Here is a 144179-nt window from a genome sequence, read left to right as displayed (position 1 = left end):
TGTGTCAGCAAATCACATCACATCATCCGATGGAGAAATGGAAATGAATGGTCCTATTTGTTTTATTTGCAATGTTTGCAGAAGACATGAATTTGGTTCATGATTCTCTACAAAATCCTCACTAATGAAAATCATGTTAAATTACGATGGAAACCAGTAAAGGATATACATTGCTAAATCCTCCTAACACAGGAAATAGGTGGATGCATTTGAATGAGTTTTGAAAGGAATTTAGTTCTCTCACAAATTCAGACTTCAGTAATGAATACAACAAAGGGGTGGTTTTATTAAGTACACTACCACAACCAGTTCAAGTCAAGTTAAAAAAAATTCAAATTAAAGGGTGAATAGGTAACCTTGAAAATTCAGCAGAGAAGCACTATTACAACAATTTTGCAGTACAACTGGACCTGAATCATAAAATATTTTTGACCTGAAAGAGAAACAAAAATGAGGCAGTTCATTGTCATGGAAAATGATCTAAAAGTCTAAAACCAACATTTCAACAAACAGGCATCCATGACAGAATTGATAACAGTCTTAACCTTTGTGAGAGTGGTAGCCAATGTGGTTTTCGAACCCTCATCAGAGACGGAAAAAAACTATTGTAAGAGAATGATCTCCATCCCATTAGAAGAACAAGATGATCTGACGCTAACCAATTTTTCTTAGCCGTCAATCTTAAGCTACCCCTGAAGAGTAATCAATACAAACAAATTAAAAATAAATCCCAGGAAATCCATGGTACAATGTTTCATTACAACAACAATAACAACAACCATGGATCAAATTACGCCATAGTGTTCTATCATAAACCATATTTGAATCCAACTCATTGACCTCTAAATCTTTTCTAATGGTTTCTCTTATAGTTTTCCTAGGTCTTCCTCTACCTCTTTTGACCTGACTCTCCTCCATCTGATCTACTCTTCTTACGACTACATCTATGGGTCTTCTCTCTACATGCCCAAACCATCTAAGCCTATAGGTGCTTCCCCCACTCTCTCGCTAATGGTACAATGTTTCATTATCAAATTAAAATAGTTAGTGCCATCTATCTGAGGTATAAAACCACTAGCTTATAGTCAGTGTTTTAAAAACCGGACTTGGTAAGTGCTACGTCGAACAAGTCTGTCACTTATTGGAACTACATGATTGAATACTTGGTTGAAAAAAATAACATCTAGGAAGCTCTATTGTAACCCAATTTCAAAAGCTGTACTGAATGAAACACCAGACAACATAACCTAATTTCACAAGCAAAATAATAAAAATTCACAGTACAAAGGATATGGACACAAAAAACATACAGGTAACAAACGTTATAAAATGACAACACCTTATGGATATGAAACTTTCTGAACAATGAAAAAAACTTGAAAAATCAAAGTTGAGTAAAAATGGGGAAATGAGAGATGAACGCATATTACCTTGTATGATGAAGATGAACACAGTACAAAGGACATGGGCGCAAAAACTAAACAGAGGAAGGAGATGGCGGCTGCGGCGAGGAGGTGGGTTGAACGACCGCGCGGTGAGGAGGTTTAGGACATAGTGAACGAAAATGAAGTTTGTTAGTGAGGGACAGGAACACTAATGAAGTCCGTTTCAAAAATAAAAAATAAAAATTCTCAAATTCGTTTATGACTCTATTAATAACTTATCAATATTTTTGTCAAACGTTTTCCATTGTCCCCGACTCTATTAGTTGTTTTGCATTTTATGCCATTAACGTATTAAATAAGATCCAAAATGCATTATGTCATTAACCACTAAATAATATTCAAAAGACATTGAGTCATTAACACTCAAAATACAAAACAACTAATAGAGTCAGGGACCAATATGATAAATGTTTGACAAAGACATGGACCATTTTAAGTTATTAATAGAGTCAGGGACCAACCAATTTGAGAATTTGGTACAAAGACAGAGACCAATTTGGTGGTTTAATCCAAATTAATCCCTAAATTAATTAAGTCACTTAATTAAGAGAAAGATAGAAAATTACAATAAAAAAAAGAAAGGGTGAGTAGAAAAACTTATTAGATACTGGAATCAGTGGTATCTAATAAGTTCTAACTATACCTTACCTGACTACTGGATTTTTCTTCTCATTATTTTACATATGATTTTCTCCGAGAGTTTGCTTATTATGTCTTCTTGGAGGCATTTTTAAAAGGGTGAAAAATCGGAATAAGTACCTTTAACTAGAATGATTATGGTAGATTGTAAATAATACACCAGGCACATTCTTATAAAAGAGAGGTGAGTCGCTATTGGACACACTTAAATACCAAATTTTTCTTAGATAGGATTTTTTTAGACATGCACATTCACATTCCTGCAATTATCTTCTCATAAGTAGAATAATTCTTTTATGATGTGGAAGATCATACTAGTTTCAGTCACAAAGCATAGTAAGAATTATCTAATAAATAAGCATTTTTTTTGTTTTGTTTAAAACGATCACAATTTTAGATCAGGGGTAAGAGTATAAATTCGATAATATGGGCAATTTGTAATTTGAAAAAATTAAGGGCCCAAAATGCAACATTTAGAAAGTTGAGGGGCAAAAAAGTAAATATATAAAAGATTAGAGGTTTAAATGTAAATTTGGTAAAAAAAATTGGTGTAAGAATAATATGGTAATTGTTGATATGTGGCAAAATGTGGCTAGCTAAAACAAATGACGTGGATGGTAAGACATTAGATGGTGTGGCGTGGTGACATCATAATAATGATACATGTCAAGATATGAGTGGATGCCGTGGTGTATACCGGGTAGAATAGGTGGTGTGGATGGTCTTTTTCCTCGGAAGACATGTGAAGACAAAGAGAGACGCGTGGGCGTCACATGCACCCTTGGTGACGACGCGTGTGGTGGAATTTGACTCCAAAATTTTGTATTCCAAGATTTTCGAATTTTTTGAACACAATGACAATGTCTATTTGTGGGAGTTTGGACAAAAACTGAAGGTTTTGAATTTGGCACTACCTTTCTCAAGGGCTCCTCTATTCATAATTTTAGTCACTATTTTCACCCACAACTCACTGAACAACTCTCTAACAACGAGATGAAAGGAAAACAAAGACACGTCTTTTAACACACTAACTCTTGATTTATACAACTACATTGATGATAGAGTACATGTACATTTATTTATATGTGAAGGACAATTAAAAGAGTTACATGCAAAAAGACAAGTGTATTATATGCAACAATCTTTAACCTTACTTGTCACTTTAAGCATGTGCAAATTCAATTTGTCTCACATGCAACAAGCCTAAGTGTCATCTCATGCAACTAGATAAGGTGTCACGTATCAGCCCTATAGTTGCTTTGACTTGGATCATTATTTGAGTTAGCTTGTGTAACGCCCTCCTTTTTATTTAATTATTTTAAATGAGTTTTAGAATATATTTATATGATTAGTGTGATTTATAAGATTTATGTGATTGATATGATTTTAGAGAAATTTATGAGACGTTGTGACTTATTTTATTGTTTAATAAAATAAGATTCGAAAATAAAATAAATATTAAGTTGTGGGGTTATTTTGTGTAGAAATATATTTGTTATTTGATGAAGAGATATATTTGTTATTTGGTGTTAAAATATTATATACATATATATTTTGATGAAATATGTTATTATTTGTTATATGGTGTATTATTATATATTTAGTGGGAGAGATATATATTTAGTAGAGAAATATTATTTATTAGAATATGAGGATTATTAGTGTGAGTGGAATTGGGGGTTAGAATAGAAAGAAGAATAAGTTGTTGGGCCTAAATAGATTTGGGAAAAATATTTTAGTATTATAAATAGAGAAGCTTAGGTTAGAAAGAGTTTACCGGAAACCGCTTTTTGGAAAAGAGGAGAACAAGAAAGAAGAGAAGAGAAGAGAAAAGTCAAGAGAAGAGGAGAATACCTTAGGAAAGAAGAACGCTGCTGATGATTCAGGAATTAATCTAAGGTGAGGGTGAGACTATCTTGCATTAATATTAAGTTGTTAAATCATTAGATTACATCTAACAAGTTGGGGAGAGTTTGTGAGAATTTGAGAATTAGAGTTTTGAGAGAGATTTGATGATTAGAAGATGAAAACTTGTTGAATTGATGTAGAAATTATGTACAGACCTTAGATAATCCATAGGATGATTATTGGAAGTAGTTTTGAGGTTAGAACCATGAGATTAGGTGAAACTTGGAGAAAATCTACATTCAGCCCGAATTTTGATATTAAAACTGGAATTGATCGGTGCCGAATTGGTCTTAGGTCTAAACACGAAAGTTGTAGGTATGGATGTTAGCTTTCTAATTCCGTTAGTCTCACGTCAAAACGATATATAGAACTTGAGTTATGGTCAAATTACTGCACGTAGGTCACAGTGAATTTTTATGGACTTTCAGCACAACTTTTCCGAATTTAAAATGAAAACTGGTATTGATCGGTACAAAATTGGTCTTAGGTGAAAACATGAACGTTTTAGATAATTTTGTTAGCTTTCTAGTGGATTTGGTTTGACGTGAAAATGATGTTTGGTCTATGAGTTATGATGAAAATACTACAGTGAGATCATAGCAAAATTGTACGGTGACAACATTCTCTGTTTCATGTTTTTGCGTTTTGTTCATATGTTTCTGTTTTGAATTGATCTTTGTTGTAAACATGAAAGTTGTTGATATTTATGATACCTTTCCAGTAGCTTTGGTTTGACATGAAAATATGTTGTGAATAATTTATTATGTTTTTACAAAGATACATAGTGACTTATTGTTGATGTTTAAATATGATGTTATATGATGTTGTTTATGATTGATGAATATGATGTTTTAAGATGTTGTTTATTATCATTTGATATTGTTATATTATGATATGACATGAATTATTTATGTGATCCATATGTTGTCATGATGCTAAGATGTTAAGATGTTAAGACGTTAAGATGATATGAAGTTGTTAAGTCGTCGAGTCGTTATGAAGTCGTCAAGTTGTTAAGATGTCATAGATGTTCATGAAGTTTCTAAGACGTAAGATGTTGAGTCCATGCATACTCATTTAAAGATGAGGGCTCATGCCCTGGAGCTTTTGCTCAACCACGACGATGGAGCTTATGCTCAACCAGAGACGAGGGCTTATACCCTAGGAGCTTTTGCTCAAATAGCGACGAGGGCTTATGCCCTAGGAGTATATTTATGCTCACAAGCGACGAGGGCTTATGCCCTAGATTGGTACCACATGCATTTGCATTTTCATGATGACTCAAGATGATTTAAGATGATAAGAGTTGCATAGTCGAGTTGAGTCGCATTGTCAAGTCAAGAGTCGAGTCGATCATGAAGTTGTTTATGACTATGATTATGAAGTCGATTATGAGTTTGATTAAGAAGCTGTTATGATGATTATAAGATGCTAAATGATTATTGTTGTTGATGTTCGTGATTGTTTTGTGATAGGGCCAAACCGCAAGTGCACGGCCTATCGAAGTAATAGTAGTAAGTAGAGTTATCGTTCCGCTAGGGAGTTGGTCAATCCAATTAGCTTTTAGAAATTGATTAGAAGAGAAAGAAATAAGAAGTTGGAGAGTGCAGTTTTTGAAGGTAAATAACAATAATATTAAAAAGCCTTGGGATCATTGGTTCATCATAATAACGAATCTTTTCACAAGCAAGCCTTAAACTTATAATTAAACGTTAATCCTAATTACTAAGGACAAGTCTCTCTTTAGCATATCACAGCTCCTCTCGAAGTCAGTGAGTGTATCCCTCCAACAACCACACCTATTCTCATGGGTGATTGCCTTTGGGACCCTTGAAGATCGAAACTTTATGTGTCCCAAGGTTTGCTAGACTATTCTCATGTTTCGCAAACCTTGTCTAAATTCACTTGTTCGGATATCAAAGCTCCGCGTTCGCTTTATGAATTGATATCTGTGATGATGAATTAACCATTATCAAACCCTCCGCGTTCGCTTCCACAGTTTGATAATAATTAATTCATGTTAAAACGGTGAATTTAGATTAGGAATTAGGGTAACAATTAATTAGGGTTTAAGACTTGGTTTGATCCGGATTACGTCATTAGACTTATCCAACGATCCCAAGACAAAGAAGTCTACTCACTCATGTTCATCGTAGACATGGGGGAAGAAGAGAGAAAATAACAGTAAAGTAAATTGCAAAGAAAGTAAAAGGGAAATAAAGACTTTTATTAAAATAGCAATTGAAATAAACAAAGTAAAGTAAATTGTTTATGGTGGAGAGCTACTCTATTTATAGCTTTACATCTGACTTAGAAACTAAGCAACTAGAAGGATAAAACGGTAAAGCTGCAACAGGGTAACTTGGGCTTGAAGAAAAGCAGCAAAAGAGCATCCTGGGATCGCGCACGGCCGTGCCACATGTTGGCACGGGCCGTGCCAAGCTTCTGAGTTTGGGGAAATATATTTTTGCCCCGTATCTTCGTATTCTTGTGCTGTATTTGCTCCAGTCCTCTTTCTTTCACTCCAAGGCACCTTCCACCATATATTTATTCCTAAAATAAAACAAAAGACAATTTGAAGTAAAATATTCTAATATAAAATAAAATGCAATAAAACTAAATCAAATCTAAAATAAAACTAAACTAAATAAGGCAATAAATATGACTATCTATGACTCATCATTTTGATGATGATGTTTGTTTATGAGTTGATGATTATGATTTGATGACTATGGTTATGATTAGTACTTGATGTTATATGATGATGTTTATGTCTATGATTAAGATGCTATGATTAAAAGGAATATATGATAATGCTTATGACTAATATTTGTAGATATGTGATGATATTTATATGATGATATAATATGAAGTATATGACTATTGTAGGAAGAATAATGATACTAGTTAAGGAAGTTTAAGTTGCTAGATATGATTAATGAATTATAGGATGTTTAAGTTGTTGAATGTACTTTACATGATTTATATGCTTTATATTATTGTTTGAGAAATCTCACCCCTCTGCTTGGAAATGTTGCTCTTCGTATGGGTAACTTGCAGGTAATCAAGATTAGAGGCGTCGTGAGTGGACTCCTCACATGTGTGTCTAGGTGCTCTGATACGTAACGGGATGAGACTTGACTTTACTTCTATTCCTTACGTATTGTTTATGAACTTTTATGAATAAATATTGAACTAAGACTTATGAGATTTTCTGATGAGGCCTGCGTGGCAAAGACTTTTTATGTTGAATGAACTAATTCCGCTGCAAAGTTTTGAATTACTTATGTTAAATGATTTTGAAGAATAAATTGCTATTTATTCAGTTTATGAATTTTTAAGAAGTGTAGCATTCCGTTAAAGTTGAATTACTCTGATTTTTAATTATGAAATTTTTACGTTGGGAAAACGGGGTGTTACAGCTTGGATTATTTAAGTCTATATCAAATCTGACTCTGAGCATGATTTTTACATTGAAATTTATTGTTCAACTCATTTTTACATAAATGTATTCAAACATTAGCACATATTGCTAAGCTGAACACTTTTATTAGATTTAAACTCAGAACCTCACAATTGTATGTGTTTTATGTGATGCTTATCACTCTATTTACAAACAACAAAATCAATTTTAATCACAAAAGAACCAAATATGCATTTAGTTTTAGAGGCATAAATTATTAATGTACATAGAATGCCGTGTGTCAAGGATAAACTGGTCACAGCACTACAAGGTTAATCTAATCTAATTAGGATTAGGATTACTCCCTCCGTCCCGGAATAACTGACCCATTTTCTAAAAAAAAGTGTCCCAAAATAACTGACCCATTTCAATTTTCAATACAACTTTCATCATTTCCAATACAATATAACACTAAATAATACTACTTTTATCATTCCCAATACAATATATTCCACTTTTCCCTTCATTTATACACTTTTCTTAATCTGTGTGAAAAACTAAAGTAGGTCAATTATACTGGGACGGAGGGAGTATGTAAGACTAGAGGTAAGTAATCACTATTTTTGTATAAATGATAAAAATAAAAATATTGTATTGAGAAATGATGAAAAATGATGAATTTGACTTTTTAAAAGTTTAAAAATTGTTGAATCCAATACAAATTTACTACTCCCACCGTTTCAAAATGAGTGTCGTTTTAGCCAAAAAAATTTGTTTCAAAATGAGTGTTGCTTTCAGTTTCCAATGCAATAATAACTTTTTCTTTTCAATTGTACCCTCCAATTAATACTCTGCACAATACTTCCAAAATATTACTTTTAAAACTAACCAATAGTTAATAAGGATAATTTGGTAAATTAACCATTCTCTTTCTCTTAATCATTACATTTCTTAATATGTGTGTAAACACCTAAAACAACATTTATTTTGAAACGGAGGGAGTATTAGTTGGTTGGAACCAACCTAATTCTAAACGTGGACAAAACTTTACTTCTATTATTAGTAAAAAAACTGGTATCCATCTCATGTTTTGACAAATTTTCTCGATGAAAACGATTGATATGAAATGATACACGTTCATCACTCACCACCACATTTCTATTATATTATTATCATTACTTTAAAATAAAAAATAAAAATAACTTTTTCGTACAAAAAATACGAAGGAAAACCTTTGCCAGCTATAATTGAAACACAAAAATAGACAAGAGTTTGAAAGTTAGTGAAGTACGGAAATGAAGAAGAAGAGTGAGAAGAATCAAACAAGTTTGGTTTTCTGTGTCAATGGTGACAAGTTTGAGCTATCCAATGTCGACCCATCACTCCCTTTGCTTGAGTTCTTGCGTACTCAAACTCAATTCAAGAGTGTTAAATTGTGGTGAAGGTATATTCATCATATATATTTTATTAAATTACAAATTAAAACTAATTTCCATGGAGTGTTTAAAAGGAGTTTAGGTATGCTCCATTTAAGTTATTAAATTACAAATATTTCATTTTAGTTAATATATCATGCTAATAAGTGTTCTAAAGATAATTATAATAAAGCTAAAAAAATAAAGAATTTGTATTAAAAGAACATTTTGTTGATTTTAGAACATTGACTACATACATTTTAAAATATAATTACTATATGTGATTCCTTAGTTATTGTCAATTTTTTTTACTATTCCTTAGTTAATAATGGTAAATAGGGGTTAAAGTTTTATTTTTTTGACGCAGTGCTTAGAGAGTTTGAAACCATGTATAATTTATACATATATGAGTGTCACCGACACTCTCTTTTTAACATTTTCTAACCCACACAAAATTCACGTGGTATCACATTTTAAAAATGGATCCTAAATAAAATGGTAATACCCACATAAATTTTTCCAATATAAGAATCAATATTAAGGAGAGAGGGTTAAGAAGAGAATATTCCTAACATTACTTTTTATACACATATAAGACTATAAAACATGAGGTATTCTTTCATGGTCACAAGACCAAATCAATAATGTTTGGACACACATAAAAAAATTCTCTTCAAAATATTCAATCATCTTTTTTATCAATTTCCTTTTTATTATTAAAAAAATATTTATTTATGTGTGTGTGACCAACCACTATTTCTTTGGTCCACCATATTAAAACATGAAAGAATACGGATTTCATGGGTAATCATTAGAGGACAAAATAGTATACGTAAGCAATCTTCGAGATTTTCTTTTTGACAAACTCTCTCATTGTGTTGAAAATGAAACTTAGTGATACTGTTATGGATATATGAATGGATACTTTGTTCACCTCACCACCACATTTCTAAATATAAGATAAAATATTATCATTTTTTTTTATAAGATAGAAATTTTACAAACAGATAAGAGTTTGAAGTTGTATTTGTCTGAAAACCAGTAAGTGAAGTATGGACGTGAAGAAGAGTGAGAATCAAACAAGTTTGATTTTCTGTGTCAATGGTGAAAAGTTTGAGTTATCCAAAGTTGATCCATCAACTACTTTGCTTCAGTTCTTACGTACTCAAACTCAATTCAAGAGTGTTAAACTCGGTTGTGGTGAAGGTATATTCATCATATATATTGAATTTTTCTGGCTTCTTTGGATTTGGTTTCTGATATTTTAATTTCAATAAGCTTGATAATACTGACTTGATAATTATTTTTTATTTCTTTGTTTGACTTTGTATTATTTTTTTAAGTTTCAACAATTTCGATACTGATTCTAATGAATTATCCTTTATTTATGTTTCAATATGATTAATATAATACTTTTTATGATTCTGTAAGTTGAGTTGGTGAAATAAACAAATCAGAAGCAAATATATAATACAAGAGTTAAATATTAAAACTCTGATTGCTTTAATCATAGTTTAAGGCCTAAGGAATGTTTATATATACATGTTTGTACTGGTTCCTATGATCCTTCAACTATATCGATAATTTTTGTTCATATTTTAAAGAAGAAGAAGAAATTGAAGCTCTTTTACCACGAGATTTGAGAAAAGAATTGGAATGTTATCTTTTGTTTTTAGAATGTAATTACTATGTACTTATTGATATGTAAAATGTTTTACAAAAACATTCAATCATATCTGCCAGATGCAGATATTTTACGAAAAACAACAGGATGAAATATAATTCGATGTACATCGTTAATAAACTCGTAATAGTCCTCAATTTTCTTTTCAACTTTGGAAATTCATGCTTTGGCATGGTTGGTTGCAGGTGGTTGTGGAGCTTGTGTAGTTTTAATCTCCAAATATGATCCGTTGCTCGATAGAGTGGAGGATTTTACTGCGAGCTCTTGTCTCACACTACTTTGCAGCATACATGGATGTTCAATAACAACAAGTGAAGGCATTGGAAACAGCAAACAAGGATTCCATTCAATTCATGAAAGATTTGCAGGATTCCATGCTTCTCAATGCGGTTTCTGTACTCCCGGAATGTCTGTTTCCCTCTTCGGTGCTCTTGTCAACGCTGACAAGAGCAATTCTCCTGAGCCACCACCTGGTGTCTCAAAAATCACCGTTTCCAAGGCTGAAAAATCTATTGCAGGGAATCTTTGTCGCTGCACTGGTTACCGACCGATTGCTGATGCCTGCAAAAGTTTTGCAGCTGATGTTGATATGGAGGATCTCGGTTTGAACTCTTTCTGGAAAAAGGGAGAGAGCAAAGAATCGAAGCTTAGTAAGTTGCCTCGATACGATCGTGATCACAAGAATATCGAATTTCCTATGTTTTTGAAGGAAGTCAAACATGATTTGTTTATAGCTTCTGAGAAACAACACAGTTGGCATAAACCTACTAGTTTAGAGGAACTTCAAAGTTTATTTGAATTAAACCATGCCAATGAAACCAAGATAAAAGTTGTTGTTAATAATACTGGTATGGGATATTACAAAGATAAACAAGGCTATGATAAGTATATTGATATAAGTGGAATTTCTGAGCTTTCAAAAATCAAAACGGATCAATCAGGGATTGAAATTGGAGCAGCAGTGAGTATATCTAAAGCAATTGAAGCATTACAGAAAGAAAGCAAGAGTGATTTTATCTCAGATTTTGTGATGATACTTGAAAAGATTGCTGATCATATGAGCAAAGTTGCAACGGGTTTTATTCGGAACACGGCTAGTGTAGGTGGCAATCTGGTGATGGCTCAAAAGAGCAAGTTTCCTTCGGATATAGTTACTATACTTCTTGCTGTGGATTCAATGGTTCACATAATGACTGGTGCAAAGTTTGAATGGCTCACATTGGAGGAGTTTCTCGAGAGACCACCGTTAGGTTTTGAAAGTGTTCTTTTAAGCATTAAGATTCCTAGTATCGAACTCTATACAAGCGAATCTTCGGAGACAAGAAGTAGTAAAGTCCTCTTTGAAACCTACCGTGCTTCTCCTCGACCGCTTGGAAACGCGCTTTCTTACTTAAATGCTGCTTTCCTTGTTCAGGTGTCTCCTTGCAAGGATACTCATGAAACCATGATAGATACTTGTAGGTTGTCTTTTGGTGGTTTTAGGAATAAGCATGCAATCAGAGCTAAACATGTTGAGAAGTTCTTATCAGGAAAGTTGTTAAGTGTTAGCAACCTGTATGAGGCTATCAACTTGCTTACGGATACTGCCGCTATTACACCTCAAGATGAAACCTCGACACATGGTTACCTTTCGAGTTTAGCTGTCAGTTTTATTTTTCAGTTCTTTAATTCACTGATTGAAAGTCCTGCAAGGAAAACCAATGGTTATTTAAATGGATATACTCATTTGCCTTCGGCCGAGGCTTCCGACATAAAAGAGAATCAGAAGCAGGTTAAGCATAACAGATTTCCTACTTTATTGTCGTCCGGGAAGCAAGTCTTTGAAGCAGGCACCGAGTATAATCCGATTGGCGAGCCAGTCACAAAATCTGGTGCTGCGCTACAAGCTTCAGGTTTGTTTCAATCAAGTTTTGAATTACATGTTGTTCACAGATTCCTGTTAATTATTACTTTTACATATTTAGTTGATCTTGTATGTGTTTGTAACATGTACATATTTCTGAATAAATCACATATAGGCGAGGCTGTATATGTGGACGACATTCCATCACCAACAAATTGCCTACATGGAGCATATATTTATAGTGCAAAACCATTGGCAAAGATAACAAGTATAAAACTTGGGCAAGAATTGGAACTTGAAGCAGTGAGGGACATCCTTACAAGTAAAGACATTCCCGATGGTGGGGAGAATCTTGGAGCAAAGAGTAGATTCGGTGCAGAACCTTTATTTGCCGAAGAGATTGCTAGATGTGTTGGAGATCGTCTTGCATTTGTGGTGAGTTCTTAAATCCCGTATTTTGATCCAAAATGAACGATCTTCTGTGTTGAAAAGATTTCTGATATATCTCAAAGTTGTAATTAGATCACAAGCAGTAATTCTTTTATATAGACTATTCTAATCTAAACCTGACGAGCCTGATTAATAGGCTGAATACAAATATTAAAAAATAATTACAATGCATGTTATTTACAATCTGTTTCATTTATTTACAACTTCCATTTCGTCTTCGAATGGCTTCTTTAGGTTGCAGATACTCAGAAACTTGCAGATATGGCTGCAAACTCCTCTGTTGTTGATTACAGTCTTGAAAATCTTGAACCACCTATCCTAAGTGTTGAAGCTGCTGTTGAAAGATCTAGTTTTTTTGAAGTTCCTCCATTTTTACGCCCAAAAAATCAAATTGGTGATGTATCAAAAGGAATGGCTGAAGCAGATCACAAGATTGTTTCTGCTGAGGTACACGCGCAATATAAGTTTGTTTGTAGTTCTTGATATAATGTTTAAATTAGCTTATGAATAATGAATGTCGTTGTTTATTCATAAAATATATTTGTTGTCATCATCTATCAATGAAACTCAGATAAAACTTGGATCTCAATACTATTTCTATATGGAGACACATACCGCGCTCGCTGTACCCGATGAAGACAATTGCATAACTGTTTACTTGTCAAGTCAAAGCCCCGAGTATGCACATTCTACTATAGCAAGATGCCTTGGCATTCCTGAAAATAATGTTAGAGTAATTACAAGAAGGGTTGGAGGAGGTTTTGGAGGAAAGGGCATGAAAGCAATACCTGTAAGTTTTTAGTTGTTTTTACTTCTTTTTTACAAATTTTATTCATTATTATAAAAGTCTTATCACTAATGTAGCATGTTATTTACTTACGAACATAAAATATTTTTATCCTTTGTCATTTTTGTTTTCTTCTTGTTTCAAAGTATATCACATGCTTTAACCTCTCCCTTTTGTGTGCGTGACATGTCATGTCATTTGCAGGGTGCTGTATCCTGTGCACTCGCAGCACAAAAATTACAGCGACCTGTAAGAATGTATCAAAATCGAAAGACAGATATGATAATGGCCGGAGGAAGACATCCAATGAAGATAACATACAGTGTCGGATTTAAGGATAATGGAATGATTACTGCCTTACACCTTGAGATATTGGTCAACGCTGGGATTTATCCCGATGTTAGTGCAATAATGCCAAACAACATAGCTGGTGCGCTTAAAAAGTATGACTGGGGTGCACTCTCTTTAGATATAAAGTTATGCAGAACAAATCATCCTAGTAGATCTGCAGTGAGGGGGCCAGGTGACACGCAGGGATCATTCATCGCTGAAGGTATAATAGAAAATGTTGCAGCTACACTTTCGATGGAAGTGGATTCTGTTAGAAGCATTAATCTTCACACCTACACAAGTCTTAAGAAATTCTATGATAATTCTTGTGGTGAACCACTTGAATATACCATGCCTTTAATATGGAACAAGTTAGCTGTTTCTGCAAACTATGAACTGAGAGTAGACAAAGTGAAAGAGTTTAATAGACTTAATATTTGGAAGAAAAGAGGAATATCTCGAGTACCGGTGTTGTATGAGCTTAGTCTAAGACCAACTCCAGGAAAAGTTAGTATTTTATCTGATGGTTCTGTTGTTGTTGAAGTTGGAGGAATTGAAATGGGTCAGGGTTTATGGACAAAGGTGAAACAAATGGCTGCGTTCGCGCTAGGTACAGTTCAGTGTAATGGAACTGAAAGTCTTTTGGATAAAGTGAGGGTTGTACAATCTGATACCTTGAGTATGATTCAAGGTGGATTAACTGCTGGGAGCACTACATCAGAAGCAAGTTGTGCAGCAGTTAGGCTTAGCTGCAATATCTTAGTTGAAAGACTAAAACCTATCAAGGAGAAGCTCCAAGAGCAAATGAGTTCTATCAAGTGGGAGGATCTTATTCTTCAGGTAACTAGTGTAAAATAAAAACGATCTAGCCCTACTTTGAACAAGTTCCATGAGGAACGATTTGGATAATACAGTTACTTTTTTTATTATTTTGAGAATATTAAATATGATCAACTAATTTTCTTAAGAAGTGCGAGATAATTATTTTTTGCTTATATGTAAGACCAAAGTGAGTATTTGTTGATATCTTTATGCAACTTTATGTGACAGTTCATGTTACTGACAGTTCATTAATGTACAGGCATACATGCAAGCTGTGAATTTATCAGCTTCTTCATATTTTGTGCCCGGTAGTAATTCCGTTAAGTACATCAATTATGGCGCTGCAGTTAGTGAGGTGAGTTTGTTTCTTATGCATAATATCTCGAATCACACAAGCCATATTACTGAAGTAAATGAACCAAATTATCATATAATTCTATACTAAATAATGGAAATTGATTCTCAGGTGGAAATAGATCTTCTGACAGGAGAAACCAGATTTTTGCAAACAGATATTATTTATGACTGTGGACAAAGTCTCAACCCTGCTGTGGATTTAGGACAGGTAATACACACACATACGTATTGTAAATCCCTATGTAGCATCAACACTTTAAATTGAAGGCGCGTCCAATGTTCGACACAAATGTGATTACGTTCAATCACTTTAATTTTGTTAGATTTTTACCAGTCTATATGTCAGTGTAGTATTCGGTTTTTGCTTCTGTGTAAATGCTTCATCAGTGAGGCCTTTTATGCAAGGTCAACTAAGGCACGGCATGCCTAACTGAAAACTTAATTTGATATCATAACTATATTAAAAATCGACTCCACAATGACTGCTATTATATGATTATTTACAATTTCTTGTTTAGTTGCAAAATAATTGAGTTTTTAAAGTAAAATAAAATTGTGAAATGCAGAAAGAATGGAATGCTTTGGTTTGTTTTCATGATATCCTTTGGTAATCATATAATTGCATCTTGCAGATTGAAGGAGCTTTCATACAGGGGTTAGGATTTTTCATGCTTGAAGAGTATGAAACAAACCTTGATGGTTTGGTTTTGCAAGATGGAACATGGAACTACAAAATCCCAACAATAGACACTATTCCTCAACAGTTCAATGTTGAAATCCTCAACAGTGAGCATCACCAACATAGAGTTCTCTCCTCAAAGGGTATGTCCAAAAACTTTTCCAAAATTTAAGTATTAAACTTGTCTACAATTTTGTTTTCCCCCTCATAATGCATATAACTTACGATTGAAAGTTGAAACATGGAATTTTGTGAGATCAAAAATTTGGCTAAAGTCCTAGAATCTTTGCCACAAAAATTCTATCAAATTAGGCAGATTGTCCTATGAGCTCAAGGACCGTCCTAGAATCTTTGCTGAACATAGAGAAAACTAAAGTCCTTGGGCCACCCTTATTTTGATCGGCCCATCCCAATGACGCATGATCCGAACAAGACCCAAGTACGATATTAGGCCTGCAATGCAGGACCTTAACGTTGTGTGTGATCCCCACCGGATTTCACGAAGCCTCGCCTATCTTAAAAGGGGGACGATAGCCAAGGAAAAACCGAGTCATATTCAATCGACATAAACCCTAAACACCCTGACCTCTAGAACAGTATACTGCCGTCAAAGGTCAATAACGTTCAACCCTGGGACACTACGGTTCATTAAAAAATACCTGATGTTATGCCTCCATAATAGTAACTTTAAAATAAAATGTCTGATAATAGAAAACAAAAATATGTTGGTTTAAAAATCTTGAATAGAAAAATAAAATTATAACTGATATTTGTTGGTTGCATTGCAGCATCTGGTGAGCCACCCTTGCTTCTAGCAGCTTCAGTTCACTGTGCCACAAGATCAGCTGTCAAAGAAGCCAGGAAACAGCTCCTATCATGGAGCAACTTAGATGATGGATCAGATTCAGCATTTCAGTTGGGGGTCCCTGCAACCATGCCTGTAGTAAAGGAAGTCATTGGACTAGACATTGTACAAAGATACTTAGAATGGAAAATGGACAACAAGTAAAGGAATTCAATCATACATCATTATTATGTGAATACAAGCTTGGAATATCAATGCATTGTTTGTGACACTTATCAAGTTATCATTTGATGAATTTTATCTGAACCTTGTAAAAAAGGCAGGCCTATTTGTGACACTCAATAATTGATGTATAGAAAAGACTGTATTGAATGGTAAATATTTTTGATATATTTCATAGTTGTAATTAGAGTATATTATACACCAATTCGTTTATTTCTAAACTTAACAGACCTGATTAATGGAAGAAAAGATTAAGCACAACAATTGGAGTTTGCCACAGCTAACATCAAAAGGGTTTGTGTATGAATGATAGAAATTAATGAATATGAACTAACAAAGGTGATGAAGCATGCTTTGAATCACGACACTATGCGTATTCCATGTCCAACATGTGTTGAAGTCCAACATGACATCGACACAAAGTGGTTACTTTCAATTAATTTGTTTTTTTAAATTATTATTAATGTCATTGTCTTGCGTCCGAGTTTATGTTGGTGCTTCATAAAAAAAAATATAGTTTTAATGTTTTGAACCAAGAAGATTGCATAGCTATTACTAGCAAATTTTTAAATGATATAATTCAATTTTTTTTATTAAGTTTGATTCAATTAAAAAGTTATAACGATTCTTAAACTAATACAATGAAGTATTACGTCCCAAAGTTATAACGATTCTTAAGGTCGACCATTGCGTCATGAATGGGGAGGTGGATGGAGATGAGGGAGATTGATTGAGACTTTTTGCTTATTATAAGTGTTATTTTAATATTCATATAATTAATTTTCACTTCAACAAATCAGAACACGTCATGTGTAAAAAAAATAAAAAATCAAAGTTTGGTCAAAATATGAGGGAGAGGTGGTAAATAAGAAATCGACAAACTTGAAGGATCAAATCGCTCATTTTAAATTTGGAGGACCAAAATAGCATAATTGTAAAACTTGAGGGCCATAAATTAAATTTATTCTGTTTATGAAATATCTTAGCTAGGTGAAGTCTAAATTACATTCGAAGGATTATTGATAATTTACCATAAATCCGTTGAATGCTAACCACATGAGTAAATTTCAAGCCGTACCTATAAACTAATTTTTAGTTCACTTACATATTTGTTCGACTAATTTTCATTAATTTTTGAATAAATTAATAAAACCAATATCTTAGGCCAGTTTTATATAATTTATATATTTAAGGGTTAATTATGTTTCTAGTCCCTATAAAATAGCGACCTTGTAAGTTTAGTCCCTACTTAATTTTAATAGTATTTTTAGTCCCTATAAAAAAAATTTACTTATAATTTTAGTCCCTGCTAAAACAAAGTTTGATTAATTATCCTTAAACTCTTAAATTTTTGAACGATTTTTTTGAGACAAGATTAGAACACTATGAAAGGTTCGTTTACTAAAATTTAGAATTTTCTGACATGAAATGAATTAAATATGAATTTTTTAAAACGACAAAAGTTAAAGATAAAAAGTAATAAAATCTGGATGTAGAAATCAAATTTTGCAATAATTTTTTGCAGACGAACTTTTAGTAATGTTCTAAACATGTCTGAAAAAAATTGTTCAAAAATTTAAGAATTTAAGCATAAATTAAACAAATTTGAATTGAGTAGGGACTAATACTCAGTGCAGAAAAACAAAATTAGGGACTAAAAATGCTATTAAAATTAAGTAGGGACTAAACTTACAAGGTCGCTATTTTATAGGGACTAGAAACATAATTAACCCTATATTTAACAAGTTATCCGTATTATGCAAGGGACCCAAATCAATGAAAATGAACGTTATCTTTTTAAGTTATAAATTGGCCAAATTTTAAATTTTCAAAGGTTTTTTCTCAAGAAACCGGAGGCTTAAGAAGAAGAGAAAAAATCAAGATGCGAAAGCGAGATCTTGGGCCTGTTTGAAACACTTTTTAAAAACACTTTTTTAGTTTTTAAAAATTAAAAAGTTAAAAACTTGTTTGATTACTTATTTTTAAAATATAATTTTAGAAAAGTGTTTTGGGTTTTTTAGTTTTGGAAACTAAAAAAGTGAAAGAGCAAAAATGGGTTTTGCTTTTCTGTTTTTAGTTTTTAGTTTTTAAAATAGAGTAAAAAATAAGAAAAGTGAAAACACGGAGAAAAGTGTCACTTTTCTCAATGGCATAGTTGTAATTATGTTTGAAGTCCAGGGGTATTATCATTTTTTTATCAAAAAAATTTGGATCAAAAATCATTCCTCATTTTGCAGAAAAACTAACGCGAGAACACTGAGAAGCGAAAATGGCGATTTCGACGGCGATTCTTCTCCGATCTCCGCCGTGATTTTTCTTCCATCTACACCTTGCTTCTTCTTCTCCACCGCGCTTCTTCTTCTCTACCGTGCCTCTTCTTCTCTGCGGTTTTCTCAGGTTACATCTCACACCTAATTTTTTTCATTTTTAAATTAATTTTTGTTCTTTGATTCAGAATTTTGCACCTAATATAGCGATTTTTTTACTTGATTTTGTGTTTTTAGATCTATGATTTTCCGTTCTATGATTTTGTGTTTTTTAGATCTATGTAAATTTGAGATTGCGGTAGAATTCGAAATTTGTAATGCTTTTTATATGTTGTTGTGTTTGATAAACTCTGATTCATTTTGATAAAAAACTTATTTGCAGCTTATGTGATTGATATTTGCAGCTTATAGGTCTGGATTAAGTTCCTGTTTAGATAAAAAAAAACTTATTTGCAGCTTATAGCATAAGTGCTTATTATAATAAGCACTTATTTAATTTATAAGCTTGCATAAGCTATTTTTATAGCAAAATAGAAAATAACATTAAATTATTTTTCTAATTGCTATAAGCTGTTTTTATAAACTATATTAAAGAACTAAGAAATTATGAATATAAGTTGAAATCAACTCATGAAAATGTTAAACATTATTTAATTATGGCTTCTATCAACTTGTATCTTTCAATATTCACACGGATACCGGATACAAAACTCGCCAACGGAAATAATTTGAAAATCTGAAGTAATTGAACGTAACATGAGTCAATGTTGTGTTAGTGCGACTTCAATTTGAAGTGTTGATGTTCTTAAGTGTAATTAGATTTCAGCTAGTGTGATCATTCTCAAGTTTTCATAATATTCCTTTTTCTAGTTCTTGTGTGCATTGATATGCTTGTTCCCTAAGAGATGGCTACATATTTGTTTGGCTTACTTAACATATGTATTGAAGTGTTAGTGTTAGAGTTAGCATTCATGTGGTATATAGAGTTAGCATTCATGTGTTAGAGTTAGCATTCATGTGGTTTGCCTGATTCTCTTTGCATATCTATTTAAGACATGAATCTCATCATGAATCACGATAAATTATTTGAAGTGTCAAGAATCAAAGTGTTTTAACAATTTCTAATCTTAGTTATTTATTTATGAGTTGTTGGTTAAGTTGGTAGGAACATTGAAGTAGTATGAAGAACACTAGCCACCGTCCACGTTTCACTGCTCCTGCCTCCTCATTTGTTGCGCCTGCAACCTCTTCATCAGCCGTGCATGCCTCCTCCTCGGTCGCTCCTGCTTCTTCTGGTGCGCCTGCCACTACTACACAGGTAAGAAGCTTTCAAGTATTTTTTAGTTTTTATATTCCGTTTGCCCGAGTTATTTCTACTTTCTAGCTAAGCTTCTATCAAAATTGCTTTTGTAGACCTTAATCTTTATTCTCTTTTCAATTGCTTTGTATCTCCAAATTTAGTTTTTGAATGAAAATGAATGTTGAGAATGAAATAGTTTTTTTTTTAAATACAAATGACCCTTTGAATTTTAGGGCTAATGTCATAAGCTTTCTAATGATTTTTTTAATAAGACGAGTTTTCTAATGATTACCATTAATTGAATAAGCATTTAATTAAATTATTATCTGTTAGTCGCCTTTGAGGTATTGAGCTCAAACAGCTTAGCCAAACTGGGTTGTACAGGTAAAGAACAGGGGAATCCACTTCTTGTCTTGTTAGTAAAGCTGGACGGAACCTAGGTAGCCTTATTTTTGTGCCAAGTCTTGTATCTGACAGATAGAGCAGAAATATTCGTGTTTTCTCAGCTTGAGCTGCTTCTGTAATGAGACTTTTTACCTTCTATTTTTACAGTTTAGTCATTACTTTTTACTGTTTATGAGACTTTTTACCTTGAGTCTCTGCTAGGCTACTTTTCTCTGCTGCTTTATTTGCTCTCTCTGGTGCTACTTTTATAGGACATAACTTGTTATGAGAACTAATATTACTCAATGCAAAATATTGATCAATGCTTATTCTAAATTGTAATGCGTATTTTTATGATAGATGGCAACTAATGTTGACATTAATGAGACAAAGCTTTGGCCTGATTTTGTAACGAAAGTTTTCATTGACATAATGGTTGATGAAGTTACAAAAGGAAATATGCCAAATGGTGTGTTTCATACTAGAACATGGTCCTCAATGATGTATAAGTTGAGTACCATAACTAATCGACCGTATCAAGCTGATCAACTAAAGGCAAAGATGCATAGGTTGCGAGCCATGTATCGTGAGTTCTATTCACTGAAGCATAACACCGGATTTGGCTGGAATGATGAAACAAACACTGTTACTGCAACTGAAGAAGTCTGGAAAAATTATCTGAAGGTATGGCTTAATTGAATTTTACCACTTTTAATGAGTGATATCAAACTTAATTATTTATTTTGCATACAATTCTTGTTTGTCTTAATTCTTATCATATAGTTCCAAAGCCATGGGTCTTAATTTTTGTACTGCTTAAGCTTTGTTGAATACTGTTTGTTTCGTGTAGGCTCACTGACTGCCAGTGTATGTTTTCTACTACATCTCAGTCTAGACTTTGACCTTATATTTTTCATAGTTCCAAAGCCATGGGTTATGTTTGTATTGGTAGTATAGAATGGAATTGGGAAATGGATTGGATCCATTGTTGAGTTATTTTATAAAAGAATGGAATCTTTAGCCTATCTAGAATCATGAATCTTGATCATTCTTTGCTTCTAATTTCATTGATTCTCTTACTTAGGAACCTTTCTGTTATTCTCATTGTATTGATGATATGCATATATCATTTCAGGTACATCCCAAAGCTGCACAGTTTCAAAAGAAAGGGGTAGAAAGGCAACAATCACTCAGAATGTCATGTGTGCTTGTGATTTCAACATGATATTTACATATGTATATTCGGGGTGGGAAGGAAGTGCACATGATTCTAAAGTTTTATTTGATGCAATTACAAATCCAAATGCAGGATTTCCTTGGCCACCTAAAGGTAAGTATTAATATCTAACATAAAGTTATGCAGTTATATTGAGGAAATTAACAAGTAGAGCTAACATGTATTTTATTTGATGAAGGTTCATTTTATCTTGTTGATTCTGGGTATCCATGTACCGGAGGTTTTCTTCCCCCTTATAGAGGTGAAAGATATCATGCACAAGAATATCGAGGTCAAGGTAGACAACCAAAAAGTCCGGAAGAGTTATTTAACTACAGGCACTCGTCTTTAAGGATGACAATTGAGCGTTGTTTTGGGGTGTTGAAAAACAGGTTTCCTATTTTAAAGTTAATGCCTTCCTACAAACCTTCAAGGCAAAGACTCATAGTAACTGCTTGTTGTGCTATTCACAATTACATACGCAAGTGGAATTTACCTGATGAGTTGTTTAGGATAGGGAAGAAATGGATGATATAGAACTTGAGGCGGTGAACGAGGTTCCTAACCTTGAAGGGATGAGCTCGAATGTTGAAAACTTAACAAGGTTATCTGGTGAAGGTGCAGCTGAGATGACAATGGATAGGAATCATCTTAGAGATAGGATGTGGGTACATCGTCATAATTAATCGAACTAATTAAGCTTTTTTTAGATTTTCTTATATGCAACAATGGAGTATGGAGTTTTGTTAGTTATTTTGTGGATGATTGTTTTTGTTTGCTTATTTGATGTTTATGTTATCGACATTAATATGCTATAATATTTTTATGTGTTTCACATTTTTCAATTTTGTATTGCTTGAACAAATTATGACTTCGTATCTAAAAAAAGTATTTATTTTGTGACTAAATTCTACATTTAACTATAGTACTTGAAATTTAATTTGATTGGTAACTAAGGATAAAATTGTAAGAAAAATACAATTATATAAAAGGCAATATAATAGGTTAAAGAAAATTTAAAAAAAGATTTTAAAAAATTTGATTACCAAACAAGTTTTCTAATTTTCTATTTTTTAAAACTGTTTTTGAAAATTATATCACCAAATAGATTTTCTAATTTTTTCATTTCTAAAACAGTTTTGAAAAGTCACATTACCAAACAAGTTTTTTCTTTTTCTCTTCTTGAAATCCCTTTTCTAAAATTAGTTTTTAAAACATTTTGAAAACTAAAAACAAAAAGTGTTCCAAACAGGCTCCTAATAATCTAGTCCATAAAATGAAAACTCAAGAACACATGTTACATTCAAATGCACCTGACATCACTACTTTGATAGTTTGATTCATGATATGAATAAATAAGTCTCTTCATCTTCTCTTATAATATAAGATAGGAGTGCACGCTGCACAAGAGCGCGACATCTGGCAGCATGGTTGTGTGCCATTTGGCTGCTGCTTTGCTTGACAAGTGGGGAGCTCCTTTAATTGACATGTGTGCAGTTTATTTTTTCAAATTGGATTCCAAAGGGAAAGTCTTTCTGTCACGTGAGAAAAGAAAGCATAATTGGAAAAGTCATTTTGAAAAAAAGCAAAACTTTATCTTCCCTAAAAAATTTCCCACACTTTCTTCTCTCTTCTAAATTTGAATTTCAAATTTCAAACATAAAATATTAAATCATATTACCACAAAATAAAGTCAGAATTTTTTCAATCAAAAATCACACTTCTCTACTCCAAACTTTTGGCTCTTAAATTTGAAATTCAAATTCAAACTCATTTTATTCTCAACACACTTTTATATACAAGATTCAATAGTCCATTTAACACATTGATCTTCTTTCTCTCTCACCATTTCTTATTTTTATTTCAATCTTTTCCCTGATTCTAATCTTCATTTTCTTCTTATTATGCAGGTAGATTTCCTCTTTTGATTGACGAAGGTGTAAAAGAAAAGTAGATCACAATAAGGGTAACAATATCTCTTCTTTTTCTTTGATAAATAATATTTTTCATAATTTTTTCTTCATATCAACATGTAAATAAAACTGACTACAGCTTTTTGCTAAATCAATATCACATGATCTACATCAAGGTATACAAACACCATTCCTAATGTGTTTTTCTTTTCTATTACTTTTTCCTTATTTTTACTGGAAGAAAAAAAGAAAGACAGTTAAAATACTAAGAATGTTTTCCTTCTATTTTTGTTTTGAAAAGAAAAAGGAAATACAGAGCCATTAAATTGCAATAGAAAGAAGTAGATACAATTTATATGTATATCATGTATATCTATGTTTCATCATCTACTCCATCTTTTTAATCATTTTTTTTTTTGCAGGAAATGTAAAGAAAATGTAAGGTAACAAGAACAATTCTTCTTTCTTCTTTATGTCCTTCACTATACAAACTAAACTTCTTCCTTCTTTATGTCCTTCATATCATCATCTTAAACTATATAAAGATCAATTTATTTTTTTCAATTGCACAGACATAACAAACTCTACCTCAAAGTATACCAAACAACATTCATATCCAAACTATAATAAAGTTATGTCTTTATATTTTTGCAAACTTTACCCTTCGCTTTTTACAGGAAAAAACAGGAAAAAACAAGAAACAAGAAAGAAACAGAGAGGGTGCGTATAACTGTAAAAGAGTAAGAACAACAAGAGAAGGAAGATGAGTACAAATACCAAAAGAAGTAGCAATCTTATTTGTTGTGATTATATGAATGTATCATTGAAGTTGCAAGATAAAAGGGAAAAAAGAAAACAAAGATGGAGAACAACAAACTTAAATGAATGTGTAAGTAACAAAGATGGAGAACAACAAACTTAAATGTGTAAGTATGGATAGGAAAGGTGATTCAATGGATGTATCACCTAAAACGAATGTATCAATGATTCAATGGTGTTTGTTCAATCTTTTTCAAATACTTATAAACTTGCATAATCTTCCTTTAGTTTATTATTATTTTTGAAAGAAAAAAAATTGAGTAAAAATAAAGTTTATACTATTTTGTATCAATGGTGTTTGTTCAATCTTTTTCAAATACTTCTAAACTTACACAATCTTCCTTTAGTTTATTATTATTTTTGAAAGAAAAAAAATTGAGTAAAAATAAAGTTTATACTATTTTGTATAAGAAAAAAATAGCTTAAAAATAAAAAGGAAAAACAACCATGAAGGATTAAGAACAAGAAAAAGAAAATAAAGATGATTACAAACATCAAAATAGATAACAATTTTGTCTGATGTAAACTGTGTCTACAATTTTCACTTCCATTAATTTGTTTCTACAACCTGTTGCTATTAAGCTATTAAAATACACAGATCTGTGATTTTTTATTATTCAACATGTGAGTTTTTTTATTATTCAACTGTGAAAGAGAAAATTCTTTATATATTCTAAAAAGAACAGTCCTCATTTAGACTTAGAAGAAAAAAAAACAGAGAGAAAGAAAGAGAATTCTTCTGTTTACATCATTCTGTAACAACGTCAAAAAAACAAAATTTGCAGAAAAAATGGTTTTTCTATTGATATTATGGAAGAAAAAAAAAGTCTTCATTTTTGCTGGAAACAAAATTCGGGATTTTCAGAAAAAAATATATTTTTTCTATCAAAATCCAATAGAAGGATTGTCAAAAAATATCAATAGAAAAAGATTATTTGATCTACATAAGAAATTCTTACATCTTTTCAAAATACAAGAGAATCAGATCCAATTTCATCTTTTAACTGTTGTTGTTGTTGCATGTAATGGAAACATAAGATGTAAAGAACTTGACCTTGATGAAGACACCAACCCAGTTTCATACCATAACAGCGGCGGTTGCAATTTCAGGCGCGGAGGTCGCAATTTCTGGTGTGAAGGTCGACGGGGAAAGTGTTTCAAATTATGATCTTTTTTGTGGGTTTTGTAGAGGAGTTGGAGAAGAGTCTTTTTATGGTATTGATTTTTCAAAAGGTTGTCTATGTTGGCCGAGATCTAGCCAAGAAGGTGGTGGTTGAGAAGTTTACAAATCTATTTGATCTGAATGATAGATGATAAGGAATAGGTCAAGATTATGAGTGTGGTTCAGCCAAAGGCAGCCGAAAATTAATCATATGGAGGTTGTGAACAGTAATCCGGCGGCTAGGGTTTGTTAGAAGAGGAGAGCTTCTCAAATTCCTTTGATGAAGAGAGAGAATAAAATTAACAAATGAGCATTTGTCTAAAAATAATAATAATAAAGGGTGGGAGAGATAAATTATAAAACTTAAAAGTTGGATTACCGAAAAGAAAAAAAAAATGAAAACTGGTAGCCTATGTTGTACAATACATTCAATTGCTGTACAATACATTCAATTGTTATTAAATTCTAAAACTAAATGGCTGATCTTTGAGAAAAAAATGTGAAAAAATTGATATGAGTATTTACAATTAGATGTAAGTTACTTAATTGGTTCTCTTAAAAAAATGTTTTAATTGGTTGTACGTGTAAAATTATTTTTCGACCGTCAACTCATTACCATTAAACTTTAAATATTATTGGTACTCTTAATCAATGGTTGTGATATCTGTGTTTCCTCTTGATGCGTGTCCTCTCTACTTGCTTAGCCAAAAAAAAAAAAAATCAATGGTTGTGATCGCTTAGTATAAATTAAAAAGGGAGATGTATTTCAAAAATTAATTGTATATTTTTAACCGATCCAACTCTAAAAAATGTGGATCCTTAATCAATTTATTAAAAAAATTATTTGCAATGGGTGTCATTATTTGAGATTTATACAATTAAACTATCATGAACTTGCATGTTTTCACTAATACAATTCGTCACTAATGAAATCAATTCTGATAAATGAGACAAGTTCTCATTGATAAAATAATTTTTATTGAGAGGTCATTGATAAAATAATATTTATATTTGATATATTTCACTGATATGTATAAAAATATGATATCACTATAATGGTGTTCCTATTTTTAGACCATAACTTTGATTACACAATGTCATTAAACCATCGTTAACTAAAATGTATGAAAGAAATTGACATTGATTAAAATTTAAAAAATAATTAAAATGGACGGAAGAAGTTTACATTGATTAATTGAACTATTAAGCACGAAAGAATTTGTCACTGATAAAAATTATAAAAATAACTCAAATGCAAGTGGTAAGCTGTCACTGATAAAATTAAATCCGATACATAAGACAAGTTGTTTTTGGTGAAATACACGAGACAAGTTATCATTTATAATTTTTTTTAAAAACTCAAATGAACCAGAAAGTTGCTACTAATGAAATTCACTCTAATTCACGAGATAAGTTGTCATTGATAAAATAATATTTTTAGGAGAACATTGATAAAATAATATTTGTCACCGATATATTAAATTATATTTAAGCAGAGAATCTTTTTTTTTTTGTTTTTTTTTAACAAGCAAAAATGGATTTTATGAAGTAGATGTAATAGTCACAAGAAAATTTATGTAACACAAGGCAGAATTTCATATAACTCTCCAATTATTGATTAATACATTAAAGGCAATTTATTAATGAATATCAAATTTATGTACGCTGGAAACTACTCATTTAAGTTGGAGAAATGTCAATAGAGCAACTCATGAGCAGAAGCGTGTGACCAACATAAAAACTAATAGACCAACTCACTACCCTTAAGAAACCATAGGCTGTTAACTAAGGAAATTAACTATGTCAACTGGGTTGTAACTATGTATTCAAATGCAAGTCAAAACATGTGTTAGACAAATGATGACATTGGACAATGTAATAAACAGTACATGTAACAATTATATTAATAAAAATAGCATTATCAATTGACCAACTTGAATAGTTCTGTCTAATCAAAGTCTATCGTATACTACCTAATCTAGAATAGTAATGAGTACCATTTTATGGGAACCAATGAAAATTATTTGTCTCACCTAAATTTCGATTACAAACAAATGGTGTTAGAAACTCAAAACAACACACTGTTATAAACACACAAATTCTGCCATCAACCAATCTAATGGATCACCTTCAGCTTACTCAACAACATATTAAGATTAAGAGACAAAAGAAAACAAGTATTAGAAGAGAAAAAAATTGGTGGTACATCTAACATTAGTAGAGATACTTCAACTAAGAAATTTACTCCCAAATCCAGTAAACCTCTTATTTGAGGAGCAAATACGCTAGACAGGTTGTCGCTTATAAAATTTTAAAAATCACTTAAATACTCAGGATAAGTCGTCACAAATGAAATTAACTCTGATAAAAGAGACAAAATGTCATTGATAAAATAATTTTTGTTGAGTGATCAATAAAAAAATAAAGTTTTTAATCGATACATTATATAATATTCAACATAGAGTATCCTCTTTAACTGATATCACTAAAACGAAGTTCCTATTATTTACACAATAACTTTTATGGTACAACGATATTAAACTCTTTAACTAAAATACATGAAAAAGTGATAAATTATCACTAATAAAGTTAAATTTCATTCAGAAGACAAGTTTATTTTCAGAGCAAATACGCTAGATAAGTTGTTACTTATAAAATTCTAGAAATAACTAAAATGCATGGGATAAGTTGTCACAAATTAATTAACTCTAATAAAAGAGACAAGATGTTATTGATAAAATTATTTTTGTTGAATGTTCATTGATAAAACAATATTTTTTATCGATATATTAAATAATATTTAATGTAACGTATCTTCTTTACTGATATATAAAAAAAACATGAAATCACTATAATGATGTTTCTATTATTTATACCATAACTTCTATTATACAACGATATTAAACTCTCTTTAACTAAAATACATAAAAAAAAGTAATTAGTTATCACTAATAAAGTTAAATTTCATACATAAAACAAGTTTTTTTTTGAGGAGAAATACGCTAGACAAGTTGTCAGTTATAAAATCTTACTAATAACACAAATGCACGGGGATAAGTTTTCACAAATGAAATTAACTCCGATAAAATAGACAAGTTGTCACTGATAAAATAATTTTTGTTGAGTGGTCATTGATAAAAATATTTTTCATCGATATATTATATAATATTCAATATAGAGTATCTTCTTTTATTGATATATAAAAAAGTGATACACTAAAACGAAGCTCCTATTATTTATACCATCACTTTTTTATACAACGATATTAAACTCCCTTTATCATTTATTCATGAAAAAAATGATAAGTTGTCACAAAAAAAGTTAAATTTCATACAAAAGACAAGTTTTTTCGAGGAGCAAATACCCTAAACAAATTGTCACTTATAAAATCTTAGAAATAACTCAAATGCATGGGATAAGTTGTCACAAATGAAAATAACTCTGACAAAAAAGACAAGTTGTCACTGATAAAATAATTTTTGTTGAGTGGTCATTGATAAAATAATATTCTTCATTGATACATTCAATAAGATTCAATGTAGAGTATCTTCTTTCGCTGATATATAAAAAACATGATATCGCTATAATGATGTTCCTATTATTTATACCATTACTTTTTTTGTACAACGATATTAAACTCTCTTTAACTAAAATGCATGAAAAAAGTGATAAGTTGTCAATAATAAAGTTAAATTTCATACATAAGACAAGTTTTTTTGAGGAGCAAATACGTTAGACAAGTTGTCATTAATAATTTATAAATAACTCAAATGCACAGGATAAGTTGTCACAAATGAAATTAACTCCGATAAAATAGACAAGTTTTCACGGATAAAATAATTTTTGTTGAGTGGTCATTGATAAAATCTTATTTTTCATAGATATATTACATAATATTCAATGTAGAGTATCTTCTTTCACTGATATATAAAAAAAATTATATCACTATAACAATGTTCCTACTATTTAGACCATAACTTTTTTTATACAACGATATTGAACTCTCTTTGTAATTTATGCATGAAAAAAATGATAAGTTGTCACTAATAAAGTTAAATTTCATAAAGTAGATAAGTTTTTTTAAGGAGCAAATACGCTAAACAAATTGTCACGTATAAAATAAATAAATCAAATGAAAGGGATAAGTTGTCACAAATGAAATTAACTCTGTTAAAAAGACAAGTTGTCACTGATAAAATAATTTATGTTGAGTGGCCATTGATTAAATAATCTTTTTTATCGATATATAATAAAAAATCCAATGTACTTTTATTGATATATAAAAAAATGTGATATCACTATAACGAAGTTCCTGTTATTTATACCATAATTTTATTATACACCGATATTAAGCTCTCTTTAACTAAAATGCATTAAAAAAGTGATAAGTTGTTGGTTGTCACTAATAAATATAAATTTCATACATAAGACAAGTTATTTTTAGGAGCAAATACGCTAGACAAGAGGTCACTTATAAAATCTTAGAAATAAATCAAATGTCCGGGATAAGTTTTCACAAATAAATTTAACTCTGATAAAAGAGACAAGTTGTCGCACATATGTTTATATAAAAAAAATTATATCAGTATAACAATGTTCCTAATATTTAGACAATAACTTTTATTATACAACGATATTAAACTCTCTTTATAATTTATGCATGAAAAAAGTGATAAGTTGTCACTAATAAAGTTAAATTTCATACATAAGACAAGTTTTTTTTATGAGCAAATACGCTAGACAAGTTGTCATTAATAAAAATTTATAAATAACTCAAATGCATGGGATAAGTCGTTATAAATTAAATTAAATCCGATAAAATAGACAAGTTTTCACGGATAAAATAATTTTTGTTGAGTGGTCATTGATAAAATCTTATTTTTCATAGATATATTATATAATATTCAATGTAGAGTATCTTCTTTCACTGATATATAATAAAAAAAATTATATCACTATAACAATGTTTGTATTATTTAGACCATAACTTTTTTTATACAACGATATTAAACCCTCTTTGTAATTTATGCATGAAAAATTTGATAAGTTGTCACTAATAAAGTTAAATTTCATAAAGAAGTTAAGTTTTTTTTAGGAGCAAATACGGTAAACAAATTGTCACTTATAAAATCTTTGAAATTAACTCTAATAAACTTTTATTATATAACGATATAAAACTCTTTTTAACTTAAATGCATGAAAAAAGTGATAAGTTTTCATTAATAAAGTTAAATTTCATAGAGTAGACAAGTTTTTTTTAGGAGCAAATACACTAAACAAGTTGTCACTTATAAAATCTTATAAATATCTCTAATGTATAATATAAGTTGTCACAAATGAAATTAACTCTGATAAAAAAGACAAGTTGGCACTTATAAAATCTTTGAAATAACTCAAATGTACGGGATAAGTTGTCACAAATAAAATTAACTCACATAAACTTTTATTATATAACGATATTAAACTCTCTTTTACTAAAATGCATGAAAAAATAAATGATAAGTTGTCACTAATAAAGTTAAACTTCATACGACAGACAAGTTTTTTTTAGGAGCAAATACGCTAAACGAGTTTTCACTTATAAAATCTAAAAAATAACTCAAATGCACGGGATAAGTTGTCACAAAATGAATTAACTTTGATAAAAAAGATAAGTTGTCACTTATAAAATCTTAGAAATAGCTCAAAGGTACGGGATAATTTGTCACAAATAAAATTAACTCTAATAAACTTTGATTATACAACAATATTAAGCTCTCTTTAACTAAAATGCAAGTAAAAAGTGATAGGTTATCATCACTAAAATTAAATTTCATAAGATTAGAACTTTTTTTAGGAGCAAATACGCTAAACAAGTTGTCACTTATAAAACCTTATAAATAACTCAAATGTACGGGATAATTTTCACAAATGGAATTAACTCTAATAAAAGAGACAAGCTGTCATTGATAACATAATTTTTGTTAAGTTGTCATTGATAAAATAATATTTTTCATCAATATGATATATTAAATTCAATATAGAGTATCTTATTTCACTGATATATATAAAAAAAAAAACATATCACGCCCTTTAGTTGTTCCTTTTATTTAGACCATTACTTTTATTATACAACGATGTTAAACTCTGTTTAACTAAAATGCGTGAAAAAAGTTATAAGTTTTCATTGATAAAGTTGAATTTCATACATAAAACAAGTTTTTTTTAGTAGCAAATATGCTAGGCAAGTAGTCACCTATAAAATCTTAGAAATAACTCAAATGCACGGGATAAGTTGTCATAAATGAAATTAACTCCGACAAAAGAGACAAATTGTCATTGATAAAATAATATTTGTTGTGTGGTCATTAATAAAATAATATTTTTCATCGATAAATTATATATTATTCAATGCAAAATATCTTCTTTTATTGATATATATAAAAAAGATGATATCACTATAACGAAGTTCCTATTATTTAGACCATAATTGTTATTATACAACGAAATTAAACTCTCATTAACTAAAATGCAAGACAAAATTTATAAGTTGTAACTGATAAAGTTAAATTTCATACAGAAGACAAGTTTTTTTTAGGAACAAATACGTTAGGCAAGTTGTCACTTATAAAATCATAGCAATAGCTCAAATGCACGGGATAAGTTGTCACAAATTAAATTAACTTCGATAAAAGAGACAAGTTGTCACGGATAAAATAATTTTTATTGATTGGTCATTGATAAAATGATATTTTTCATCGATATATTAAATACAATTCAATGTAAAGTATCTTCTTCACTGATATATAAAACAAAACATGATATCACCATAACAATGTTCCTATTATTTAGACCATAACTTTTATTTTACAATGATATTATTAAACTCCAATAAAAGAGACAAACTATCATTGATAAAATAACATTTGTTGAGTGATCATTGATAAAATATTATTTTTCATGGATATATTAAATAATAGTCAATGTATAGTATCTTTTTTCACTGATATATAAAAAAACACATCACTATAACGATGTTCCTATGATTTAGACCATTACTTTATTATACAACGATATTAAATTCTCTTTAAATAAAATACATGAAAAAAGTGAAAGAAGTCACTAATAAAGTTAAATTTGATACATAAGACAAATTTTTGTGAGGAACAAATACGCTAGACACGTTGTCACTTATAAAATCTTAGAAATAACTTTGATAAAAGAGACAAGCTTCGCCGATAAAATCATTTTTGTTGAGTGGTCATTGATAAGGACGTTATTTTTTATCGACATATTTAATAAGATTCAATGTAGGGTATCTTATTTCAATGATGTATAAAAAAATAAACATGATATCACTATAACTATATTCATATTATTTATACCATAATTTTTATCATACAAAGATATTAAACTCTCTTTAACTAAATGCATGAAAAAAGTGATAAGTTGTCAATAATAAAGTTAAACATCATACAACAGACAAGTTTTTTTTAGGAGCAAATACGCTAAGCGAGCTGTCACTTATAAAATCTTAGAAATAACACAAATCTACGAGATCAGTTGTCACAAATGGAATTAACTCTGATAAAAAAGACAAGTTGTCACTTATAAAATCTTCGAAATAAATTAAATGTACGGGATAAGTTGTCACAAATGAAATTAACTCTGATAAACTTTTATTATACAACGATATAAAACTCTTTTTAACTTAAATGCATTAAAAAAGTGATAAGTTTTCACTAATAAAGTTAAATTTCATACAGTAGACAAGTTTTTTTTAGGAGCAAATACACTAAACGAGTTGTCACTTATAAAATCTTGTATATATCTCAAATGTATAATATAAGTTGTCACAAATGAAATTAACTTTGATAAAAAAGACAAGTTGTCACTTATAAAATTTTAGAAATAACTCAAATGTACGGGATAAGTTGTCACAAATAAAATTAACTCTCATAAACTTTTCTTATACAACAATATTAAACTCTCTTTTACTAAAATGCATGAAAAAATAAATGATAAGTTGTCACTAATAAAGTTAAACTTCATACGACAGACAAGTTTTTTTTTAGGAGCAAATACGCTAAACGAGTTGTCACTTATAAAATCTAAGAAATAACTCAAATGCACGGGATAAGTTGTCACAAAAGGAATTAACTTTGATAAAAAAGATAAGTTGTCACTTATAAAATCTTAGAAATAGCTCAAATGTACGGGATAAGTTGTCACAAATAAAATTAACTCTCATAAACTTTTCTTATACAACGATATTAAACTCTCTTTTACTAAAATGCAAGTAAAAAGTGATAGGTTATCATTACTAAAATTAAATTTCATAAGATTAGAACCTTTTTTTAGGAGCAAATACGCTAAACAAGTTGTCACTTATAAAATCTTAGAAATTAACTCAAATGTACGGGATAATTGTCACAAATGGAATTAACTCTAATAAAAGAGACAAGTTGTCACTGATAACATAATTTTTTTTGAGTTGTCATTGATAAAATAAATAATTTTTTTCGATATATTAAATAAGATTCAATGTAAAGTATCTTCTTTCACTGATTATTTATACCAAAACGTTTATTATACAACACGATAATAAACACTCTTTAACTAAAATGCATGAAAAAAGTGATAAGTTGTCACTAATAAAGTTAAACTTCATACCGCAGGCAAGTTTTTTTTAGGAGCAAATACGCTAAACGAGTTGTAACTTATAAAATCTTAGAAATAACTCAAATGTACGGGATCAGTTGTCGCAAATGGAATTAACTCTAATAAAAAAGACAATTTGGATCTAATAAAATATTAGAAATAACTCAAATGTACGGGATAAGTTTTTACAAATGAAATTATCTCTGATAAACTTTTATCATACAACGATATTAAATTCTCTTTAACTAAAATGCATGAAAAAGTTATATGTTGTCACTAATAAAGTTAAATTTCATACAGAAGACAAGTTTATTTTAAGCGCAAATACGCTATTCAAGTTGTCACTTATAAAATCTTAGAAATAACTCAAATATACGCGATAAGTTTTCACAAATGGAATTAACTTTGATAAAAGAGACAAGCTTCACTGATAAAATAATTTTTGTTGAGTGGTCATTGATAAGTACGTTATTTTTATCGACATATTAAATAAGATTCATTTTTTTTAGAGACATTTTATACCATAATTAAATAAGATTCAACGTAAAGTATCTTCTTTCAATGATGTATACAAAAATAAACATGATATCACTATAACTATATTCGTATTATTTGTACTATAATTTTTATCATACAAAAATATTAAACTCTCTTTAACTAAATGCATGAAAAAAGTGATAAGTTGTCACTAATAAAGTTAAACATCATACGGCAGCAAGTTTTTTTTAAGAGAAAATAAGCTAAGCGAGTTGTCACTTATAAAATCTTAGAAATAACTCAAATGTACGGGATCAGTTGTCACAAATGGAATTAACTCTGTTAAAAAAACAGGTTGTCACTTATAAAATCTTTGAAATAACTCAAATGTACGGGATAAGTTTTGACAAATGAAATTAACTTTGCTAAACTTTTATTATACAAGTATATAAAACTCTTTTTAACTTACAAGCATAAAAAAAGTGATATGTTTTCAATAATAAAGTTAAATTTGATACAGTAGACAAGTTATTTTTAGGAGCAAATACAGTAAACGAGTTGTCACTTATAAAATCTTATAAATAACTCAAATGTATAATATAAGTTGTCACAAATGAAATTAACTATGATAAAAAAGACAAGTTGTCACTTATAAAATCGTAGAAATAACTCAAATGTACGGGATAAGTTGTCACAAATAAAATGAACTCTCATAAAATTTTATTATACAATCATATTAAACTCTCTTTAACTAAAATGCATGAAAAAAGTGATAAGTTGTCACTAATAAAGTTAAATTGCATACAGAAGACAAGTTTATTTTAGGAGCAAATACGTTAAACAAGTTGTCACCTATAAAATCTTAGAAATAACTCAAATATAAGTTGTCACAAATGAAATTAACTTTGATAAAAGAGACAAGTTGTCGCTGATAAAATAATTTTGTTGAGTGGTCATTGATAAAATTATTTTTCACAAAAGAGTCATTGATCTTAAGCTCTCTTTTGCTACAAAGCACAAAAGAAGTTGACATTGACTAAAATTTGAAAAAGAATTAAAATACCTGGGAGAAGTTGTTACTGATTAAATTAAATCTAATACAGAAAACAAGTTTTTTTTGGGGGGACAAATACATAAGACAAGACATCACTTATAATATTTTAGAAATAACTCAAATGCATGAGATAAGTTGTCATAAAAAAACTTTAACAATGTTTAAAATTTTTTGTTGAGAAGTCATTGATAAAGTAATATTTGTCATCAATATATTAAATAATAATGATATTACTATATCAATGTTTAATATTAGACAAATATTAAACCCTCTTTAACTAAAATGCATGTAGAGTATCTTCTTTCGTTGATATATATAAAAAATAAGATATTCACTTTAAATTTTCAACAATGAATATAGTTGTAGGATCCATGCTTTTAAGAGGATCCATGTCCTACATTTATATACTCAATTTCCAAAAAGTTCATCTTCTATGTTCTTAATCTATAATAAAAATTAAACAGATAGTCCAAAGTCCCTTTTTTTAAGGTGATAGTCCAAAGTCCTTATACATTCTTATTTACCCAAATTATTATTCCATTAATCTAATTTATACAATGATGAAAAAAAATGCGCTAACGGTACAACCCGTGCGTCCGCAAGTGGTGTAATCCACATTTGAATATGTTCATTAATGAAGTTGCATTTTACTCTGTGTTACCATAAATCTATCAATACTACTAATCTTGCTTATTGCTAATTACCATGTTGACTCGGAAATATATTTTATAATACCTCCCATTTACTTTGTCAAACCTTACGATGGGAACATTGCTTCCTATTACTTCCTCATCAAGCTACCATTTATATGAATTTATGATAATTATACGTTATCCAAATCTTACTTATTCCAAAACAAAATAGAATTACTGCCAAAGAAAAATATATTTAAAAAATTTTGCTTTTTTTAAAAAACTCCCAAATTAAATTATAAACATTGGCAAAAAAACATGCGCCAACGGCGCAACCCGTGCGTATGCACGGGTACAGCACTAGTTATCTAAAGAAAGAGAAAAACTATCCCTCTTGTATTATAAGAGCTTGTTTGACCCAAACAAAATTCCGGTCTTATCAAACCTTTAAACTTAGAAGAGGGGTCAAACAAAAATTAGAAGTAGCCCTTTAAAAATAACTTTTTTTTTTAAGGAAAACAAAACTTTTTGGACATGCTATAAAACTCTAACTCAAGTCAATACTAGAACATATAACTTTTTTTATTAAGGTCGGACTACTCTTGAATAAACAACTTCAAATATTGAATTTAGATAATTTTATAAAGAATTATCATGTCATTCCTATCTATTAACACTATATGTTTGTAGAATGATAAATACTTTATTCATATAAAAAAAACTATTTGCAAAATGAGACAATTTTATTACTAAAATGATGGGGGGAGGAGTGAAATATGGACTATATTATATTGAAAATGTGTATATTGCTCCTTATTTCAAATGAGGTCATGATATAGGCTAAGAAAATATAAGTCAAATGCTTGTTGAAGTTATAACCGTACAATTTCCAATGCAAAAGTTACTACTTTTAGATGTTTAAACAATGTCCTTAGGGCACTTATTAACATTTTCCTATATTAAACATGGATATACAATGCACCATAAAATATGAATTCTACATATGAATTTACTTTAAAGGAAAGACCAAAAGTAATGATTCAAAATTTTATAGGAACTAAAAGGTGAAGGAAAATTTTAGAAGGACTAAAATGAAAAAATTGGTGTATTTATAGGGATGTAGAGTGACTAATTTTACTGTGCTATAAACTGATGGGTTAAATATGTTTTCCTGAATCGAACATTATTTACGAAGACCAACCTTTATATAATGGAAATCATCGACAAAACTCTTCAAATTTTTAACATTGACGCTTGTTTCAAAGTTGGATTAGAAGCAACATTGCACTTTTAGTTTGACGAACATAAAAGAGAAATGATTTTTTACAATTATTTCCGTACAACTTTTTAATAATTTTCTCTTTCTTATTCATATTATGTTTTTATTCTATTTTTTTAAAATTTTTTCCTCTATTGTTTTTAACCAATAAAAGGAGAGAACAATAAGATTGTTCCAAAAGTTATCACAAAACGATCGTTTAAAATATCACTCAACATAAAAAATGAAATGTGATTTGGAGGAGAATTTTCAACAAAAAAAATATTTTGAGATAAATGTCTTTAAATTAAGGAAGATGTTAACTAGTGGACCGAGACATTGGCTAAGAAACTTTAATTGTAGCTTTTTATAAAAGTTTGTGTAATCCGTACATTGAAAATTAAAAACTTTGACATTTTTAAAAGATTTATTTAATTTAGAATAGCTAAAGAATGTTCGTAACACATATTACTTTCTGGAAACTAGAGAGACATGATGAGTATGTAAAGAATGGATCAAGCGGCGGGAAACAGAGTCTGAAATGTTCCCATCGCATGCAACTCCCAGTTTCACTTTGGATGAGGTGAGGGTAAATTTGTCAATATCACTTTTCCACCGTGGTGACTTAATTAATTGACTTTCATTCTCACACGTTTCAATTGTTTTTAGTTCTTTCTTCTTCTTCTTCTTCTTCTCTCATAAAGTGATTACTACGTAATAATCGATTATAAATACTACTACTACAAATGAATGCTGATACATTGTAACTGAAAACTGAAAATGAGTATGGAAGTGAAGAAGAGTGAGCAGAATCAAACAACAAGTTTAATTTTCTGTGTTAATGGTGAAAAGTTTGAGTTATCCAAAGTTGATCCATCAACTACTTTGCTTCAGTTCTTACGTACTCAAACTCCATTCAAGAGTGTTAAACTCGGTTGTGGTGAAGGTATATATCATCATATCACAATTATTTCACTTAATTGTTTCATTAATTCATTTTTGTCAGGAGAGATTATTATATGCCTGCTTTGGATTATGATTCTTGCTTTTAATTTCATTAACCTCACATAAGCATTTGCGAGACTCTTCGGAATAGCTTATGAAAACAGCTTATGATATCTTCATAACTCATAAGGTGTTTTCATCTTATTTTCATAAGTTCTCCAAAACTGCTATTAAACCTTTATTTTTTGAAGTTAAAATGATTGTGATACTCATTTTAATGTATCATATTTCTTTGTGTTAATATCATACTTTCATGATTCAGAATGTTATAGCTTAGCTTAGTTAAATCCTGAATTACTCTGATCATAAGGATGGTAAGCCTTAACGGGTTCCTATTATCCCTCCGCTATATCAATAATTTTCCTGTGAACCAAGCATCTTGAAATGGATCTTCACTTTGTCCGCGAGAAAGATATCCAAACAATTTATTGTCAATCATGTTCATGCGTTTTATCAACGCGAGAAAGATAGACATTTTCGCGAAACCTATTACCTCCACTCATTTTCTAAATTCTTAGCAAACTCAAAGTGTTCGCTTTCAATCAACCACAATAAACTTAGAGTTGGTTATTTTGTTACCAACTGTCAGTGTTAGTTAATCCTCTTGTGTTTTGTACTGATCTATATAAATCCTCTCACCATAATTGATGAACGTAACTTGTACTCACAAAGTGTGATTATCAATCAGTAATATAAACTGAGTTTCAATCAATGCATTCTCTCTTGACAAAGAATAAGAAGTAGCTGCTTTTTTACAATATTTGAGAAAAAGAAAATAATGATTCCTCTTGTTATTACTATATTTTTTGCTGATGGTTTGTTATGAAAGTGAAGGCGAAGAAGGTGTTTTGTTTGTTTACAATGGAGCCATTGAGGTTTGAACCTATGACCTCATGCATGCTACCCAAACCCCTCACCACTAGATCATTCCTAGTGGCTTCGAAGAAGGTGTTAACTTCTAAAAGTTGATGAAAAATAGTCCTCAATTTTCTTTTCAACTTGGAACTTTATGCTTGGCATTGTTGGTTGCAGGTGGTTGTGGTGCTTGTGTAGTTTTAATTTCCAAATATGATCCTTTGGTTGACAGAGTTGAGGATTTTACAGCAAACTCATGTCTCACACTACTTTGTAGCATACATGGATGTTCAATAACAACAAGTGAAGGCATTGGAAATAGCAAACAAGGATTTCATCCGATTCATGAAAGGTTTGCAGGTTTTCATGCTTCTCAATGTGGCTTTTGTACCCCTGGAATGTGTGTTTCACTCTTTGGGACTCTTGTCAATGCCGAGAAGAAGACTAATTGTCAAGAGCCACCTTCTGGGTTCTCAAAAGTTACCGTTTCTGAGGCTGAAAAGGCTATTGCAGGGAACCTTTGTCGCTGCACTGGTTATCGGCCCATTGCTGATGCCTGCAAAAGTTTTGCTGCTGATGTTGATATGGAGGATTTGGGGTTGAACTCTTTCTGGAGAAAAGAAGAAAGCAAGGACTTACAGCTTAGTAAACTGCCTCGATATGAGCACCAGCACAAGAATGTTAAATTTCCTATGTTTTTGAAGGAAATAAAGAATGACTTGTTCATATCCTCTGAGAAACACGGCTGGCACAGGCCCACCAGTTTAAAGGAGCTTCAGAACTTATTGGAATTAAACCATGCCAATGACGCCGATGGAGCCAGGATAAAAGTTGTTGTGAATAATACTGGTATGGGATATTACAAAGATAACGATGGCTATGATAAGTATATTGATCTGAAGGGCATTTCTGAGCTCTCAAAGATTAGAAAGGATCAATCAGGGATTGAAATTGGAGCAGCAGTGACCATATCTAAAGCTATTGAAGTACTAAAGCAGAAAAGCAAGAGTGACTTCATCTCAGACTTTGTAATGATACTTGAAAAGATTGCTGACCATATGAGTAGAGTTGCCTCTGGATTTATTCGGAATACAGCCAGTGTAGGTGGCAATTTGGTGATGGCACAAAAGAACAAGTTTCCCTCGGATATTGTTACAATACTTCTTACTGTGGACTCAATGGTTCATATAATGAATGGCACACAATTTGAATGGATAACATTGGAGGAATTTCTGGAAAGGCCACCATTAAGTTTGGAAAGTGTACTTTTAAGCATTAAAGTTCCAAGTTTGGAAACTGTTAAAAGTGCATGTTCAAAACAAAGAACTAGATTCCACTTTGAAACTTACCGAGCTTCTCCTAGACCGCTTGGAAATGCCCTTCCATACTTAAATGCTGCTTTCCTTGTTGAGGTGTCTCCAAGTGATAATTCTGGTGGGTCCATGATAGATGCTTGTAGGCTGTCTTTTGGTGCTTGTGGGAATAAGCAAGCAATCAGAGCAAAAACTGTTGAGGATTTTTTAATTGGAAAGATGTTAAGTTTTGGCATTATTTATGAAGCTATCGACTTACTTACAACCACTATTGTACCTAAAGATGAAAACTCTAAAACAGCTTACCGTTCAAGTTTGGCAGCTGGCTTTGTTTTTCAGTTCTTTAACCCTCTAGTTGAAACTACTACCGGAGAAACCAACTTCTACGTGAACGGATATTCTAATTTGCCTTTTGTGAAGGATTTTGCATTTAAAGAGAATCAGAAGCAGCTTCATCACGACAAAACTCCAACTTTATTGTCATCTGGGAACCAAGTCCTTGAAGCAGGTAATGAATATCACCCCGTTGGAAAGCCAATCATTAAATCGGGAGCTGCGCTACAAGCTACAGGTTAGTTTTGTGTCATCTAGATTTGTTTTAGTTTACTGGCTGATTTCTATTATTTAATTACATGACAGAATCTAGTATTTATATTCATGCAAAATCCTATTTTCTAGAGGATGAGTCTTTGCGCTTACTTAATTCTGATTTGGGTTTTGTCAAATATGAATTTTTGTTAATAATTGTTTTAATTCTTGTCAAGTATCGAATATTCATGAATGAAGCATATGCAGGTGAGGCTGTATTTGTGGATGACATTCCTTCACCACCAAATTGCTTACATGGAGCATTTATTTATAGTGAAAAACCACTGGCAAGGATAAGGAGTATAAAACTCAGCCCTGAATTGCGGCTAAATGGATTGAAAGATATCATTTCAAGTAAAGACATTCCTAGTGGTGGGGAAAACATTGGAGCAAAGACAATATTTGGCATAGAACCTTTATTTGCAGAAGAGATTGCCAGATGTGTCGGCGAACGTCTAGCTTTTGTGGTGATTGCCGATCTAATAATTTGAGATTCTTTCTCGTTTCTTTGGAGATCAATGTGTGACGCGCTACCTTATTACTCACCAATAGATTTTGTAGGTTGCAGATAGTCAGAAACTTGCAGATATGGCAGCAAACTCAACCGTTGTCGATTACGATATTGAAAATCTTGAACCACCTATTTTATCTGTTGAAGATGCCGTTAAAAGATCAAGCTTTTTTGAAGTTCCTCCTTTTCTCTACCCAAAACACGTTGGTGATATATCAAAAGGAATGGCTGAAGCTGATCACAAGATTCTATCTGCTGAGGTACATGGAATACATTTATTTTTCTCCTTTCTTTCTCCTCTTGCTTTCATTTCACAGCATTGTGGTCATCTACCTTTGTTTCTAATGAGATGTATAAGTTTGCTGCAGTATAAGTTATGTTGAAATGGTTATATTTTGGTCAAACTTATTCATTCAATGTGAAATTCAGGTGAAACTTGGGTCTCAATACTATTTCTATATGGAGACACAAACTGCACTTGCTGTTCCAGACGAAGACAATTGCATTACAGTTTACTCTTCATCCCAATGCCCTGAGTTTACTCATTCTACTATAGCAAGATGCCTTGGTATTCCTGAAAGTAATGTTCGAGTAATTACAAGAAGGGTCGGGGGAGGTTTTGGAGGAAAGGCCATAAAAGCAATATCTGTAAGTATGAAGTTTGGTATTAATATTTTAAATAATTTATTAAATGTTTTTCACTTTTGAAGTACCATTAACTAATAACTATTGCAGTGTAAACATGACTCCTGAATTTTCTGTAGTTTGGAGAAGTCGCTGATATTAGAAGATAATGAAGAAAAGAAATCTGAGAAGATATCGATTTGAATTTGAATTTGATTTAAATTCAACTTATAGATAAATAAAAAATCATGGGGTAGTTTTTAAAAAAGTCACATGAGTGCTTGTTAAAGTGAGTTTTGTAACTCTTTCATGTTCTTGAGTGAAGATTCTCATGATCTTGAGAAGATATCGATTTGAGATTTGAATTTGAATTTGATTTAAATTCAACTTATAGATAAATAAAAAATCATGTGGTAGTTTTTAAAAAAGTCACATGAGTGCTTGTTAAAGTGAGTTTTGTAACTCTTTCATGTTCTTGAGTGAAGATGATCTTGAGTGAAGATTCTCATGATCTTTCTTGAGTGAAGATTCTCATTTAGGAGTTTCTTGAACTTGGGTTGGGCTTAACTCAAGCTTACAAAATCAGCTTTTTAAGGTGATGCCTTCCCAAGCCAGCTTTTTAAGGTGATGCCTTCCCAAGCCTTATAAGAATTGCATATCTTGAGTGAAGATTCTCATGATCTTTCTTGAGTGAAGATTCTCATTTAGGAGTTCTTGAACTTGGGTTGGGCTTAACTCAACCTTACAAAATCAGCTTTTTAAGGTGATGCCTTCCCAAGCCTTATAAGAATTGCATAGGTTATATATTTAAGCAATGTGGGACTAAATCCCCCCCTTCATACCCAACACAATGAAGGTGTTGGAAGCCGCACATAAGGCAGCTCAAATGCCGCAATTAGGCGGCTAGGTGTGGACCGCAATGAAGACGAAATTTCCAACAAGAGTGAATATCAGTTGCTTCTTTCCATTACTTGCTATAAATACGAGCTACATTGCTCTTTGCATGATACTAAATTGTCCACGGTAAGATTTGAATTAGTATAAAAAAAGTTCATTGTACTTTTGTCATTTTCATTTCCTAGTTGTTCCAAAATATTTGGTGCTTTAGTCTTTCCCTTTATCCACGTTATACATGTGATCACAGAAATTATTTATTAGGAGAATGATACATGAAAACTATGTCCAAACATATAAATATATCCCAACTACTGACAAGTGACAACCATATCATGCAGACTGCTACATCTTGTGCACTCGCAGCACAGAAATTATGTCGCCCTGTCAGGATGTATCTAAATCGAAAGACAGATATGATAATGGCTGGAGGAAGGCATCCCATGAAGATAACATACAATGTTGGGTTCAAGAATGATGGGAAAATTACTGCATTAGAGCTTGAGATATTGGTCAATGCTGGTATATATGTGGATATAAGTGCGGCACTGCCACATAACATGGTTAGTACACTAAAAAAGTATGACTGGGGTGCGCTATCTTTTGATATAAAGGTATGCAGAACAAATCTTCCCAGTAGATCTGCAATGAGGGCCCCTGGGGAAGTGCAGGGATCATTTATTGCTGAAGCTGTTATAGAAAATGTTGCGGCCACACTTTCAGTGGATGTAGATACTATCAGAAGCATTAATCTTCATACATACAAAAGTCTTCAGTCATTCTATGATCATTGTTATGGAGAACCTTTTGAGTATACCTTGCCTTCAATATGGAGTAAGTTAGCTATTTCTGCAAATTATGAGCAAAGAATTGAAATGGTGAAAGAGTTTAACAGAATTAGTACTTGGAAAAAAAGGGGAATTTCTCGAGTACCAGTTGCGTATCAACTGACTCTACGACCAACGCCTGGAAAAGTGAGTATTTTATCGGATGGGTCTGTTGTTGTTGAAGTTGGAGGAATTGAATTGGGTCAGGGTCTCTGGACGAAGGTTAAACAAATGGCTGCATTCTCCCTCGGTACAATTCAATGTGACGAAACCGGAAGTCTCTTGGACAAAGTAAGGGTCTTACAAGCTGATACAGTGAGCTTGATTCAAGGGGGGTTCACTACTGGGAGCACCACATCAGAGTCATGCTGTGAAGCAGTTAGGCTTAGCTGCAATATCTTGGTTGAGAGGTTAAAGCCTCTCAAGGAAAAGCTGAAGGCAGATACGGGCTCTATCAAATGGGAGACACTTATTCTTCAGGTAGCTACACTACAATACAGTGTCAGATCCTAATTTTGAATTTTGATAGATTTTCCTTCTGTGGAAGAAAGTTCCTTAATCATCCTAATTGTGAGATTAACACGAAGGAAGTGGTACTTTATCTGTTTTCTCTCTTCACGATCCATATGAGAAAACTACTTTTGTTTAATTTTCACTGTTGTCTGTAGAAAGTTCTAGAAACTTGTATTTTTAATTTCATAATGATGCATTTATCGTAGTTTCTATAATTGTGCCTGATATATATCTTAGTAGCTGTAATTGTGCATGAGATACACTGGTTCAACCTTTTCCTGTTAAGGTCTTGTAGTATGTGGAAGGTGACACTTAGCATGTTCACAATTTATGGGAGAATTAACCCGTTTTAATCAGGAAAATATTCATGGACTAAATGTGGCAAAGGACTCGAGGGCAGATAATTATTTTCTTCTTTTGCTAGACCACAAACACAATTATTTAATTTTATGTTGCTGACTATTTATCAATCTACAGGCGTACATGCAATCTATGAACTTATCAGCATCTTCGTTTTACGTGCCCAACAATAACTCGATGATGTACCTCAATTATGGTGCCGCAGTAAGTGAGGTAATGTGTTTTCTTATATGTGTCTTAAACCTTAATGGTATAAGTTCATTAAATTTTTTATTTTTTTATGTTAAGTACTTAAATTGTCAGACGAGCCATATCACGGAAATAACTGAACTGTATTATTATATTCTGTCGTTCTAAATAATGGAAATTATTTTTCAGGTGGAAATAGATCTACTGACAGGAGAAACCAGATTTCTTCAAACTGATATCATCTATGATTGCGGACGGAGTCTCAACCCTGCTGTGGATTTAGGACAGGTATGCTAACTGCATATTTGCTTTACAAGCTCAACCGTAATCAAGGACTATCTCAACATAAGAGTTGGAGGCCTACGAATATTTTTTTACTCCCTTTATTTCATAACTGATATTTGAGTCTTCCATTATTGTTTCAAAATTATTGATGTTTTAGAAATCCAATGTCTAATTAATACCGTCTCCCAACGATAACCTTAGTTGGGAAAAGGACATAATTTGTAATGCAATTGTAAATATTTACACTATATTATAATTTATAAGGATATAATAGTAGATTAGATTTTTTTTCTCTCCTCTCCCCTTGCAAACTAAACAAGAGGATTATTTCCATACTTTGAACCAAAGACTTTAAGGTAAATGCCCTAGGGATGAACTGGTTTGGTTTGTTTTCCTGAACCGCTAATACCAATATGATACCATCCTGCAGATTGAAGGAGCTTTTGTCCAGGGATTGGGGTTCTTCATGCTTGAAGAATATGAAACAGACCTTAATGGTTTGTCATTGGCAGACGGCACATGGAACTACAAAATCCCTACGATAGACACTATCCCTCAACAGTTTAATGTTCAAATTCTCAACAGTGGACATCACCAGCATCGTGTGCTTTCCTCAAAGGGTATGGATCAAGAAGTTCTTAAAATCCTGCCTATGCATTAACTTATGTCTTCATATTAGTCTTTTTTTTAGGTTCAGGCTCTTCTAAAGTGAGCAATTCACCGTAGAGTGTGAAGTTATCAACCATTCAACCATTAACTAACAAATCAATGGTGGATATTATGTACTGTACATGCGTAACAAATAATGAATGTGCTGTAATATCGACGCTTTATGTTTTACTTTAGACGAGTCAAACCATTCTCTAATAGTCTGTCCTCATAATTTTATATCACTTATTCTTGAAATAGGGAATTTAATAACAAAAACCAATTCAATTTATCTTGTTAACAGTATGGGAAAATGGGTTGTTTTGTTGGCTGTGACTTGTAAGCATGTAACAGTTCATGTTATTTTTGTGATTTAATGAGAATGCTTCATGTATTCTCAGTTTGAAATTCATAATTAGAAAAATTAAAAGCTTCTCTCGCTAAATGAAATTTGATAGTTTAAAATACTTAATAGAAAAAATAAAATGAAATTTGTGTTGCAGCTTCAGGCGAGCCACCCTTACTTCTAGCAGCTTCAGTTCACTGTGCCACAAAAGCAGCTATCAAAGAAGCTAGGAAACAGCTTCTTTCATGGAGCAACTTGGATGAACGTGATTCAACATTTCAGTTGCGGGTTCCTGCAACCATGCCTGTGGTTAAGGAACTCATTGGACTGGACATTGTAGAAAGATACCTGAAATGGAAGATGAGCAGGGTGTAAAATGGCTCATTATCCTTGAAATTTCAGAACAGTGGTTTTAAGTTGGTGGAAAAATAAGTGGTGATTGACCACAAAAATGTTGTGCTTTTTATATCACATAAATAATAGTGGATTGAAATTATTTGGTCTATATTAACAATAAAGCACAGGTTTGCTCACATAGTAGCTTTTGCAACAAGGAAAAGAACAAGCTGGATTGCAATGTGGATTCTCTCACGTTGAAACTTCATGTAATATTGCCATTTTGAACTTTTGTTGTATCTTTTTTTTTTTTTTTTTTTTTTTTTTTTTGTGTTTTGTATCTTTTTTTCTTTATACATTTCTAAAGTATTTTTGGCCAATATTTATAGATTTCAATTTATGTATTAAAATTACTATTCATTAATGAAATGGTTTAAGTGGTGTTCATCTCTTCAGAATGCTCATATGGCATATATATGTTTTAATAATAGGCCAGGTATATTCAAAAAAATAAAGAAAAAAAGAAACAACTCACTATGAAAATTGATTTGAACTATTTAGTTTTTTTTTTTTTTTTTGGTGTGGCGCAATTGATATATATAGCGCATAAAAGAGTAACTGAACTTAGATAAATAACAAATTTAGATTTCCTAAAGTTGTTTTTTCTTAAATTTTCGAGTTTGAATACTATAAGTAAATGTCTGAAGATTAATACAAGATCAACATTCAATCTACAGTAACAACTTATGAATGGTTAATACATTTTACCACCAAGAAGAAGCTCCAAAAGCAAATGAGCTCTATCAAGTGGAAGGATCTTATTCTTCAGGTAACTAGTGTAAAATAAAAAAGTTCTAGCTCTGCTTTGAACAAGTTATATGAGGAACAATTTGGAATATACAAATACAATTACTTTTTTGATTATTTTGCGAAAATTAAACTATTTTTCTTAAGAGGTGTGAAATAATTTATTTTGCTTGAATACAAGACCAGGCAAGTGTCTGTTGATATCTTTATGCAACTACTTCATGTTAACAATTCATTAACGTACAGGCATACAATACGTGCAAGCTATGAATTTATCAGCATATTCATATTTCGTACCCAGCAATAATTCAATTTTCTTAAGTTATTACTGGTGTCTATAAGCGTTTGGAACAAGTAAAAATCATTTCAACTAATTAGAATAATTGATTGTTGAAGCATGTAAGTTAATTTTTGGTTTTGATCAAATTGAGAAAGCTCAAGTTATTATGTTGGTGCAGCATCTTGTGAGCCACCGTTGCTTCTTGCAGCTTCTGTTGACTGTGTCCCTACATCCAGTGCATTATTTGTGACACTTATCAAGTTATCATTAGATAAATTTCATTTGAATCTCGTCAAAAAAAGTGGGCCTATGCTATTAAATGGTTGCTTGCATGATTTACTCAATAATAATTGATGTATAGAAAATACTGTTTCATTTCAACCATTTAGTGGAAACTGGAAAGAAAGGAAATAGAATAATCAGCATTGATCTCTTAAGATCAAAATTATAAGTTCTTACGGTCTGTTTGGTGCACATGATAAGGAGACGGAATATGATATCACTATCATATCCTATTTAAATCCTTTGTTTGATGCAACAATAGGAAAGGATAAACCAAACCTATTACTTATCATATCATATTCATCCTTTGTATTTTCTATCCTGACAATAAGCTGGGTTAGAAATATCCTATCCCTTTTTTCTTATAAAATTCAATTTGCTTTGATTCAACTATGATGATTCTTAAACTAACTGTTCCTTGGTTCTAAAGAAACAGGTAGTTAAATTTTGAGTATATGTCCTCTTTCTTACAATTTTTAACAACAAAGTCACCGTTTTGAAACATATAATATACACTTATGTTTTTTTTTAAGGAAATATATACTTATGTTTTGAATACCAAAAATTGAACGATTGAGCGACAAAGATGTGATTTAAAAAATAACGACAAGAGAAAATGAAGCAAGAAAAAGAAGTCCCAACTAAAAAAGATTTATGATTATTTTGACTTGAAAACAAAATGCATGTAATCAATGTCTTGGAAATTGAAATGTTTGACTTTTTTAAAGAATAATTGCTAATTTTAGATAGCTTAAAGAGTGTCCCGGGGGCACTCGTTAACAAGACCTTAACGAGTGCCCCTGAGACACTCTTTAAGGACCATAATTAGCAAGTACTACCTCCGTCCCTAATTATAAGACCCTTTTGAGAATTTTTTTTGTCCCTTTTTAAAAGATCCCTTTGTTATTTCCAATTACATTAATTATTTATTTACCACTATACCCCTATTTATTTTGCATCTTTTTCTTCAATCAACAATAAATATTATGTTGAAAACATAAACTAACTATCTCTCTTAAGGATAAAATTGTAAAAACAATAGTAATTATAAACAAATTTAATACTATTTTCAACTTTATTAATTCCTATGATTTTAGTAAAAGGGTCCTATATTTAGGGACGGAGGTAGTATATTATAAAAATGCATGTAATCAATGTCTTGGAAATTGAAATGTTTGACTTTTTTAAAGAATAATTGCTAATTTTAGATAGATTAAAGAGTGCCACGGGGCACTCGTTAATGTAACAGCCCGATTTTTCGCTAGATTTATTTTATTATTTATTTATGTGTGTTATATGTGGTCTTATGTGATTAATTGGCTCTGTGTGTATTTTTGGTCGGGAATTTTAGAATTCAGTGTTAGAAGGGTATTTTAGTCATTTTGGACTTAGGGGTATTTTGGTCATTTTAAGAGTAGGGGTAATTTTTGTAATTTTGATAGGATTATTTTTAGTACTTAGTAAGAGTGGTTATTTTACTAAGTTCTAGGGAGTTGTAGTAATTTATTTTAGTTATCGGTAGTTAACTGTTGTTATTACATTTTACCGTTAAGTGAGTAGTAACATTTGGGTAAGAATAGAAATGGGTTAGGCCCATTAATGTGTTGTGAGTTAAGCCCAATTAGGTGAACCTATATAAGCTCTAGTTGGTAGAGGGAATATGGTTTTGCCAACATTTTCATTTTCAATTGAGAAGAGATAGAGATAGAGATAGAGAGAAGACAAGGGTTTGAAGAGGAGATCTAGAGAAGGTTAGAGGGAGGTCAAGCTTCAAGGATTGGAGCTAGGATTGGAGCTAAAGTGAAGCCTTAGTGTTGATTGTGAAGAATTGAGGTAAGGGGGTTAGACTTTAATCATAATCTTTTAGTTTAATTCTACCCTAATTCTTTGCATAATTGTGGTTAAGTGCTTAATTTGATTTTGGTTGTAGAATTTCGTGCGTAATTTTGTTGACATGATTATGTACATGAATTGAATGTTAATTGTGTTGTTGTTTGTTGACATGTTTTTATATATTGATTATGATTGATGTAATACTAACCTCTAGTGGTTTTGACCGTCTACCTGTCTGTATGGATGGGTAAACGCTGTGCAGGAGTAGTCCGCTTGCGGTAAGTGCTTGGATAGCTGGAGTTAGCCTCCGCTATCATTCTAGAGTTTTAGTTTAGGGCTCTGATTAGGTCGAGTCGGTGTTCCTTTCTTTTGTTGGATTTTATCTATGTTGAGGTGCACTCATTGTTGAGACTCTGGAGGATTTTATGTCGATGTTTGTCCATGGTTCATGTATGAATTTGATCTGGAGATGTATGATTATATCCGCTGTGACTGATGAGATATTATATATATGCATGACCGTTGTTATTTGTTTAGACGTAGCGTCTAATTCTTGAATATTTGATATATTCGCATGTTTTATTGCTTTAATAGAATTAGGGCGTTACAGTTAACAAGACTCTTATTAATATCTTATGCCCATTATGTTAACTTTCTATTTAGTTTAATGTGTTATCTACTATAAGGCCCTGGTACGTAATACGAGTGCGGGTACGATACGATACAAGTACGCGGATACGTGAAATTTTTAAAATTTATGATACGATACGACTAAACCTACATTAACAAAAATTTATATTAAACCTTATATGCATGTAAAATACTTGGAAAAAATGCATTGATTACTCTTGATTATTATATAATCATAAAAGTCACAATTTACAAAAAATAATACATGTGAAAAAGTAAAAATGTGAAGTTTTCGTATAAATCATATTCTATTTTCATTCACATACTAGGATATCAGTAAATGCATCAATAAAAAGAACTAAAAACAAAATTTGTTTAATGTTGATTGAATGAATCTCACCTCTCTCGTTAACCAAAAGCACATTTTTAATTGGATAATCAAAAAACAATTATACTAATTCAAATTTTAAGTTGAATCATATACATTTTCATTGAATTTTTACAACACAACCTCACTTTTTTCCCTCCATTTTTTCGGAATGTTTGTGAATTATCTTAAAAGTATATATGTGTATCTGTCGAGTATTCTTTAAGTATCCGATAAAATATATATTTTAAATTAAAATAATTAATTATGATATTCCATAAATACGTAGCCACATGTATCCACTGAATATCTGTATCCGTTACGTATCTGTCTCCATTTCTGAAGCACCTGAGCTTCATACTTATCTTTATTGTGGAACAAACCAAATCCAAACCGATGAACATTCATACAATAAAAGCCGAAATAACACATGATGCAGACTCTTTGACTTGTATTATCTGTGTGTCTTATTTTTATTATATATACAGTGACGTGATTGTCTACTTTCTATACTTGTTTCTTTACATTTATAATATTTTTTAGATTTTTTTGACAAAATATAATTTTTTTTAAGGAATGACAAAATAATTTTTAAATTTTGATTAGCTTATTATAACATAAAAATTATAAAACCAAATACACCATAAATTAATTTAGTATATAATAATATATTTTTTGAAATTCATAGGTGAGGTGTCTGGAATTTGAATTCCACCTCATGCATATATAATGTAACGTCCCAATCAACTGAGTTAAAATAATAATATTTTAAGATTTATCAAAAAAAAAATTACAATATACATTGAATAATATTTATTGAAATGGTAATATGAGATAATTTTACAATAATCTAAAATAATAAACATTTTATTATATACTGTAAAATGATACAATTTTGTAATAAGATGATTGGTCGGAAGAGTAAAATTATATTGAGAACGTCTCGTGAGCTTAACTCAATTGACAGAGACATTGCATAATTTGCAGAGGCCAGGGTTCGAACCACCCCACTTCTTCGTATTTAATATGTGACCTCTAACCATTAGTCTACTAGACCAAAAATAAATAAGGGGAATTAGTCACTTTAGTCCCTGAATGGGAGAGAATTCGTCACTTTAGTCCCTGAATGAAGAGAAATTGCAAAACAGTCCATGCATGGTCAATTTCAAGGACTAAAGTGACTAACGGAGTCTACATTCAGGGACTAAATTGACTAACGAAGTTTGCATTCAGGGACTAAATTGACTAACAAAGTCTACATTCAGTGACTATTTTGCAATTTATCTGCATTCAGGGACTAAAGTGACGAATCCCTTCCGATTCAGGGACTAAAGTGACTAATTCCCATAAATAAATTATATTTAGAACGTGTAGCAGTACATTACTCTTTATTTATTCCGAATGAGATCACGATATAGGCCATTTAGAAAGTGATTGCAAATATTGAAAGAAAAATAAAACTACAATGCATCATAATATTGAATTATATGTATAAATAATTAATAATTAATTTGAATTGAATAATATTATCTTTCCTTGTAACCAAAAAGTATAATATTATCTTTCCTATAGTCAATTCAAACAAGATAAAGTCATTACATTAAATCAATAAAAAATAGAAAATGAAGGTGACAGCCACCTCACCTATAGGGAAAAGCTATGCTTTGTTTGCGAGTTTGGTAAGACTAAATAGGCAATTTCCCCCCGAAATTGTAAGTTTCGTCAATTACCCTCATGTAGTTAACGAAACATCAATTACCCCCTCTGAAATTGCATAACGTTAATCAATTTATCCCCTCCGTCAATTTTTCTGTTAACTGTTTACGGTTATGATCAAATACCCCCTGAACTTTTGCACTTATGTGCAAAATGCCCCCTGAACTTGAAAATTTATATATTTTTTTTTATCATTGACTCAAAAGATATTAAAGGCAAACAATTAACAATTATTGATCATATAAATCTTTATGACTAGAAGTAAAAATTGGTAGAGATGTTATATTTGATTTTTTTTTATCATTGACTCAAAAGATAATAAAGGCAAACAATTAACAATTATTGATCATATAAATCTTTATGACTAGAAGTAAAAATTGGTAGAGATGTTATATTTGATAATATGAAGAATTGAAGCATTGAATCTTACTTAAGGAAAAACTCTGGACTGATATTTGAACTTGATTCAAATATTAGAAGTTACGTCGAATGAATTAGAGGTCAAAAGATAATATATGATGTGATATCAGGTTATCAGATAAATGAGACAATTTATTCGTTTTATTTAGCATTGTTTGCAAAAGTTGAACTTGTTACACTTGATGAAACATTAAAGAATTCAAAGTGGATATAAGCTATGAAAGAATAATTGCAATCAATTGAGAAGAATCACATTTGGGAGTTAGTACCATTGCAACCAAACAACAAAGCTATAGATCTAAGTCGTGATATTGATGGTTAACAACAAATCTTCCATTAATTTAACCAAGCATCTTATAGAACATAGGAGAAACAAAGACATTGAAACAAGATTTCACTTTCTTAGAGATGAAGTAACTAAAGGAAAGCTGGTTTTGGAGCATTGCATGACAAAAGTTCAAGTTGGAGATGCCATGACAAACATTTGAAAACTAAGAAGCATGATGTGATTAGTGGAAACAAACATGAATTAAGGAAGAGTGTTAGAAGTTAGTTATGAAAGTTCGATGGAAAAGTAGTTATAAGAGATAAATTTTCAAGTTCAGGGGGCATTTTGCACATAAGTGCAAAAGTTCAGGGGGGTATTTGATCATAACCGTAAACAGTTAACAGAAAAATTGACGGAGGGGGTAAATGATTAAAGTTATGCAATTTCAGGGGGGTAATTGATGTTTCGTTAACTACAGGGGGGTAATTGACGAAACTTACAATTTCGGGGGGGAAATTGCATATTTACTCGTTTGGTAATGTACATTTGTGACATTTATTATTTGTTTCCGAAAAATGCTACTAATACTGGTCAAATTCAATGCTCTTTTTTTTTTTTCTTTTCTTATAAAAAAAATTGTTTTTTGGCTTACTCTTTTCACGTTTCAAAGGTTTCAATCATCTGTTTTTCTTGTCAAGACAAATTGTTTAAGCTTTTATTATAAGCTCATGAGATCAAAATCTATTCTTGCGCTTTCTTTTTCATTAATTAATTAAGTTGTTTACCCTTTCGGAATTGCAATTTGGTGGAGTGCAATGAGTTCTGACTTTGTCTTCTCCGCTCAAAGTGACTTCAACCTACAAACCACCAAAAAGCCACCGACATCCATAAAGCCCCCTACCCCCAAGCTTTCCTTTCGTGACAAACTCTTGGGATCTTCTCAAGAAATCCAAATCCGCGAAAAAAGGACATGATCGAAAAGAAACTTGTCCGCATTGAATTGGAGGATGGTAACCGCCTGCTACCCAAGGTCTATCTGGAACCAAAGGTTTTTCAAGAACTCTGTACACCATGGAAAGATGCAATAGTCGTGAAGCTGTTAGGAAAGAACCACGGATACAATACCATGAGAGATCGCTTACAAAAAATTTGGAAGCTTCAAGGAGGGTTTGAAATCATGGACAATGACAACGGCTTCTACATGGTGAAATTTGATTTGGCAGCCGACAAGGAAAAAGTAATAACTGGTGGACCCTGGCTCATATTTGATCATTGTCTTGCAGTTTCACACTGGTCACCAGAATTCGCCTCTCCAGATGCTAAAGTTGATCGCACCGTTGTCTGGGTTCGCTTTCCAGGTTTGAATCTTGTTTACTACGATGAGAGCTTCCTTTTAGCCATGGCTTCTGCGATCGGTCGACCAATCAAAGTTGATACAAACACACTGAAAGTCGAAAGAGGAAAATTCGCAAGAGTCTGTGTCGAAATTGATCTCACTGTCCCAGTGGTAGGAAAAATTTGGGTTAATGGACACTGGTATAAGGTCCAATATGAAGGGCTGCATCTGATTTGTACCAATTGCGGTTGTTACGGACATCTAGGGCGAAATTGCACCACCACAACAACCGCCGCCGACCACCCAAAGCCGCCCTGTAACGCCCTCCTTTTTATTTAATTATTTTTATTAAGTTAGAGTCTATTTATGTGATTTATTTATTTATATGAGGTGTTAGTATTTTATTATGTGGCATTATTCTATTATTTATTAGAATATGAGAATTATTAGAATTTATTAGAATATGAGAATTATTAGAGTAAGTAGATTTGGAGGTAGTTTTGAGATTAGAAGTCTTTTTATGATTTAGTCGATTTATTTTGATGAGTGATATTTTGTTATGTTATATGTTGCTATTTACTAGAATAATATATATTTGTTATTTGTTAGAGATATATTTGTTATTTGGTGTAGAAATATATTTGTTATTTGTTAGAGATATATTTGTTATTTGGTGTAGAAATATATTTGTTATTTGTTAGAGATATATTTGTTATTGGTGTATTATTATTATTAAGTGGGGGAGAGATATATTTAATTTAGAAATAAATAAGATTATGAGGATTATTAGTGTGAGTGGAATTGGGGGTTAGAATAGAAAGAAGAATAAGTTGTTGGGCCTAAATAGATTTGGAAAGAATATTTTAGTATTATAAATAGAGAAGCTTAGGTTAGAAAGAGTTTACCTTAAACCGCTTTTTGGAAAAGAGGATAACAAGAAAGAAGAGAAGAGAAGAGAAGAGAGAAGTCAAGAGAAGAGAAGAAGACCTTAGGAAAGAAGAACGCTGTTGCTGATTCAGGAATTAATCTAAGGTGAGAGTGAGACTATCTTGCATTAATATTAAGTTGTTAAATCATTAGATTACATCTAACAAGTTGGGGAGAGTTTGTGAGAATTTGAGAATTAGAGTTTTGAGAGAGTTTTGATGATTAGATGATGAAAACTTGTTGAATTGATGTAGAAATTGTGTACAGACCTTAGATAATCCATAGGATGATTATTGGAAGTAGTTTTGAGGTTAGAACCATGAGATTAGGTGAAACTTGGAGAAAATCTGCATTCTGCTCGAATTTTGATATTAAAACCTGTATTGATCGGTGCAGAATTGGTCTTAGGTGTAAACATGAAAGTTGTAGGTATGGATGTTAGCTTTCTAATGCCGTTGGTCTCACGTCAAAACGATATATAGAACTTGAGTTATGGTCAAATTACTGCACGTAGGTCACAGTGAATTTTTATGGACTTTCAGAACAACTTTTCCGAATTTAAAATGAAAACTGGTATTGATCGGTACAGAACTGGTCTTAGGCGTAAACATGAAAGTTTTAGACAATTTTGTTAGCTTTCTAGTGGCTTTAGGTTGACGTGAAAATGATGTTTGGTCTTTGAGTTATGATGAAAATACTACAGGGAGGTCTTAACAAAATTTTACGGTGACAACATTCTCTGTTTCATGTTTTTGCGTTTTGTTCATATGTTTCTATTTTGAATTGATCTTTGTTGTAAACATGAAAGTTGTTGATATTTGTGATACCTTTCCAGTAGCTTTGGTTTGACATGAAAATATGTTGTGGATAATTTATTATGTTTTTACAAAGATACATAGTGAATTATTGTTGATGTTTAAATATGATGTTATATGATGTTGTTTATGATTGATGAATATGATGTTTTAAGATGTTGTTTATTATCATTTGATATTGTTATATTATGATATGACATGAATTATTTATGTGATCCATATGTTGTGTAACGCCCCATTTTTGTTCTAATATTTTAGTAGATGTGTGAGTATTTTTATATAATTTTATTTGTTATATCTATATGTGATTTTATGTGAAATATATGATTTATGTAGTTGTATATTATTTAAATGAATATGACTTTATTATTTGTGGAAATAATAGGAGAAATAGAAATAGGTAGAATTAGTATTTATTTTTGGTTAATGGGAATTAAGTAGAAATTAAATAGAAATTAAGGGAGTTAAGTGAGAAAAGAAAAGAGTTATATTTTTGGGAGTAAAAGAAAGAAAAAGAGATAGAAACATTTTCACGTACAAACATTAGAAAAACTGGTTTTTGGAGAGAAAGAGGAGAAGAACCAAGAGAAAGCTAGGAGAAGAGCTAGGAAGAGAGAATCCAACCGTTTTTGCTGTAGAATTTGCTGAGATAAGGTAAGGGTGGGATTCCTTTCACTAATAATATGTATAATTCTGATTTTTGATGATTGTGGTGTTTTGGTATTAGGGTTAGAAAGTTTTAGGTTAATTGCTATAATATGATGAATTGTGTTGTTGATGCATGTTTCTATGTTATTTGATTGCTATATTGCCTAATTGAACCTGAAAACTTCTGTTGAAACGTATTTTGGGTAATCAAGGATTGAAAATTGGGAATTTCGATTGAAACGTCGGTGTCTGAATGTTCTACAGACAAGTGATTATGTGAGGTTTGGAAAATCGATTTTTTTGAGTGGTGGAAAATTGAATGTTTCTGTAGATTATGATAGAGGGAAATGTCAGGAGCGTGTAGGCGAAAACGGCACTGAAATCCGCTTAACGGTTTGAATTTTATGCGCAAAATGGTGAAAACGGAAAAAACGAAGAAAAAGCTGTGCTGTCAATCGAGCACGGCCGTGCCGTGCATGGCACGGGCCGTGCCAACGTTCTGTTTCCTTCGTGCTGACAGAACTTTGGTTTCTGCGTTTTTTGTGCTTTTTCACCCATTTCTGTTTTGAATTGGCTTTTGATGTAAACATGAAAGTTGTAGACAATTAAGTTAGCTTTATAATGGCCTTGGGTTGGAGTGGAAAAGACTTGTAGATTTTGAGTTATGGTAAAAATAGTCCAGGTGGGTCTTCAGAAAAATTTAAGAAAACTTAGCATAACTATTCCCAAGTTAGTCCAAAACTTATGGTTGGTTTCCCAACTTCAAACTTAAGTGTTAGGGACTTAGTTGAGATGTTTTATGAGTATTTGGATTATGTGATATTGATCAAAACTTAATTGCTTTTGAAGGATGTTTTAGACTTTGAGATGAATGTAATTGATTTATATATATGCTATGTTGTTGATTTCCGTTGTTGATGTCGTTGTATCATCTGATGTCGAAGTTGGGGAGTGTGTCATAAATGTTTTAGGCACATAAGTTGTTGTTGTAGTCGTTGTTGAAGTTGTATGTTGATATACACAAGTTGAGTCCAATTGCATACTCACATCTGTTGGGGGCTCATGCCCTGGAATGTTTATCATTCAACCGTTGGGGGCTTATGCCCTGGAATGTTCATCATTCAACTCGTTGGGGGCTTATGCCCTGGAATGTTTATCATTCACCTGTTGGGGGCTTATGCCCTGGGATGCTTTAACCATCCAAACTGTTGGGGGCTTATGCCCTGGAATGCTTAGCATTCAACGCGCGTAGATTGGTACCACATGCATGATGCATTAGTTGTCGTGTTGTCATTGCATTGTCGAGTTGTCGTTGTTGTCGTTGTCGTCGTTGCATTGTCGAGTTGTCGGTGTCGTTATTGATAACGAATTTGTTGTTATTGTTGTTCTTGATGATGTTGTTGTTGTTGTTCTGACGTTAATGGATGATATTAATTGATGTTATATAATGATGAATATATATGTTGTTGATGACTAAGATGTGGTAGGATGCGTTATCCTTACTAAATGATGTTAAGTTGATGATGTTGCATAGTCGAGTTGGTGTTCTTTGTTGATAATGACGTTGGTGTTGTGGTAGATGTTGTTTAATGCAGTTGAAAATGAATATGATGCTGAGTTATATGTATATATGAACTTGATAATGCTTGTTGTTGAACTGTTGTTATTTTCATTAATTTGATGAATTATATATTATTATTATTGGATAAGTTTCTCACCCCTTCTGCGTATATGTTGCCTCGACCGTGGGTAATGTGCAGGTAATGATGGCTTGTAGGTTGATTGACTCAAGTGTCTAGGGCTCTGATACATATTAGGATGGGGATCGTCGCGAATGTCTTCTTCATTTCTTTTATGTATCATATTTTGAAAAGACCTCGTTGTTGGATTTATTATTGTTGAGGATAATGTCTATTACGTTGAGGCCTTTGTGCCAATAATTTCGTTGACGTAGGATTTGGTTGAAATTATATTTTTAAAGAACTATTCCGCTGCAGTTTATTAAGATATTCTAAATGTTGGAATTAAATAAATAGATATTTCTATTTATGAAATTTTGATTAGCAGTGTGACACTCCGTTGTATAGTTTACTCTGATTATAATAATTATTATTACGTTGTTGGGAGAACGGGGTGTTACAATTGGTATCAGAGCAAGTCGGTCCGTCCGGCCAATTAGTAGTGTAACACCCGTTTTCCCAACGTTAAAAATTTCATAATTAAAAATCAGAGTAATTCAACTTTAAACGGAATGCTACACTTCTTAAAAATTCATAAACTGAATAAATAACAATTTATTCTTCAAAATCATTTAACATAAGTAATTCAAACTTCGCAGCGGAATTAGTTCTTTCAACATAAAAAATCTTTGGCACGCAGGCCTCATCAGAAAATCTCATAAGTCTTAGTTCAATATTTATTCATAAAAGTTCATAAACAATACGTAAGGAATAGAAGTAAAGTCAAGTCCCATATCCCGTTACGTATCAGAGCACCTAGACACACATGTGAGGAGTCCACTCACGACGCCTCTAATCTTGATTACCTGCAAGTTACCCATACGAAGAGCAACATTTCCAAGCAGAGGGGTGAGATTTCTCAAAACAAAAATATTAAACATATAAATCATATAAAGTACATTCAACAACTTAAACATCATTAACATATCTTAAACTCCATTAACTAGCATCATTAATCTCATACATTAGTTATACACTTCATCTTATATCATCTTAATTATAGACATAAACATCATCATCATATAACATCAATTACTAATCATAAACATCAGCATACATCATCAAATATTAATTACAAACATCAACACATATATTAATCACAAACATCAACGTCTAACACCAAATATAATCATAAGCATCATCATGTAATTCACATAAGTATCATTATCAAAGCATATCATTTATCGAAAACAATTTCATAATTAAGTTCATAATCAACTTCTTAAACAAACATCATCATTAAATCATAATCAAAACATCATCATCGAACATCACTTATCAAATAATCATTAAATATAAGTTATGACGACTCTACAATGCAACAACAACTTCAACAACAACTTAGACCACTTCGACAACAACTTAGACAACTTCAACAACAACTTAGACAACTTCGACAACTTCAATATGCATGTGGTACCACCAGGGCATTAAGCCCCCTTCGCTAAGGTCATATTTGGACCTGTCGGGCATTAAGCCCCCATCGCTAAGGTCATCAAGAGCCTGTCGGGCATTAAGCCCCCATCGCTGACTATGCAATAACACAATCTTCCTACAACTTGGACAACAACGTGAACATCTTATTCAATTCCATTAAAATGGACAACTTCTTAAATCATGACAACTTAGACCGACTTGTACATCTTCGCTAAAACTCAACAGCAACATAGACAACGTATGGACAGTTCACAACATATGATCATCATTGAATGCATTACACTAACTTTAAACATCATAAGTATTTACTTAATGTATTTATAACACGTCACTTTACTTATAACATTAAATCAAGGTTCAACAACAACAAACAGCGACAAATACAGCATATAACAGTGCTTGAATATCATATCATCATTAAAGAAATGTATCATATCAACTTAATCATCAAAAAGAATCACATAAAGCATATTTATCAATATCATATTGATCAATCATAAACAACTTCATATAACATCGTATTTAAACATCGACAATAATTCACTATGTATCTTTGTAAAAACATAATAAATTATCCACAACATATTTTCATGTCAAACCAAAGCTACTGGAAAGATATCACAAATATCAACAACTTTCATGTTTACAACAAAGATCAATTCAAAACAGAAACATATGACAAAACGCAAAAACATGAAACAGAGAATGCTGTCATCGTACAATTTCGCTATGACCTCCCTGTAGTATTTTAATCATAACTCAAAGACCAAACATCATTTTCACGTCAAACTAAAGTCACTAGAAAGCTAACAAAATTATCTAAAACTTTCATGTTTACGCCTAAGACCAATTCTGTACCGATCAATACCAGTTTTCATTTTAAATTCGGAAAAGTTGTGCTGAAAGTCCATAAAAATTCACTGTGACCTACGTGCAGTAATTTGACCATAACTCAATTTCTATATATCGTTTTGACGTGAGACCAACGGCATTAGAAAGCTAACATCCATACCTACAACTTTCGTGTTTACACCTAAGACAAATTCGGCACCGATCAATTCCAGTTTTAATATCAAAATTCGGGCAAAATGCAGATTTTCTCCAAGTTTCACCTAATCTCATGGTTCTAACCTCAAAACTACTTCCAATAATTATCCTATGGATTATCTAAGGTATGTACACAATTTCTACAACAATTCAACAAGTTTTCATCATCTAATCATCAAATCTCTCTCAAAACCCTAATTCTCAAATTCTCACAAACTCTCCCAAACTTGTTAGATGTAATCTAATGATTTAACAACTTAATATTAATGCAAGATAGTCTCACCCTCACCTTAGATTAATTCCTGAATCAGCAGCAGCGTTCTTCTTTCCTAAGGTCTTCTCCTCTTCTCTTCTCTCTTCTCTTCTTTCTTGTTCTCCTCTTTTCCAAAAAGCGGTTTAAGGTAAACTCTTTCTAACCTAAGCTTCTCTATTTATAATATACTAAAATATTCTTCCCAAATCTATTTAGGCCCAACAACTTATTCTTCTTTCTATTCTAACCCCCAATTCAACTCACACTAATAATCCTCATAATCTTATTTATTTCTAAATTAAATATATCTCTCACAAATAACAAATATATTTCTACACCAAATAACAAATATATCTCTAACAAATAACAAATATATTTCTACATCAAATAACAAATATATCTCTAACAAATAACAAATATATTTCTATACCAAATAACAAATATATCTCTAACAAATATATTTCTATACCAAATAACAAATATATCTCTAACAAATAACAAATATATATATATATATATATATATATATATATATATATATATATATATATATTATTCTAGTAAATACCAACATATAACATAACAAAATATCACTCATCAAAATAAATCGACTAAATCATAAAAAGACATCTAATCTCAAAACTACCTCCAAATCTACTTACTCTAATAATTCTCATATTCTAATAAATAATAGAATAATGCCACATAATAAAATACTAACACCTCATATAAATAAATAAATCACATAAATAGACTCTAACTTAATAAAAATAATTAAATAAAAAGGAGGGCGTTACAAGTAGAGTCGTGTCGAGCCTAGTAGTGTTGTGTGACAATTTTGTATTGTCCTTGTTGTCCTGATTGTTGTTTGTTGTTTGTTGTGCAATCCTTAGTATGAACTGGTTGGAGTACAACCATGTTCATATTAATTGTTTTAGTAAGTCGGTGTATTTTTCTTCTGCTGAAGAAGAAAGTTGAGCGGGGTTTTGGACTACTAAGCAGCTGAAGCAGTTAGAACATGATGGAGACTTGATGTTTTCTTTAATGGCTTATTTGTCTGTGGAAAATCAGTCGGTAATTGATAGATTGCCGTTGTGAATGAATTTCCTGAAGGTTTTCCTGATGAGATTCCAGACGTGCCACCAGAGAGGGAGGTTGAATTTTCAATTGATCTTCTGTCGGGTACGAAGCCTGTGTCGATGGCTCCTTACCGTATGTCAGCTTCAGAGTTGGTAGAGTTGAAGAAACAGTTAGAAGACTTGCTTGATAAGAAGTTTATAAGACCAAGTGTGTCACCTTGGGGAGCGCCTGTGTTGCTAGTTAAGAAGAATGAGGGTAGCATGAGATTGTGCATAGATTACCGTCAGCTGAATAAAGTGACGATAAAGAATAGGTATCCACTTCCGAGAATTGACGACTTGATTGATCAATTAGTGGGTGTTCGAGTGTTTAGCAAGATTGACTTGAGGTCAGGTTATCATCAGATTAAGGTGAAGGATGAAGATATGCAGAAGACGGCCTTTAGGACATGGTATGGACACTATGAATATAAAGTGATGCCTTTCGGTGTTACTAATGCGCCTGGTGTGTTCATGGAGTATATGAACAAAATTTTTCATGCTTTTCTGGATAAGTTTGTTGTTGTATTTATTGATGATATCTTGATTTATTCTAAGACTGAAGAAGAGCATGCAGAACATCTGAAGATTGTGTTGCAGGTGCTGAAAGAAAAGAAGTTGTATGCAAAACTATCAAAGTGCGAGTTCTGGTTAAGTGAAGTAAGTTTCCTTGGCCATATTATTTCTGGTAGTGGTATTGCTGTAGACCCGTCGAAGGTTGAAGCGGTATCACAGCGGGAGACTCCTCAGTCAGTTACAGAGATTAGAAGTTTTCTTGGTTTGGCTGGTTATTACAGAAGATTTATCGAAGGATTTTCGAAGTTGGCACTTCCATTGACTCAGTTGACCTGTAAAGGTAAAGCTTTTGTGTGGGATGCTCAGTGTGAGAATAACTTCAATGAGTTGAAGCGAAGATTGACGACGGCTCCAATTTTAATTTTGCCAGAGCCAGATAAACCTTTTGTTGTATATTGTGATGCGTCCAAGTTGGGCTTAGGTGGTGTGCTTATGCAAGATGGTAAGGTAGTGGCTTATGCTTCTAGACAGTTGAGAATTCATGAGAAGAATTACCCTACGCATGATTTAGAGTTGGCTGCTGTGGTTTTTGTGTTGAAAATTTGGAGACACTATTTGTACGGTTCCAGATTTGAAGTGTTTAGTGATCATAAAAGTCTGAAATATTTATTTGATCAAAAGGAGTTAAATATGAGGCAGAGAAGGTGGCTAGAGTTGTTGAAAGATTATGATTTTGGCTTGAATTACCATCCGGGTAAAGCTAATGTGGTTGCAGATCCCTTGAGTAGGAAAACGTTGCACATGTCGGCTATGATGGTGAAAGAATTTGAATTGCTGGAACAGTTTAGAGACTTAAGTCTTGTTTGTGAATTGGCACCTCAGAGTGTGCAGTTGGGTATGTTAAAAATTAATAATGAGTTCTTGAAGAGTATAAAAGAAGCCCAGGAGGTTGATGTGAAATTTGTAGACTTAATGGTTGCCAGTAATCAGACTGCAGATGGTGATTTTCAGGTTGATGATCAAGGAGTGTTGAGATTCCGAGGCAGGATTTGTATCCCTGATAATAATGAATTGAAAAAGTTGATTTTAGAAGAAAGTCACAAAAGTAGCTTGAGTATCCATCCGGGAGCTACAAAGATGTACCACGACTTGAAGAAACTGTTTTGGTGGTCTGGGTTGAAGCGAGATGTCGCACAATTTGTATATGCTTGTTTGACTTGTCAGAAATCGAAAGTTGAACATCAGAAGCCTGCTGGTTTGTTGACACCATTAGATGTGCCGGAATGGAAATGGGATAGCATCTCCATGGATTTTGTGACGAGTTTGCCAAACACTCAAAGAGGGCATGATGCCATTTGGGTCGTTGTCGATAGATTGACGAAGTCGGCACATTTTATTCCTATTAATATCACTTATTCAGTAGCTCAGTTGGCGGAGATTTATATTCATAATATTGTGAAGTTGCATGGTGTCCCGTCGAGTATTGTGTCGGATAGAGATCCGAGGTTCACTTCGAGATTTTGGAAAAGCTTGCAAGAAGCTTTGGGCTCTCAGTTGAAGTTGAGTTCGGCTTATCATCCGCAAACAGATGGTCAGTCAGAAAGAACGATTCAATCATTAGAAGACTTGTTGAGGGTGTGTGTACTTGAGCAAGGTGGAGCTTGGGACAATCACCTACCATTGATAGAGTTCACGTACAACAATAGTTACCATTCAAGTATTGGTATGGCACCTTTCGAAGCTTTATATGGTCGAAGGTGTAGGACTCCTTTATGTTGGTTTGAGTCGGGCGAAAGTATCGTGTTGGGACCTGAAATAGTTCAGCAGACTACGGAGAAGGTCAAGATGATAAGAGAGCATATGAAAGCGTCGCAGAGTCGACAGAAGAGCTATCATGACAAGCGTAGGAAGGACCTTGAGTTTCAAGAGGGTGACCATGTGTTCTTGAGAGTCACTCCTATGACCGGTGTGGGTCGTGCATTGAAGTCCAAGAAGTTGACTCCGAAGTTTATTGGTCCTTATCAAATATCTGAGAGAATTGGTACGGTGGCTTATAGAGTTGGTTTGCCACCACATCTTTCGAACTTGCATGATGTGTTTCATGTGTCGCAACTTCGGAAGTATGTAGCGGATCCTTCACATGTTATTCCTATAGATGATGTGCAAGTTAGAGAAAATCTTACCGTGGAGACTTTACCTTTGAGGATTGATGATCGCAAGGTGAAGACGTTGAGAGGTAAAGAGATACCTCTAGTGAGAGTTGTTTGGGGAGGAGCAACTGGTGAAAGCCTTACTTGGGAGTTGGAGAGTAAAATGCAAGAATCATATCCTGAGTTGTTTGCTTGAGGTAATATTTCGAGGACGAAATTCTCTAAGTTGGGGAGAGTTGTAACGCCCCATTTTTGTTCTAATATTTTAGTAGATGTGTGAGTATTTTTATATAATTTTATTTGTTATATCTATATGTGATTTTATGTGAAATATATGATTTATGTAGTTGTATATTATTTAAATGAATATGACTTTATTATTTGTGGAAATAATAGGAGAAATAGAAATAGGTAGAATTAGTATTTATTTTTGGTTAATGGGAATTAAGTAGAAATTAAATAGAAATTAAGGGAGTTAAGTGAGAAAAGAAAAGAGTTATATTTTTGGGAGTAAAAGAAAGAAAAAGATATAGAAACATTTTCACGTACAAACATTAGAAAAACTGGTTTTTGGAGAGAAAGAGGAGAAGAACCAAGAGAAAGCTAGGAGAAGAGCTAGGAAGAGAGAATCCAACCGTTTTTGCTGTAGAATTTGCTGAGATAAGGTAAGGGTGGGATTCCTTTCACTAATAATATGTATAATTCTGATTTTTGATGATTGTGGTGTTTTGGTATTAGGGTTAGAAAGTTTTAGGTTAATTGCTATAATATGATGAATTGTGTTGTTGATGCATGTTTCTATGTTATTTGATTGCTATATTGCCTAATTGAACCTGAAAACTTCTGTTGAAACGTATTTTGGGTAATCAAGGATTGAAAATTGGGAATTTCGATTGAAACGTCGGTGTCTGAATGTTCTACAGACAAGTGATTATGTGAGGTTTGGAAAATCGATTTTTTTGAGTGGTGGAAAATTGAATGTTTCTGTAGATTATGATAGAGGGAAATGTCAGGAGCGTGTAGGCGAAAACGGCACTGAAATCCGCTTAACGGTTTGAATTTTATGCGCAAAATGGTGAAAACGGAAAAAACGAAGAAAAAGCTGTGCTGTCAATCGAGCACGGCCGTGCCGTGCATGGCACGGGCCGTGCCAACGTTCTGTTTCCTTCGTGCTGACAGAACTTTGGTTTCTGCGTTTTTTGTGCTTTTTCACCCATTTCTGTTTTGAATTGCCTTTTGATGTAAACATGAAAGTTGTAGACAATTAAGTTAGCTTTATAATGGCCTTGGGTTGGAGTGGAAAAGACTTGTAGATTTTGAGTTATGATAAAAATAGTCCAGGTGGGTCTTCAGAAAAATTTAAGAAAACTTAGCATAACTATTCCCAAGTTAGTCCAAAACTTATGGTTGGTTTCCCAACTTCAAACTTAAGTGTTAGGGACTTAGTTGAGATGTTTTATGAGTATTTGTGATATTGATCAAAACTTAATTGCTTTTGAAGGATGTTTTAGACTTTGAGATGAATGTAATTGATTTATATATATGCTATGTTGTTGATTTCCGTTGTTGATGTCGTTGTATCATCTGATGTCGAAGTTGGGGAGTGTGTCATAAATGTTTTAGGCACATAAGTTGTTGTTGTAGTCGTTGTTGAAGTTGTATGTTGATATACACAAGTTGAGTCCAATTGCATACTCACATCTGTTGGGGGCTCATGCCCTGGAATGTTTATCATTCAACCGTTGGGGGCTTATGCCCTGGAATGTTCATCATTCAACTCGTTGGGGGCTTATGCCCTGGAATGTTTATCATTCACTTGTTGGGGGCTTATGCCCTGGGATGCTTTAACCATCCAAACTGTTGGGGGCTTATGCCCTGGAATGCTTAGCATTCAACGCGTGTAGATTGGTACCACATGCATGATGCATTAGTTGTCGTGTTGTCATTGCATTGTCGAGTTGTCGTTGTTGTCGTTGTCGTCGTTGCATTGTCGAGTTGTCGGTGTCGTTATTGATAACGAATTTGTTGTTATTGTTGTTCTTGATGATGTTGTTGTTGTTGTTCTGACGTTAATGGATGATATTAATTGATGTTATATAATGATGAATATATATGTTGTTGATGACTAAGATGTGGTAGGATGCGTTATCCTTACTAAATGATGTTAAGTTGATGATGTTGCATAGTCGAGTTGGTGTTCTTTGTTGATAATGACGTTGGTGTTGTGGTAGATGTTGTTTAATGCAGTTGAAAATGAATATGATGCTGAGTTATATGTATATATGAACTTGATAATGCTTGTTGTTGAACTGTTGTTATTTTCATTAATTTGATGAATTATATATTATTATTATTGGATAAGTTTCTCACCCCTTCTGCGTATATGTTGCCTCGACCGTGGGTAATGTGCAGGTAATGATGGCTTGTAGGTTGATTGACTCAAGTGTCTAGGGCTCTGATACATATTAGGATGGGGATCGTCGCGAATGTCTTCTTCATTTCTTTTATGTATCATATTTTGAAAAGACCTCGTTGTTGGATTTATTATTGTTGAGGATAATGTCTATTACGTTGAGGCCTTTGTGCCAATAATTTCGTTGACGTAGGATTTGGTTGAAATTATATTTTTAAAGAACTATTCCGCTGCAGTTTATTAAGATATTCTAAATGTTGGTATTTAAATAATTAGATATTTTCTATTTATGAAATTTTGAAAAGTAGTGTGACACTCCGTTGTGTGATTACTCTGATTTTATTTATTAATATTACGTTGTTTGAGAACGGGTTGTTACATGTTGTCATGATGCTAAGATGTTAAGATGTTAAGACGTTAAGATGATATGAAGTTGTTAAGTCGTCGAGTCGTTATGAAGTCGTCAAGTTGTTAAGATGTCATAGATGTTCATGAAGTTTCTAAGACGTAAGATGTTGAGTCCATGCATACTCATTTAAAGATGAGGGCTCATGCCCTGGAGTTTTTGCTCAACCACGACGATGGAGCTTATGCTCAACCAGAGACAAGGGCTCATGCCCTAGGAGCTTTTGTTCAAATAGCGACGAGGGCTTATGCCCTAGGAGTATATTTATGCTCAATAGCGACGAGGGCTTATGCCCTAGGAGTATATTTATGCTCACAAGCGACGAGGGCTTATGCCCTAGATTGGTACCACATGCATTTGCATTTTCATGATGACTCAAGATGATTTAAGATGATAAGAGTTGCATAGTCGAGTTGAGTCGCATTGTCAAGTCAAGAGTCGAGTCGATCATGAAGTTGTTTATGACTATGATTATGAAGTCGATTATGAGTTTGATTAAGAAGCTGTTATGATGATTATAAGATGCTAAATGATTATTGTTGTTGATGTTCATGATTGTTTTGATGATGATGTTTGTTTATGAGTTGATGATTATGATTTGATGATTATGGTTATGATTAGTACTTGATGTTATATGATGATGTTTATGTCTATGATTAAGATGCTATGATTAAAAGGAATATATGATAATGCTTATGACTAATATTTGTAGATATGTGATGATATTTATATGATGATATAATATGAAGCATATGACTATTGTAGGAAGAATAATGATATTAGTTAAGGAAGTTTAAGTTGCTAGATATGATTAATGAATTATAGGATGTTTAAGTTGTTGAATGTACTTTACATGATTTATATGCTTTATATTATTGTTTGAGAAATCTCACCCCTCTGCTTGGAAATGTTGCTCTTCGTATGGGTAACTTGCAGGTAATCAAGATTAGAGGCGTCGTGAGTGGACTCCTCACATGTGTGTCTAGGTGCTGTGATACGTAACGGGATGGGACTTGACTTGACTTCTATTCCTTATGTATTGTTTATGAACTTTTATGAATAAATATTGAACTAAGACTTATGAGATTTTCTGATGAGGCCTGCATGGCAAAGACTTTTTTATGTTGAATGAACTAATTCCGCTGCGAAGTTTTGAATTACTTATGTTAAATGATTTTGAAGAATAAATTGTTATTTATTCAGTTTATGAATTTTTAAGAAGTGTAGCATTCCGTTTAAAGTGGAATTACTCTGATTTTTAATTATGAAATTTTTACGTTGGGAAAACGGGGTGTTACAATTGGTATCAGAGCAGGTCGGTCCGTCCGGCCAAGTAGATGAGTCGTTGTGTCGTGTCGTCATGTTTTCTAGTTAGTAGTTATGTTTTTATGTGATCATGTTTAACTGACTAACTTGATGTGGTTTTTGTGTTTTGTTTGAAGAAGTAATGACTAAATTTATTTTTTATTGTGCTTGAATTTCGAGGACGAAATTCTTTTAAGTTGGGGAGAGTTGTAACACCCTCCTTTTTATTTAATTATTTTTATTAAGTTAGAGTCTATTTATGTGATTTATTTATTTATATGAGGTGTTAGTATTTTATTATGTGGCATTATTCTATTATTTATTAGAATATGAGAATTATTAGAGTAAGTAGATTTGGAGGTAGTTTTGAGATTAGATGTCTTTTTATGATTTAGTCGATTTATTTTGATGAGTGATATTTTGTTATGTTATATGTTCGTATTTACTAGAATAATATATATTTGTTATTTGTTAGAGATATATTTGTTATTTGGTGTAGAAATATATTTGTTATAGATATATTTGTTATTTTGTGTAGAAATATATTTGTTATTTGTTAGAGATATATTTGTTTTTGGTGTATTATTATTATTAAGTGGGGGAGAGATATATTTAATTTAGAAATAAATAAGATTATGAGGATTATTAGTGTGAGTGGAATTGGGGGTTAGAATAGAAAGAAGAATAAGTTGTTGAGCCTAAATAGATTTGGAAAGAATATTTTAATATTATAAATAGAGAAGCTTAAGTTAGAAAGAGTTTACCTTAAACCGCTTTTTGGAAAAGAGGAGAACAAGAAAGAAGAGAAGAGAAGAGAAGAGAGAAGTCAAGAGAAAAGGAGAAAACCTTAGGAAAGAAGAACGTTGCTGCTGATTCAGGAATTAATCTAAGGTGAGGGTGAAACTATCTTGCATTAATATTAAGTTGTTAAATCATTAGATTACATCTAACAAGTTGGGGAGAGTTTGTGAGAATTTGAGAATTAGGGTTTTGAGAGAGTTTTGATGATTAGATGATGAAAACTTGTTGAATTGATGTAGAAATTATGTACAGACCTTAGATAATCCATATGATGATTATTGGAAGTAGTTTTGAGGTTAGAACCATGAGATTAGGTGAAACTTGGAGAAAATCTGCATTCTGCTTGAATTTTGATATTAAAACCTGTATTGATCGGTGTGGAATTGGTCTTAGGTGTAAACACGAAAGTTGTAGGTATGGATGTTAGCTTTCTAATGTCGTTGGTCTCACGTCAAAAAGATATATAGAACTTGAGTTATGGTCAAATTACTGCACGTAGGTCACAGTGAATTTTTATGGACTTTCAGCACAACTTTTCCGAATTTAAAATGAAAACTGATATTGATCGGTACAGAACTGGTCTTAGGCATAAACATGAAAGTTTTAGACAATTTTGTTAGCTTTCTAGTGGCTTTGGGTTGACGTGAAAATGATGTTTGGTCTTTGAGTTATGATGAAAAAACTACATGGAGGTCTTAGGAAAATTGTACGGTGACAACATTCTCTGTTTCATGTTTTTGCGTTTTGTTCATATGTTTCTGTTTTGAATTGATCTTTGTTGTAAACATGAAAGTTGTTGATATTTGTGATACCTTTCCAGTAGCTTTGGTTTGACATGAAAATATGTTGTGGATAATTTATTATGTTTTTACAAAGATACATAGTGAATTATTGTTGATGTTTAAATATGATGTTATATGATGTTGTTTATGATTGATGAATATGATGTTTTAAGATGTTGTTTATTATCATTTGATATTGTTATATTATGATATGACATGAATTATTTATGTGATCCATATGTTGTCATGATGCTAAGATGTTAAGATGTTAAGACGTTAAGATGATATGAAGTTGTTAAGTCGTCGAGTCGTTATGAAGTCGTCAAGTTGTTAAGATGTCATAGATGTTCATGAAGTTTCTAAGACGTAAGATGTTGAGTCCATGCATACTCATTTAAAGATGAGGGCTCATGCCCTGGAGTTTTTGCTCAACCACGACGATGGAGCTTATGCTCAACCAGAGACAAAGGCTCATGCCCTAGGAGCTTTTGCTCAAATAGGGACGAGGGCTTATGCCCTAGGAGTATATTTATGCTCAATAGCGACGAGGGCTTATGCCCTAGGAGTATATTTATGCTCACAAGCGACGAGGGCTTATGCCCTAGATTGGTACCACATGCATTTGCATTTTCATGATGACTCAAGATGATTTAAGATGATAAGAGTTGCATAGTCGAGTTGAGTCGCATTGTCAAGTCAAGAGTCGAGTCGATCATGAAGTTGTTTATGACTATGATTATGAAGTCGATTATGAGTTTGATTAAGAAGCTGTTATGATGATTATAAGATGCTAAATGATTATTGTTGTTGATGTTCATGATTGTTTTGATGATGATGTTTGTTTATGAGTTGATGATTATGATTTGATGATTATGGTTATGATTAGTACTTGATGTTATATGATGATGTTTATGTCTATGATTAAGATGCTATGATTAAAAGGAATATATGATAATGCTTATGACTAATATTTGTAGATATGTGATGATATTTATATGATGATATAATATGAAGCATATGACTATTGTAGGAAGAATAATGATACTAGTTAAGGAAGTTTAAGTTGCTAGATATGATTAATGAATTATAGGATGTTTAAGTTGTTGAATGTACTTTACATGATTTATATGCTTTATATTATTGTTTGAGAAATCTCACCCCTCTGCTTGGAAATGTTGCTCTTCGTATGGGTAACTTGCAGGTAATCAAGATTAGAGGCGTCGTGAGTGGACTCCTCACATGTGTGTCTAGGTGCTCTGATACGTAACGGGATGGGACTTGACTTGACTTCTATTCCTTATGTATTGTTTATGAACTTTTATGAATAAATATTGAACTAAGACTTATGAGATTTTCTGATGAGGCCTGCATGGCAAAGACTTTTTTATGTTGAATGAACTAATTCCGCTGTGAAGTTTTGAATTACTTATGTTAAATGATTTTGAAGAATAAATTGTTATTTATTCAGTTTATGAATTTTTAAGAAGTGTAGTATTCCGTTTAAAGTGGAATTACTCTGATTTTTAATTATGTAATTTTTACGTTGGGAAAACGGGGTGTTACACGCAACCACAACCAGCCACCGCCGCAAGCAATCATGAAGGTTCCCAAAGATCTGATCAACACAATCATACACATTCAATGCTGGCCTCCCAAAACAGTAACAACATAACTACACCTCCTATTATTTTGTCACCTGATAATGGGAAAATAATTAGTATTAATGAGGGAAATAAGGAGCTTCATGGTGATTGGTTGTTAGTAACTAGGAAAAAGAAAACACCAATCAATTCAACCTTAAATCCACCAAAAACCGTTACCCACAAAAGCAATCGTTTTAGTGCTTTATCAAATTCCTCACAAAAAGCCAAGCCTGGCCCACAAAGCTCTAAGCTTCCCCTACGCCCTAAACCCACAGATATTGCACGCGCTGGTTCCAGTAATCATGAGCCAAAAAGACGGCGCAGTGATGACAGCCATCATGACCAAACCTTTGACTCAAATTTTAACCCATCTCCAATTGTCCCCACATGACCAACAAAGCCTGGCAAGACTACACTAGCACGTAAAAACATGGGAACTCCTTTGACCAATCAACCTCCAAATCCAGTCGATACCTATGCTAAAACTGTTGACACCAATCACATTCCTGAACCGAAATCCCCCATGCACATTCTCACCAATCTTCAGCCTGAAACAAACAGTAACAAACACAACACATCACCAACCAATAATGTTGTTACAAACTATGATAACACTCAGACTTCTCAAAAACCTGATGATGAACAAGTGGAAATCAATGCAGATAAGCTAGACTCCCATGAGGAGGATATGGTAACGTAGCCCCTCCACATTTCGTCCTATCAATCCTTCTGTTGTTATGGAAGCTCTTTTCGATACTACTTTCCTCTCTTGGAACATCAGAGGGGCTCTCAGTAACAATGCAAGAAGACATTTGAAAGATTTGGTTAGAAAGCATCAACCTACCTTTATGGTTGTTCTCGAAACTCATGTTCCTTTCGCTAAACTCTCTGTTTTTTGGAATAATATGGGCTACACCCCTGTACATATTATTGAAGCTAACGGTCACTCTGGAGGAATTTGGCTCTTTCAACATTCCGCTAGTAACATCATCTCCACCGTCCTAGACTCCAACCAATTCTCCATAACCATAAACATCAGCCGTGGCAACGTTTCCACTGCCTGCACCTGCATATATGCTAGCCCCAACCACACTCAGCGCCCCAACCTTTGGAATTACCTTATGAACATTGGCCATACCATTGATGTCCCCTGGATGCTCATAGGTGATTTTAATGAAACCCTTCTCCCTAGTGACCAAAGAGGCGATACTTTTCACCATAACCGAGCTGCTCTCTTCTCCAACCTCATGAATAACTGCAACCTTCTTGACCTTACAACCACAGGTGGTCACTTCACTTGGCACCGCAACAATAATGGCATTCACATCCTTTCCAAAAAACTTGACAGATGCATCGCAAATGTTGATTGGCGTGTCTCCTTTCCTGAAGCTTTTGTTGAGGTCCTTTGCAGACTCCATTCCGATCATAATCCCCTCTTCCTCCGCTTTGGTGGCCTCCCTTTAGCCAGAGGACCTAGGCCCTTTCGCTTTGAAGCAGCTTGGCTAAATCATAATGGCTATGCAGACTTGGTTAAAAGCTCCTGAACTCCTCAAAACAACAATATCACTGCGGCTTTAACAAATGTCCAAGAGAAATCCATCATTTTCAATCATGAAGTCTTTGGCAATATTTTCAAAAGAAAGAAACATGTTGAAAATAGACTCAAGGGTGTCCAAAACTACCTGGAGAGAGTTGACTCATCTCGCCATACCCTCCTTGAAAAATAATTGCAACAAGAATACAATCACATCCTTTTCCAAGAAGAAATGCTTTGGTATCAAAAGTCTAGGGAACAATGGGTGAAATTTGGTGATAAAAATAGCTCTTTCTTTCATGCTCAAACTATCATTAGAAGGAAGAGAAATAGAGTTCACAGACTTCAACTTCCAAATGGCATATGGACCTCCGATAGCACTATCCTCCAAGATGAAGCCCAAAAATATTTTAAAAACTTTTTTTGTGGTCATCTTCCTCCCACCAGCACCAACTTCCAAGAAGGCGCACCACCCACCATTGATGACATAGACAAACTTTCCCTCAATAAACCTATCACTAAAAATGAAGTGTTTGCTGCCCTTAACTCCATGAAGCCTTACAAAGCTCCCGGCCCAGATGGTTTCCATTGTATCTTCTTCAAACAATATTGGCATATAGTTGGAGATGATATTTTTCATATGGTCCACACAGCCTTTCACACAGGTTACTTTGATCTGGAGATCTCAAGCACTCTCATTGCACTCATTCCCAAAATTGATTCTCCTACCACTTACAAAGATTTCAGGCCCATCAGCCTCTGCAACATAATCTATAAGATTATCACAAAAGTTCTTGTGCATCGTCTTAGGCCTACTCTCAATAATCTTATTGGCCCTTACCAAAGCAGTTTTCTGCCTAGTAGGGGAACTTCTGATAACTCAATTGTTTTGCAGGAAATTATTCATTTCATGAGAAGATCTAAGAAGAAGAAGGGATATGTGGCGTTCAAGCTCGACCTGGAGAAAGCCTTTGATAATCTCAGATGGGATTTCCTTAACTCCTGCCTTCATGATTTTGGATTTCCAGACATCACCATCAAACTCATCATGCATTGTGTCACTTCCTTCACCTTCTCTATCTTATGGAACGGTAAAAAAATGCAGCCTTTCAAGCCTACTCATGGTCTCAGACAAGGTGATCCGCTCTCTCCTTACCTCTTCATTCTCTACATGGAGAAGCTCTCTATTGCCATCAATCATGCCGTGACTCAAGGAAATTAGGATCCTATTCACATCACTCATGGAGGACCACATATATCTCACCTTCTATTTGCAGATGATGTTCTTCTTTTCACTAAGGCAAAAAATTCTCAATTTCATTTCATCACTGATTTATTTGATAGATTTAGCAGGGTCTCAGGATTGAAGATTAATATTTCAAAGTTTAGAGCTTTCTATTCTTCAGGGACTCCCCAAGAGAAAATCAACAACCTCACATCTATATCTGGCATCCGCATCACAACATCTCTTGACAAATACCTGGGCTTCTCCATGCTTAAGGGACGCCTTAAAAGAAGTGATTTCAATTTCATCATTGAAAAAATGCAAACTAGGTTGGCATCTTGGAAGAACCGTCTTCTCAACAGAACAAGTAGACTGGCTTTAGCTACTTCTGTTCTATCTTCCATCCCTTCCTACTACATGCAAATTAACTGGCTCCCGCAAAGCATTTGTGATTCTATTGATCAAACAACTCGTAATTTCATTTGGCATGGTTCTAGTAACAAGGGTGTTCACTTGGTAAGTTGGAAGAAAGTCACTAGACCTAAGCGTTATGGGGGTTTGGGTATTAGAACGGCTCGACATGCTAACGTTTGCCTCCTCGGAAAGTTAGTTTGGGATATGGTATAATCCACCAACAAGTTATGGGTGAATCTTCTCTCTGCTAAATATTCAGCAGGACCAAATGTTCTTCAAGCAAAAGCTACCAACAGCAGCTCGCCCTCTTGGGCATCTATCATCCGTGCAAAAGATATTATCAAAAATGGCTATTCTTGGCGAGCAGGCTCGGGGTCCTCCTCCTTTTGGTTCAACAATTGGTGTCCTCATGGTCTACTTGGTTCTCTGGTTCCTATTATTGACATTCATGATATTCACCTAACGGTTAGAGATGTGATAACCTACAACGGACAACACACTCAATCCCTTTACACCACCCTACCTCAAACCGTAGCTGACACTGTCAATAGCTTTCATGCAAATTTCAATTCAACCGTCGATGATGCCTTTATTTGGAGTCATAACAAGAACGAAGCTTACACAACTAAAAATGGTTATTCTTGGCTTCTCTCCTCCACAGAACCAGCTAACATTGTTACTCCGAATCTTTCGTGGTCTTGGATTTGGAAACTACAGGTACCGAAGAAGTATAAATTCTTTATTTGGCTAGCTATTCATGATGCGGTTCCTACTCTTTCTTTGCTTCACCATAGAAACATCGCCGTGTCTGCAAGGTGTGGAAGATGCGGTGAAGAGGATGAATCCTTCATGCATTGTGTTAGGGACTGCAAATTTTCGAAACCTATCTGGCAAAAATTTGGATTTTCAGACACAAACTTCTTTTCTACCAACTGTTCGCATGAGTGGATAAAAGGCAGCACCAACGATTCCCGTTCTACCATCTTCCTCGTTTGTCTCTGGTGGATTTGGAGGCACCGAAATCAAATGTGTTTCAATAATGATTCCTGGTCCCTCACGCGTTTGAGCATCAACATTCATAATTCAGCCGAAACAATCCAGAAGTGTTTCCAGCCTGCTACTGCTGCTATTACTTCGGACCGCTGGATTAGATGGAACAGCAGCAATTATAACTGCCATATCCTCAACGTAGATGGAAGCTGTTTGGGCAATCCAATTCGAGCTGGCTATGGAGGGTTAATCCGCAACTGTGCCGGACTGTTTCTGAGGGGTTTCTCAGGTTACATTCAAGACTCAACATGTATTCTTCTTGCTGAACTCACAACCATTCACAAGGGAGTTCGTTTAGCAGTGGACATGGGAATAGAGGATTTAGTCTGTTTCTCAGACTCTCAGCTTTCGGTCAATCTCATTAAAGGAGCAGTGTCAAAATTTCATGCCTATGCTGTACTAATTCAAGACATCAAGGATATAATATCTTCTCACAACTTCACTATCCTCCACACTCTTCGAGAAGGAAATCATTGCGCCGATTTCTTGGTGAAGCTTGGAGCATCGTCAAATGTTGGTTTCATGGAGCACCTGTCCCCGCCTCATGCTCTCATCGATCTGATCCGGAATGATGTCATGGGAACTTTCTTCCTAAGAGCTTGAGCTCCTGTGTTCTCTCTTTTCCTGCTTTCCCTTTTTTCTGTTTTTTTTTTTTGACTTTAGCTTTGTAACCAAAAAAAAAATAGACAAGTTATTCGCTAACAAATTTTTATGACGGGAATTAATTAAAGACTTTTTCTAATCACTCCTAAAAAACTCCGCTTAGACCCAAATCTATCAGTAAAAATATTATCATTATACCAAAAATGCCCTTGTTCATATTCATATACATTTCTCAAAAACCATTTTTCTCATCCCTTCCCCATTTTTTCACGTGTTACTCTCTTTCACAAACCAACATTAAAAGAACGCAAATTAGTATAACCCAAAATAATATGCTTTTTTTAGGAGATGTGTATAATCGTATGTTTAATGATATGTTTGTATTAGATTCCAACCACACCAATTTATTCAAGCAACATTTTATACTTTAAATTCTTTAATTAAGAAAAGAGAAATAAGTATCTTTTTTGGGTACATAAGAACAAGTCTTTTCTTTTCCTCCTCTCTATAGGTCGAAAGAAATCAACTGAATAATTCTTTTCAACTCATATATTTTTTAGGAAATCGCTAACAAGTGTCCTAAGGGTATTGTTTAAGGATCCAAAAGAAACAACTTTTATATAGAAAATGATGTAATTATGATTTTAACATGTGTTTAATTTATATTTCTAAGGCAAAATTTCCTTTTAAGTATATTACTTAAACAATGCCTTAAAACACTTGTTAGCAAGACCCTTTATTTACCTATAAAAGAAACTTAAATATTTTTTACTATAAATATTTTTCTTAGTCAAAAAAATTAAATGAACATTTTTTCAAACAAACTTTAACAAAAAGTAAATGTTTTAAATCAAAAGAGAAATCCTTGTTAAAATTCTTCTAAGAATACAATAATGTTAAACCTCTTAACTATAATTCAACTCAAACGATTAGTCTCTGATTGCGAGTAGATACATATAATATCATATTCATGTCAATTAAAAATAATTTTAGTGTGGAAAGTAGAGAAAGAAACGCATGACCGTAAACAGTGAGATTGGGGCGGTGGGAAGGACAGTGAGTGAGTATCTTCAATTCCCACGCTACGCTACCCTACTGTCTCACTCTCACTTTCACTTCCACTTTTTTTAATCACTTTTTTCTTCTTATTCTCAATAAGTGATTATTACTCAATAATCGATTATAAATACTACAAATGAATGCACTTACATTATTTTAACTTGCTTTTATTTGAAAACTGAAAACCAGATTAGTGAAGTATGGAAGTGAAGAAGAGTGAGATGAATCAAACAAGAAGTTTGGTTTTTTGTGTTAATGGTGAAAAATTTGAGCTATCCAAAGTTGACCCATCAACCACTTTGCTTGAATTCTTGCGTAATCAAACTCGTTTCAAGAGTGTTAAACTTGGTTGTGGTGAAGGTATATCATATCATAATCATAATCATGCATTACTTTTTATTTTCTCTATGTTTGACTTTGTATTTTTTGAAGTTTTAATGAATTATTATACTTTATATTTCCGTTTCAATGAATGATTATGAATGTTAGCTTAGTTAAATCCTGAATGAATTTTTATTGGAATTATTTTCCAATAAAAAGTTGACTTTTTTTTTTACTTGTTGAGAATTTAAAGATTTCATGATTTGTGATGCATGTTTATGGTTGTTTGTTGAAAAGCTTACAGATTCAAAGCTAAGATAATAGAAGAATCAAATAACTTTTTGAAAATGGGATTACTTTGATCATTGTGTAAACAATATCCTTCAGTTATATCAATGATTTTACTGTGGACCTAATTTGATCTCCTGGTCTGCTAAGAAACAACCACCAGCAGCACTGAAGCTGAAAATTGAACTTTTTGCGGATCTCAAGAAATAGCGGTTTATTAAAATTTTACGCGACAGTGCTATAATGTCGTCATAGTGGCTATTTGATTGCATTTATAATACTAAGTAACATATTGGGAGACAATAGCAATCTGTTCAAATTCCACTGTAATAGGGGAATAGTTTGGATCAGTCTCTTCGGCATGCTCTGGGAATAGTTTGTTCTAATTCCCACACTGTTTTGTTATAATCTCACTATTATACTCCTCTGCGACAATCCTATCTTACATGCTAGCACCGAGCATCTAGAAATGGATCTTCACTTTGTCCGTAAGAAAGTCATTTCTAAACAACTTATTGTCAGTCATGTTCCAGCAATCTGATCAACTAGCAGATTCTTTCACCAAACCTGCTTCCTACACTCGTTTTCCAGAAAATCTTAGCAAACTCAAAGTGTTGACTTTCAGTCAATCAACTTGAGTTTGGAGGGGGTGTATTAGAGTATAGGATAATCATCATTTGTAACAACTCAAAGTTTGTTAGAGTTGGTTATTCTGGCATCAACTGTCAGTGTAAGTTATGTGTTTGTTAATCCTATTCTCTTTTGTACTGTTCGATATAAATCCTCTCATCACAATTGATAATAGAGACTTAGTTTCAATGAAAGAATATGCAAAACCATCTCTCTTGACAATAATGGTTCCTCTTATTATTGTTGCTATTTTTTTTTTTCTGATGTTTTTTTTTTTTTTATGAAAATAAAGGCGCAGGTGTTAACTTTTAAAAAGTAATGAAAAATTGCGCTCAATTTTCATTTCAACTTTGAAATTTACATTTTGGCATTGTTTGGTTACAGGTGGTTGTGGTGCTTGTGTAGTTTTAATCTCAAAATATGATCCTTTGGTTGACAGAGTCGAGGATTTTACGGCAAACTCTTGTCTCACACTACTTTGTAGCATACATGGATGTTCAATAACAACAAGTGAAGGCATTGGAAATAGCAAACAAGGATTGCATCCAATTCATGAAAGATTTGCAGGATTCCATGCTTCTCAATGTGGCTTTTGTACCCCTGGAATGTGTGTTTCACTCTTCGGGACTCTTGTTAATGCCGAGAAGAAGACTAATTGTCAAGAGCCACCTTCCGGGTTCTCAAAAGTTACTGTTTCTGAGGCTGAAAAGGCTATTGCAGGGAACCTTTGTCGCTGCACTGGTTATCGGTCCATTGCTGATGCCTGCAAAAGTTTTGCTGCTGATGTTGATATGGAGGATTTGGGGTTGAACTCTTTCTGGAGAAAAGGAGAAAGCAAGGACTTACAGCTTAGTAAACTGCCTCGATATGATCACCAGCACAAGAATGTTAAATTTCCTATGTTTTTGAAGGAAATAAAGAATGATTTGTTCATAGCCTCTGAGAAACACAGTTGGCACAGGCCCACCAGTATAAAGGAGCTTCAGAACATTTTGAATTTAAACCATGCCAATGATGCCAATGGAGTCGGGATAAAAATTGTCGCAAATAATACTGGTATGGGATATTACAAAGATAACGAAGGCTATGATAAATATATTGATTTGAAGGGCATTTCTGAGCTCTCAAAGATCAGAAAGGATCAATCAGGGATTGAAATTGGAGCAGCAGTGACCATATCTAAAGCTATTGAAGTACTAAAGCAGCAAAGCAAGAGTGACTTTATCTCAGACTTTGTAATGATACTTGAAAAGATTGCTGACCATATGAGTAAAGTTGCCTCTGGGTTTATTCGGAATACAGCTAGTGTAGGTGGCAATTTGGTGATGGCACAAAAGAACAATTTTCCCTCAGATATTGTTACAATACTACTTGCAGTGAACTCAATGGTTCATATAATGAATGGCACACAATTTGAATGGGTAACATTGGAGGAATTTCTGGAAAGACCACCATTAAGTTTGGAAAGTGTACTTTTAAGCATTAAAATTTCAAGTTTGGAAACTATTAAAAGTACATCTTCGGAACGAAGAAATAGATTCCACTTTGAAACTTACCGAGCTTCTCCTAGACCGCTTGGAAATGCCCTTCCATACTTAAATGCTGCTTTCCTTGTTGAGGTGTCTCCAAGTGATAATTCTGGTGGGTCCATGATAGATGCTTGTAGGCTGTCTTTTGGTGCTTGTGGGAATAAGCAAGCAATCAGAGCAAAAAATGTTGAGGAGTTTTTAATAGGAAAGATGTTAACTGTTAGCATTGTGTATGAAGTTGTCAATTTGATTACAGCCACTATTGTACCTAAAGACGAAAACACCAAAACAACTTACCGTTCAAGTTTAGCAGCTGGTTTTATTTTTCAGTTTTTTAACTCTCTAATTGAAAATTCTGATGGAGAGACCAACTTTTACGTAAATGGATATTCTAAATTGCCTTATGTGAAGGATTTTGAATTGGAAGAGAATCAGAAGCTGGTCCATCATGAAAAAACTCCAACATTATTGTCATCTGGGAAGCAAGTCCTTGAAGCAGGAAATGAATATCACCCCATTGGAAAGCCAATCATTAAATCGGGAGCTGCACTTCAAGCGTCAGGTTTGTTTTGTGTCATCTAGATGTGAATTAATTTTTTTTAAGGAAAGATTTTATTTAATATACTGACTGATTTCTATTATTTATTTATTTTCTTTCTTTGCATTTCTACCAATTTTTCGAAGTAGCGAGCTTAAATATTTACATGACAGAATCTGGTATATATTCATGCAAAATTCCATTTTCTAGAGGATGAGTCATGACACTTATTTTATTCTGATTCGGTGTTTGTCAAATATGAATTTTCATAAATAATTGTTTTAATTTCTATCAAGTATCAAATATTCATGAATGAATCGTACAGGAGAGGCTGTATTTGTGGACGACATTCCTTCACCACCAAATTGCCTGCATGGAGCATATATTTATAGTGAAAAACCATTGGCAAGGGTAAGGAGTATAAAACTCAGCTCTGAATTGCGGCTGGATGGAGTGACAGACATCATTTCAAGTAAAGACATTCCCAATGGTGGGGAAAACATTGGAGCAAAGACAATATTTGGCATAGAACCTTTATTTGCAGAAGAGATTGCCGGATGTGTTGGAGACCGTCTAGCCTTTGTGGTCAGTTCTTAAATCCCTCATTTTGCCTTTGTGGTCAGTTCTCACTACCTTATTTCTCACCAATAGGTTTTGTAGGTTGCAGATAGTCAGAAACTTGCAGATATGGCAGCAAACTCAACCATTGTCGATTACGATATTGAAAATCTTGAACCACCTATTCTATCTGTTGAAGATGCTGTTAAAAGATCAAGCTTTTTTGAAGTTCCTCCTTTTCTCTACCCAAAACATGTTGGTGATATATCAAAAGGAATGGCAGAAGCTGATCACAAGATTCTTTCTGCGGAGGTACATGGAACATATTTATTTTTCTTCTTTCTTTCACATCCTTCTCTGATTTCACAACTTTATGGTCATCTACGTTGGTTTCTAATCAGATGTATAATTTTGTTGCGGTATAATTAAGGTGTAATTGGTTATATATATTTGGTCAAACTTATTCATTGTCATCTATTTATCTCAATGCAAAATCCAGATGAAACTTGGGTCTCAATACTATTTCTATTTGGAAACACAAACTGCACTTGCTGTGCCAGACGAAGACAATTGCATTACAGTTTACTCTTCAAGTCAATGCCCTGAGTTCACTCATTCTACTATTGCAAGATGCCTTGGTATTCCTGAAAGTAATGTTCGAGTAATAACAAGAAGGGTTGGAGGAGGTTTTGGAGGAAAGGCCATAAAAGCAATATCTGTAAGTCCGAAGTTGTGTTTTAATTTGTTTATTTATTTAAAATTAATAAAAAAAAAATAACTTTTGCAGTACCATTAACTGCTAAGTATTGCAATGCGTAAACATGACTGCTGGATTTTCTGTAGTTTGGAGAAGTCACTGATATTAAAAGATAATGAAGAAAAGAAATCTAAGATACCATTTGAAATTAAATTTGAGACCGCTCAACATTAATTATTCCGCATTAAATCCAAGTAGTCTTATTAAAACCACATGAAAACTATGAACATATAGACAAATATATCTGAATTCTGAAGTACTGACAACCATATCATGTAGACTGCTACAGCTTGTGCACTCGCTGCACAGAAATTATGCCGCCCTGTCAGGATGTATCTAAATCGAAAGACTGATATGATAATGGCTGGAGGACGGCATCCCATGAAGATAACATACAGTGTCGGGTTTAAGAATGATGGGAAAATCACTGCATTAGAGCTTGAGATATTGATCAATGCTGGTATATATGTTGATATAAGTGCAGCATTGCCACTTAGCATACTTGGTGGACTAAAAAAGTATGACTGGGGTGCGCTATCTTTTGATATAAAGGTATGCAGAACAAATCTTCCCAGTAGATCTGCAATGAGGGGTCCTGGGGAACTACAGGGATCATTCATTGCTGAAGGTATAGTAGAAAATGTTGCAGCTACACTTTCAATTGATGTAGATTCCGTGAGAAGCATTAATCTTCACACATACACAAGTCTTCAGTCATTCTATGAGCATTCTTCAGGCGAACCTTTTGAGTATACCTTGCCTTCAATATGGAGTAAGTTAGCCGTTGCTGCAAATTATGAACAAAGAATCGAGATGGTGAAAGAGTTTAACAGAATTAGTACTTGGAAAAAAAGGGGAATTTCTCGAGTACCAGTTGTTATTCAACTGTCTCTAAGACCAACTCCTGGAAAAGTGAGTATTCTGTCGGATGGTTCTGTTGTTGTTGAAGTTGGTGGAATTGAAATTGGTCAGGGTCTCTGGACAAAGGTTAAACAAATGGCTGCATTCGCCCTCGGTACAATTCAATGTGATGGAACTGGAAGTCTCTTGGACAAAGTAAGGGTTGTACAAGCTGATACAGTGAGCTTGATTCAAGGGGGATTCACTGCTGGGAGTACTACATCAGAGGCAAGCTGCGAAGCAGTTAGGCTTAGCTGCAATATCTTGGTTGAAAGGTTGAAGCCTCTCAAGGAAAAGCTGCAGGAAGAAATGGGCTCTATCAAGTGGGAGACACTTATTCTTCAGGTAGCTACATTACTGTTATGTTAACAGAGTTTAATTTCAAATATTGATAGATTTCGCTTCAGCAAGAAGTTTTGAGAACATCCTAATCATGAGTGTAACATGAAGGAAATAGTACTTTATCTGTTTTCTCTCTTTACGATCCATATGAAAAAACTATTTATGTTTAAATTTCATATTGATGCATCTATCATGGTATTTATAATTGTGCATGAGGTATATCTTTGTATTTGTAATTGTGCATGAGATACATTGCCTCAACCTTTTCCTGTTAAGGTTAATAGTATGTGTGCAGAAAGTGGCACTTAGCATGTTCACAATTTATGGGAGAATAAACCAACGGTTTTAAACTGGAAAATACTGAGGGACTAAATGTGCAATGGAGTTGAGGGAAGATAATTATTTTTCTTCTTTTGCTGACTATTTATCAATCTGCAGGCATACATGCAATCAGTGAACTTGTCAGCGTCTTCATTTTACGTACCCAGCAATAATTCGATGATGTATGTTAATTATGGTGCTGCAGTAAGTGAGGTAACATGTTTTTCTATGCACATATCAAACCTTAATGGTATAAGTTCATTAAAAGCTACTTTTATTGAATGTAAAGTACTTAAATTGTCACACCAGTCGTATTACTGAAGTAACTGAGCTGAATTATTGTATACCATCATTCTAAATAATGGAAATTATTTCTCAGGTGGAAATAGATCTTCTGACTGGAGAAACCAAATTTCTTCAAACAGATATTATCTATGATTGTGGACAAAGTCTTAACCCTGCTGTGGATTTAGGACAGGTATGCTACAAGCTCAACCCTAATCAAGGGCTACCTTAATATAAGAGTTGGAGGCCCAAGAATATTTTATTTAGTCCCTCTATTCCAAAGCTATTAATATTTTTAGTCTTCTATTTTTGTTTCAAAAGTATTGATGTTTTAGAAATCCAAGGTCTATTTAATACTCTTCCCAATTATAACCATTGTTGGGAAAAAGACAGAAATTTGTAACACAATCATAAAATATTTTACCAATTTTTATAAGGATATAATAGTAGATTAGATTTACTTTCTCTCCTCTCCCTTTGCAAACATAACAAGAAGGAGGGTTATTTTTCGTACCCTCCTTTGGACCAAACACTGTAAGGTAAATGCGCAAAGGGATAGCCCGATTTGGTTTGTTCCCTTGAATCAGCTAATAACAATATGATACCATCCTGCAGATTGAAGGAGCTTTTGTCCAGGGATTGGGGTTCTTCATGCTTGAAGAATATGAAACAGACATTAATGGTTTATCGTTGGCAGATGGCACATGGAACTACAAAATCCCTACAATAGACACTATCCCTCAACAGTTTAATGTTGAAATTTTCAACAGTGGACATAACCAGCATCGTGTGCTTTCCTCAAAGGGTATGGATGAAGTTCTTAAAATTCTGGATATGCATTAAATTATGTTTTCATATTAGTATTTATTTTTGGATCCGGCTCTTCTAAAATGAGAAATTCACTGTAGATTGTAAAATGAGTATAATCAATCATTGATTAAACTTAAGGGTAGATATTATACACATGTATAATAAATAACGAGTGTGTTGTAATATCAATGCTTAAATTTTTTCGCTTTAGTCGAGTCAAATCCTTTTTTAATACTGTTTTCATAATGTCACAGCACTTATACTTGAAATAGGGAGTTAAATAACAATAATAAAGTCAATTTTATCTGAATAATTGTATGAGAAAATGGAATGTTGGTTGTAACTTGTAAGCATATTGCAGCTTTTGTTATTTTTGTGAGTGAATGAAGTTGTGAAAGCGTCATGTTTTCCAGTTTGAAATTCTTAATAACAACTAAAACCTTTTCTCATTAAATGATATTTGTCAGTTTAAAATTCTTAATTGAAAAAATTAAATGAAATTTGTGTTGCAGCTTCTGGCGAGCCACCCCTACTTCTAGCAGCTTCAGTTCACTGTGCCACAAGAGCAGCTATCAAAGAAGCAAGGAAACAGCTTCTTTCATGGAGCAACTTGGATGAACCTGATTCAACATTTCAGTTACCGGTTCCTGCAACCATGCCGGTGGTAAAGGAACTCATTGGACTAGATGTTGTAGAAAGATACTTGAAATGGAAGATGAGCAGGGTGTAAAAGTGCTTATTATCCTTGAAATTTCACAATAGTGGTTTTATCTTTTGTTAGAAAAGTTAAGTGGTGATTCACCCAAAATAATAATAATAAGTGGTGCTTTTAATATCACAAATAGTAGTGGACTGGAATTATTTGAGGTATACATACAAACAATAATACACAGGTTAGCTCAGAAGGGTAGCTTTTGCAACAAAGGAAAAGGATAAGCTGGGTAGCAGGGTGGATTCTCTCATGTTGGAGCTTCATGCAATATTGTCATGCTGAACTTCTGTTGTATAATTTTTTCTATATATATTAAGCATCTTTGGCCAATATTTATAGATATTATGTTTGGTATTATTATTGTTCATAAGGTGTAAATTAAGAGATAAGAGTTTGATTTTGTTATTATTCATTAATAAAATTGTTAAAGTGAGGTCCATCTCTTCTGAATGCTCTATTATATATGTTTTATTACAGGCCATATATGTTCAAAGAAAATGCGTAAAAAAATGTTAAAAGAAAAAGAAACAGCTCAGTGTGAATTTGGTTTAAACTATTAATTCTTGTGTGGTGCAATTGAATTCATTTAGTTTCAACAATCCATTTTAGTTGATTGTAGTTTTTTGGCCATGCTTCTCTTTTTCAAAGGAGTTTTGATATATAGTTATGAAGGAGTAACTGAGCTTCTCAGATAATAATAAACTATTAGATTAGATAAATAATGAATTTAGATTTCTTAAAGTTGAAATCTCTTGAGTAACCCTCATTTGTGAGAGAAGACATAGTTCAAAAAGAAAAACAGAGAGAGCCAACTTAATGTATAGACAACAGAAAAGTCTAACTGTAGTGAATATGATTCATAGATAAAATGTTTACCTTTGCAATGAATGTCTCAAGAGAAACTCTAGAAAAAAATATGTCACTGATTTTTATTTTATTTTATTTTTTATTTATAGTCGTTGTATTGGAAAATAATGATAACATATTTTTAATAATGATTGATTGAGTTTCAAACCACTAACAGTAGTCCTCGTGAGCTTAGCTCAGCTGGTTGGGACAATGCATAGTCGTTGTATTGGAAAATAATGATAACATATTTTTAATAATGATTGGTTGAGTTTCAAACCACTAACAGTAGTTCTCGTGAGCTTAGCTCAGCTGGTTGATGAATGTTGATCGTCTGTTTATTAGTCCAAGTAGCAAAGAATTTGTATTATTATTTTTCAAAGTCTCAAAAGTTCAGGTCTTGTTAATGAAAAAAAAAAAAAAGCCTGAAGGTTAATACCGTGCCATCAACATTCAATCCACAATAACAACATATGAATGATTTTATGCACTAGATATTTCAACAAAACATTTTCATATTATAGGACTTGCGATATTTGAACATACATTAATCAGTACAAAAATAAATATCACACATTGCATATACAATACTATTAGATGAATTTTGATATCACACATGGCTCTTGATGGAGGAGCTATAACCACTCTGAACATCATCATACCTAGACCACAGCATAACACCGCCATATTTAGCAGAACCTTTAATAGCTGGAAGCACAGTGGAAGTAAGATCAGCTGCAGGAATGAAGCCACTGCCTGCAGCCTCTGGAGAAGCAGGTAACCCCAAGAATATCTTGTTTGCAGGGATACCTGATGTCCACTGCTTCCATGCATCTTCAAGGTTGCTAATTTCACCAGGATTGTATTGACAAGGAGGGTTATTGTAGAACTGTACCCAAACATAATCAAAGAGGCCTGTTGTAAATGCATTTCCTATCCAAGCATCAGGAAATGGACACTGAGGAGCTGCAGTTATGTAAACTTTCTTCCCATTATACCCTTTAAGGTACCTGGCAAGATCACCCCAATGTTGGTTTGATCCTCCTTCAATATCAAAGTCAATACCATCAAGAACAGCAGGGCCAAGAGGGCGAGACGAAGATTGTCCGCCCAAGAAGTTATTCCAAAGGTAAGTTGCTACACTTTTTGCATCTTGCGTGGATGCAATTGAGTAGCTTCCAGCACCTCCTCCTAATGACAACAATACTTTGATGCCTTTGGCTTGACATGATTTGATGTCTGAGCTAAAGCCAGTGCATTCATTACTGTATGGATCACAATGGCCAGCTAGATTGATCATAGGAGTTTGGCCATCACCAAAGGTTGGTAAGAAGGCTATGATCACATATTCATAGTTCCCTGTGGCACAAGCCTCGGCTAACGTGCCCTCGTTTCCATTCTGGCCCCAATAAACTGCAATTTTCCCAGCATTAGAACCATTTGCCAATGCTAAAATGACGAAGGAGAAGAATGTGAATGAGATTGTTGATTTCAACGCCATTTTTATGTGTTGGTGTTGCCTATTGACTCTCCACAAAATATATGTCTTGATCAGTATCTGTTCAAACCATACTGGTGGGGGTGGCTTTTATAAGGGTGACATTACAAGTAATGTTCCAAAAATGTGGTCCTTTCCTTCATAAGAGCGTTGCTTGGCAGTCACTTTGATTCAAGTTCCATGTTTTAAACGCAGTCACTGATGCTTACCCCATTTGACATCCCTCTTGTCTGTTTCTTTAATCTGCTACTCTTTTGTTGTACTATGCTTTTGTTAATTTTTTTCAGCTACTTATAGTTGATGCTTTTGTTAATATTTTTTTTTTCCAGCTACTTATAGTCAAAATTGAAATAATAGTCGCAGCTACTTTAAAATAACTCATTACATATTTATGGTTGTTTAACTATATGGAGATACATATGAGGGGTAACCTTGGCGCAACAGGTAGAGTTGTTGTCATGTGACTGTAAGGTCACGGGTTCAAGTCCTGGAAACAGCCTCTTGTGTAAAAACAGGGTAAGACTGCGTACAATACACCAAATGGTGGGACCCCTTCCCGGACCCTGCGTATGCGGGAGCTTCAGTGCACCGGGTTGCCCTTTAACTATATGGAGATACATGAGTGTTCGGTCTTATCTTCCCAATTTTAACATGTATTTATTTGAACTCACCATAACTATGACATTTAGCTCTGCAGTGGATGCCCCAAGAGTATATCCACCAGCTTAAGTATTTCGGACTCGTTATGAGACTAACCTACAAGTTTGAATCGGGTCATCCAAATATTCGATTCCAGAAATAAAACTTGGATTCCCCCCCCCCCCCCCCCCCCCCCCCAAAGGAGAGTCATAATATAAACTCTCCTAACGCTATCAACATGTAATTTTTGGTTTAAAAGGGACCAAGAACTGGAAATTTTGTAAATGTTGAAGAATTTTCTATTTTATGATGGAGCCCGATGGCAGCAAATATTCTACATAGCCAATCACAACTAAGCTTCATTTTTGTAATTGTACAATATTACAGACATCAAAGCAAATGAAAGGAAAACTAGAGGGGGGAAATCATGTTGTTAAGAAGAACCACTGAAGAGTATGAATCATAGGCATACAAAACTGATCATTATTTGTAGTGTACTAAATCTGAAATCCTGAAACATACATAACCATTCTGACATAAACTACATCTAAATGTTTGCTAAAGTGCCAAATGCTCTAGAAGGACACCTTTCTTGGAGGGACAACCACATTCTTGTTTCCAGGAAATGCATTTCGGGATATGTCTACCAATGACTTGAAACTATAGGGTTCATGCATAGATATCTCTGACAAAACCTTTCTGTTAAGTTGAATATTCTCCTTCAACAGCCCATGCATGAAGTTCCCATAATTGACCTGCATATAAAAGCAAAAACAGTTTGACAAAGGAAATTTCAGAAGATTGCACACACCCAAACTGCATGCTTAAAACATGAAAGGAGCCATGGAAGTATTAACATGAGAGAAAATTTACACATTCGAGACGCAGCAAGTATCATTCACACACATGGTATTAGATTTGTAAACTCAACTATGGAGATTCACTGATCTCTGAAACTGATTCTATATTGTGATGATTGATTCTGTTACATATACAGTCATGGTCCATATATAGAACTATAGAGTTAACTGGTAATAGCCAGTTGCTAGCATAACTCACTGACACATGTCAGTTGAGTTTGTTGCAATAGATTGAGTTAGTTACATGATCAGTTAGAGACTACACTTAGCTACTCTAGGGTACATGATAGTTATGCTGAGCTGCAGCTGAACTATCCTTTGATACATGGTCTGCAGCTGAACTATCCTTTGATACATGGTATGCAGTCCATGGCCATTTAAATATCCAGATGCATGTTCACTTAACAATTCAAACTTCCTACTTAGCCAACCAATTTGCTTCTAAGAAACTCATTTAAAACTAACTGAGCTTTAACACTATGTTTGGTTGTGAAAAGAGAGAAAGAGACGAGAAATATAGTAGATTTGAAGTGTTTTCTATTTTTTAAAAGACACAAATACCCCTGATCAAAATGACAATAGTCAATAGTATATCATAACTTTTTTGCTGGGAGTACATTATTATTATGAGTTAAAAATTAAATAAAAAAACTACTTAAAAACAACTAAATTCTTAAATATTACCATCTACCAAACAAAACTTGTCACCAAGAAAGTCGAATAAAAACATAACCAAATACTGTAATATCCAAGTCTAAATTCCTCATGTCAAATAATGTGATTTTTACCCTATTTTTTTCCTCCCACTTAATCTGGTAAAAGAATTGTCAATAGCACTAAATTATTTCAGACAGTAGGAGTCCTTATGAGATGGGGATAATGCATGCAACAGATGGTACCAAACCCACCCTGTTGATGAAGAACGAACTCTGTGTCCTGGTTCATTTCGGGAAAATGTCAAGCAAAGTATTGAAACAGAACTACAATTAATTGTTGAGGACAGTGGCAAAATTGGAATAATTAAAAAAGACGCCCTCTCTCCCAATTTTTTCACATAAATGGCGAGGCGAACAGGAATTTAATCGCTCTCTTCAATATCTAGGCTAAACCAAACGGTAGAAGTTCCGTGTTTCTCTACTAATTCTCTCGTTCCCCTCCGATTCAATTTCACCTCTACCAAACACACTGTAAGTGAAAAGGAATTGACAAGAGACCAATAGACAGACAAACTTCAAGCAAATTCAACTTTTGAAGATCCTGGATATTTTAAGATTAGGGAAAGTAATCACTGATTAAAGTGATTTAGCAAATCAAATATGACTAACAGGAGAAGGATAAGCATAAAAATGAAGGGTAGGAAATCAGTCCAAAGTTTCCAGACAATGCTAAAGCAAAGAATCTCTGGCAACAAACACCATGACAAAACAGAAATTTTCTTTTGAATGGTACTACAATATGACTATATATCCTGCAAGCAGCTTATTTAAATAAGCAGTAATTTAAACATATAAAGTGTAGTTTTTACTGCCGGATATCTCAAGTGGATATAGTACTTAAATTGGACATGTAGATATCAGAATGAGAACAAGGTCCATAATCATAATATTTCCATCACCAAGATGTTAATCAATAATTTAGCTTTGATGAAAACAGCAGCAGAAATATTAAGGCTTGTTTAACATGACAAAACATTTTCTGCTTATATTTCCTATTTTCACTACTAATTACATATATACACTCTGTAGCACCAACTCTTCAAATCAATGAAGCACGGATACGGACATGGACACACCGACACCGCTAAATAAAATCACATAATTCAGTGTACTTATATGGGTCGGTGTCGTGTCAGTGTCGGACACGACACATGTCCGATACCGGGACACATCTAATCTGAGGAGTGTCCGTGCTTCATAGCTTCAAATTGAACATGTGTCTGGTGTCTAACACTGACACACATGATTACATTGAATTGATTCATTTTCTCAAATTATTACCGGTGTCGACGTGTCGGTGTCGTGTCCGGTGCATGTGCTTCATATGGCACATTATTTTCCCTGTCTTTTTGTGCTTTCAAATATTTGTATAGGAAATAGTATTTTCCTCAAACTAATCAGTGTGTTGCATTGGTCAAGCATTGTATTGAACAGTAAAAGATTACGAGTTACTAGTAAATAGAGAAATGGAGAAAGAAGACATACACCATGAATGCGGGTGCCAGCATTAATCCGTTGGATCCAAAGAGATCGCATGTCCCTCTTTTTGTTACGGCGATCTCTGTAGGAATATTGCAAAGCCTTCTCCACCCTCTCCCTTGCAATCCTAATGCAATTCTTTGCTCTTCCCCTGAACCCCTTTGCCAACTTGAAAATCTTATCCTTATTCATTTTCTACTTCTCTGGTTCTTTCTACCCTGCAATCACAATCACAATCATAATTAAAATTTAATACAATATCATAAACACCCCTACCAAGAAAACTCTGTTTAATCTTGAAAAAAAACAATGTTATTAAAATCAGAACAGCTATCAAACATTAACATTTCACACTTCAAAAAATAATTAAAAAATATCACTTGCCTTGAAAATTCCAAAAAAACAAAAATTCAAATGAACATTTCATCTTTGTTAAAGAATATTCTGAAAAATTTGTAAAATGAACATTTTCACACTTCAAAAACTACTGAAAAAAAATAATAAAAATCATAACTTGCGTTTAAAAATCCCAAAAAAAAAGCACAACAGAAATGAACTTAAATTCGGAAGCAGAATAAGAAGCATTTCTGTTTTGCGGCACAAATCGCGATGGTATCAAAATAGATAGAAAGATGAAAACCTGAAGGATTTTCCGACGGGCGACGAGCAAACTCCGGTTGCGTTTTCCGGCAGGTAAGTTCAGTGGCTGACTCTAATCCAATTTGTGTTTCTGATATTTTTAGGGTTTTTAAGTGTCAAAATATTATTATTTTTTTTTAAAGGAAAATATTATTAGTTTTTTTTAGGGGACTTGTAAAAATATTATTATCGTTAAAAAGTAAATATGTTTACCTGCAATTTTTATTTTTTTTCGAATGTGACTTTGAGCTTCAAATTATTTCATGTCATTAATATTAAGGGGTGATAGTCATTTCTCTAAAAAAAAATAATAATCATTTTGATTCGTGAATGTAAAACGAGTACTTATAATAGTTTTCAAAATTTTAAAATAGTTTTTGTTAGTCAAAATAGTCTCTAACGTTGAAATAATATTTCAATGTCAATATTAACTTTTTTCACACCGATATGATAATAAGTAAATATATTGAAGGACTAATATGACAATATTAACAAAGTATTTTAACGTCATTGACTATTTTAACTAACAAAGTGTGTAATGAAAAACTATTTTAAAATTTTAATATATTAAGAGATTATTGTGCTTTGCTTGCTAGTTGCTACACATTCAAAGACCAAAATAGTTATTACCCTTAATATTAACTATTTGAAAATATAATTTACCCATGAAAATAGTTTTTGTTTTTGTTTTGTTTTGTTTTCTTTAGGTTAAAAATGTTTGAGTCCTTTTTTTGTTTTTGTTTTTTTTTTATAATCTACGTTGAGTCGTTATAAAACAAGTAGAATTTTGATTACCTTAATCATTTAGTTAAATATTGTTTGATATCTATTGTACATATTAAAAAAATGAGCGAAATCAAGTTGAGGTCTATGCAGAAAAACGACTTTTATTCTTGTAAAATATAAAATGATAGTATCTAGGAGGGTATTCTTCTATGATCACAAGACCAAATAAATAGTGGTCGGACACACACACATAAAAAGATTATCTTCAAAACATTCAATCATTTTTTTATCAATTTCCTTTTTATTATTAAAAAATACTTCTATATGTGTGTGTGCCCAAACATTATTTTATTTTGTAGTGTGCCCAAACACTATTTATTTGATCTTGTGAGTCTTGGGATGTAGACGTAGCATTTCCTACATTGAAACATAGTAGAAGGTGAGTGTTTTAAAATTGAGAGTTGGTAATACATACATGATATTCATCAACCTCAATTTGTGTTCAAATATACCCTTGTAAATTGTAGTTAATGATTTTTAGCTGCGACACATTTTTAAACTGCATTAACCATCTAACTTGCTGTCAAATTTGATCTCAAAATTTTGGATGTTTGACTCTAGTATTATTAATCCAGTCCATTGTTACTCTCATTACACAGCAACAGTAGCTTTGATGAAATTTTTGGAGCTCCAAATTTCTGGAGAAAACAAACACATGAACTAATGAAAGGATTTCATCCACAATAGTTTTTCCAGTTCAGAATTAAAAGCAAGCAGACCAAGTTCAATTTTGAACTACACAATGAAATCTATAACAACTTTTATCAGTGTGGTATGGTTGAATTAAAAATTTCAGAGTTGTATTTGAGTATAGGAACAATAACAGCAATCTTCTTACATCTTCATATAACATTATAACATGCTTGAGTTAAGTTCAGAATAGAAGCACAAAATGTCTAAAAGTCACTCACATGCGCCAAAATTGTGTATCAAGTTTTGAAGTGTACACATAAATCCCGTTACAATTTGCAAATAACCCTTTGTTGTCACATGCAGTCCACCATCTATCCACATCAATTTATAATGTGACCTCTTCGCTCTAGCCGCCTACCTTTGGAATTTTTCCGCAACTATTCACTAATTTGGAAAGAGGCCTCGGTTTGGTTGGTATTTATACTTATAGAGTCTGATATGGTCTGTAAGTACAAGGATTTCTGCAGGTGCCTATATTGACCCCAACGTGATAGGAAAAACCAGTTGAAAGGTTTGGTAAGTATTGGACCAGTGATAGAGGGACGGAAGGTCAAACTAGACCAAGCATAGGTTATTTCTGGAACAACTAGATTCGCTATGCAGAAAACTTTTTTATACTGAATCTTACCATTTCCCATCAGTTCGACTACAAGTCCATCACCATATTGCACCTCATTATACTTCATCTTAAACAGGTTCTTATTATAAAAGCCTATAACAACTTTCATGGTTGGCCTCTTTCGTGGATCCTTCTCTGTGCATTGTAATGCCAATGAAAGCACTGCATTGACTTGCTTGACTAGTGTTATTGAATTAGGAAATGCACTTACCAGGTATGGATCAACAATGTTCTCAATTTTTCCTGTCTCCATCATTACAGATCTAACCCAAGTGACTATGTGGGTCTCCTCTGCCTCATCATTCATAGATGGAACTAATAATTTCTTTCTGGTTATTATCTCGAGCAAAACAACTCCGTAGCTATATACATCAGACATTCTTCCCGGCACTACATCATATGCATTCTCTGTCACAGATAACAATGCAAACATGTTAGAAAATACTATCTTGCAAAACTCCATTTTGAGCTGTGTTGTCATTATCGCATCCTACAAATCAAATTACTATTGACTAAGAACGGGGTATGAAAAGAAACAATAATTGTCGATGAAGAACTAATTACCCGGAGCAATATATCCAGGGGTACCAACAACACGCGACGAAAGCATTTTCCTGGTTTCAGAGTGACTATTAGAATCTTCAGACAGCTTCTTGCATAGAGCAGTGCCAAAATCAGATATAATAGGTTCCATATTGTCATTAACAAGTATGTTCTTTGGTTTGATGTCTCGGTGCACTATAGGTGGAACACAATCATAATGCAGATACAATAGTCCTTGAGCAATTCCGACTGCTATTTTACACCGAACATCCCACGTTAATGGTGGTGGAGGTTTCTTTTCATGCAAGATATCATGAAGGCTTCCATTTTCCATGAATTCATATAAGATTAAACCATAGTCATTTCCAATCCAGTAGTCCCAACATTTGATTAAATTTCGATGCTTAAACATCCCTAGGACATTAACTTCGTTGCGCGTGATACTTAGCCGCTTTTGCTTGTTCCGTCCGAATTCAACCTTCTTTACAGCACAAACAATTTCACAAATTATAGCTTTATACACAATACCATGTGCTCCTCCACCAATAATATACCGATCATTTAGGTTCTCAGTAGCCTCCAACACTCGCTTATGAAGGTCAGTCAGCTTCCTTCCTCCTCCTCTTTTATTAAAAATCCTTTTATTAAGATCATAGGTCCTTTTCAATTTATCTCTATTGAGATACATTCGAATTATAATTAGCAGCACTACAGATATACATGTCGAGGATCCAAGTACTATCGTCACAATTATTAGTTTACTGATACCTTTGTGACCAGTTGGTTTGTAGTCATGTGGATTTACATGACAGCTGGCATTTAGTAGAGGATTACCCATAAATGATGATGGTGTGGAAATCAATAAAAATGGTACACAGCCATGGAAGAGATTGTAAGAAACATTGACCTTAGTTAATGAAACAAGACTTTCAAGAGCATATATGCTTCCTGTCAAATTGTTTAAGGATATATCCAGATTTTGCAGCAGTCCGAGCGAACCAATTTCTGAAGGAATGCCACCTGTCAATCCATTAGCACTCAGATTCAATCCATAGAATAGATTGTGCAATAATAGAATTGATTGAGGAATTGTGCCTCCAAACAAATTTCCACCAAGTTGTAACTCGCGGAGGTTGGTAAAATTTGGCAAAAACCCTGGGATACCTCCAGTGAAGTAATTTTCTCTTAAATTTAATGTTGTTATGTTTGTCCAACTTCCCAAACTTGATGGGAGTGATCCATTTAGGAAATTGAAACTCACATCAAAACGATCCATTTTAGTACAATTCGACAGTTGAAGTGGCAGAGGACCTTCCAAGTTGTTGCGAGAAAGATCCAAAATCACAAGATCCACAAGGTTTCCAAGCTCCGGTGGTATGAGCCGTGCAAATTTGTTCCTTGACAAATTAATGTATGTGAGATTTGTGCAATTTCCCAAACTTGATGGAATCGGTCCATGGATATTGTTCTTCCTCATGTCCATGTATTTCAAGTTCAGATTACTTTCAAAATCAGGAAGAGACCCGGTGAAATTATTTTCATTGAGAAACAACCTCATCAGAGTTTCACATCTTCCTACATCAGAAGGTATACTGCCTTGAAGTTGATTCATTCCCATGTTTAGCACTAACAAATGCTTTCCAAAGCAAAGATTGGGTGGGATATTGCCACTGAACTTGTTATTCATACAGTCCAACTTCACTATGCTGCTGTTGATTCCTAAGCTTTGAGGTATGACTCCTGAGAACTGATTATCAAACAATGAGATATTTTTTAGATACTTGAGCTTTGTCATCTCGAAAGGTAGTTCCCCGGAGAGGCTGTTGTTGTGAACCAATATGTGCACAAGACTTGAAATTCTCCAAACACTGACCGGAATTTCGCCTCTGAATTGGTTGAAATACAATTCAAGGTCCTCTAGTTTGCTGCAATTACCAAGAGATGAAGGAATAGTCCCAGAGAACATATTACCATGTAGATACAACCTCAATAGACGAGTCAAGTTTCCAATATTTGTTGGGATAGGACCACTAAGAAGGTTATTTTGTAGGCTCAATTCTTCAAGGGAAGGAATTTCAAACAAAGAATTTGGAATTTCACCAGTCAACAGATTGGAAGACAAACTCATAAACTGTAAACTTTGCAACTTTTTCAAAGTATATGGTATCTTTCCACGGAATCTGTTTCCAGAAAGGTCTAAATTCTGAAGCATACTACAATTGCTTAACTCTGAAGGCACTTTTCCTGAGAAACCATTACCAAATAACAAAAGGTTCTTCAAATGATAAAGGTTTCCAATTTCTGGTCCAAGTAGACCAAAAATCCCTTGACTGGTGAGGTTAAGGGAAATTAAATTGTTGGCATGGTCACATTGAACACCAACCCATGAGCATGGATTGGACTCAGAAGTATTCCAGCTAGAGTTGATGATAGGAGGAACAAGGGTCCATTGTGTCATTAGTGACAACAGAGTCAACCCCTCAGAGTTAAGAGCAGTAGCACCATGCAAAAAGGAAATAATCAACAAGTGTGTGATAATTCTACTGCTATTACTAGTTCTTTTCATTGAGAGTGAGACAAGGTTGTTTGTAAATTGCAATGAAATAAGAAACACTTACCTTGTCAAGTTGTAGAGAAAGAAACTAAGTTCATGAATGAGGTTGCTTTGTTCTTTGAGTTTGGTTACAAATTTAAGGAGAATTATCTATAAAAGAAGTCACACTATATGTCTTCGTCAACCATGGGAGAGAAGATGAAGTAAGTCAACACTGCAAATATACAAGTTTATTCTCTGACACACATTTGTTGATAATAGTAATAGCTTAAAATTGTTTTTTTTTTTTTGAATAAAGCTTAAAATTGTTTTGTATTTTTCTGAAATTGTTCATCCAATTATACCACAAATTAGTTGGCCTGTTACGTTCTTGTTTTTCACGAGATAAAATTTAACCTTCCCCAGTAAAAAGAGACAAAGTAAAATATTAATTTATTGTTATTTTTCATTAATCTCTAACGTGACTTTCACTTTGAAAATTATTATATGTATTAGGGTTAATAAGTCTTTACCTCCTTTAATACAAAGCACTTTTGGTTTTGTCATCTGTAATTTATTTTTTTGATTTACTCCTCTATAAAAATGTAATTTTTTTTTTGATTTACCCCTCTGTAAATTTTTTTGTTTTGATTTACCCCCCAAATAGGCCAAACAAAAACCAATTTTATTTTATTTTTCAAGAAATTTTCATTTTTGTTTGGCCTATTAGGGGGGTAAATCAAAACAAATTTTTTTTTTACAGAGGGGTAAATCAAAAAAAAAAAAATTTACATGGGGAAAACCGGAAATGACCTATATTATAAGGGGGTAAAGAACTATTAACCCTAAATTATATATATTATTTACACATGAAAATGTTTTTTTCTTCTTCTTTTTGGGTTAAATATGTCAAGTCTTTATGAAATAATAAGTATCAACATGACACAAGTGGTCGATGTTTGAGTCTCATAATCATTTAATCTAGAGTCCAATCTATGGCCGGTGTGTATGGAAAATAACAGACAATACTTGGGTGCCATTAATGGCACCGTGCCATTAAATCCTGACTATTGATAGCACCCAACACACACATCACACACACACACACACATTTGGGGCAATGTGTGGCCCTGATCTAATGGCATGGTGCCATTAATGGCACCAAAATGCCACCCGAAAATAACATACTGTTATAAATCAAACTCCTAAATATCTATTTGACTTTTATGAAATATAAAAAGATTGTTTTTGGTCTCTAGCATGAAGTTTAAAAAAGCTAAATATAATTCATTTTTATGCTTAACATATCACTCTCATTTAATCTACTTATCTTGTCTATTTAGAGCTCAAATGAGGGCTCAAAATTAATCTACTTTGCAAGTGGAAAAGGTTAATGACTTTGTTTGTGACAGTAAAGTAAACCTTTATGACCAAGTTTTCAGAGGTTGTATACGTGCTTTGATGGGTTTTACATAGATCTCTAAGAAATATACACAGTTTGCAAGGCTAGATGGAGGCTTTCTCAAAGATTAGATGATTCCAGTTGCATTGACTATTGTTGGAGTGAGACAGAGAATTATCTGTGCAAATGAATGTAATTTTAAATAAAAAAAGTCAAACTTATTGGATTGTAATTTTTCTTATATTTCTTTGTAAAAAAAAGTATAATAATCTGTTGAATTGCAATGACATTATTGTAAGAGAATGTTTAATTACATTCCAATTCAGCTATCCAATTTCCTCGTTATCATCACTCTAAGTTGTGTTCAGTCAAACTGTTATTGTTGTCTTTGCATTGAATAATTCATAGCAACATAATTTCTCATAGCTTTTTAACAAAATGCATCAAAGGAGCTGCTGATTAATATATTTAGCTTAAGTATGGTGTAGTTTCAGAGAATATTTAAATTCAATACATGCCTATATTTTTTTATCAGCCAAAAACAAAATTGTAAATGATACTTTTGCTTTTGAGCAGGAGCAAAACAATTTCTCAGGTAAAAGATCAATCTGCAATGCGAATAAAGGTACAGCTTCAGTTCTACTCATATCTACTTATAATCTTACAAGAGAAAGTCAGAGATAGATAAAATTAAGTCATATATTTTCTGTTATATCTAGTATCCATTTGTGTAGTTTGCTAAGATTTGGTTATTTTACAATCATATATGTTGGTTAACCTCCTAATCATGAAGTAACAATATTTTGTTCCCCAAATACATGATACCTATATCCTATATATATACATATATTTATATCAATGGAGATGCAGTCCATGCTGTTTTGTCAATGGAGATGGTAGTCAATGCCGACAACTGGAGTGTTAGGGCAAATATTAGAAGGACTACATGGTTGGGATAGAACCTCGATCCCTGCATATATTTTGCAATGTCCCGACCAAACCGAGCCAAGCTCACAGGGACTTAATTTTTAGGTATGAGTCTAACCATTAGTGTGGCCAGCCTGGATTATTCTAACCTCTAATAATGATTACTAACTTAATATATCAACAACTAATATTTACTTATTTGTTTAAAAAAAAGTAATATTAGTCAACTCTGACAGGTCACTATCTTAGTGTAAGTGAAATCGATTTCATCCTACTTGCAAACTACACACAACACAATTTTGCATCCCTTTGGTCAATCAATGCAGAATATGAGATAGGTCTTCATGAATAAATAAGATAATGTAAATGGTGATAATGGAATAATTGAACAGTTACTCACTTGTGACTTAAGTAGATAACTAGTTCTACACATTATTAGAAGAAATAAAAAGGAAAAATAAGAATGCAGTTCAACAGTATATTACTTACACAAGATCAGAGATATAAGAGGCTCCATAGTAGCGACAAGAAGGGAGTCTATATTCCCTCAAATAAAAAGAAAAGAAGGGAGTCTATATGATTGGCATGCATAAAGTATGATTTAGGTTGATAATACAAGGATTTCTGTTGGTGCATATATTGACCCCACTGTGAGAGGAAAAACCAATTGAAAAGTTGTGTAAGTGTTGGTCCAGTGATAGAGGGAAGGTAAATCAAACAAGGCTGGGAATAGGTTATTTTTGGAACAATTAGAGCAGCTACCACCACTGTTTTAACCTCTGTCTCACAATTTCCCATTAGTTGAATTACTAGTCCATGGATACCAACTGCAGGTCTAGATATGAGTTTCCAATCATCCCAATCATAGACTCCCAGCGGAAATTGATCCGCATCTTGCCAAAATCCAAAGTCACTATTATCTCGAGGTTCAGTGGTATCCACATTAAATGTAACTTTTCCATGGAGATGGTCGTCAATACTAACAACTGGAACATCAGAGAAAATATTACAAGTACTATATGGTTGTAGTGTTGTATTGGCTACAAATGCATCAACACACCTCCACTTACACATGTCGCTTTTATACAAGTCAATAACATCTTTCATGGTCGGTCTCTTTCGCAGATCTGTCGCTGTGCATTGCAATGCCAATAGAAACATTGATGTGACTTGCTTGGTTAGTTCCACTGAATTGGGAAATGAACTCGCAAGGTATGAATCGACAATCTTCTCGATTTTGCCTGTTTCCAGCCATATAGATCTTGCCCAGCACACTAAACTGGTCTCCTTTGTTTCATCATCAAAATAGGGACCAAACGCTTTCTTTCTTGTTATTAGCTCGAGCAAAACAACTCCGTAGCTGTATACATCAGACTTTCTGTTGTGCATTGCTGCATTTGCATTTTCTGTCACAGGTGACAACGCAAACATGTTAGAGAATACTATCGTGCACAACTCCACTTTCAAGATTTGTTGAAAAAATAAAAGATATCATAGCATCCTAGCAAAGTAATCGTAAGTTATTATGAAAATTGATTACCTGGTGTAGTATAATATTGGGTACCAAAAACTTGCGATGAAAACATTTGCCTGGTTTCAAAATGACTACAAGAATCCTCAGACATGTCACATAGCAGCGCAGTACTAAAATCAGCTATAATAGGCTCCATATTATCATCAAGAAGTATGTTATTTGGTTTGATGTCTAGGTGCACTATGGGTGGGATACAATAATAATGCAGATGCACTAATCCTTGAGCAATTCCAACAGCAATCTTAAGCCGGTCACTCCACATAAAGGGTGGTGGGGGTTTCTTCTCATGCAAAATATCATGAAGGCTTCCATTTTCCATGAATTTATATAAGACTAAACCATAATCCCCTCCAATCCAGTAGTGTGCGTATTTCATCAAATTTTGATGCTTAAACATTGCAAGGACTTCAATTTCATTGAACATGACACTTAGTTGCTTTTTATTGTTCCTTCCAAATTCAAACTTCTTTAAAGCAAAAGCTTGTTGACCAAGTATAACTTTGTACACACTACAATGTGCTCCGCTGCCAATAATATAGTGATCATTTAGGTTCTCTGTAGCCTCCAACACTAGGTCCTGAAGGGCATTGATTTTATTGGCATTTAAGAAGTATGATTTGGGTTGATAATACAAGGATTTATGAAGGTGCATATATTGGCCCCAACATGTGAGAAAAAACCAATTGAAAGGTTTGGTAACTCTTGGACCAACAACAGTGGGAAGGAAAATCAAACCAGGCCAAACATAGGTTACTTTTGGAACATTCAGAGCCGCTACCACCAGAACCTTTTCAGCAGTTATCTTACCATTTCCCATCAGTTTAACTGAAAGTCCATAAATATAAATTGTAGATATGAAACTCCTATCATCTTCAACACAGAATCCTGATTGAAATTGATCAACATCCTGCCGAAATCTAAAGTCGGTATAATCATGAGATTCAGTCTCCACATTAAATGTAACTTCTCGTTGTCTTTGGGCTGCAGTCCTACTGCTTTCTCCATGTAGATAGTGGCCAATGTTGACAACTGGAATGTTAGGGAAAATATTAGAAGGACTATATGGTTGTAGTGATGTATCAGCTACAACCACATCGACATATTCTTCCTCGTCACACCGCAACAAACTAATAACATCTTTCATGATTGGTCTCTCTCGTAAATCCTTCTCTGTACATCGCAATGCCAATAAAAACATTGTAGTGACTTGCCTGGTCAGTGCAGCTGAATTGGGAAATCTTCTTGCAAGGTATGAATCAGCAATGTACTCAATTTTGCCTGTTTCCAGCCATATAGATCTAGCCCAGCTCACTAAAGAGGTCACATTTGTATCATCATGCAAACAGGGAACTACCACCTTCTTTCTGGTTATGATCTCGAGCAAAATAACTCCATAGCTATATACATCAGACTTTCTGCTTTGCACTATTGCATATGCATTCTCTATCACGGGAAACAATGTAAACATGTTAGAAAATACTATCTTGCACAACTAATTTCAAGATGTGTTGAACAATAATAAAGTTATCATTGTCTGACTAGTTAGCGTGGATGGAGAACTATTTACCTGGTGCAATATACCCAGGGGTACCAACAACGATCGTTGAACGCATTTTCCTGGTTTCTGAATGACCATAAGAATCTTCAGACAACTTCCTGTATAAGACAGTACCAAAATCAGATATAATTGGCTCCAGATTGTCATCAATAAGAATATTTTTTGGTTTAATGTCTCGGTGCACTATCGGTGGGTCACAATCATTATGCAGATATGCCAGTCCTTCAGCAATTCCAATAGCAATCTTAAGCCGGTCGCTCCACATAAAGAGTGGTGGAGGTTTCTTCTCATGCAAAATATCATGAAGGCTTCCATTTTTCATGAATTCATACAAGACTAAACCATAGTCCTTTCCAATCCAGTAGTCTGCGTATTTGATCACGTTTCGATGCTTGTACATTCCAAGCACTTCAATTTCATTGCACATCATACGTAGCCGCTTTTCCCTGTTGCTTGTGAATTCAAACTTCTTTACAGCATAAACCTGTTGACCAAGTAAAGCTTTGTACACAATACCATGTGCTCCTCTGCCAATAATATATTGATCACTTAGGTTCTCTGTAGCCTGCAACACTAGTTTCTGAAGGTCAGGTGGTTTCTCTTCACCTGATACATTGAATTCGTGAGCATATCTGGCTCCAATCCATCCAGCTCCTCTATCAATATAATACCATTTCTTTAGATCTTCCTTATCTGATTCCTTTCTATGGAAACGCCTTCGAATTATTATTATCAGCACAACAGAAATCAATATTGAGGATCCTATTTCAATCATCACAATTTGAACATTACTGATACCTTTGTGATTGGTTGATTTGGAGACACATGGATTTACATAACTAGTTTTAATGCAACTTAAACAACTGACACATATGAGAGGATTACCCATGAATGATGATGGTGAGGAATTCAATAACTTCGTTAGACCTGTCGGTACAGAACCATTGAAGAGATTGTGAGAAATATTGACCTCAATTAATGAAACAAGACTTCCAAGTGCGTCTATGCTTCCCGTCAAATTGTTCAAGGATATATCCAGACTTTGCAGCAATTTTAGTTCCTGAATTTCTACAGGAATGCCACCTGTCAATCCATTAGCACTCAAATTCAACCCATAGAACAAATTACGCAACGTTACAATCGATCGAGGAATTTTTCCTCCAAGCAAATTTCCACCAAGTTGTAACTCGCGAAGGTTGCTAAATTTAGCCAAAAACTCTGGGATACCTCCTGTGAAGTAATTTTCTCTTAAAATCAACGTGGTTATGTTTGTCCAACTTCTCAAACTTGATGGGAGTGATCCATTTAGGAAATTGAATCCTACATCAAAACGATCCATGTGAGTACAGTTTGACAGCTGATGTGGCAAAGGACCTTCCAAGTTGTTGTGAGAAAGTTCTAAAATCACAAGATTCAATAGGTTTCCCAACTCTGATGGTATAAGTCGTGCAAATTTGTTCCTTGACAAATTAATGTATGTGAGATTTGTGCAATTTCCCATACTTGATGGAATTGGCCCGCTGATATTGTTCCTGCTTATGTCGATGTATTTCAGGTTCAGATCACTTTCAAAATCAGGAAGAGACCCTGTGAAATTATTTTGATTCAGCAACAACCTCGTCAGAGTTGCACATCTTCCTACATCAGAAGTTATGCCACCTTGTAGTTGATTGATTCCCATATTGAGCTCTAACAAATTCTTTCCAAAGCAAAGATTGGGTGGGATATTGCCACTGAACTTGTTATTCATACAGTCCAACTTCACTATGCTGCTGTTTATTCCCAAGCTTTGAGGTATGACTCCTGAGAACTGATTATCAAACAATGAAATATTTTTTAGATACTTGAGCTTTGTCATCTCGAAAGGTAGTTCCCCGGAGAGGCTGTTGTTGTGAACCAATATGTTCACAAGACTTGAAATTCTCCAAACACTGACTGGAATTTCGCCTCTCAAACGGTTGAATGACAATCTAAGGTCCTCTAGTTTACTGCAATTACCAATGGATGAAGGAATAGTCCCTGACAACTGATTACCATATAGATACAACCTCAATAGTTTAGTTGAGTTTCCAATATTGGTTGGAATAGGACCACTAAGAAGGTTATTGTGCAGGCTCACTTCTTCAAGGGATTGAATTTCAAACAAAGAATCTGGAATTTCACCAGTCAGCAGATTGGAAGACAATCTTATAAACTTTAAATTTTGCAACCTTTTCAAACTATATGGTATATTTCCACTGAATCTGTTCTCAGAAAGATCTAAATTCTGAAGCAAACTACAGTTGCTTAACTCGGAAGGCACTTTTCCGGTGAAACCATTACCCAACAATACAAGGTTCTGCAAGTGATAAAAGTTTCCAATTTCTGGTCCAAGTTGACCAAGAATCCCATGATTAGTGAGATTAATGGAAATGACATTGTTGGTATGGTCACATTGAACACCAACCCATGAGCATGGAATTGAATCAGAAGCTTTCCAACTATAGTTGATGAGAAGAGGAACAAAGGTCCAGTGAGTCAAGAGTGACGAGAGAGTCAACCCATCAGTGGTAAGAGCAGTAGCACCATGCAAGAAGGAAATAATCAACAAGATTGTGATAATTTTACTGCTACAACTAATTCTAGTCATTTAGACAAGGTTGTAGGTTTCAACTTGTAACAGAATAAGAAGCACTTACCTTGTCAAGTTTAATGGAAAGATTTTGGAGCTGATAAATGAGATATTTTTTGTTCTTTGAGGTGTCTACTTTGAAACTGAAGTAGTAACATTGATTGTTAATATAATTCTGTGACATTGATAGTACAATTTTTATTTGACATCTCATGTTAAAGTTGTTTGGTAAAGTTGCTCACTGAACGTGAAAATCCTAGTTTATGTGGTCTGTGTCTGTCTGTGGTGGGGAAAGTTCCTCCTTAGTTGTTTCCTTCTGTATGCCATAAAGATAAAGATGATTTCTGATGATTATTATTCAAATAAAAAAGTTGTTTGCTAAGCCTATCACGTCCATGATTATTTTTGTGCGTAGATAATTGACTTCAACATATACTGTAAAATGGGAACCTAGGTATATGTAAGTAGATCCAAAAAAGGTATCCATATTGTATAAGGAATAGTTTTAGGAATTCATGCGAAAAAATGTCAACAAATACATAACAATTATTCATTTCAAATTCATTTCTAATAATTTCGACATTTGCCTAAAAACTTGTGGATTTTACCTTTCTAATTTTACCCTTTATATATATTATTTTATTTACGATTTAATCATTCTTCATTCAATTATTTAAGTTACGCAATTTTTTTTTTTTTTACAAAATTTAGGTACAATTCTTTATGTGCTTTTTGCATGGTTCTTAACTAAAAATACACATTTTGTTGGATAGAATAAACTTTGAGAAAATTATAGATTTGATGAAATCATGGTGAATTTAGTTAAGAACCATACGAAAAACACTTACTCCCTCCGTCTCAAAATAATTATCACTTTAGCATTTTTTCATTGTCTCAAAATAATAGTCACGTTAGAATACCAATGCATCATTTATTACTTTTTTCCACTACCATACCCTTATTTATTGAATTTCATCTAACTTAACTACTCCACTAACTACAATTAATAAGGGTATATTAGTAAATAATATTGATTTTACCATTGAAATCAACACAATTAATCATTTCCTTAATTATCGCGCACAAACCTTAAACGACTATTATTGTGAGACGGAGGGAGTAAGGAATTATACCTGAATTTTTCCCTTCTTTTTTTGACAAAAGATACTAAATTTTGATGTAACATTTCTTCTTTCAAATTCACCTTTCGCACTAACTTTTTTACCATTTTATTCTCCTCACCAATCAAGTAACTTAATTTTTAAATCAGTAGATTGAAAAGAGCCGTCAAGACACTAGCTTGAAGTAGGGATGGCAATTGGACTCAGGCCCGATGGACACCCACAAAAAATACCCGCAAGAGGTAGGGTAAGACCCCACTTTTATGGGTATGGGCTTGGGTCTGGGTAATTACCCGTAAATTTAGATGAGTATGAGTGCGGGTAAGGGCACTATACTACCCAGCTTTCGAGGAATATTTTGGATGTTTTTTTATTTGGCTAAATACAACGATTTATACTATTTTATGAGTTGTTTTAAAAAAAAATTTGGATCATAGTTTTATTTCAATTGTGATGTTTTTTTATTGTTTTTCTATAATTAAAGTGCAGGTAATGGGTACGGGTATGAGCACTTAGGTGCCCATAGGATATGAGGAAGGACACTAAAGTAAGTTGTTACCCACGAGGGTACGGGCTCGGGTATGAGCATTTTCCACAAACGCGGGTATGGGGAAGGGTACTATAGTACCCTACCCATTGGGTATCCATTGCCATCCATAGCTTGAAGCTAAAGACAAAGGAGGATGTTGTTAATTGGAATGAAACTTTGATCCTTTTTATTTCAAAATCCAACAAGTTAAATTTCTAAAAACTAATAAACTAATAACCACCGACAACACTTCTTCTCGTTATGTTCATGCTTCATGTCTCTCTCTCGTTCTCAATATGCAGTTACCATATAGCACTAACATCATATGAAAACAAATTATGAAATGATGTGAGGTTGGTGGTAGTACTAACATCATAGGCAATGACTGCTATATAGAATTATATTGTGGAGCAAATTTTATTTGTTTATTTATGTCTAAAATAATTCAAATGAGCCCATATATAGTGATTTTGTAAGGCATACAAGCTTTCGTGCCTTTGTTGCGAACAAAAGCCTCTTACCATATAGCACTCCAGTTTACGTTTACTTTATAAATTCTAACGTTTTACATTATCTATTCTATTTTAAATTTAATTTGCTTGTTTTAAATTTATAATATCTATAAAATTATCTACGTTCTGGTTAAGATATCCATTTTTTTCTTCATACAAATTGATTTAATATATATATATATATATATATATATATATATATATATATATATATATATATATATATATATTGCAAAGAGAAAACTTGTTTTGAAAAAGATTGACTGAAATTTGTAGTTAATTTTTTGGCTCCTTAAATTATGTGCATGTTTGTTTGTGCGGTGACGGTGACCCACACGTTTTAACCCATTTTCACCGTGATAATGAAAATCTACTAGTTGTAGCTTCTTACCAAACGTGACTGTTCACAGTGATATTGTTAGTTTCCAAACACATACTATGTGTTGGTCTAATGGTGATTGACTTAAAACATTGCAATTTACTCCAACACAAATTTTAGTAGACCGGTTCGACTTATTGAAAAATAAATAAATTTAAAAAAGTTAATTGAAATGTTAAGAGCATATTTGTCTAGAAAAAAAATGGATCAAAATTGATTATTAATGGTAGTTAATTTGTTTTCATTATATAATGATATAAATTTGAATTATAAACTCATTTTGTGACAAAAAAAAAAGTATATATGTACAAACATAGATTTTTTTTTTTGTTGACAAAATCTACAAAACATTGATAGTACCAACTTTGTCAAAAAAATTGATAGTGCCAACTTGTTACCAATCACATGGAGACATCAAACGGGCAGTTATTTAGTATCAACGGCTTTGCTTTTTATCGAAGACCAGTGATGTATTTCATTGATAATTTAATAAATAAGAAGTCATTTTTAATGTATTTCAAATTTATGGGTTAATAACGCTTTACCCTGTAATATAGGTCATTTCCGGTTTTTCCTCCTGTAAAATATTTTTTTTGGATTCCGTCCTTGTAATTTGAAGATTTTTTTGTTTTAGACCTTCATGAAAATTTTTGCCCCCTGCAATTTGAGCAAATTTCGGCTAACCCCCTGTTAATTTGAGAAAATTTCGGTTAATTAATTCTACATTGGAAATTGTGTTGAATTTTACGTGTTAATTAATTCTTCCCAATAATGATTTGCTATTTCTCACAAAGACCTTTATTTTTATCCTGTCACATTTGTGTCAACACTCTTTAGTCTTCAGATCAAACATGAAACAATTTTTGTTTTTTTTTCAGCCTAACATTTTTGCAAATGAAGCGGATTCAAATCACACACACGAAGATCTTCCCGCCTCTAAAACTTTTGTATATTATCAACCAATCTTCCAAGATCTTCTCTATGGATCAATGGTTACCACAGTAAGCACAAGATATTAACATGAATCAAAAGGATTTACAAAAACTAATGAAGGATTATCAAGTTTTTGAGTTACTAAGACCTATGTTATGGTAGCATCAGTTCACAAAAGTGCAGGTTGGAGAGTTTGACAGCTAAGTTGTTGACATCGGTAGCCGATTTAGGTCGGACCATGCAAGTAGAAACACCTAATAATACATAAACACCCACTTCAAAATCAAAACAAAATTTACTATTGTCCAAAAAAATATATATAATGGTTTATGTTGTATCAGGTCATTTCAATAACAACTTTTCTTTACAGTTAAATAATAACGATTTATAAACAGACCTTGAACATAAATATGTATTTGACTAAAATGGTATGTTAAATTTTAAAAATAAATAGAAAAGGTTCAAACCAATTCTGTTCGTTACCAAAAAAACCCAAGTCAGTTTATCATTTTACCAGAAAAATTAAGAGTTCGGTCAGTATAGCACATGAAGAATACGAGTTACTTCCGCTTTGCCTGGCCCCAAATAAGAGCGGCGAGCATTCATCAGTCATAAACATCGGAAAGAGAAATAGTGAAGCTATAATGTTACCTTATTCAGCATTTTGTGTCTGATCCTGATTAATGAATTCTAGAGCATCATTCTCAGATATCGCATTAACACGGCTGACCCTGTTTTTATGTGTCACCCCAAATATTTTGTCGGCAACTTTCACTAACTCTGGGCGGAATGTTGTCACGATAAATTGAGTGTGTGCTGTGTCTGCCAGGCGCCGGATCATATCTATGGAAGTCAAGGATCCCCAAAGGAACGAGAGTGTAAAAGGAAATCTAGATGTCACTCAGAATATCATCACAACCATGAACAACTTTTTAATATTTAATATCACAGTCCATCAACAGTCATAAATAAACAATTACCAAGGTTTTTACCACCGACATGCACCAAATGACACCTAATACTCTATAAGTATTTCTCCATTCAAGCCTTGTGTAGCTTCGCTAAGCTGTGAAGAGCGTGCTTCTTAAAAAGTGGTAACACCTTGCTAAAATAACAAAAGCAAATATAATATAACTCTGGTGTGTATGGATCACTATATACAAAGGCATTCGATAATAAGGAACCACATACCTAAGGTTTATATGTTCCAATGGTTGAAGACCCTCTATGTACAACTGAAACTTTCCCCTCTAATATGCAATGCAACATTTTATTTTATGAAGCTTTCAGTATATACAGATGGAAAAATGCAAGAACAGACATTGGGCATGATAAGTTTAGCTTCTTCAAAAAAAAAAGATAGCACCCACAATGATAAAATGGATACTTCCAACAGCAGTTCTGTACTGTGGATCCAATGCTGCATCAATCTCGTCAAAAAGATAAAAGGGTGCTGGATCACATCTCTGTATGGCAAAGATAAGTGTAAGGGCAACAACAGTTTTTTGACCCCCCGACAACTGCTTCATGGACTGTGTTTCCCCTTGTCCAGTAAAAGAGACCTGCAAGGTATAAACATGTCTAGGAATATCAGGTAGTAGGAATGCAAATCTTCAATATTTTTTTAGCAATGAAGAGCAACTGAAGAAGCCACATCCCCAACCAAAATGTGGTAGAGAGAAAATACATGTGTGGGCTTTACAATCAGTTAAGGGTCAGGGAAAAGGACACATCTTTGTTGAATGATATCAAATTTTGCTTTTATTTGGTTGTGCTACCAATTGAATGTAATTTATCCCTAAATACCAACCAGAAAAGAAAAGAACTAAAAATATATCTCTAAACATAAATATTAATGTTCTACACACCGTGCCATTTTCTAACTCTTAACATTCTAAAACAAAAACATCATAAATCACGGTACAAACATTACATAAAAATATATAGAAGCAAAAATTGAATATGCTTGCCTTCACTTTCACTCCAATGTACTTTTCTACTCTCCCCGCTGGATTTGCTTCCTGAGGACCATCCTTGTCTTGATCATCATCATCATGATCACCATCCTAAAAGAAAGATAATAAAATATACAAATATCATTTCCATGAGTTACAGTAGCAAAGGTAAAACATCAATTTATCACTGGTGATTACTTTCACAGATTTTGGAAATACATGGAAATAAATTAATAATCAAACTCCACGTGCAAACAGGAGCAAGAAAACAGTATGACATGAAAGCACAAAAAAATTTAATGTGAAAAAAATATCTCGACGAATATTAGAATATTCTTAGTATTTATTATTGATATCAGTTTTTATTTTATGTTAATATCACTTCTTAATTTGAGGAGTTGACATTATCTGTTCCTCCTATAAAAGGTTCTCTTTCCTGGCATTGAGATGGCTAGATATAAGAAAGGAATATTAGTTTCTCAACGAACATACACTCTTGATCTCTTGCAGGAAACGAGAATGAGTGGTTGAAGGCTAGTCGATACTCCTATGAACCCCAAATGCAAAACTTAAGGAAACAGGAAATATTCCAGTTAATATTGGGAGATGCTAGAGGTTAGTTGAAAAATTGATATCTTTGGCCCATACCCGTCCTGATATTGCCTTCCCCGTCTGTGTTGTCAGTCAGTTATGCACTCTCCATTTAAAGACCATCATGAGGCTGTCCATAGAATTTTGAGATACTTGAAGGCTACCCATAAAAAGGGTTTATTCTTTGAAAAAACCAATGGTAAGAATGTGTCTGATTTATGTTATTGTACCTATGTGTAGGGAAACTCAGTAAGTTGGAGAAGCAAGAAACAAAGAGTGGTTGCCAGAAGTAGCATGAAATCCAGGTTTAGAGCAAAGGCCCGTGAAATTTGTGAAGGCCTACGGATTTATAGAATCCTAAAGGAACTAAAGATGATGGTAGAACTCCTGTTGAAATGCTACCTTGTGCCCTAAGGGCACAAGTTTAAGAAGCCAAATAGATAAATATAATCCTAAAAATTGTGCATTTTTATTATCGAGTATACCACTCCTTAAATTGAAAAGTTGACATTAAAGTATTCCCCCTATAAAAGGAGTGCTCTTCTACTGAAATAATAATTCTCTGTTGCTATAATATGTTCAACAATTATGCAACACAACACATATAACAAACTATAATGCATCATCATTTCCTATCCAATGCAATCACAGGAATTGATGGGAGAAGCTAAGATATTATTTAATAGCCACAAACCTTCTTCTTCATCATAACCAGATGACCATGGCCCCCCTGTACAAGTTCAGAGAATACTTCTTGGAAATGCCTAGAAACACCCTTGAAAGTGCGTTCTATTGAGTCATCCTTCCGTTGATCTAGCACTGATATTAGCTCTTTGATTTTCTGCAATTATTTAACGGAAATGACAAGCAAGGACCAAGAAACCAACTTCTGAACCAAGCCAAACTCGCTTGATGCGACTTCAGCTCGATTAAGCGAACAAGTTCCAGAGAGCACAAGGCCATCTTCGCTTTTAGTTCGCTTCCAGTTCGCTTGTGAAGAAAAGGGAACTCGCTTAAGCGACTGCAGCTCGCTTAAGCGAATTTAATGTCGAGAGCAAAAGAAAATTCACTCCTGCTTCGCTTCCAGTCCACTTGTGATGAAAGACCAACTCGCTTAAATCGACTTAAGCTTGCTTAAGCGAACAAGTTCCAAAGAGCACAAGGAAAGTTCGCTTCTGCTTCGCTTCCGACTCGCTTAAAGCAAGATTCAGCAATCTCAGTGGATAAGGTCCACATGGCAGCTTTCCATTGGCCAATGAAGGATTTCTTGGCAACTCGCTTGAAGCGACTTCAGCTCGCTTAAGCGAGTTTGCCCGAATTTTGCCCATATAGATAGCTTTCTCTTCTCTTTCCTAGCAATCTTTTACTGTTTTATTGATATTTTCTGGTTTTAGAGAGAGAGAGAGAGTAGGGCATTTCTAGAGAGAGAAACACAAAGCAAGGGTGTTAGGAGTAGATTCTTCCCAAGATTTGTTGAGACATCATGAATCTTAGCATGGAATCTTCATCTTTCTTCCATCTTTTGCAAAGCTTTCATAGACATATGTAGCTACATCTAACCTTGTGGGTTTTGAGGTATTCAAACAAGCTATTATGTAAACTCTTGATCATTTAATATATGGTTCTAGTTTATTTATTTATTATTGTTATAATTATTCTTGTGTTTAATGTTTATTTTAGATTTGAAATGTTAATGAAAAATATTTTTGGGTCTAGGGTTAGAATAATAATCTATCAAAGTTTTTATTCTAGACATAGGATTTAAGTTTTGATAATCACTTTATAATCAAGAACTTAATGCTATTGTATCGTTTAATAAATTGGGAAATCGTCGATTAAATGATACGATTGAACTCATGAAGTTATTCATACATAAATAACGATTGAAATCATGACATTATTTAGACATGAATAATGTTGTTGAGTGCTTGTGATAATATCGTTTAAAGAGTTAGAATCCGTTATTTGATCGTGAGATTGCAGTTGTTACGCTTGGTTGATTAACTCTAACCCCAAGCGAAATGGCTCTCACTCGTCTCTATTTATTTTTATGTCAAATAGTTAATATAGGTTTACACAAACAAACATTTTAAACTCAAACATTTAAGATGGTAAATTTCGTTGAAATGCTTAAGATATATGCTATTTCATGTGGAAACGATCCTAATATACTCACGTGTAAATAGAAATACGACATATAAAAATCTTACATCAATAGCATATCATGACAACACAGCATATCACAGTGGACTTCTTTAACAAATAAATTACTAGATTAAGCTAATTTACTTTAGATAGCATTAAGTCCAAACATAACCAAATTGACCCCATCCAACTTTAATCCAATACACCAATAATGATGAAACTAGGAACTACACTGTGAAAACCATATATAGTTTACAGTTTATTTAGGTTTACCTTATGACATAAATGATCATTAATTTAAGTATTAAGGAGGACTTATAACATGCCATGATGCCCATAAGCTATTTATAGCTTATTTCTACTAGCTTCCAATGACGGCTAATGAAAACAACTTAGTACTATATGAAAATAAGTTTAACTACATTCCCAAAATAACTAGTTTGATAACAAGTTATTGTACAACCAAGATATCCTATCTACGATCAAAATCAACACTCTACTTTGCTGGTTTCTTTATCCCTCCCCTGTTTATATAAATCCCTCCCCACCCCATTTTAAAAGAAAGAAAAACATCTCAATAATTATTCGTTTGTACTTGCTTGTTGCAGATACTTGGTGTACCTCTCATATTTGGTGTACATCGATAAAGAATGCCACATCCTTACAAATATGGCAATGAAAACTAGTACTTTTGTACCACCTATTTAGCCAATGTAACATAAGCTGTTCAATCAAAATGTCTTTAAAATAACAATAATGCTATATGTCGCGAGAGTATTCCTCGCGAATCCTCACGAATAGAGCTGGCAATAAACCGAACCAACTCGATTAGAGTTCGTAATTCGATTCGACAATTGATTCGTTGAACTTTGTTCATGAACCAAATGAGCCAAACTTGAGCTGAAAGTTAAGTTCGTCAACGAATTGAGTTGAACTTGAGCTATATGTAGTTCGACTCGTTTGGTTCACGAGATGACTCGATTATATATATATATATATATATATATATATATATATAATTGATTTTACACAATTAGATAATTGATTATATATATAATACTTTATAAACTAAGACAAACACTTGGTAATAATAGGATAAAAGTGAGCTACTTTAAAATTGATAGACAATGTCATGCACAATGTTGTTGTAGTTTTTAAGGATTTCAAAACTAAAATAGTCCCGCATCGCAACATGCATGAAAAATGGAGGATATGATTATCTATAATAAGATAAACATAGGACATAAAAAAGCAAAACTTGATTTGGTGGTTGCATACCATTGTAATAATAGCTGAATTCTTTGACTTTTGAGTTGCGTGGTTCAGGTGACTTTACTCATTTCCATACCTAAAGTTATATGCTTTTAACAAACGAATTGAACCTAATGAGCCGAACCAAATTGTTCGTGAACTTTAAACGAGCCGAACTTGAGCTGAAAAAAAAGTTCGTGTGAAACTCGAACCAAGATTCGAACCGAGCCAATTCTTAACAAGTCGAGTTGAGCTCAGACAGGTTCGATTCGACTCGACTCATTTCCAGCCCTACTCACGAATGACAATACTATACAGCTTGAGTTAAAGTGTTAAACCGCTTGCACTACTTTTCTGCGTGATAACCGCTTGCACCTCTCCACTATTAATTTTGTTCCTCCTAAACATTCTGAAACAAGACCATTCCAAATCTTCTCTCCATGACTCGACATACCAAAACCTTTTCTTCACCTACTCAATTTTTTTTTTAACAAATTTACCTACTCTTTTTTTTTGTGGACAAACGAACTTGTTTCTTTTTTAAAACTATTTTAATTGTTAGCCCAAACAAGAGAGCTTAGAACATATTCAAGACCAAAAAAAACTTGTCAAAATTGAATAACATATTTATGTTACAAGTTTTGAATTTGACTTTTGAAGCAGTAATTATTGAGTAGGAAGGAAAACATATGTCATCCTTTCATTCATAATTTACTAGACTTTTACCCGTGCGATGCACGGGTCTATTAAGAAAATAAAAAATGAAGATGACATTTTTATTGAAGGAAGATCACATTTTTATATAATTAGCATTTTTAAAAAATTACTTAAATAAATTACGTGATAAGTTAACTCAACCTTCCAAAAAAAAAAAAGTTAACTCAACCAATCTCTAAAAAAATAACTAACAACTAAATAAATTTTTCGGCGCGTCCAATAGAACACAAACACTCAACCAAACTTATAACAAAGTTAAATTTCACAAATATAATACTTCAATTTTTAAACAAATGGTTCTTAGCTACATGAATTCTTTAGACAGTTAAAAAGTTATAAAATTGATGTTGAACCTTGAGCCAAAAATATCCTTCACATAAATTTAATGATTTAAGAGATTTTATATGAGTTCACTCGCATCGCATATATCATTTTTTTCAAACACATTTCCAGGAAGTTGTTGAATTTTGTAGAAATATTTTCTTCAAAAACATGTAATTCGAAGGAACTATTTATAATGCTTTCAGACTGTTTATTATATACTTATTACGCACTTCAAAAGCCACGAAATTTAGATATACAAATTTTGTTTTTAAAAATAGTAAGAACTAAGTATTCAAAATATTAACATAAATAATATTTTACAAATTGCTTTCAAAGTTAAATGTGAAGGTACATGGAGTAAGAACGAAAAAAATTCCCAGCCGTGCATATTCATTATACATCTAATTATTTTGTTTCAAAGTTTAACTTAATCAGTAAGGAATAGGAAGGATTGTGATTTGTGAAAACAGAATTCTAGCATTAATATGGAATATGCATCATTATGGAAAATGTAAATTTGTATCAAGTTAAACAACCAAAAAACTTGCATATATCTCTGTATATCCCTTTCCTTATGCTTAATTTAATTTTAGAATGGATTCCAATGCAAATTAACATAATCACTACTGATTAGCAGATTGAAGTTATTATAACAAAATTATAGCAATTTAAACAAAGGTACAATGCAAATACAGATTACCACAGAACAGAGTTTTCAACTGACAATTGGAACTTGAAATAATTTAAAATTGATGATTGATTACAACCAATAAAACTAATTCTGCTAGAACAAAGCTCAAGCATCAACCTAAAATAAAACAACTAAATTGCCATAACATAGTTTTTGAAACATCAAACAACCGACTAAAAATTAAACATCAAAATAAAAACAACAAAAAGAAAGCTGCTAATTCTTGCAAGATCCATCCCAGAAATAGCAACCAACGCCACCAAAAGTCTAATTGTAATGGATTGTAAGATAAATTATATCATTTTTGACCTATACTTCACTCTCTTATTGTTGATTGCCTTGTCTAAATCTGAAACAGGGTTCTTCACCAAAGGACCTGTTGAACGTTAAACACCAATATTAGCAACGTACAAAACTCAACATGAAAAGATAGGGATGAATGCAAACAATAAAAATATATTTACCGGTCAAGCAGTGGTAAGAAAGTAGGATTTCAATGTTTCAACCAAAGATGCTCGAGTTGGAAGATTCAGATAGGCAGTAACGATATGGTTCATGGGTATCTGGTTTGCATACATATATAGCAATAAAGGATGGGGAAGATAAACAATTGTTTGCCTTGGAAACACCCAAAATAATGCTGAGTGGAAATTAAACGTGACTGATTGCATGGGGTATTCCAAAGGTATGGTTCTGTTTAGAATTACCACATAGAAACAGATAAGGAGGAAAATTAGCATTAATTGTTGGAAAAAAAGTTGGGAAAGCGCCACATTAGCCAAGAAGAATGTGAAATTTCACTTTCCCTCTCACCAAGGCAGAATATTCAGATTTTGAAATGCAGCATCATATGGAGGGAATTTTTTTAGGGTTGCATCCATTAGCAATTAATTATGTGATTAGTGGAGGGAAAAATTAGGTTTAGTGATAGCTTTACCTAATAAGCTTTTAGAGTAAGTGATGCCTATAAGCCATGAGTAATTTTTTTTTTTTTTGGTACAAAGCCATGAGTAATTGCAAGAAAAATCCAAGGCAAACAATTGTTTATCTTCCCCATCCTATAAGCCAAATGATAAATGCAAGAAGACATGACTTCCTTTCATAGTGCGGTGCACTATTTTTTTTGGAAGTAAATCGCAATTGCATAGAAATTATAGAAAGAAAAAAAAAACAAGATTTTTGTATTGATATCTATATCTATATTCTTTATTATATATAAAGAAAACTACCCTTTCAACTCTTTTGGGTTGGATTTTTCTTTCCAAAAATGCCCTCAATTTTGATAAGCTAACTGGATAATTATTTTTTAGGTATAAATAAAGGCCTCATACATTTTATTATAATTTGACCATTGAGAGTAGGGATGGCAATGGGTACCCAATGGGTAGGGTACTATAGTACCCTTCTCCATACACGCGTTTGTAAAAAATGCCCGTACCCGAGTCCGAACCCTCGTGGGTAACAACTTTAGTGCTCTTCCCCATACCCTATGGGCACCTAATGCCCATACTTGTACTCATTTCCCACACTTTAATTATAAAAAAAAACATCACAATCGAAATAAAACTATGATCTAATTTTTTTTAAAGCAGCTCATAAAATAGTAGAAACCGTAGTATTTAACTAAATAAAAAAACATCCAAAATATTCCTTGAAAATTAAAATAAAAACATTCAAAATACGTATAAGATAATGCTTGCTAAAATAAACATCAAATTGATTTAAATCATAAATTTGTAGCTCGTGAGCTTATGAAAGCAATGATGAAACAATTACCGTATTAGTTTTTAGGTTTAGGTTTATCCTTAAATAGTTAAATAAATTAAATAAGTGTACACCAAAAATAAATAAAATATTTATTATTTTATATAAATATGTATATGCGGGTTGCGGGGCTGGGTAGTATAGTGCCCTTACCCGCACCCATACCCATCTAAATTTGCGGGTAATTATCCGGACCCAAACCCATACCCATAAAAGCGGGGTTTTACCCTACCCATTTTAAGTATTTTTTGCGGATGCCCATCGGGCCTGGGTCCAATTGCAATGCCTAATTGAGAGATGAGATGATGTGATGTAAGTATTGAAGCCGTGTGTGAAAAGTGTCATCATTATGTTGTAAAATATGAAATGAATCGTCTTATGTAACCATGCATCATTCAAATAACTCTTATCATTATTTGATCTTTAAATTTGTTGATTTATCTTCCCAACCACATCTTTCATTTGCCTTTTCTCCCTTGAAGAATTATAAGCTTGACCATCGTACATAAATCAGTCGTTGACTCAACGCGCGTGATTGGTACCGTTATTTCCTCTGGTTTGAACTTATGTCTTGCTCCTCTTTCTCACTATCAGCAATGTATCAAGAATGACAAACCTCCTACTATTGGAAGTTATTTTCCATTAGGTCATTTGTTCTTTCAATCGCTTCGCTGCGAAGCAAGAATGTTGGTTCATTTTACCAACGTCGAGCTAAAATTGTTATTCCAGTCAGCCTAGCTTTCTCGTATATTATCCTTCTTGGCTACAATTTTTTTGCTTTCCTCCTCTAGGTTAAGAACGAGAGCCCTCTCATGTAGAATATAAAGTGTTTCTAGAAGGATGACACAATCCGGACTTGGGAAAATCTTGTTGAGATACCTCTTATGAGAAGGCACCAACCAATCATCCCATCCGACTTTCTGTGGAAGGATGGTGCCATCGGAAATTTCCTTTTTGAGATATCTTCTTATGAACATTAATGAAATTTCCTTTTACTATCCACATTTTCGTTGTGACTTTTCCTTCTTTTTGAACTAATTAACCATGCAACAATTGGATGACTCGTTTAAGGGTGCATATGGTTTAGGTGAAATTGTTAAACTGCTCGACCCAACCAACCCGATCCATAAATAACGGGTTGGGTTGGATAGTCATATAAGCTTGGTATTTATTTTAGGAGATTTACTTTTCCCACCCTACTGCCTTCTCTCGTGCCCTGCAAAAATTCCAAAAATACCCCTGGTCAGGATTTTGTTTTCCGAACCAGATTGTTAGTTACTTCCGGAAAATAAATTCCGGACCAGATGTTGTGCGCTTTTTTGTGTCTTTCTTTGATGTCAAGGGTCTCTGTTGACCGTTATATGAACCCCACACAAGCTGAAATGCTATTGCATGGTTCATATGAACGGTTAACAATGACCATGACACCACCGACACCCCTAAAAAACTAAAAACATTTGAAGAAAATTGAAGAAAAGAGGTGAAGTGATTTCCGGAAAATTAAATCCGAACAAAATCGATATGAATATTTTGTGTCTTTCTTTGATGTCAAGGGTCTCTGTTGACCGTTATATGAACCCCACACAAGCTGAAATGCTATTGCAGAGTTCATAGGAACGGTCAACAATGACCATGACACCACCGACACCCCTAAAAAACTAAAAACGTTTGAAGAAAATTGAAGAAAAGAGGTGAAGTGAAGAATGGAGGTATTTGTTGAAGATGGAAGCCTATTTATAGCCTTAAACAAGTCCTAGGTCATTAATACAGCCAGTGAAAACGTGTTAGTGATTGTAACCGTCCAAACCCAAATTAATGGCTCTCTTTCAAAAGAATACAATGTTGAAGCGTTCTGGATTTTACATTCCGGAATGTCCTTAGCCCTACAGGAAGTGCCAACTTTTCCCTCGTTCACCATTATCGCATTAATTCGGAAAGGATATTCCGGAAACCAAAGGTGCATTCCGGATTGTATATTCCGGATTGCATCAGTGTCATGGCCAGTGGTCTGCACCACACGTTTTTGTCGGTGGTTAAGTAAAAAAAAACGTGTTTTACCACGTTTTTTGACTGCATTTATGGCTTCCCAACCATTTTTCACCCACCCCTCCCTATAAATAGCATTCCAAACCCCACCATTTCTCACACCATCCTCTCCCACCCTCTCCTCCTCTTCTTCCTTCTACAACCATGGTTTTCCATCGTTGGTCTTTCATAGATAAGGGCCTCGTTGAAAACTTTCAGGGTTTGTATGAACGGTCAATGAGGATGGAACCGCGTTGCAACGAAGGGCGGTTCATCTGAGGGTCATGTGGGTCAGTGTGGTTCTTAGCTTCGCATGTCTGGGCGTAAGTCTGAGCACCCCCACCTACCTCAGGGGCATTTGTTTCTTCTTCCCGCCCTCCTCTTCCCTCCTCCTCCGATTTTCCTCCAATAGCCAAACTACTGGTATGTCCTATCACATACCAATGGTTAGGCTCTTAGGAGATTAGAAATAGATTTAGGATCTTATGTAATAAGCTTAAAAAACTTGAAAATTATTGTAATGTATTGTTCATATATTAATAAAATGAGTTGTTTTTATGTTTGTGTCTTTTTATTTCTGTTTTTTATTTTATTCGCATTTTATTTTACGAATTGTAGAGCTTAAAATTGCAAAAGTTCTGCTAAAATACTATTCCGGATTTTAAAATCCGGAAACATCTGAAAAATACTAACAATACATTCCGGAATACGAAATCCGGACCAGGGGTATAATTGAAAAAAAAAATAGGGCGCGCGAGAAAAGACATAGGGTGGGAAAAGTAATACTCTTATTTTAGTTAACCCACGTCCCTCGGGCTGGGTTGCAGTTTCAATAATTTGAAATTCCTTCAACCTAACCCAAACCATACAATAGAAATTCAATTAAAAATTAATTAAAAAAAGTTCTTTTTACAATAAGAAATACTCTAATTTTAATCTCTTTTCCCATTTCCCAAATTCTTATTTGCTGCCACAACCACCTATTCATAAACATGATAGTATCTCATTCTTTAAATGTAATACCATAATATTTTGCCTAAACTTCGTGTATTCATAAATGTACTACTATCTTATTCTTTGATATTCTCATTTATTGTATATATGCTTATTATTTGATGCTAAAAAAATAGTGAAAACTGGTTACACAATGTTTCAAGGGAAATAAAAAAGGTTTGGTCTTTTTTTGGAAAAATATGATGGCTTATATCAACAATTCTTTTAATATATATTTCATTTTCATTAACATTAATGAAATTTCCTTTTACTAGCCATGTTTTTGTTGTGACTTTCCCTTCTTTTTAAACTAATTAACCATGCAACAATTGGAAGACTCGTTTAAGGGTGCATATGGTTTAGGTGAAATTATTAAACTGCTCGACCCAACCAACCCGAATCATAAATAACGGGTTGGGTTGGATAGTCATATAAGCTTGATATTTATTTTAGTTAACCCACGTCCCTCAGGCTGGGTTGCAGTTTCAATAATATGAAATTCCTTCAACCTAACCCAAACCATACAATAAAAATTCAATTAAAAATTAATAAAAAAAAGTTCTTTTTACAATAAGAAATATTCTAATTTTAATCTCTTTTCTCATTTCCCAAATTCTTATTTGCTGCCACAACCACCTATTTCATAAACATGATAGTATCTCATTCTTTAAATGTAATACCTTAATATTTTGCCTAAACTTTGTGTATTCATAAACTAGATCTTTTACCCGTGCTACCGCCCGAGACATTAAAAATGGAGAAGCTAAAAAAAATTCCGCTATTATTCATTACATAAATAATAAAATAAATAAATATAAATAGTATTTAAGGGCATACAATGTTGGGTCACACATTTTGGAATATCTCCTTATACACTACATTTGAAGTGGTGCTGATACAATCTCCATTGTCATCCGTTAATAATATCTTCAGACCATCCCTTGATGTAACACTTGATATTGCAATATTAATCTATACATCACACACACAACACATAAAGTGAGGCAAAAGGTTCCTCCAAGTAAATACATAAAGTAGCAATGACAATACACTAAAGAATTCTAAAGAAAATCTATAGTATTATCACTCTAGTTAGTGTAAAACAGTGCACATTTTATGGGGCTGATGTAGGAGCAGAGGATTAGCAAATGTAGTAAGAGCAACATAAAAAAAAGTTCTTATATCAAACTGTATGGTTTCAACCTAATTCAAACAAAGATGAGTAGCCATTAAAATAATTTAGATGAGTGCTCAATCACCCTCATTTCTTGTGGTCATTGTTAGCATATATAACAAATAATAGTTGTATCCTAAATTGGTAGTAAAGTAAAGCAAGAGGAAGTGCTAAATAAGCATAGCCACTGTAGTGATATTACAAAGGTTTACTCTACCATAAAGCACACCGATGCCCAAAATAATTACAAAGATGAAACCGAAAATCACACCTATCATTATGACTATCAAACTATTATTACACATAAATGTGTTTACCTGAAAAGACACCAGCTGCAAAATTCCAAAGGATTAGAGTAAGCATTAGACCAACATTTCTACTGAATCAACATTCTTGCCTGAAGAATTTTCAATTAAATCAATGTGCTTGAAGAAACTAATGATACAAAACAAATTCCTATGCTTGTGTATTGAAAGAAGCTACAAAAATCTCCCACAACAGCCACAGACGTTGAATGGATATCATATAGCATAAGAAACAAAAGGAAATCAGACAGAGAACATAGAAACCACTCTTAAGAAAATATACAAAACCTAAGAACACTAAAGAGCTAAACCACAACCATCTATATTCTATATTGATAAACCAGTATGAGACAATTACAAATAGCCAGCAAAAAAATGAAATAAAAATCTGTAAACAGAACTAAAACACTTGCAGACCAAAGTTAAGATCAGAAAAAAAAAACGAGGTTGCAGTTGGAACACACTGACACACAACAGAACGCATGGGTGGTAGAAACACTGATATGTAGCAGCTACAAACTGAAACACCTTTGCTATCCACTTCTTTGATACGACAATATTTACAAATCCCAAACTGACAAAGAGTATGATTCTACCATTTCTGATCGATGGAGATTTTCGACAATGGCCTACACAAACAAAAACACACACAAACAGGATAAATGTAGATTCGGTGTGTTGAGGCTGACCACGGATGTCCATGTGATGGCAGAGCGGTGGTGGACAAAGAGAGTAAACTTCTAGAAAGAGAGAAAGCTTTGCTGGACACAGAGAGAGGTAAAGGTTATGGAAGAGAGAAAGCCATGGTAGACATGAATGGGAAGGAAGGATAGAGGAAATAGGGGTGAATTGTTCTTCAAAATGTTTCACTATATTAAATGTTCTGCTATTGGGTTAGGTTGAAGTTATGTTCTTAAATATTCTTCAGAACTAACTTGATGAGTAGCTTCAAATTCTTTAATTTGTTGATAAAGAGAAAAAGTTTAAGAAGAGCATCTCAACAATCCCAATATTCATTTAACAAACTTTTGTAGTTATTCTTGTTTATATTTACCTCATGAGTTGCACCGGTTTAATCAACTCCATGCTTAACTTTACAATTTAAATGGAATGTTAATTTGCATTTACAGATTACCCATCTAATTATTATTGTGCATATGCAAAGAACGTTCCTAATTATAAACAATAACAATATCATATTTTGTTCTCATGATTTATGATGCTTACTCGTTTAAATTATATGGGAACCAAAAAAATGTTGTACCACACCATGCACATAAACAAAATCAACTGCCTACTTAAGTATCACAAAAAAAACGCAGGCATATTCAGGGAGAAATTCAGTAATAACATACTTTATTAGGCTGCTGAAGTGATGATAGAATTTCAGCCTCGTCAGAAATGCCTGGTATAGTAGGAAGATCTGTGACAGAAAATATATTGGACATAAGTGAATCACCAAGATTCCCATCATAAGCTGGAAGATTTACGGTAAGAGATTGAATTGACCAGTATGGAAGGATAAATTGATCAAATAATCAATCAGGTAGCAAATTGAACAAACAAATTGTTCTCATTACTTCATGGGCTGAAACCTTTACGTGCACCTTGTATAATTTCAGCTGCTGCTTCACACCTTGAAGAAACGATGGATTTTGAAGGGGAAATTGAGTATGGCATGAATGAGTTAGATGAGGAAATAGAGTAGTAGTATAACGGTGCATGAGGAAGTTCTTTTTTGAAAAGAGCAATGCTATGGTGTACATAGAGTCTTGAGAATTGGATGGAAGACAATTAGTTAATGAAATTAAATGCAATCTGCCTATTCATTGGAAAAATGTATTTTGATGTAAAGTAAACACATAGAGCCGTGAGCCTCTTTCTAGGAAATACATCATCATTATCATATTATTAATGGCTGTTAATTAATGAGGGAATTTTGAATTTTGAATGAATGAAGGTATGGGTGCAGATCAATAGTGGTTGAAATCAACGGCCATTAAGCATTGGCGCCCAAAATGCTTAGGTTTAGGGTTTGCAAGATATGTAGCATTGTTAACAAAGATTAGATATAAGTATGATGTACTACTATCTTTTGTCAAAAAAATGTACTACTATCTTATTCTTTGATATTCTCATTTATTGTATATATGATTATTATTTGATGCTAAAAAAATAGTGAAAACTGGTTACACAATATTTCAAGGGAAATAAAAAAGGTTTGGTCTTTTTTTGGAAAAATATGATGGCTTATATCTCAATGTTGTTAACAATTTTTTTAATATATACTTCATTAACAAATTTTTTTTAGGGAATTTCATTAACAATTTTGACTACCTCATTAAGTACAAAGGTGAAAGATATTAAACACTTATTTTACATAAATCTATGTACTATCATCGTTTTCTCTCAAAAAAAAAAAATGTACTACCATTGTTTTTTAGGGAATTTACTATCATTGTTTTGAAACTATGTTAAATAAGTGATTAATGACTTGCATTTTTGTGTTAAATAAAGTAATTAAAGTGTTAATGAAATGCATGTTAAAAATGGTTAATAACATATAGTCCCGTAAGTGTAGCTCAGTTGGTAGCCACCAGGGATAATTTGTGCAGGGGTCGGGGTTCGAACTCTGGATTCCCCACTTCTCCACACATTATGTGTGTGAATCTAGCCACTAGGTTACTTGACAAAAAAAAAATACATACATTATTGTGCCTGACCAAAAAAAAAAACATACATTATTGACATTGTGGTTAACGAATAACGAAGTTGCAAAATTGATTAATATCACAACTTAATTTTTGTGTTACAATAATTCTCCTCCATATTAAAAAAATTTCGTTTAAAAAAAAAAGTAAAAAAAAAAAATAGGTCTTGTGTAGATGTCTCTTTTTTGATGTCACAGGTATATGTTCCAATCTATGAAGCACAGACACCTCTAGGATTAGGTGTGTCGCGGTGTCCGACACCCGTACGACGCGTGTCGTACCGGTGTCCTAAATAATTGATTTTTTCTTTACTTCGACACTCTTACCACTACAAGAAACATTACCTTTTGCCAGGGGCAAAATCCCTGACAAAAGGACGGAATCCCTGGCAAACTGGACGTTTGTGAGGGAATTTCCCAGGGGCAGAAGCACTCACAAAAGCGCTCGTCGCAAACAATTAGTGAGGGGTTACACCCCTGGGACAAAAACGTGGGGTCAAACCCCTGGCAAACTGCGTCACCAAAGCCCTGTCTTATTCCCTGGCAAAAGTCGTCACTTTTGTCTGCAACTACGCAGGTCTGATCTGACTTTGCAGTCTGTTCAGACTTGACTGCTAACTGACGAAATGTCAAATCAGGGTAACTTCAGCCAAGGCCTTTGCGAGGGGTATAACCCCTGTCAAATGGTATATTAATTTTTTTTAAAAAAAGGATTTATTTTTTAAACTGATTTTTTAATAATTAATTAAATGTTTTTATAATAATTTTAATTAATAATATGTATTTAAATTAATTAAAAAATTGAATTTTCTTTAAAGTTGTTTTTGAAATACAATTATTGTTTCAAAAATCATTTTAATAAATAAAATTTAATTTAAATAATAAATAAAATTGTTTTTAAATAATAAATAATGAACCCATCCATCTGTGCAGCAAAAAATACTTGGCAACAAACTGTAGCCCATATTACACTTAAGATTGCTTCTCTTCACAGTCGATTTCCAACAATAAACCTTTTTAACATATCATTTTTCAACTAAGAAAACAAGCCAAGATGCACTCTTCATCAAAGATGAGGAAAAGAATGAAAACGCAGCAACTAGGGTGTGCAAGAAATCCAGAAACTATGAACTGGTCTGGAAAATTAGGTGAACTGTTTGTAAAAGCCCACTTTTTGTTGGATCAAAACTGACCTGGTCCGTTTCATTAAAAATAACCAGTTAACTGAACCCATTTTTAAAAACCAATATCCAAAAGATGAACCGCATTACACATAGCGAAGAAATAACAAAACTGAACTCACACTATTCTGCTATTTGAAGAGAGAGAAAGAAGGTTAGTTCAAAGAAATTGAAATACGTATGTGTTGTGTTTGCAATCGAAAGCCGAAACTGATAGGAAGAAGAAAGGGAGAAATAGACGGCGACGGCAACAACAACCACAACGCAGCAACGACTTCGTCAACAGAAACGACGACGCAACCGCAACGACTTCGTCAACAGAAACGACAACAACTGCAATGACTTCGACGACAACCGCAACTACGGCACCGACGACGGCAAACTCACGGCGATGAAAACTCTAGATCTTGCATTTACATCAGATTTGGGGTTTTTTTTTATATAAGTGATTGTCTTATTTTCTGAAGAAAATGGAGGAGTAAAGTAATTTTTTTTTTCTAAGTCTCTAACACTGATGAATGAACCGGACAGGAAATATATAGAAACAAAATAAACCAGGGGTTATGCGACGGCCTACCCCTGTGTCGTCTGCTGGTAGACAGCTTTTGTGCAGTTGACTAGACAAGTCACTGCATGAATCAGAGATTCCCTGCTGTATTTCATATCCGAGGGCCAATCCGTGGTTTTTGCCTTGTCTTTTTTCCTGTAAAAGCTGTTTCTTGTCAGTGCTTTTGAATTCAAATTTCCCGGTCTCCTAATGCCAGGGCTTTTGGTAATATGCGAGGGGTTCACCCCTGTCAAATTTGCCATGGGTTTTCCTTGGCTTAGGCCCTGGGAAATTTGCCAGGGGTTTCATGCCCCTGTCAAAATCCTTGGCAAATCAACATATTTCTTGTAGTGTACGATCGGTGTCCGACACCTATATAACACTCATACGAGCCGTGTCGGACAACTCCGACAAATATCTAAAACAATTTTTTTTTCTCCCTTGCTTCTGCACACCATAGATACAAGAGTTACACATATTCTGAGATATGCTGTTCAATTAGTGGTTATACACATTATAGTTGATTATATCATTTTTATCTTTTTTGATAGTAGATGAATAAAAAAAAAGTCAAATATTATGACATCTTGTTGTAGAACTTTTTCTAATGACATAAATTTCTCAAGTTAGATGTTTATATATGTATTTTAATTTACATTTCAGACCGTCTTGAAATAAATTAACATATATGTAACGGTGTTGGTGTCCTATATTTTTTATATTAGTGATGTCGACGTATCCGTGTCAGTGTCGTGTCAGATGTCCGTGTCGGAGTCTATGCTTCATAGGTTCCAATACTGTAACGAAAAAATATATATGTTCCAATTATATTTTTCTTCATGGACTTGGCTCATTTGGTTAAAGTCAAGTCTTGTAATATACACCAAACATGAAACATTTCTATGGATGATAATAAATAAATGTTTATCAATTGTCGTATCACTAAAATTACAACCACAAAAAATATTTCCACCAGAGTGCTCCATACGGTCGAAGAAAGGTGACAACTTCCTTACACCCATCAGTTGGGTAACACAATTCATGCTGAGTTGACGCCAATCAAAATTATTTATTTGTTTGTTATTGTTTTAATGTTATATAATACATGGTTTTGATTAGGTTAATTTGACATGAGTAGTTGAGTAGTGTTACCCACCTTTTATTGATCGGTAAACAAGAATTTCACTCGAAGAAAACATCCCCTAGCTAAAATTACGAGATTGATTAATATCACAACTTAATTAATTTTTGTGTTACAATAATTCTCCTCCATTTTAAAAAAATTCTTTTTAAAAAATAAAAATAAAAATACTTGTGTAGACATCTCTTATTTGATGTCACAAATATATGTTCCAATATCATTTTTCTTCATGGACTTGATTCATTTGGCTAAAGTCAAGTCTTGTAATATACACCAAATATTTCTATAGTTGCTAATGAGTTAATGTTTTTATCAATTATCGTATCACTAAAATTGCAACCACAAAAAATATTTCCACTGGAGTGCTCCATACGGTTGAAGAAGGCATCCCCTGGCTACTACAAAACCAGAGCACGCCAAGACTCAATTCATAACGTTTACTTGGTTTCCCTCAAATAAAAAAAAAAAAAAAAAAAACGTTTACTTGGTTTTCTAGGCAAAATACCTTTCATCATATAATAACATATTTTGTTGGATCTCGTTGAAATTTTTTTTGTTGATAAAAATACCTTACAATATAAACTTGTATAATCTTGGTTAAAAACATAAGCATTTATATTATTTCAAAAATAAAATATAAGCATATATAATTATAAAGCTTAAATATTTTATTTAAAGGTCATAATAATTAATCTATGAAATTATGTTTATTAGATATTTATTTTTATTCTATCTGTGTCATTATTTTAGTTTTTGAAGAGACTGAGTCACCGGTTCAATCCGATTTAATTTGATTAAATATATATTTGAACACTGGGTTATCTAATCGAGTCACCCGGTTTAATCCGATTCAATCATGTGGTTCAACCAGTGACTCGATGGTTCGACCATCGACTCAGTGACCCAGTACCTCTGCCAAGTCGACGACCGAGCCGAGTTTTAAAACTATGCCTTTCATTTGCTGTTTTATATAATTAGACATTACACAGTTTGGTGCCAATTTCGACGTAGGATGTATAGGGAAAAAAACTTAAATAAAAGGTACCTTTTACATTGGTTTAGGGCAACATTGATGTAAATTTATGACCGTTGGAATTGATTTTGTACATACTCCCTTCGTCCCATAATATAAGCAAAAAAACTCATTTTTTTTATCCCAAAATATAAGCAAAAAAGACAAACTTTTATCCTATTTAATCTTGTTTTTTTTTAAAAATCTCCTTTCCAAGAAAAACTTTTGTTTGATCTCATAAAATTAAATTCAAATTACATTCAATTTTCTTTCTCTTTCATTTTTTCCATAACCAATAGCCAATGAAAATTGTTTTTACATCTTCCTATAAAATGTTTTCCAAAGAAAACACAAAAATCTATATTCCAAATTCTTATGTTTTAGTTTTCTTAATAAGTGTGATTTTTTTTTTTACTTCTAATTTGGGACGGAGGGAGTAATTGACTTGGTGTAAAATGAGAAATGATATTTGAACAACCATTTTGCAATAACTTATTGACAACTTTCTCTCTCATACTCACATTATATTTTTATTCTCTCTTTTACTTTTTCTCTTTCTATTGTTTTTGACCAATCAAATCAAATAAAAACAAAGTTGTCATAAAGGTTGTTCAAAAGAGTTGTACAAATATCACTACTCGTGTAAAATTGATGTTAGAAGTTAAATCTGTTTAATTTTGGATTTTGTTACACAAGATTAAAAACAGGTGGAAAATATCCCTCTGTATAGCATCTCTAATGCATTAACATTGGTATCTATGAAGTATTGATGCTTGTAAAACACTGAAGTAAGGTATCATATTTGTGTATTTGAGTTTTTTAGTAAGCAAAACAGATTTTGATTTTTTAAAACTTTAGGGTTAATACATCTTTTGGTTCCTGTGATATTAGCGAATTCCGGTTTTAATCCCTGTAAAAAAAAAGTTTAGATTCCATCCTTATCATTTGAGATTCTTCCACTTTTCCCTCACTTAGATTAAGTTGTTTGTTTTATTTAAAAATTAAATAAAAAACAAATTAAAATTACAATTAAAAAACTACAAAAATCAAATGCCCTTCTTTTCCAACTTCTTCTTCCATTGTTCTTCTTCTTCTTCACACGGTCCAGATTCTTCTTCTTCCTCTTCATCATAAACCCAAGAGCAAGCTTCAACAAGTACAAGAATATGCAGCAAGCTTCATGTTCATATAAAAAAAAACATATTCACAATTTCACAAATCCACAAAATTTCAAGAACAACAACAACACAAGCTTCAACAAGAAATCCACATATTCACAGATTCACAAAATTACAACAAGAAATTCACAAATTTGGAAAGCTTCTGTAACACCCCGTTTTCCCAACATAAAAATTTCATTTAAAATCAGAGTATTTTGATCACAACGGAATGTCACATACTTCATTTAAATCATAAAATGGATAATAGTAATAATCCTTCAAATTCAACATCATGAAAAATCTTAAACTATTGCAGCGGAAATTAGTTCAACGTTTAAAAGTCTTGGCACGCAGGCCTTATTGAAAAATCTCATAAATTAGTTCATAAAAGAGACACGTAAGGAATAGAAGTAAATGCAAGCCCCCATCCCGTTACGTATCAGAGCACCTAGACACCAACTGAGAGTCCACTCATGAACGCCTCTAATCTTTATTACCTGCACATTACCCACGGTCGAGGCAACATATACGCAGAAGGGGTGAGATTTAATCAATACATTAAGCATATAATCCAATAAAATGCATTTAACAACTTAAACATTAATAACAAAATCAACAATTAACAATTAGCATATTTTTCATTACATAACAAATACAATCATCAAATACCATTACTAATTTTCATCACAAATCATAGTCAACTTAACACTCAACTTGACGACACGACTCATCCTTGACCATGCAACTCTATCAACTCGACAACAGCTTGACAACTTATACATCATGAACTTCTTGATATGCAAATGCATGTGGTACCAATCAGCAACAAAATGAGCATAATAGGCTCTTCGACATGTGAGCACAAAGGCTGCCGGGCCTAAAGCCCCCAACTTTAATGAGCACAAAGGCTGCCGGGCCTAAAGCCCCCAACTTTAATGAGCACAAAGGCTGCCGGGCCTAAAGCCCCCAACTTTAATGAGCACAAAGGCTGCCGGGCCTAAAGCCCCCAACTTTAATGAGCACAAAGGCTGCCGGGCCTAAAGCCCCCAACTTTAATGAGCACAAAGGCTGCCGGGCCTAAAGCCCCCAACTTTAATGAGTATGCAATGAACTCAACTTCCAACAACTTAGACAACGACGTGTACAACTCATACGACTCATAATCATGGACGACTTCTTAAATTCCAACAACATAGACCGACTCATGCAACCTCAAGACACTAACAGTCGACAACAGAAAACAGCAGCAACATGCAACAATTAACAACGCTTGAATGTGTTAACATTCATGTAAAGAATTAATTACATCAATATAAATATCATAAAACATCATTATAGCATTCATGCAGCAACACTTCTAATTTCAGTCACCATAACAGACTTCCGGAGCTTATAAAAGCATCCTAAACAGCTCTCTAACTTACTTCTAAGGTCATCTCAAGACTACACGTGCGAAAGGATCGCATCGGGACAATTTTGGGCAACTAACAGCCTAACTCGCAGTGGCGAGTAGCTTCACTCGCAATGGCGAGCAAAGTGTGCATTCTGAGTTCCTACGTATTTACTCGCAGTGGCGAGTTATTCTGCTCGCGGTTGCGAGCTCACAGGTCACTCGCAGTTGCGAGTTGCATTGCTCGCAGTTGCGAGTTCTGGGTTCTAGCTCGCAGATGCGAGTGTTCTTGCTCGCAGGTGCGAGCGATGAATGTCAGTACGGCCAGAAACCTAAAAATCACAACTTTTCACCTATATTCACGATTCCTTCATCCAAATAGCATCTAATTATCATCTTAAGTCATATCTAAGGTCTGTACACTAATTTTGCATCAATCTAACATCTGTTCTTGATTCATTCATCAAAATTGATCCTAAACCTAATTCCCAATTCTCACCAAAACTTAACCTAATCATGCTAAATTCATCCTATAGAATTATACCCTTAATAATATTGAAAATTAGTCTCACCCTTACCTTGTAATTGCAGAATCGATAGCCTCTCCCTCTGGTTCTCCTCTTCTGACTTTTCTCCCTTTTTTCCAAAAGCGTTTCACGTAAAAACGTTTCCCACTTATGTCTGTATTATTTATTTACTCTTATTACTCATCTCACCTATAAACTTACTCTTTCCACCTCACAGCCCAACTTCTAATATTTTTATTTTATTTCTAATATCTTATTTTATTTAATAATAAAATAAGTCACACCAACATAACAACTTCACAACATCATATACTCCACATAATTTCTTCATAAATCGTATAACTTACTCAAATCATAAATCGCATAAATTACTCAAATTATAAATCATATAAGCATATATTTATAAATATATTCTAAACTTCATTGAATTAATTAAATAGTTAAGACGGGCGTTACAACTCTCCCCAACTTATAGAATTTTCGTCCTCGAAAATTTACCTCAAGAAAACAACTCTGGATAAGACTCCATCATCTTACTCTCTAGCTCCCATGTCAGGCTTTCACCAGTTGTTCCACTCCAAACAACTCTCACTAGAGGAATCTCCTTGCCTCTCAACGTCTTCATCTTGCGATCGTCAATCCTCAAGGGTAAGGTCTCTACCGTAAGGTTGTCTCTAACTTGCACATCATCACTCTGAATCACATGGGACGGGTCTGGAACATACTTCCTCAATTACGACACGTGGAACACATCATGCAAATTCGATAAATGAGGTGGTAAGCCAACTCTATAAGCCACCGTGCCAATTCTCTCGGATATCTGATAAGGACCAATAAACTTTTGAGTCAACTTCTTTGACTTCAATGCACGACCGACACCGGTCGTTGGAGTAACTCTCAAGAACACATGGTCTCCCTCTTGAAACTCAAGGTCTTTCTTACGCTTATCATGGTAGCTCTTCTGTCGACTCTGCGACGCTTTCATCTTCTCTTGAATCATCTTCACCTTCTCAGTAGTCTGTTGAACAATTTCTGGTCCTAGAACCACACTTTCACCGGTCTCAAACCAACACAACGGAGTCCTACACCTCCGACCATACAAAGCCTCGAAAGGTGCCATCCCAATACTTGAATGATAGCTGTTATTATAAGTGAACTCTATCAACGGAAGATGACTATCCCAAGTTCCACCTTGCTCAAGTACACAAACTCTCAACAAGTCTTCGAGTGACTGAATCGTTCTTTCCGACTGACCATCTGTTTGAGGATGATAAGCCGAACTCAATCTCAACTTAGAGCCTAAAGCCTCTTGCAAACTCTTCCAAAATCTAGAAGTAAATCTTGGATCTCTATCTGACACGATGCTTGAAGGAACACCATGCAATTTCACTATGTCTCGAATATAAATCTCTGCCAACTGAGCCACAGGAAAACTAATATTAATCGGAAGGAAATGTGCCGACTTCGTCAATCTGTCAACAATCACCCAAATAGCGTCATTTCCCTTAGGAGTATTCGGTAAACTTGTCACAAAATCCATGGATATACTATCCCATTTCCATTCTGGTACATCTAACGGTGTCATCAACCCAGCAGGTTTCTGATGCTCTACCTTCGACTTCTGACAAATCAAACAAGAGTACACAAATTGTGCCACATCACGTTTCAATCCTGACCACCAAAACAGCTTCTTTAAATCATGATACATCTTTGTAGCTCCCGGATGAATGCTCAAGCTACTCCTATGACTCTCTTCCAGAATCATCCTTTTTATCTCATCATTGTCTGGAATACAAATCCTACCTCGGAACCTCAACACACCTTGATCATCGACTTTAAAGTCACCATCTTCAGTTTGATTACTAGCAACCAACAAGTCCACAAACTTAACATCAACCTTCTGTGCATCTCTAATACTTTTCAAGAAATCGTTATCAATTTTCAGCATTCCTAACTTAACGCTCCGAGACGACATTTCACAAACTAAGCTCATATCTCTAAACTGTTCAAGTAGTTCAAATTCCTTCACCATCATAGCAGACATATGTAAACTCTTCCTACTTAAGGCATCCGCAACAACATTAGCTTTACCCGGATGGTAATTCAAACTAAAGTCATAATCCTTCAACAATTCGAGCCACCGCCGCTGTCGCATATTCAGTTCTTTCTGATCAAACAAATACTTCAAGCTCTTGTGATCACTAAACACCTCAAATCTCGAACCATACAAGTAATGTCTCCAGATCTTAAGGACAAATACGACTGCAGCTAATTCAAGGTCATGAGTAGGATAGTTTCGTTCATGAGTTCTCAACTGTCTTGATGCATAAGCAACAACTTTACCATCTTGCATAAGCACACCGCCTAAGCCCAATTTGGACGCATCACAATACACCGCAAAAGGTTCATCAGGTTTTGGCAAAATCAAAACTGGAGCCGTCGTCAAACGCTTCTTCAATTCATTAAAACTGTTCTCACAATGAACATCCCACACAAAGGTTTTACCTTTACATGTCAACTGTGTTAACGGAAGTGCCAACTTAGAAAATCCTTCTATAAATCTTCGATAGTATCCTGCCAAACCCAAAAAGCTTCTAATCTCTGTAACTGACCTAGGAGTCTCCCATTGTGATACTGCTTCAACTTTAGATGGATCAACTGCAATACCACTACTAGAAATAACATGGCCCAGAAAACTTACCTTGTTCAACCAGAATTCACACTTAGACAATTTAGCATACAACTTCTTCTCTTTCAGCACTTGCAAAACGATTTTCAAATGTTCCGCATGTTCTTCTTCTGTCTTAGAGTAAATCAAAATATCATCGATGAACACAACCACAAAGCGATCCAAAAATGCATGGAAAATGCGATTCATATACTCCATAAACACGCCAGGCGCGTTACTCACACCAAAAGGCATCACCTTATATTCATAATGACCATATCGCGTCCTAAAGGCCGTCTTCTGCATATCTTCATCTTTTACTTTAATCTGATGATAACCCGACCTTAAATCAATCTTGCTGAACACACGTGCACCCACCAGCTGGTCCATCAAATCATCAATTCTAGGAAGTGGATATCTATTCTTTATAGTTACTTTATTCAGTTGTCGATAATCAATGCACAACCTCATACTTCCATCTTTCTTCTTAACCAACAATACCGGCGCTCCCCAAGGTGAAACACTCGGTCTAATGAATTTCTTATCTAGTAAATCCTCCAACTGTTTCTTCAACTCAGCCAACTCAGAAGCTGACATACGGTAAGGTGTCATAGACACAGGCTTCGTTCCCGGAACAAGGTCAATAGAAAATTCAACTTCTCTTTCCGGTGGTACATCAGAGATTTCATCAGGGAAAACTTCAGGAAAATCACACACCACCTGCAACTTATCAATCACTGCTTGATTCTCCAAAGATAAGGATGCCATTAAGGAAAACATCAAGATCCCATCGCGTTCTAATTGCTTCAGCTGCTTAGTAGACAAAAATTCTGCTCCACTTTCCTCTTCAGCAGAAGAGAAACGCACCGTCTTACTAAAACAGTTAATGAGAACATGGTTGTACTCTAACCAGTTCATACCAAGAATTACATCCATTCCACTCAGAGGCAGACAAACTAAATCAATCTCAAAATCACGATCAAACATAGACAAAGGACATCGTAAACAAACAAGAGAAGTAGTCACCGAACCCTTAGCTGGAGTTTCGACGACCATTTCTCCACTCATATCAGACACAGCAAGACCCAACTTAGAAGCACAATCAAAAGCAACAAAACAATGTGTAGCACCAGTATCAATAATAGCAACTAAAGGAGTATTGTTAATATAACAAGTACCTCTGATCAAACGATCCTCATTTTCAGTCTGAGTACCAGTCAAAGCAAACACTTTCCCTCTAGTCTGAGTCTTCTTCGGATTCGTACACTGAGACCCAATATGACCCTCTTCTTTGCAGTTAAAACACACAATGTCCGCATGCTTACACTCTGCAAGTGTATGTCCTTTACTGCCACAACGAAAGCACCTTTTAATATCCTTAGTACAAGCAGTACTCTTATGGCCTTTCTCGCCACAAGTGTAACAAACAACCTCAGCACCAACATCCTTCTTATTAGACCTCCTCTCATCATTAGCTCTTCCTTTTCCTTTGTCAGCAGGAGCACTGTAAGGCTTTGGGCGACTTTGTTGGCCCTTACCCCTCTTCTCACTCATAATCTTATAATGAGCTTTGCTGTCATCTTCATAGATTCTGCATCTGCTCACCAAAGCAGAAAAGTCACGGATCTGTTGGTAACCAATGGCTCGCTTAATATCAGCACGCAAACCATTCTCAAACTTGATACACTTGGAGAACTCAGCATTGTCCCCCGTGTAGTGTGGATAGAACTGAGCCAGCTCCACAAACTTTGCTGCATACTCCGTCACCGACATGTTTCCTTGCTTTAGCTCAAGGAACTCGATCTCTTTTCTCCCGCGAACATCCTCAGGAAAATATCTGTTTAGGAATTCTCTCTTAAACACAACCCAAGTAATAACTGCATCATCCTGCTCTAGGGTAGGTTGGAGGCTCACCCACCAGTCATCAGCTTCCTCAGCCAGCATATGCGTTCCAAAACGCACCTTCTGATCATCGGTACATTGCATAACTCTGAAAATTCTCTCAACCTCCTTGAGCCACGTCTGTGCTCCATCAGGGTCGTACCTTCCTTTGAAGGTAGGAGGATGATTTCTCAGAAAGGTCTCCAACATCCTCACATCCGCATTCGCACCAGCACCAGCATTTGGATGTTGTCCCACAGCTTGGGCTACAGCTTCCAAAGCAGCAGCAATCGCAGCATCATTTCTTCCAGCCATTCTAGCCCTCTTATAGCAAATAAGATTCGCAGCCTCCAGGTCTCTTCTCTGCACAACACACAACATTTAGAATAACATAATAATGGTATTCCAATTGCTAAAATGACACAACTTGACTCACTACTTGGCCGGACGGACCGACCTGCTCTGATACCAATTGTAACACCCCGTTTTCCCAACATAAAAATTTCATTTAAAATCAGAGTATTTTGATCACAACGGAATGTCACATACTTCATTTAAATCATAAAATGGATAATAGTAATAATCCTTCAAATTCAACATCATGAAAAATCTTAAACTATTGCAGCGGAAATTAGTTCAACGTTTAAAAGTCTTGGCACGCAGGCCTTATTGAAAAATCTCATAAATTAGTTCATAAAAGAGACACGTAAGGAATAGAAGTAAATGCAAGCCCCCATCCCGTTACGTATCAGAGCACCTAGACACCAACTGAGAGTCCACTCATGAACGCCTCTAATCTTTATTACCTGCACATTACCCACGGTCGAGGCAACATATACGCAGAAGGGGTGAGATTTCATAATCAATACATTAAGCATATAATCCAATAAAATGCATTTAACAACTTAAACATTAATAACAAAATCAACAATTAACAATTAGCATATTTTTCATTACATAACAAATACAATCATCAAATACCATTACTAATTTTCATCACAAATCATAGTCAACTTAACACTCAACTTGACGACACGACTCATCCTTGACCATGCAACTCTATCAACTCGACAACAGCTTGACAACTTATACATCATGAACTTCTTGATATGCAAATGCATGTGGTACCAATCAGCAACAAAATGAGCATAATAGGCTCTTCGACATGTGAGCACAAAGGCTGCCGGGCCTAAAGCCCCCAACTTTAATGAGCACAAAGGCTGCCGGGCCTAAAGCCCCCAACTTTAATGAGCACAAAGGCTGCCGGGCCTAAAGCCCCCAACTTTAATGAGCACAAAGGCTGCCGGGCCTAAAGCCCCCAACTTTAATGAGCACAAAGGCTGCCGGGCCTAAAGCCCCCAACTTTAATGAGTATGCAATGAACTCAACTTCCAACAACTTAGACAACGACGTGTACAACTCATACGACTCATAATCATGGACGACTTCTTAAATTCCAACAACATAGACCGACTCATGCAACCTCAAGACACTAACAGTCGACAACAGAAAACAGCAGCAACATGCAACAATTAACAACGCTTGAATGTGTTAACATTCACGTAAAGAATTAATTACATCAATATAAATATCATAAAACATCATTATAGCATTCATGCAGCAACACTTCTAATTTCAGTCACCATAACAGACTTCCGGAGCTTATAAAAGCATCCTAAACAGCTCTCTAACTTACTTCTAAGGTCATCTCAAGACTACACGTGCGAAAGGATCGCATCGGGACAATTTTGGGCAACTAACAGCCTAACTCGCAGTGGCGAGTAGCTTCACTCGCAATGGCGAGCAAAGTGTGCATTCTGAGTTCCTACGTATTTACTCGCAGTGGCGAGTTATTCTGCTCGCGGTTGCGAGCTCACAGGTCACTCGCAGTTGCGAGTTGCATTGCTCGCAGTTGCGAGTTCTGGGTTCTAGCTCGCAGATGCGAGTGTTCTTGCTCGCAGGTGCGAGCGATGAATGTCAGTACGGCCAGAAACCTAAAAATCACAACTTTTCACCTATATTCACGATTCCTTCATCCAAATAGCATCTAATTATCATCTTAAGTCATATCTAAGGTCTGTACACTAATTTTGCATCAATCTAACATCTGTTCTTGATTCATTCATCAAAATTGATCCTAAACCTAATTCCCAATTCTCACCAAAACTTAACCTAATCATGCTAAATTCATCCTATAGAATTATACCCTTAATAATATTGAAAATTAGTCTCACCCTTACCTTGTAATTGCAGAATCGATAGCCTCTCCCTCTGGTTCTCCTCTTCTGACTTTTCTCCCTTTTTTCCAAAAGCGTTTCACGTAAAAACGTTTCCCACTTATGTCTGTATTATTTATTTACTCTTATTACTCATCTCACCTATAAACTTACTCTTTCCACCTCACAGCCCAACTTCTAATATTTTTATTTTATTTCTAATATCTTATTTTATTTAATAATAAAATAAGTCACACCAACATAACAACTTCACAACATCATATACTCCACATAATTTCTTCATAAATCGTATAACTTACTCAAATCATAAATCGCATAAATTACTCAAATTATAAATCATATAAGCATATATTTATAAATATATTCTAAACTTCATTGAATTAATTAAATAGTTAAGACGGGCGTTACAGCTTCAACCCATGCCAGATACAAACACAAACCCAGAAAGCTTAAGCACAAATTCACATTTCAATTTCATCTCTAATCTTTTATGGATTTTTAAATCTAACTGCAAAATACTCTAGATCCCCAAATTGATTTCGAAAAAATTTAACCATTTTCCAACCTTCATGAATTTACTGGATTTGTAGGGTTGGTTTGGATTCAGATATGGGTTTGGAAAACTCTAACCATTTTTCCCCTTCATAAATTTCAATTATTCTTTTGAGTTTTTTTTTTTTTTTTGAGTTTTCTCCTCATGTACTTGATGAATTTGATGAGATAGGGGATGAAAAGAGAGGAAACTGTGTTTTTTGGTTGGAAGATGAGAAGATCCGAGAGAGAGAATGAAAGATGTGAGAAAATATGAAAATATTAGATTTTTGTTTTTTGAATTAGTTTTTTTTTATTTAAGTTTTTGAATTTTTAAAAATAGAAATAATTCTAAATTCTAGGTGGATTAAAAAAAAATTAAAATTACACAATCAGCATGCCACGTCAGCAGATTCTGCTGACAAATTTAAATGAGGGACCAAAAGTGGGAGAATCTCAAATGATAGGGATGGAATCTAAACTTTTTTTTACAGGGACAAAAACCAAAATTCACTAATATTACAGGGACCAAAAGAGGTATTAACCCTAAACTTTATTGTGCTTTTTGTTGTGATTTTAACTCGTATTGTTTATACAATAAAACTCATATTTTTTACTAGAGTGAATATAGTTGGACACCAATAATTCTTCAACAATCATTCAATATTTAAATTGGCAATCAAAAATAGTTCACAATCTCTTGTCATAGCTTACCACCTCCTTGGATGGTAATCATGTTCGAGATACAATCACTCTCTAAGTATGGGTTGAAACTTTTCTTGAAGGGATGAGTTGAATCTTAGTATGTTATGTTTTAGGAGATTAATTATCATCTGCTATACTCAAATCTGGTTTGTCCACAATAAGCCAGGTTGTTCAACAGGGGCCTATAACTTAGCATATTTAAAGTCTTGTTCGACCCAGCTCGTTTAATAAAAAGGTTAGACTCAAACTTTTTATAAAGCATATTTAATTAAATAAGCTAGGTTTCAGCTTACAAAAAAGCCTATTAAGCTCGTCAGACCGGCTTATTAAGCCTGTAATATATAATATTTCTTTCATAATTGATATTGTTAAAGTTTTTTTTATAAATTCAAGTCCTCGTATGATTTGGTTATTTAGTAGCAGGTATATTGATGTGATTAAACATTCGTAAGACTTCGTTATTTAGCAGTAGACCTCTTTGTGTGTTTTAGGCCTTCATAAGAGTTATTTAGTAGTAGGCCTATATGTGTTGCTAGCCTTAGTGTAAAATAGCTTTATAAATAGGCTTTAAGGCTTCGCTAGACCTTTAAAAAGGTCAGGTCAAACTTTAGAAATGAGCCTATATAGAATAATAGGTCAAACTCATGTCTATAATTTTTAATGTAGATTAGACTTAGGCCTTACAAAACCTCGCCCTGCCTATCCCATTTCCATCCATATCCACAAATTCATTTGTTTTTTAAAAAGTACAAAACTACTAATTTATTCTTTTATTTTATTTTTTTACAAATACTGTTTATTCCTTAAAAGTCTAAAATTTAAATCAAATCATTGTTTTAAGAAAATAAATTGTATGTGTACTTTAATCTTATTAGAGACTAATTTGATTGACAATTAATATTTTTTTAAGGACTTTGACAATTAATATTATTAAAGACCAAATTAATATGTTTCATATTTTAAGGGCAAAATAGGTCTAATTTTTTTTCTCTGAGACTTGGTTTAATTTTTTAGTAAATTACACTCCCCTCCTCTCAAAGATGCTTAAATTACAATTCCCTCCCTCTTATGTTAAAATATACACTCTCCTCCCCTCTTATTCAAAACATATTAGAAAACTTTTCACTCCCCTCCCTCAAGAGAAGCTTGAATTACATTCCCCTACGCTCTTATGTTAAAATCTACACTTTACTCCCTCAATATTGTTTTTTATTTCTAATAATCTAACAAAATAATAATAATAATAATAATCTAACACACTTCGAAAAAAATAGTATTGCGAATCTATTTTAATATAATAAAAAATTGAATACATATTTTTTGCTATTTTTTATTCACAACTTCATTAACATGTAGGTTTAAACTTATTATAAAATATGAAAAAACCCAAAATAAAATTAAAATATGTGAAAAATTACCAATGACAATAAAACATGGTTATTTAAAATTAATTTTTTACTCTAAATTATAAAATCAATAGCAAAATATTTAAATTTAATTATCATTGGCATTTAAATTATAAATAAATTAATTAATTTTTCTTAAATGGTGATTCAAAATTAATATATATCATAAAAATATTTATATATGTTAAAATAGATTAAAGTGTAGTGCATATTTAATTATTAAGAGAGGGGGTTGTAATTCAGGCATCTTATAAGGAAGGGATGTATAAATTTTACTTTTCAAGGCAGGGAAGTGTATATTTTAACATAAGAGAGGAGAGGAATGTAATTCAAGCATCTTTGAGGGGAATGGAGCGTAATTTACTCTTAATTTTTACTCCAAACTTTTTGAAGAATTGTAAAATGTCTAATTTTAACAATCGTTGTCCCGAGAATTTAGCTCAGTTGGTAGAACATTGCATATTATATATAGTGGTTGGGGTTCGAACACCGGACACCTCATTTGTTATTTGTTGACCTTAATTAAAAAGTTGAATTTTTAACCACTAAACTACTTGACAAAAAAAATAATTGATCGCAATGTTGTTATTTTCATGATTCAATCCATCAATTTTTGTTTAAATTAATTATAATTAATGTTTTAAATAACGCTACATATATTCCTTAAAAAAAAAAAAAAATAACGCTACATATATGGTTCAAAATTCTCGGTCATCCATTGTAGAAGATGATACTATCCAAACATGTGACTGTAAAGACGCACATTAAGGT

General features: G+C 33.5%; 10 protein-coding genes, 3 long non-coding RNA genes and 1 pseudogene across 18 annotated transcripts in view; 6 read left to right on the top strand and 8 right to left on the bottom strand.

Moving 5' to 3' along the window:
* LOC146924504 (glutamyl-tRNA (Gln) amidotransferase subunit C) overlaps positions 1-1598 on the bottom strand; it is a 2640-nt gene extending 1042 nt beyond the window's left edge. The window contains exons 1-4 of one of the 2 annotated variants that reach the window (XM_085709519.1): positions 1487-1598; positions 1431-1455; positions 546-692; positions 357-433 (exon numbers count right to left, since the gene is read on the bottom strand). In XM_085709519.1, coding sequence (XP_085565645.1) covers positions 357-433; positions 546-631 — 163 coding nt within the window. In that variant the 5' untranslated portion in view covers positions 632-692; positions 1431-1455; positions 1487-1598. The remainder of the gene's footprint in view (positions 1-356; positions 434-545; positions 693-1430; positions 1456-1486) is intronic. The other variant, XM_085709520.1, reaches the window with a different exon arrangement.
* Positions 1599-9750: 8152 nt separating this feature from the next.
* Positions 9751-16981, top strand: LOC146924503 (indole-3-acetaldehyde oxidase-like). The gene is made up of 10 exons (XM_085709518.1): positions 9751-10016; positions 10680-12386; positions 12513-12772; positions 13022-13234; positions 13359-13577; positions 13779-14744; positions 14986-15081; positions 15193-15291; positions 15716-15905; positions 16551-16981. The coding sequence occupies exons 1-10, from the start codon at positions 9863-9865 to the stop codon at positions 16769-16771; spliced, it is 4125 nt and encodes a 1374-aa protein (XP_085565644.1). The 5' UTR covers positions 9751-9862; the 3' UTR covers positions 16772-16981.
* A 2029-nt stretch (positions 16982-19010) lies between these two features.
* Positions 19011-22801, top strand: LOC146924502 (uncharacterized; annotated as a pseudogene). Its single transcript, XR_015010189.1, has 5 exons — positions 19011-19186; positions 20215-20374; positions 21101-21424; positions 21876-22070; positions 22156-22801. The product of XR_015010189.1 is annotated as an uncharacterized LOC146924502 (transcript).
* Positions 22802-23419: 618 nt separating this feature from the next.
* Positions 23420-25992, top strand: LOC146924501 (uncharacterized). Its single transcript, XR_015010188.1, has 2 exons — positions 23420-24312; positions 24557-25992. It is a non-coding gene; the product is annotated as an uncharacterized LOC146924501 (long non-coding RNA).
* Positions 25993-38669: 12677 nt separating this feature from the next.
* On the top strand, positions 38670-47663 carry LOC146924500 (abscisic-aldehyde oxidase-like). 2 transcript variants are annotated; one of them, XM_085709517.1, is made up of 11 exons: positions 38670-38857; positions 39751-39864; positions 39949-41655; positions 41880-42139; positions 42234-42443; positions 42613-42831; positions 44043-45008; positions 45519-45614; positions 45780-45878; positions 46306-46495; positions 47027-47663. In XM_085709517.1, the coding sequence occupies exons 3-11, from the start codon at positions 40170-40172 to the stop codon at positions 47242-47244; spliced, it is 3744 nt and encodes a 1247-aa protein (XP_085565643.1). In that variant the 5' UTR covers positions 38670-38857; positions 39751-39864; positions 39949-40169; the 3' UTR covers positions 47245-47663. The 2 variants fall into 2 exon arrangements, with proteins under 2 accessions (XP_085565643.1, XP_085565642.1); XM_085709516.1 differs by lacking the exon at positions 39751-39864.
* Positions 47664-54778: 7115 nt separating this feature from the next.
* On the top strand, positions 54779-73535 carry LOC146924499 (uncharacterized). Its single transcript, XM_085711865.1, has 2 exons — positions 54779-55344; positions 73220-73535. The coding sequence occupies exons 1-2, from the start codon at positions 54779-54781 to the stop codon at positions 73533-73535; spliced, it is 882 nt and encodes a 293-aa protein (XP_085567991.1).
* Positions 73536-78955: 5420 nt separating this feature from the next.
* On the top strand, positions 78956-87459 carry LOC146924498 (abscisic-aldehyde oxidase-like). 2 transcript variants are annotated; one of them, XM_085709511.1, is made up of 11 exons: positions 78956-79030; positions 79219-79389; positions 80653-82359; positions 82661-82920; positions 82996-83205; positions 83393-83611; positions 83930-84895; positions 85331-85426; positions 85593-85691; positions 86114-86303; positions 86821-87459. In XM_085709511.1, the coding sequence occupies exons 2-11, from the start codon at positions 79230-79232 to the stop codon at positions 87036-87038; spliced, it is 4125 nt and encodes a 1374-aa protein (XP_085565637.1). In that variant the 5' UTR covers positions 78956-79030; positions 79219-79229; the 3' UTR covers positions 87039-87459. The 2 variants fall into 2 exon arrangements, with proteins under 2 accessions (XP_085565637.1, XP_085565636.1); XM_085709510.1 differs by having other exon boundaries at positions 78956-79389.
* Positions 87460-88340: 881 nt separating this feature from the next.
* Positions 88341-89507, bottom strand: LOC146924497 (acidic endochitinase-like). Its single transcript, XM_085709514.1, has one exon. It carries the CDS (start codon positions 89365-89367, stop codon positions 88477-88479), a length of 891 nt encoding a protein of 296 aa, XP_085565640.1. The 5' UTR covers positions 89368-89507; the 3' UTR covers positions 88341-88476.
* Positions 89508-90279: 772 nt separating this feature from the next.
* Positions 90280-93819, bottom strand: LOC146924496 (Ribosomal protein L20). The gene is made up of 3 exons (XM_085709515.1): positions 93699-93819; positions 93065-93276; positions 90280-90758 (listed from the first exon to the last, which is right to left on the bottom strand). Exons 2-3 carry the CDS (start codon positions 93248-93250, stop codon positions 90579-90581), a joined length of 366 nt encoding a protein of 121 aa, XP_085565641.1. The 5' UTR covers positions 93251-93276; positions 93699-93819; the 3' UTR covers positions 90280-90578.
* Positions 93820-95233: 1414 nt separating this feature from the next.
* On the bottom strand, positions 95234-99136 carry LOC146924495 (uncharacterized). The gene is made up of 2 exons (XM_085709513.1): positions 96360-99136; positions 95234-96203 (listed from the first exon to the last, which is right to left on the bottom strand). Exons 1-2 carry the CDS (start codon positions 98902-98904, stop codon positions 95554-95556), a joined length of 3195 nt encoding a protein of 1064 aa, XP_085565639.1. The 5' UTR covers positions 98905-99136; the 3' UTR covers positions 95234-95553.
* A 2431-nt stretch (positions 99137-101567) lies between these two features.
* On the bottom strand, positions 101568-107275 carry LOC146924494 (uncharacterized). The gene is made up of 3 exons (XM_085709509.1): positions 104302-107275; positions 102741-104177; positions 101568-102606 (listed from the first exon to the last, which is right to left on the bottom strand). Exons 1-3 carry the CDS (start codon positions 106919-106921, stop codon positions 101738-101740), a joined length of 4926 nt encoding a protein of 1641 aa, XP_085565635.1. The 5' UTR covers positions 106922-107275; the 3' UTR covers positions 101568-101737.
* A 2986-nt stretch (positions 107276-110261) lies between these two features.
* On the bottom strand, positions 110262-114251 carry LOC146924493 (structural maintenance of chromosomes protein 3-like). Its single transcript, XM_085711864.1, has 6 exons — positions 114084-114251; positions 113618-113764; positions 112348-112443; positions 111765-111939; positions 111029-111220; positions 110262-110631 (listed from the first exon to the last, which is right to left on the bottom strand). Exons 1-5 carry the CDS (start codon positions 114249-114251, stop codon positions 111030-111032), a joined length of 777 nt encoding a protein of 258 aa, XP_085567990.1. The 3' UTR covers positions 110262-110631; position 111029.
* Positions 114252-118086: 3835 nt separating this feature from the next.
* LOC146924492 (uncharacterized) lies at positions 118087-118997 on the bottom strand. The gene is made up of 2 exons (XR_015010970.1): positions 118516-118997; positions 118087-118427 (listed from the first exon to the last, which is right to left on the bottom strand). It is a non-coding gene; the product is annotated as an uncharacterized LOC146924492 (long non-coding RNA).
* Positions 118998-123621: 4624 nt separating this feature from the next.
* Positions 123622-126152, bottom strand: LOC146924491 (uncharacterized). 2 transcript variants are annotated; one of them, XR_015010969.1, is made up of 3 exons: positions 125668-126152; positions 124325-124404; positions 123622-123805 (listed from the first exon to the last, which is right to left on the bottom strand). It is a non-coding gene; the product is annotated as an uncharacterized LOC146924491 (long non-coding RNA). The 2 variants fall into 2 exon arrangements; XR_015010968.1 differs by having other exon boundaries at positions 124325-126152.
* Positions 126153-144179: the final 18027 nt, after the last annotated feature.

Source organism: Medicago sativa, chromosome 5, assembly GCF_051527215.1.
Source record: "Medicago sativa cultivar Bolivia chromosome 5, Bolivia_mono, whole genome shotgun sequence".
Classification (NCBI taxonomy): domain Eukaryota; kingdom Viridiplantae; phylum Streptophyta; class Magnoliopsida; order Fabales; family Fabaceae; genus Medicago; species Medicago sativa.
The sequence above is the reverse complement of the archived record's forward strand: the minus strand, read 5'-3'. Positions and strand labels throughout refer to the sequence as shown.

Bases quoted from the DNA above. Each gene is read 5' to 3' on its own strand.
- LOC146924497 (XM_085709514.1), bottom strand. From the start codon at position 89,367: ATGGCGTTGAAATCAACAATCTCATTCACATTCTTCTCCTTCGTCATT.
- LOC146924500 (XM_085709516.1), top strand. From the start codon at position 38,692: ATGAGTATGGAAGTGAAGAAGAGTGAGCAGAATCAAACAACAAGTTTA. The intron at 45,879-46,305 runs GTATGCTAACTG...ACCATCCTGCAG, and splicing joins CTGCTGTGGATTTAGGACAG to ATTGAAGGAGCTTTTGTCCA. The intron at 46,496-47,026 runs GTATGGATCAAG...TTTGTGTTGCAG, and splicing joins TCGTGTGCTTTCCTCAAAGG to CTTCAGGCGAGCCACCCTTA.
- LOC146924495 (XM_085709513.1), bottom strand. From the start codon at position 98,904: ATGAAAAGAACTAGTAATAGCAGTAGAATTATCACACACTTGTTGATT. The intron at 96,204-96,359 runs GTAATTAGTTCT...TATCTGTGACAG, and splicing joins CCCTGGATATATTGCTCCGG to AGAATGCATATGATGTAGTG.
- LOC146924499 (XM_085711865.1), top strand. From the start codon at position 54,779: ATGATCGAAAAGAAACTTGTCCGCATTGAATTGGAGGATGGTAACCGC. The intron at 55,345-73,219 runs GTATAAGGTCCA...GAAAATAATTAG, and splicing joins ATTTGGGTTAATGGACACTG to TATTAATGAGGGAAATAAGG.
- LOC146924493 (XM_085711864.1), bottom strand. From the start codon at position 114,251: ATGGGCAAAATTCGGGCAAACTCGCTTAAGCGAGCTGAAGTCGCTTCA. The intron at 111,940-112,347 runs GCAAGCATATTC...TATACCTTGCAG, and splicing joins ACATTGGAGTGAAAGTGAAG to GTCTCTTTTACTGGACAAGG. The intron at 111,221-111,764 runs GTATCCATTTTA...TGACTTCCATAG, and splicing joins GTACAGAACTGCTGTTGGAA to ATATGATCCGGCGCCTGGCA.
- LOC146924496 (XM_085709515.1), bottom strand. From the start codon at position 93,250: ATGAATAAGGATAAGATTTTCAAGTTGGCAAAGGGGTTCAGGGGAAGA. The intron at 90,759-93,064 runs GTATGTCTTCTT...TTTTATATGCAG, and splicing joins CTGGCACCCGCATTCATGGT to GTCAATTATGGGAACTTCAT.
- LOC146924498 (XM_085709511.1), top strand. From the start codon at position 79,230: ATGGAAGTGAAGAAGAGTGAGATGAATCAAACAAGAAGTTTGGTTTTT. The intron at 79,390-80,652 runs GTATATCATATC...GTTTGGTTACAG, and splicing joins TAAACTTGGTTGTGGTGAAG to GTGGTTGTGGTGCTTGTGTA. The intron at 82,360-82,660 runs GTTTGTTTTGTG...TGAATCGTACAG, and splicing joins AGCTGCACTTCAAGCGTCAG to GAGAGGCTGTATTTGTGGAC.
- LOC146924503 (XM_085709518.1), top strand. From the start codon at position 9,863: ATGGACGTGAAGAAGAGTGAGAATCAAACAAGTTTGATTTTCTGTGTC. The intron at 12,387-12,512 runs GTTTGTTTCAAT...AATCACATATAG, and splicing joins TGCTGCGCTACAAGCTTCAG to GCGAGGCTGTATATGTGGAC. The intron at 15,906-16,550 runs GTATGTCCAAAA...GTTGCATTGCAG, and splicing joins TAGAGTTCTCTCCTCAAAGG to CATCTGGTGAGCCACCCTTG.
- LOC146924494 (XM_085709509.1), bottom strand. From the start codon at position 106,921: ATGACTAGAATTAGTTGTAGCAGTAAAATTATCACAATCTTGTTGATT. The intron at 104,178-104,301 runs GTAAATAGTTCT...TTCCCGTGATAG, and splicing joins CCCTGGGTATATTGCACCAG to AGAATGCATATGCAATAGTG. The intron at 102,607-102,740 runs GTAATCAATTTT...CACCTGTGACAG, and splicing joins CCAATATTATACTACACCAG to AAAATGCAAATGCAGCAATG.